At 45.1% G+C, this 138221-nt stretch overlaps 1 protein-coding gene across 3 annotated transcripts; it reads right to left on the bottom strand.

Moving 5' to 3' along the window:
- Nucleotides 1-16804: 16804 nt before the first annotated feature.
- On the bottom strand, nt 16805-93306 carry LOC122924695 (NLR family apoptosis inhibitory protein). 3 transcript variants are annotated; one of them, XM_044276039.1, is made up of 14 exons: nt 92716-93306; nt 89923-90022; nt 53006-53087; nt 50002-50053; nt 47707-47826; nt 47091-47190; nt 43749-43797; nt 40744-40783; nt 36229-38358; nt 29132-29311; nt 26811-26972; nt 19894-19980; nt 18871-19038; nt 16805-17432 (listed from the first exon to the last, which is right to left on the bottom strand). In XM_044276039.1, exons 1-14 carry the CDS (start codon nt 93200-93202, stop codon nt 17068-17070), a joined length of 4122 nt encoding a protein of 1373 aa, XP_044131974.1. In that variant the 5' UTR covers nt 93203-93306; the 3' UTR covers nt 16805-17067. The 3 variants fall into 3 exon arrangements, with proteins under 3 accessions (XP_044131974.1, XP_044131976.1, XP_044131975.1); XM_044276041.1 differs by lacking the exon at nt 36229-38358; XM_044276040.1 differs by lacking the exons at nt 50002-50053; nt 92716-93306 and having other exon boundaries at nt 89923-89945.
- Nucleotides 93307-138221: the final 44915 nt, after the last annotated feature.

The raw sequence follows: 138221 nt of genomic DNA, 5'->3' as shown, positions 1-138221 counted from the left end.
GTGTATGGAGTACGATATTTGCTTTCATATAATATGCTCATTGAGGATTTTATTTTATTTAGATTTTTTTTTTGTTTGTTTTTTGGTGCCAACAGTGTTGATTGAGCTGTACATTTATTTTTTTAAATTGAAGTCATTTTTAAATTGAAGTCAATGAAAAGTTTCTTATGGGCCCTTTGTGTGTTCATGTCTGTATTGTCAGATCTGTTTGTTTCAATGTTACGTGTTACATGTTAAGTGTTGTGCTTAACATCAGAGCTCTGTTCTTATGCATAGCTGGGACACTACTGACGGACAGAAGGAGGACCACAGCGTCCGACTGAAAGGGGTGGACTTAGATGACTCAGAGCAGAGGGAGGAGGATAGGGGTGGACGTTACAGACAACGACAGCCCTTGTGACCATCCCCTAGTTATAAGACACTCCCATGGAAGATGAGAAGTCCTGTTTTCCAGTCTATTAATTCCGCGATAGGAAAAGTGGATACTTCTGTAAGCCAAAATGCAGAGTAACATCAAGCAGCATTGGGTGGTTCAGTGGTGCCAACCATAGGTAGTGTTCCTTTGGCATTGCTTCAGCCCTGATGTCAAACGCCTCATTGAAGTGAGGGAAAAGTAAGTCTGCCACCCTATAATGGTCCTGGGAGATGGGCCTGCAGAGTCTGTGGGACCCAGATCCCAGAAGAGAGAGTGTTGTGCTGTGTGTGGTACTCCTGGTCTACACCACATGGGAGGATTGTATTCTATGTTCACCATGCCCGGATCACTGTCCGTCCCCACAGACACCCATGTTTTGTTTTTTTTGTCATAAGGAAAACACAAAGACAGGTGAGAGGGGGGGGGGGAGTTAGATCAAGATTAGGAAACAGGAAATCCAGTATCGGCTCTACTTTTAAACATTTTTAGCAGAATCAGTCTGGCCCAATGATATCCCTCATTCTGGGTGATAAAAGAAGTAGTCCCGTTTTTGATTGATACTGGAGCAGCCAAGACAGTTGTGCACAGCAAACATGTCCTCCCCTGATTTACTCTCCAAGGACACCAGTCTTTGGGTAGAAGTGGATGGGAAAGTAGTACGCTCCTTTTTTCAACAGAAACCATCCATATTAGATTTGCCCCTAATCAAGATGATACAATTCCCTGGTCCATGTTTGTATCAGTACTCCCAGAAGCTGAGAAAAGCAAACTACTCACCATTGGATGGTATATGACCTACATGCCATTAATGAAGCCACAGTTTCTAACACCCACATCGTGCCCAATACACACACACCTTGTTGGCTCAGGTTCCCATTACCCCTACTCACTCCACTGTGATTGATTTGTCCTTTAGTCCCTACCGCCTCACAGATGAGGTGGTAGATTCTTTTTATGCCTAGAACTGGCAATTTTGTGCTCCCCACACTGAGCCTATCAGATTATAACATTTAGATTGTATTGTTATGAAGTGAGTGGCCATGATTCAGCTGTCCTCGCCCAACTGCATGGCCAGCAATAACGCCCCGTAGCATATTATTCAGTCAGACTTGATCCCGTGGCCAGAGGTGCCCCTTTCTGCATCAAAACTGTAGTAGTTGTACTAGCTATGCTTAATGAAAGCTCTGAGATAGTTCTGAACCACAAAGTGATGGTGATATTACATCTATCCTCATGAACGCACAATCCAAATAATTGTTTTGTTGCCTATTATTTTAGAATGCAGTGTTCCATTTTGTTGCCTGACAATGTTGCTCTCCAAAGGTGTAATACTTTAGACCCAGCCACCCTGTTGCCTTTGGACCAAGGGGGAGGGAAGAGTTAGGGCACCGCACTTTACATTTTTCTTCCAGATTCGAAGGAAGAGGCTCCTGACTGTTTGCAGATGATGTCACAAGAGGTAGTGGGATTTGGTAAATCATCCATTAGGTAATCTAGATCATGTGCTCTTTGTGGATGGATCGAGGTATGGCCAGGATGGCAGGTACTACACAGGTTGGGCAGTGGTGATTAAACGTGAACTACCACACATATCTTCTCAAGAAGTGGAGCTAAAATACTCTGAAGATGGCTTGCAGATATGCAGATGGAAAAACAGCCAACATTTCACTGATTCCAGGTGTGCTTTTGGGATAGCCCATGACTATGGGCCCATATGTTAAGCCAGAGACTCCTTGATCGCTTCAGGTAAACCCATCGAAAATGGGGAAGCAGGGAGGTCTCTGATGGAAGCCCTCTTGTCACTAACATGAGGGGTGATGATAGCAACGAAAGGCCACTGTAAACAGATACAGAGGAGGCAAAGGGGAAATCCACGGCAGATCAGGCGGCAAAAATGGCTGCCAAATTACCTAAGCAGACCCCTGTCTTAAGTGACCACAGTTCAGGTCCCTGAAATAACTCCTCCTGTCTCCCGAAAGTTCTTAAGACCTTACAGAACCATATGGGGAAAGAGGAAAGGGACTGGTGGATGGAAAAGGGGGGACTACAAATAAGAAGGGAAACTTTTCCTTCCCAGGTCCCTCTACTCCACGATGGCACAGGCAACCCATGGAGTGATGCACCAGACAAAAACTGCTATGTGTGATTTAGTACGTAGCATATGGTACGCCCCAGGGTTCAGCATTGTAACAGTCAGACATACTCAAGGATAAATGATTTGTGCCCAGAACAACGTGGGCAAGGTGGTTAAGGTACGCAAGAAACACGTCTTGCTTTATGTATCTGTTTCAACGTTTGCAGACTACCCTCAAATACCCAAGGTGGGCATGTATGAGTATGTATTGATATGTGATGACTTGTTTTCAGGATGGCCAAAACCATACCCAAAGAAGTAAAGAAGATTATGGCCGAAGTTGTGTGCAGGTATGGGGTACCTTAGATCATTGAAAGTGACACAGGTGTTCACTTCACAGGTGAAGAGATGCAGGAGATAATGAAGGTTTTGGGTGTAGGACAGGCCTTACATGCTTCGTACCATCCACAAAGCAGCAGTAGAGTAGGAAAAAGGAACTGAACGGGACACTAAGTTAAAGATTAAAAAAGGCTTAATAGAGTGCCTGCTGGTAGCCCTCTTTTAGTAAGGTATACGCCTAACCGTGAGACAGGCCTTTGTCCCAATAAGGTCCTTTTTGGGTCAGGCCCTAGGATAGGATTTTATTTCCCACAGCAGCTCCAGATGCAACATGGTTGTCTGACAGATTATGTGATCACTTTTGTACATTTTCGAGTTTTTGCTTCACTTCTAGGTTTTGATAAAGTACCAGGAACCCACCCACTTGTGTCTGGAGATTGGGTGGTAGTAAAAGACACGTTAGAAAAGTCCCAAAACCCTGGTTTGATGGTCCATTCCGAGTGTTGCTGACCTCAAGCACAGTGAAGCTCAAAGAAAAGCATAATTGGATTGATTTCAAGGAAGTGTTGAGACTGGTTTTCCCTTGTGTGACTGTTGATCATGACTCCAAAAAATATGGAACAATTGTATGAAAACTTCGATCCAGAAAATCAGGAGCGCTGATGACCTCCAGTCCCCCCATATAATGTCAACGCCAGTTAGGGAAAGATCATCTGACTTCCCCGTGCTCAAATCCAGTGTCACGGGAGGCTGTTCGCTAGGAATGGCTTGTCGTGGAAGCTGGTGAAGAGGAGGCGGAGCATTGGGACAGATGTTTAGGTTTAGGGAGAGAATGAAATTCAAGGGGGGACTGTTAAAGATGTGTGAATTTTATTCTATATTTTTGTATCTCTAGGATTGTAATGAGTTAACTTTTTCTTGTTCAAGTGTCTCCCACCCCCCTTTTTGTTACAAGACTGGAGAAGAGAGGGATGGGGGGGGGGGGGGCAAAGGGCTGTGCTGTGAAAAGTGTCTGTTTTCTCATCTTTGTACAGGTGTCCCAAGGGAGTCATATAGACTGTGGAGGAATGCATAAGCCAATCATATGGGTTGATGATATATACCTATTATTCACTGCCTATAGAGAAGCACCTCCTTGAAGTGTCACACATGACGTATGCAGTATTCTTGTTAGGATAAACTCCATTACAAAATGGCGATGATAACCAAAATGGCGACGTTTACATTAGTTCACATTCCAAAGTAGTGCCCAGTGCGCAGAGGCCAGGGTGCTATCTCCTCTCTCTTATCTCTTCTTCCTTTTGAGCCAATGAAATAATGCCTGGGCCTCAGAAAGTACTGCCCTTTTCTGAAGATACATATACCACTTACTCTGTGTAATAAAAGTTAGAGATTGCTTTGACCAACTTCTGTGTCTAGTCTCTCAACCACGCGTGGATATTAACCCCTTGGGGGTACATTGATTTGGAGCACCAGAGTGCATCTCAAATGCTCTAATTTAGGGCTACTTTGACAAAGGCAAAAAAAAAACCTGGGGGGCGTGGCTTGCTCATGGCTGAGTAGGACGTGTGTCGCTGCAGCTCTCCCGCCACTCCGGCTTTCACAGCTATTCTCAGGCTATAAACCCTGAAATTACCCAATCAAATGGGCAGGAAATCTGCAAAGGGCAATGCGGACACCGACCAGCAAGGTGACTGAGCCGGCATTCAGAAATTCTTCGGATCCCAGCCGAACACAGCGGGACAGCAGGGAGTTCCCAAGATGGCCACCGGCACCTTCACGCCGCTTCCAGACCGCGGCTCCCGCTCGGCTCCCTCGGATACAGACTCCAGGAGTCCCTCTTCATGCACCTCCGATATTAGCTGGGACCTACAAGCTCAGTTGCGAGCGCTACCCACAATGGAGGACCTAGAGCATTTGGTCTCCCGACTCAAGCAGACCTACAAATCAGAGATGGAGGTACTAAAGGGGGAAATCATTCACTTTGGGCACCGGGTGGAGGCCTCTGAAAAAACACAGGAGGCCGTATTTGATCATCTCGCAGATCACCAGCAAGTGCTCTCTGCGCACTCCCTGCAAATCTCCCAGATATTATCTCACATTGACGACATTGATAATCGTCACCGGAGAAACAACCTCTGGATAAGGGGGCTGGCAGAAACTGTTGCGCCGTCTGACCTGGAAGCCACCGTTCAGGCGCTATTTTGCTCTCTGTTGAAAAGGTCAAATGATATCCCCATTGAGCTGGATAGAGTGCATAGGGCTTTAGGGCCTAAGTCAGCAGACCCCAACAGACCGCGGGACATTGTGTGCCGTGTGCACTTTTTCAAAATCAAGGAGGACATTATGAGGGCCGCACGGCAGTCCGAGGACTTGTCCTATTAAAGGGCTCAAATTCAGATCCTGCCAGATTTATCTAGAAGGACACTTCAACTACGCAGAGCGGTACGCCCTATTCTTACCCTACTGAAAGAAAAGGACATTATATGCCGCTGGGGCTTCCTGTTCCAATTGCATGCCAGAAAAGACGGCAAGATGGCAACGTTTCGAGACATAGAGGATCTTCCTAAATTTTTAGAGACTTTCTCACTACCCAAGGTCTCCCTACCAGAGTGGCCGGTGATGCCATCTCCAGCACAGCTGCCAGACAGAGTTCAATGGACTCAAGTATCTCCGCGGTCAATGAAGTCGAGGAAGACGCCGTGAGAACTCCTGTATATCCTACTTGTGTTGGACTCTCTTACGTCCACTTGTCAAGTGTTCATTTGTACTCACTTTGCCAACCTCAAGGTTCCCGTAGTCAGTTCCTCTTCTTAGCTTATTGCTAGTTTTCACTAGCCGTTCGCCTTAGTTATTAACATACCCCTATGGGTATTATATGCAGTTCTTGTTTACTTTGACCTTGTCCTATGCTCCCATTTATAGGACTAGGACAGGGGCATTAATGTGTATACCGAATAGCTTATTACCAGTTATGCCTTTTACGTGAGTGGTGGGGGGGGGGGGTGTTTGCTCACTCTGGGCTTCCATTGCTCCTCCCTGTTTAGTTTGTGTGGCCAAGATACTCCTGAGATGCTGAAGCCTCAGGCTGAACGCCACTGGTTACTGATTCATGTTCTTAGTGTAAGTCTTAATTGTGTCTACCTAGTCTCGTCTTGTCTTCCCCTTTGTCTCTTCCACCCCCTTTCTTTTCCTGAACAACATGTACTTGGGTTATTAACCTTTACTGTCCCAGATGGCATCTATTAGAATTAGCTCTTATAATGTGAACGGTTTCAATGAGCCTATTAAACGTAATCAAATCCTGTATAGCATGCATAAACAAAAGGTCTCGATAGCTCTTTTGCAGGAGACTTACTTTAAAACAGGACATGTGCCCTCCTGCAAAAGTAGATATTACACGACCTGGTCGCACTGAACGCACTCAGAGTCTAAATCTCGGGGTGTGTCCATTGCCGTCCACAAGTCAGTACCTTGTGAAATTATAGATACAGTATCTGATGGTTCTGGCCGCTTCCTTTTTATTTAGGTTTCTCTATCGTCTAAGCTCCTAATTATTGCCAATGTCTACTTCCCTAATACAGGGCATTCTCGTTTTGCCTCCAAGATGTTTTCCGCCCTGATCGACTTCGCTGATGGCCTGCCGATTGTCCTTGGTGGAGATATTAACTTCCCCTTGGACGTATCCTTGGATGCCTCCTCCGGTAGGTCCTCTACTTCCCCTGGGGTGGCCCGTGGCTTTAAGAGACATCTCCGATCCTTTAAATTGATAGACGTGTGGCGCATTCTATTTCCCACTACAAAAGACTACACGTTTTTCTCGGCCTCACACAACACGTATCACCGTCTGGATTACATATTCATTTCTCACTCTCTACTTGACTCCAGCCCCGCTGCGGGCATTGAACCGGCCTTATTTTTGGATCACTCTATGACGTGGGTAGCTCTAGACATTGGTGACCCCTCTAGATCATCTGGTACCTGGAAACTCAATGACAACATACTTAGGGATCCAGTATGTGCAGCTGACATTAGATCCGCCCTCTCTGACTTTGCTTTGAACCACGAATCTGACACCTCTAGCCCGACCATTCAGTGGGAAGCCTTAAAATGTGTAATTAGAGGTAGATTTATCTTACACGCTTCTAGGCTTAAGAAAATTAGAGCTGGGGAGGTTAAAGCACTACTGCTGAAATTAGCTGGCTTAGAGCAGAAGCATAAAGGGTCACTCTCCAATGAAGCTTTCCAGGAGCTTTGCGAGACTCACACAGCCCTCGGGAACATAATTGATCAAAAATACCTGGGTGCTAAGGATAGGTTGCAAAAACTCTTCTATGGTCACGGCGATAAAAGCGGTAGATTGTTAGCGAGAATGTTGCGGCCGAGATCGAACGCCTCGTATATACCTTCCCTAAACCGCAGGGCGGGAGGGCGTATACATGCGACAGGTGACATACTACAAGAATTCCGCTCCTACTATGAAGAACTGTATAACCTTAGAGGGAAATTTGCAGATTTACCCGTAGAAGCCAAAACTAAGAAGATCCGGGAGTATATGTCTGGCTTGCTAGGCCCCAAGTTATCTTCGGAGCAGAGGGAGGATCTGGAGGGAGAGATAACAGACTCGGAGGTTCATAATACAATAAAGGGGTTCACAGTTGGTAAAAGCCCGGGCCCTGACGGCTTCACGCTTCGCTTTTATAAGCACTTTCTAGGTGAGATTTCCTCCCCTTTTACTAGAATGTGTAATTCCTTGGCGGGTGGTTTGTCTTTCCATCCCCAGGCTTTGATGGCTCACATATGTGTTATTTCAAAACTGGGGAAAGACCCGTTAGCATGTGGCAATTACCGTCCGATATCTCTGATGTGAAGATCTACGCAAAAATTTTAGCAGACAGAATGAAGCCAATTATACCATCTTTGATCCATGTGGATCAAGCAGGTTTCGTCCCGGGGAGGGAAACACGTGATAATACCATTCGTTCCATGGCCATCATTAGCAGAGCTAGTAGACTGGGGTCCCCTCTGTGTCTTTTATCGATCGACGCAGAGAAAGCGTTCAATCGGGTGGACTGATCCTTCCTAAACGAGCCTTTGAAGGCGTTCGGTTTCAGCCCTGGCATGATAGATAGAATTCTAGCATTGTACCGAGACCCTAGCGCCCAGGTCCGTGTTAATGGTTCATTATCGACACTGTTCCGTATCCATAATGGCACAAGACAAGGATGTCCTCTTTCCCCTCTGTTGTACATTATGGTTATGGAATTTTTAGCCAGAGCTCTTAGGGCCAATGAATCTATCAAGGGCCTGAGAATAGGAGATCTGGAGTCGAAGATTGCCATTTATGCGGATGATCTCCTTATCTACTGCACAGACCCACTGGTAAGCTTCCCTAACATACTGACAGAATTCTTGACCTTTGGAGATCTCAGTAATTTCAAAGTTAACCTCCATAAGTTGGAGGTCCTTAATGTCACTTTACCCCAAAACTTGGTCAACACTTTGCAATCCTCTTTTCCTTTCAAGTGGACCCGCATTTACATAGCATACTTGGGTGCGGTTATTGCTTCGGATTTGACAAACCTCTTCCCTTTGAATTTTACGCCTCTTATTGAGAACATTAAGAAGGACCTGAGGGCCTGGAAAGGGTTACCACTATCTTGGTTCGGTAGGATACACACGCTTAAAATGAATATTCTTCCACGTATCTTATACCTGTTCCGCACTATCCCCATACCCCTTCCACACGCCTTCTTCAGCACTCTTAGATCTATGCTCCTTAAATTCATCTGGGCGGGCTCCTCTCCTAGGCTGGGGATGAGATTTCTGGTGCGCTATAGATCAAGAGGAGGTGCGGGGGTCCCTGACCTACCAAATTATCATAGAGCATCAATCCTCTCGTATATACTGGATTGGTTTCATAATGGACAATCTAAAAGATGGATCCATTTTGAGAAGCATGAGGTGGGGTTCCCAGCCCAAAACTTGCTCTGGATCTCAGTCTAAAATACCCTCGCGTCTCCCCCTATTGACCTCGGGCATTCTAAAAATGTGGGACAAAATTGCAATACCACTAGGTCTCACCCAATCCCCCAGCCCCCTGACCCCTCTTTTCAATAACCCTGAATTCCCTTTGGGCATGGGTCATAAATAGTTTTTGGGGCTGGACTTTGCAGATAACCCTTCTGTGTCCTCAGTTATGGAGAGGGGCTCCTTACGGCCGCTTTCCTCCTTCCCGGAGAAGTCTTCTAAAGGGGCGTGGCTTAGGTATGTCAGTCTAAAAAATTACCTGTCCTCCTTAGGCCCCAAAGATGCGCTTTATTGGGATCTCACCACCTTTGAAGCGCTGTGCACCCAAACATCCCCTCCTACACACTTAGTGTCTCTGGTTTATGGGCTACTCCATTTCCACCCTACCCTTTGTAAGTGTATGGGAAAAAGAATTGGGGAAGTCATTCCCCTCCGAGCTATGAGAGAAGGCATTCGAATTATCCCATAAGTCATCTATAAGCTGTGGTATTCAGGAAAAAAAAATTAAGATCATGTCCAGGTGGTACAGGACCCCGGTCCTGCTACATTCTTTCCTTCCCGCATGCCCCAGTTTATGCTGGAGATGTGGCCAGGAGGAGGGCAATATGTCCCACATCTGGTGGTTCTGCGGCAAAATTACGCCATTCTGGGATTCTATTAATGATTAATATGATATGGTCATTGGCAGCTCTTCCAGGTGGACACCGGAGGGTGCTTTGCTTTCTATGTTCCCTAGTTCCACCTCCACTCTGAAAAAAGGCCTTCTACGATTCTTTGTGCAGGCCGCTCGCCTGGTCATACCTAGATTTTGGAAATCCACATCCACCCCTCTTCTTAGGGACTGGCTCATCACCTTTGAGAAAATTTATAGAATGGAGGAATTCTGGGCAGAAGATACAGGCAACTCCAATAAGTTCTTAAAAATCTGGACTCCCTGGATTCTGTTTAAGGGATCTAATGATTATCTCAACTGGTTAAGTAGGGATGTCGCCAGTCCCTGGGGAGATGCATCCTCCTGACGGTATATCATTTTCTCAGACCTCTTTGATAGTTCCATTTGAGCTATAGGGTATTTTAGTGTAGGATTGGGCAATTTGGGTTTTTATTACTGTCTTGCTTAATACACCACTATTTTTCCTTGTCAGGAAATCCCCTCCCCTTCCCCTCTTTTTCTTACGTGTCTTTGTCTTGAGTCATTTGTCTTTGTGTTTTGTGGTATACGTCAGGGCCTTTGCCTCTCTTCACCTGTCATTGAGACTTTGATTTGTCAATTTAAGAGAAGATGCGACCTCCGATTATATTCCTATTTGCATATTTTTCTGCTTATGTGCTTACTATATTCATGACCATCTGATTGTATACATATACATGTACACAGCCTCAACTTGTAATTGGGCTGTTTTTGGTGTATTGTTCTTTTCTTGGCTCTTCAAATAAAAGAATTTGAACAACAACAAAAAAAAACCTGTGAGGTAGAAGCCAATGTTCCCCACTTAAGGGGAAAACAATTCCTTCCCGACTATATTCAGGCAATCAGAATAACTCCCTGGATCAACAACCCCTTTCTAGTAGCTATTGCCTGTAATATTATTACACTCCAGAAATACATCCAGGCCCAGCTTGAACTCTTCTTTTTTTTTTTTCATTTTATTGAACAGATAAAATATGCAAGGTATACAAAGTACACACAACAGTTGTACTATGTCATATCATATACGTTTTACCAAATAAACATTTTTCACAAATAATGTTTGTATTGCTTTTATCGCATTCATCACATGAACTCATAATCGCCACGACACAATAGCCAAAGAACTAGGTAGCTCCTGGTGAGAGTACATTGATTGCGGTGAGGAACACCATCTTTCCCACACCTTAGTAGATTTGGAAGCACAACCTCTATTTTTGTATACTATATTCTCATATGGTATGACAATATTTGCCAAATTCTTCCACTGATTCATTGTGGGCCAGCTTGAACTTATTTAGTGAACTCGCCATCACCACCTCCTCAGGCAGAGAGTTCCATAGTCTCACTGCTCTTACCATAAAGAATCCTCTTCTATGTTTGTGTACAAACCTTCTTTCCTCCAGACGCAGAGGATGTCCCCTCGTCACAGTCACAGTCCTGGGGATAAATAGATGATGGGATAGATCTCTGTACTGACCCCTGATATATTTATACATAGTTATTAGATCTCCCCCGTCTTTTTTCTAAAGTGAATAACCCTAATTTTGATAATCTTTCAGGGTACCGTAGTCCCCCCATTCCAGTTATTATTTTAGTAATTTTCCCTCCTCTGGACCCTCTCCAGCTCTGCTATGTGTGGTCTGACTAGTGATGTGTAAAGTGGTAGGACTATGTTCTTATCACAACATCTATGCCCCTTTTGATGCAACCCATTATCTTATTGGCTTTGGCAGCAGCTGCCTGACACTGGTTTTTACAGCTTAGTTTGCTGTTCACTAAAATTCCTAGGTCCTTTTCCATGTCAGTGTTACCCAGTGTTTTACCATTTAGTATGTACGGGTGACTTGCATTATTCTTTCCCATGTGCATAATCTTACATTTGTCAGTGTTAAACCTCAGAGGTGCAATTAAATGTTCATCCCCTTCGACTGTTTTTGCAGCAAAATGAACTACACGGTATGATACAATAATGCATTCACTAACACAGGTATATGAATGAAATTTTTTGCCGTAAGATGTCTTTGAATTACATTATATGATCCTCTACTGTGTTCACTAAAATGAGTATAAGAATACAATTTAGCAGTAAACTTTTTTGAACTACACGGTCTGTTTCAGTAATGTGATCACTAACATGGGGATAAGGACAGGGGAGCACCCAGGAATTTTGTCTAGGGGTGGTCCGAAAGGCAAAAAAATGTGGCATGTGTAGTGTGCTGTGCTAATTCAATTTTCCATAGTGCCGTTCTCCCCTTTACTGCCCCCCCCATAGTGCCGTTCTCCCCTTTACTGCCCCCCCATAGTGCCGTTCTCCCCTTTACTGCCCCCCCATAGTGCCGTTCTCCCCTTTACTGCCCCCCATTGTGCCGTTCTCCCCTTTAGTGCCCCCATAGTGCCGTTCTCCCCTTTAGTGCCCCCATAGTGCAGTTCTCCCCTTTATTGCCCCCATAGTGTAGTTCTCCCCTTTTTTTGTGCCCCCATAGTGCAGTTCTCCCCTTTTTTTGTGCCCCCATAGTGCAGTTCTCCCCTTTTTTTGTGCCCCCATAGTGCAGTTCTACCCTTTTATAGTGCCCCACATAGTGCAGTTCTACCCTTTTATAGTGCCCCACATAGTGCAGTTCTACCCTTTTTTAGTGCCCCCATAGTGCAGTTCTCCCCTTTTATAGTGCCCCCCATAGTGCAGTTCTACCCTTTTTTAGTGCCCCCATAGTGCAGTTCTCCCCTTTTATAGTGCCCCCCATAGTGCAGTTCTCCCCTTTTATAGTGCCCCCATAGTGCAGTTCTCCCCTTTTATAGTGCCCCCCATAGTGCAGTTCTCCCCTTTTATAGTGCCCCCCATAGTGCAGTTCTCCCCTTTTATAGTGCCCCCATAGTGCCAGCTCCCCCCCCCCCCCTCCCTCAAAAAAAAAAGAATACACCGATACTTACCAGCAGCGATGCGATGCAGCCTCTTCCGGCCAATGTCCCTGCTGTGTGCTGCCCGGCTCAGGCAGCGCGATGATGACGTCATCGCGCCGCCAGAGCCGGCCTCTGATAGGCTGCAGGCATTAGTGCCTGCGGCCTTTCAGAAGAACAGGGGAGGGACACACCTCCCCCTCCCCTGCCGCAGCACAGATATGGAGATGAGCGCTTCCACAATGGAAGCGCTCATCTCCTACTGCCCCCCCCCCCCGCCCCCTCGCCGCCGCCGCCGCCGCTACAATTACATCCAGGGCCACAATTACATCCAGGGCCGCGCCGCCTGTGGTGATCGGCGGTGCGGCCCTGAAGGATTAAAAAATATATATTTTGCCTGGTTGTTCTAGGGGGGGTCCAGACCCGCTGGACCCCCCCTGTAGGTGCGCCAGTGGATAAGGATGCAATTTTTGCAGAATAATGTCTTTGAATTACACTGTCTGATGCAGTTATGATATGTTAACATAGGAATAAGGGCGCATGCACACGAGCATATGTGCCCTGTGCCCATGCTGCGGACCCCAAATAGCGGTCTGCAGCACATGGGCACTGACTGAGTACACGCCGTTTGCGGATACGTTCCCATTCACTTCAATGGGTCCGCGATCTACAAGATATTTTCCGCACTGCAAAAAAATAGAACATGTTCTGGTTTTTTCACGGTGCCACGTGGTATCTTGCAGATTGCAGATCCATTTAAGTCCGTGATACGGAGTGCACACGGCCAGTGCCCGAATATTGCGAACCTTCTGTTTACGGTCCCCAATACGGGCACAGGGCACACACGTTCATGTGCATGAGCCCTAAGAATGCAATTTATGCAATAAAATTTCTTTGAACTACATGGTCTGTTGCAGTAATGCATTCACTAAGCCAAGTATAACCATGTCGTTTTTTTTGCAGTAAAATGTTTTTTTAATTACACAGTCTGTTGCAGTAAAGCATTTACTAACACAGGTATAAGAATGCAATTTTTGTAGGAAAATGTCTGAACTACATAGTCTGTTGCAGTAATGCATTTACTAACACTGGTATGATGATCTGCATTACTGCAGCAAAATGCCTTTGCTATAACTACCCTTTATCTTGCAGTAGTATATAACACATTCAGTAATGAATATAATGCACTGAAATGCAGAGTTACAAATGGTAAATTTAAACTAGTTTTTGAAAAAAAAATGTGCAATTGCTCTGCATTTTAAGGGGTGCTGTAAAAACTTTTATTAAAAAAATATTCTTTTTTTTTGAGGATTTTGTAGCACAGAACTAGTTAACAGAAAGCTGTATGAAACACACAACCTCTGACCAATTTCTCACTCCTTCACTCTATGCTTTCCCTGATGAAAAGTCCTTAACATATACCTAATTATATTTCCCTATTCTCTGCTTATAGTATTCCTATCACACCAGATTAGTGAATTCTGTCTGTAATAGCTTTTTGTCAGACACCTTCCAGGTCACAAGCTGAAAACAGAATGGCGATTCCTCTGGCTGAATACTGCCCCCTGATTGGCTGATCAGGCTGTCTTTTAGCCTCTGAGTCAATCAGGGCAAGCCCTCCCCCCACTTCCTCATAGTGTCATGTGATTCTCCATCATATTTCTCCCTCATGATTCTCACAGCCAAGAAACGCAGTAAAATGGCGCTGGGCGCTATTTTTAAGTGATTCATCTGAAATAAATCACCCAAAATTCAGATTCATTTGGCAATTTTTTTTTGTGAAATTTGTAATTAATCCCATTTGTTTAGAATTAATTTGCTCATCTATACTCAATAGAGTTTCTCTAGAAATATTATTTTCCTGCTAACATAGTTCCTTAGCTCAGTATACTCAATATAAAATTCTTACAATGAAAGTAAAATATATTTCTACACACTTGCAAGAGGATCAGTTTTGTGTGTGTGTGGCCTCTTATCCTATCATAGGACCCCATTTGAAGATGGTGCATAAAAAGGTTGACATTTGGCAGTAAATTTCTATAAAAGGGGCACAAAACGGATCTTTGCAGTTACAGAGTCTCTTAAAGGCACACAAGCTTGGTAGTTACTGTTAGCACACATTGGTCACAGTCTGGATTAGTGAGCACACAGTGTATTGGTTGCAGTATAACAGGGTCCAAGCGCAACTCACACACAGAGTGCACTTAATGGGGTTGTGTCACTTCAAGTGGCATTTATTATGTAGAGAAGGTTAATACAAGCCACTTACTAATGTATTGTTATTATCCATATTGCTTCCTTCGCTGTCTGGATTCATTTTTCCATCATATTATACACTGCTCGTTTCCATGGATATGACCACCCTGCAATCCATCAGCGGTGGTCGTGCTTGCACACTATAAGAAAAAACACTAGCCTATGTGCACTCCCATGGTCCCGGCCACCAGAAAGGCCAACACTTTTTCCTTTAGTTTTCAAGTACGGCCACGGCTGCTGGATTGCAGGGTGGTCATAACCATAGAAAGGAGAAAATGAATCCACCCAGCAAAGGAAGCAATATGGACAATCACAATACATTAGTAAGTGCCTTGTATTAAACTTCCTCTACATAATAAATGCCATTTGCTGAAGTGACACAAGCTCTTCAAGCCCTGTGGGCTGACATGCCGACAGTCTTCTCTGGTCACAACTGCAGTATTCTCCAGGGCCTAGTCAGCCAGCAGTGCAGACAGTCTCTAGGAAGAAATCCAGAACCACTTGCAATTTTTCCTGGGGGCACTTTCGGATAAATATACGTTTTTATGCTAAATTAGGACACTTACAGATTAAACTAAACCAGCTAAAATGTTTAAAGTGTTTTTCAAGAAGTTACATTAAAATCCTGGTTAGATTACTTGTTTATTGAGTTTAATAAAGTGATACACTGATATTTACTATATGTTAAAAAGGTTAAAAAAAAGCACACATCTTCATGTTCTGTTTTTTTTTTATTACAGATATACAGTGTATATACACACAGAGACATACAACCACGGGGTCGCAGGCCAGTACTGGGCCGTGGATCAATTGGTACTGGGCCGAACGGGGCGTCAGAGATCACGCCTAGCGGCCTAGTGACGACTACATTCACAACTGCCACCGCCATGACACAGGCAGCAAGGGCCGCAGCCCGGAAGGGGTGTGTATCGCAGAGAGCGGGAGGGAGTTGTTTTTTAGTTTGTAGACAATATGGGAGAAGGGCTGGGGCATTATATCTACGGGGACTTAAATGGTAATTGCTACTGAGTAGAACTGGGCCTAAATAGTTGTGTTCTGTGTGTCCAGTTATGTAGCAACAAGTTGTGGTCAGGAGACATCATCAGAGTGATTTGTGCAGAACTGAGAAAAACAGAAAGAGAATGACTCCAGTCAGAAGAGACATCACTTGTAAATCTGTGAGGGCCTAAACCGGATTATTAATGACTGGGACAAAAACCATGTAAGGTCATGGTAGAGCGGTATTATTTACCTTTTATATAGTGTTATTATTGGCACTGATTCTGTAAAGCCTCATTCACACATCCGTGTCTGTGCTCAAATCCATGAGAAGGTGGTCAGTGATGCATCTGTGAAGCTGTCCACGAAGAATCCGTGTTGGGTCCGTGTGTCCGTTTTTTTAGCTGTCCGTGTGCCATCCGTGTTTCACTGACATTGAACAGCTGAAAAATAATTTTCAAAGCATCTCTTCCTAATGATCCGTGAAACACGGATGCAACACGGATGGCATCCATGTTGCATCTGTGGTTTTCACGGACCCATAGACTATAATAGAGCATGCATCCGTGCTAAAAAACCGGACCATGGACCGTGCTAAAACACTGATGTGTGAATACACACATTAAAATAATTGGGGACGTGTGCTGTCCGTGGAGAACATGTACAGCACACGTCCGTGGAACACTGACGTGTGAATGAGGCTTAAGGGTGCATTCACACGACCGTATAAATGGATCCGCATCCGTTCCGCAATTTTGAGGAACGGGTGTGGACCTATTCATTTCAATAGGGCTGCAAAAGCTGCGCACAGCACACAGTGTTCTGTCCGCATCCGTTGTTCTGTTCCGTGGGCCTGCCAAAAATATAGAGCGGTTGCGGACAAGAATAGGCATTCTCAATATAGCGCTGGCCATGTGCGGTCCCCAAAATGCGGAACGCACACGGCCGTTATCCGTGTTTTGCGGATCCGCAATTTGCGGACCACAAAACACTTACGGTCATGTGAATGCACCCTAATATACATTTTACTATGTTATATGTGTGATTCTCCCTTCCTTTATTCTTTTCACACCCCCCCCCCCCCCCCCCCCCCCCCCCACTATCCCACACCTGGTCTGTGGGAAAATTGTCTTGCATGGAACTGGTCCGTGGTACCATAATGGTTGGGGACCACTGTAATGTTAGTATACTAAGGCTCTATTTACATGTGTTTGTTGGGTACACCTAACGTTCCCAACATATATACTGGACATGTCCATAGAATTCTATAGATTCTATAGTAGGCCAAAGAGTGGCCTTTTGGCATACGTCTGGCCAGACCTACTGTGCCTTTACCTAAATCTGCCCTTGGTTATGCAATAATGGAATTTATTTGGTGAGTACTGGGGAGAATGGCAGTGTCCATTTCCAGAATAAGGTTAACACCTTTGACTGTGGATGCTTCATTTTCATTGAATCAAACATCTCAATGTCTTTGTCATCAAGCAACCAGCCTAACATAGACAATGTCTCCAGGCTATGAAGTCGGGACACACTCTGGGTTAAAGTAATAAAGGTCACAGGATCCGTTACATACTGGTGAGAAATCGTTCTGGAAATATGAAGAACGGTTAATTTTGGCAGATTATCTAGTAGAAGGAAGAAGTCTCTCCATCCAGACTGCGTGATGTGGAGGTTATTATCGAGGTCTAATTTCTGGAGATTTCTCAAATGGCCGGCAGCTATTATTTTGGCTGGAAGAGAAATGACATGTAGTAGAGAAACATCATAGATACCAATAGCACCATCTACCATACACTGGAAGGGTGATGGCCAGTGGCGTACATAGAGAAGTAAGGGCCCCATAGCAAGGATCAAACAGTCCCCCCACACAGGACAGAAGGGTTTCTGCCTAGGGGCTCATGCACACGACAGTATTTTGGGTTCAGTATGCGGTACATATACTGAACCATTCATTTCAATGGTTCAGCAAAAAATACTAAAGTGCCTCCGTGTGCATTCTGTTTCAGTATTTCCGTACCATGAAAAGATAGAACATGTCCTATTCTTGTCCGAAAATCACGGTGCTTGGCTCTATTCAAGTCAATCGGTCCACACAAAAAACAGAACACATACAGAAATGCATCCGTATGTCTTCCGTATGCGTTCCGTTTTTGCGGAACCATCTATTGAAAATGTTATGCCCAGGCCATTTTTTTCTATGTAATTACTGTATACTGTATATGGCATACGGAAAAACGGGACGGAAAAATGGAAACACAACGGAAACAAAAACCGGAACAACAGATCTGTAAAAAACGGTTCTTAAAACACTGAAAAAGCCATACGGTCGTGTGCATGAGCCCTAAACCCTGTTCAATGACCCTTGGGCCATTTTTTCCACTTCCTTATTTACTAAAAGTTGTTCCTTTAGAGGATAGACTCCTGACCAAGTTTTCACCCCCAGTAGAAGAGGGGGTGATCCCAACTAAGAATGGGCCCCCTCTTGCCCTGGGCCCCATAGTAGTCGCATGGTCTTCCGCTATGGTAGTTACGCCCCTGGTGATGGCTATTGCTATATATCGGGAAAAAAGAGACAATGCAGCAGCACCCTGCAAATCAGATAAAGTACAATAATGCCATAGTCACAAAAATGATAGTGCTAATGCTACGCTTATTTATAAAGTGAGATACTTGGCCAATGCATTTTGTACAAAACTATCTAAGCCCGTCTGCCGTACGTCAAGGTGATCTCTGTTAGACGGGTCCTAACACTAAATACTACTTGTTATGCGCCATAATGGCCGCCATAAAATTCAGGGAGTGTTGAGTCCACATGCATGCTGGATCCACTCTGCCTTTTACCATTTTTGGTGCCATAATGGCCTCCATTACAAGGGATGCAGGTACCAACATGCATGCCGAGACCACTCTATACGTTGGTTTTGTACAAAATGCATTGGCCAAGCATCTCACTTTATAAATAAGCGTAGCATTAGCACTATCATTTTTGGCATTGTTGTACTTCATCTGATTTGCAGGGTGCTGCTGCATTCTCTCTTTTTTCCCTAGGTCTTTGCCATGGCGGCGTGCACCTGCGCACTGGGAGGTGCTGACTAACCCCCTTTTTTTGCAGTATTGCTATTTATTTTCACTACTTTTGCCTTTTGTTTAGTATCTCATTCGTCTTACCTAACTCCAGCAGGCTGCTGTCATTTAATAATCGACGCTGTATGGTGAGATTGGCGAGTTTGGGCATATGCTGGAGTGTCTGAATGAAGGACGTCATAGTTTCTCGAACACCATCTCCACCAGGAAATGTAAATTCTTCAAGGTGTTCCAGACAGGCTAAGCCTTCAACTAACGAAAAATAAAAAGTAAATCAACTTTAGAAAAGGAAAATGTAAAGTATGCTTAATACATAAAGAAATTACACCCACTTACATACACTTACTATATTAGTAATACAAATTCATGATATTATGGGGGCTGCAATGAAGTTCAACTATGGAAAACTAAATTGAAAAGGGTTTCCAGGGGGGGAAAAAAACATTGATGGCACTCCTTAGGAGATACACTATATAATCTAAGGGGATCCAACCTCAGATCCTCATTAGTCAGCAGAATAAAGGCGCCATGCCGCTCCCTGTCGCACCATGGCTCCTTCTTTCTTCATCTTGGTACAGTGTTGGGCTAAAGTTTCTTGGGCTCACCCTCTGCATATACAGGACATATGCATGTTCACTTTTAAAGGGGTTGTGTCACAAAACATATTCTAATGTAATTGCAAGTAATTAAAATTTTGTATAGCCAGTGAGCTATTCAATAAACTGTATCTGTATAGCGCCACCTGCTGTTTTTTAATATGGTCTGGTTATTGGTTTCAAGGTCACTTCCAAATGAGATTGTATTCTGCTTAGAGATCTTATTCTTATTAGACATCTATTATTGTTTCAGAGCTTGGGCCCATCAGAGGTTTCTCTGGTAATCTGGTGGGCCAGTGCACCCCTGTCCAGGTACAACAGGTTTCCTTATATGCATTTGTAAACCTCATATATTGTACTGTAAATTGTTGCAGATTTTCGGTGCAGAACCCACCATGTCTGAGGGTAGCTTTGCAGTACAGTAAAGATTAACACAAAAACGTGATCTTAAAAACATTAACATTATCTATAATGATATTGTCTGGTTTTATATGCAATTAAACCATCATACCAAATGCTATCACTGGCTCAGCCTTTGCAGAATAATCAAATTCTATTTCCAAAATCTTTAGATTTCTGAGTGAGGGTAAAGCAGAACCTTGATAAAAAGAAAAAAAAAACATTATGACATAAAATGCGTTTGGAATTGGAAGCATCACAGACATATCCGTTAGGCCTCATTTAGACAATGAATTAAAGTCTATGGGGCTATTCACATGGCTGTTTTTTTTATAGCAAAATAGAACATGTTCTTTTTTGTGTCCTTTTTCATGGCCAGATGTACCCCAATGAAATCAATGGGACCACCCGTATCCACTAAAGGGGGCAATTTATAATACTGGGTGGCTCAAAGGGGGCCATTATCTACAACTGGGGGGGGGGGGGCCACAAAGGGGGCCTTTATCTACTCTGGAGGGCAGAAAGCTCCCCCTCTGTGGAGAGGTGGGCTGGTTTCACATCCTGCAGCATGGGTGGAGAAGGAAGGGGGGAGTGTAGCCCAACCCCTGCTAGGGGTAGGGTGTGTGTGTGTGTGTGTGTAGAGTTGTTGCGATACCAAATTTTTTATTTGATTTCGATACCATATAAAAGTATTGTGATACTCCATACCATTCGGGGACTCTGTGGCCACTGCCACTAATGATTTTAATACTAGGGGGGTTGAGGGGGGAGGGGGCGCTGCGCCACTAATGATAATTAGCATTTAATACAGGAGGCGGGTACTGGCAGCAAATCAGCGGCAGTTAACCCCTCAGGTGCCGCACCTGAGAGGCAGGGTTCCGGCTATGCGATTCTGCTGCCGGCACCTGCCTCCTGTATTAAAAGTTTGTGGGTTCAGACTTAGTTTAGTTAGCAGGACATGTAGAGCGGCAACCAGGGATCTCCCTGCACCTACTATTATTCCTGGGCGCCGCCCCGTTCGCCCGCTGTGCCCCCATTACAGTCTCTTGCTCCGTATGTTAATTACTACTATCGGAGGGATGGGGAGAAGACATCAGCTGATGAGAAGCTGATGTCTCCTCCCCATCATGGCCATAAAAAACTGCTACTTTATCCATTTTAATGGCTGTTTTTTTCACTGTCATGTGAATTTGATTGTTATATATATATTATATAGCACCCTTTCTGTAAATAATACGAATATTGGATGTCACTGAGGAGTTATTCATGAAACTGACCAAGATTTTGGTGAATTTATTATCTCCTGTACGCCACAGAACTGACACAAAAAAGTTGCAAATCTTGGCGCAAGCCATACCTGCACAAACTTTTGTGAATTTTTGTGGGTTTGGAGCCTGACTTGCCACTTTTCCAAAAAATTTCCAACTGTTTGCGCGCTATCTTGTGCATCATCTCTAGAAGAGGCTTCTTCTGGGATGACATCCATGCAGACCAATTTGATGCAGTGTGCGGCATATGGTCTGAGCACTGACATGCTGACCCCCCACCCCTGTAACCTCTGCAGCAATGCTGGTCGCACTCACTATTTTGAAAAGACAACCTCTGGATATGATGCTGAGCACTTGTACTCACCTTCTTTGGTCGACCATGGCGGGGCCTGTTCTCAGTGGAACCTGTCTTGTTAGGCTACTTTCACATTAGCGTTTTTGCTGGATCCGGCAGGGCTCAGAAAAAACGCTTCCGTTACTGATAATACAACCACCTGCATCCATTACGAATGGATCCGGTTGTATTATCTTTAGCATAGCCAAGACTGATCCGTCATGGACTCCACTGAAAGTCAATGGGGGACGGATCCGCTTTCTATTGTCTCAGATAGTGTCAGAGAAAATGGATTCGTCCCCATTGATTTGCATTGTGGGTCATGACGGATCCATCTTGCTCCGCATCCCAGGACGGAAAGTAAACTGCAGCATGCTGCGGTTTGCTCTCCAGTATGAGAACGGAACGGAATGCATTTTGGAGCACTCCGTTCTGTTTATTTACGTTTTGTCCCCATTGACAATGAATGGGGACAAAACTGAAGCGTTTTTTTCCGGTATTGAGACCCTATGATGGATCTCAATACCGGAAAATATTAATGCTAGTGTGAAAGTAGCCTTGAACCTTAAACTGCTGTATGGTCTTGGCGACCGTGCGGAATCTCAGTTTCAAGGTGTTGGCAATCTTCTTATAGCCTCGGCCATCTTTATGTAGAGCAACAATTCTTTTTTTCAGATCCTTGGATGGTTCTTTGCCATGAGGAGCCATGTTGAACTTCCAGTGACCAGTATGAGAGAGTGTGAGAGCGATAACACCAAATATAACGCACCTGCTCCCTATTCACACCTGAGACCTTGTAACACTGAGTCACTTGACACTGGGGAGGGAAAATGGCTAATTTGGTCCAATTTGGCCATTTTCACTTAGGGGTGTACTCACTTTTGTTGCCAGCAGTTTAAACATTAATGGCTGTATGTTGAGTTATTTTGGGGACACACCAAATTTACACTGTATATATACACACGCTGTACACTGACTACTTTATATTGTATCAAAGTGTCAGATCTTCAATGTCCTCCCAGGAAAAGAGAGAATGAAATATTTACAAAAATGTGAGGGGGGTACTCGCTTTTGTGAGATACTGTACCTCTTAACAATTGTGGTGTATCTGATGCCAGAGAGGGACAGGTTAAGGCCTCGTTCACACTTCAGTGATTTTCATCAGTGATATTGAGCCAAAACCAGGTGCTGGTCCAGAACACAAAATAGATGTACCGTAAATCTTTCCCTTATCCCTCCTCTCTGTAGTTTCCATTTCTGGTTTTGGCACACAGTCACTGATGAAAATCACTGACAAAATCACTGAAGTGTGAACTAGGCCTAAGGCCTCATGCACACAGCCGTTGTGTATTTTGCGGTCCGCAAATCGCTGAACTGCAAAACACGGATGGAGTCCGTGTGCGTTCCCGAAATTTGCGGAACGTCACGGACAGTCATTAATATAACTGCCTATTCTTGTCCGCAAAACGGACAAGAATAGGGCAGGTTATATTTCTTTTGCTGACCACTGAATGGAGCATCTTTTGCGGCCCCATTGAAGTTAATGGGTCCGCATCCGAGCCGCAAAAACTGCAGCTCGGATGCGGACCAAAGCAATAGTCGTGTGCATGAGGCCTAAGACTTAGTAAATATCTGTGTAAATGTCCCCCTATTTATCATCGAGGCACTATGTGCACTATAGGGAAATTTAGCAGGTTGGCATTACAAAGTTGCAAAATAGGGCTTTTCCAACTTTTGGGGCTTATTTGTGCAAAAAAGCAACTTTTTAGCATTTTTACACCACAGCTTGAAAAGTGGTTTAAAAGTAAAGGTCCTATTACATGGAGTGAATATCGTACAGATTCTCGTGCATGCGAGCAGAAATGAACAAGAATCGTGTGATGAAATGAGTATGAACAATTTAAACACGAGCGACAACTCACTCGTTTGACATGCATCGTGGGCTTTCAGCATACTAAAAAGTTTGCTAGTCGTTAAAAGATCAGTTCGTAAAATATGGAGTCATATACTCGCTAACGATCTCTAACATGCTTTTTGACCTAGCATCTGTCCCCCATCTTTACATGTAATAACAAGGAATGATTTAATAACGAACAAGTAACAATCGCATGTATGAACGATTATCTATGTGTATAATAAGCAACATTTTTGTTGTTAACAAGTCGCTACAGCCTCTAGGGCCGGCGTCAGCACCCGGCATACCCGAGCAAGTGCCAGGGCCCACAGCATAGCTGCCAGAGGCCAAAAGCAATGAGCGCTTCCATCAATACAGATGGTAGCGCTCATTGCTGGGGCACAGGGTGCTGTCACTCACCGCTCAGCTCCCCGCTCTCCTCCCCTCATTCAAGACAGCCGCACTCTGAATGGTGAAGCAGGAAGACTTCTCCCTGCTCCACCATTCAGCCTGCAGGCACAGATCGCGCTGCCGGCCTGTGTGGGCGGAGCCTGCAGCCCGATGATCTGCATATGCTCCACCCACACAGTGCTGCAGAGCGATCTGTGCCTGCAGGGAAGAGAGGACAGTGAGCTTCAGGAACGGGACAAGGTGAGCAGTTACTGTGTTTTTTTGTTTTTAATACAGAGGGGTCACAGAGGACTTTATTACTATGGAGGGGGCACAGAAGTCTTTATTACTATGGAGGGGGCACAGAGGGAATTTCTACTATGGAGGGGGCACAGAGGGCATTACTACTCTGGAGGGGGCACAGAGGGCATTACTAATGTGAAGGGGGCACAATGGGCATTTCTACAATGGAGGGAGCACAGAGCCAGAGGGCATTACTACAATGAAGGGGGCACAGTGGGCATTATTACTGTGAAGGGGGCACAGTTGGCATTATTACTATGAAGGGTGCACAATGGGGATTATTACTGTGAAAGGGGCACAGAGAGAGCATAACTACTGTGAGAGGGCACAATGTGGGCATAACTAATGTGAGGGGGCCCACATCTGTACAAAACTACTGTGAAGGTTGTACAATGAGGGCAATACTACTGTGAAGGGGTACAATTTTGAAGGGGGGGGGGAGAAAGGTTCCAAATACTGTAGGCACGCCACTGAAGCAGGGAACTATTTGCTCTCTGCTCCACCATTGAGCCGCCAGCGTTCCACAGCAGCAGCACGATGTCCTCACACATGGTCCTGCTGATCTGTGTAGGAGGGGGAGCGGGGCAGGCTGGGAACAGTATCCTGCTGCTGATGATGGGGACCGCAGATCATGGGGGGAGCCAGGTGATTGAGGCTAAGAGTATTTATTGTTTGTTTTTTTCACTGCCTGTGAAGAGGCACATCTGGGCATAACCACTGTGAAGGGGACACTGGGCACATATCCATTGTAAGAGGGCACATACAGCCAGGTCCATAAATATTGGGACATCGACACAATTCTAAATTTTTTGGCTCTATACACCACCACAATGGATTTGAAATGAAATGAGCAAGATATGCTTTAACTGCAGACTGTCAGCTTTAATTTGAGGGTATTGCTTAGGATTATGAGCAGTTCCTTTCCTTCTCCATACTCTTCTCTTCCCATCTCTCTGGTACAAGTTGATCTTGGTCTCACTTGTCCATAGGATGTTGTTCCAGAACTGTGAAGGCTTATATAGATGTTGTTTGGCAAACTCTAATCTGGCCTTCCTGTTTTTGAGGCTCACCAATGGTTTACATCTTGTGGTGAACCCTCTGTATTCACTCTGGTCAAGTCTTCTCTACACCTACCTACTGGAGAGTGTTCTTGATCTGGCCAACTGTTGTGAAGGGTGTTTTCTTCGCCAGGGAAAGAATTCTTCGGTCATCCACCACAGTTGTTTTCCGTGGTCTTCCGGGTCTTTTGGTGTTGCTGAGCTCACCGATGCGTTCCTTCTTTTTAAGAATGTTCCAAACAGTAGTTTTGGCCACGCCTAATGTTTCTGCTATCTCTCTGATGGGTTTGTTTTGTTTTTTTCAGCCTAATGATGGCTTGCTTCACTGATAGTGACAGCTTTTTGGATCTCATCTTGAGAGTTGACAGCAACAGATTCCAAATGCAAATAGCACACTAGAAATGAACTCTGGACCTTTTATCTGCTCATTGTAATTGGGATAATGAGGGAATAACACACACCTGGCCATGGAACAGCTGAGAAGCCAATTGTCCCATTACTTTTGGTTCCTTAACAAGTGGGAGGCACATATGAAAACTGTTGTAATTCCTACACCGTTCACCTGATTTGGATGTAAAAACCCTCAAATTAAAGCTGACAGTCTGCAGGTAAAGCACATCTTGTTCTTTTTATTTCAAATCCATTGTGGTGGTGTATAGAGCCAAAAATGTTAGCATCGTGTCGATGTCCCAATATTTATGGACTTGACTGTATCTTGGTATATACACTGTAAAGGGGGCACACATCTTGGCATATCAACTGTGAGAGGGCACATATTTTGGGATATCTACTGTGAATGGGGCACATATTTTTGAATATCTACTGTGAAGGGGGCACATATCTTGGCATATGTACTGTGGGGGCACATATCTTGGCATATCTACTGTGAGAGGGGCACATATCTTGGCATATCTACTGTGAGAGGGGCACATATCTTGGCATATCTACTGTGAGGGGGCACATATCTTGGCATATCTACTGTGAGGGGGCACATATCTTGGCATATCTACTGTGAGGGGGCACATATCTTGGCATATCTACTGTGAGGGGACACATATCTTGGCATATCTACTGTGAGGGGGCACATATCTTGGCATATCTACTGTGAGGGGGCACATATCTGTGAGTAGATCTGAGGGACTGAAACACTGGGTAGAAAAATAAAAGTAGGCACATAAGGACTATTTCACATACAGTCAGGTCCATAAATATTGGGACATCAACACAATTCTAACATTTTTGGCTCTATACACCACCACAATGGATTTGAAATGAAGCAAACAAGATGTGCTTTATCTGCAGACTGTCAGCTTTAATTTGAGGGAATTTACATCCAAATCAGGTGAACGGTGTAGGAATTACAACAGTTTGCTTATGTGCCTCCTATGCGTTCCCATATATATTATTTTTACTATATTTAGGTATAAATTATATACAGCAAAAAATAATGTGGTACAGCATTAGCCAATAAAATCTATATGTTGTTAGTTTATTCAAAAGAGAAGACCCAATAGCTTGCCAGGTGTTTCCTAAGCAGTGGCATACTGTGATTCAGATTGGCTTGCTCCTCTGTGCCCCCTCCATAGTAATAAAACATACACCTTAAATACCTTTGAGTCAATATGAGTGATACCTCAAGTGGTTAACCAGAAAAATCATATTTGCAAGCTTTTGGAACTCCTGTTAAGGGGCCCCAGGGCCAATAAGCATGATGATAGACAGAATCATAATATGCTATGTATACTTCACAACAGTAAAAAATAAATAAAAAGAACATCCTACCCAGATGGATAATTTCCTGGTTATGAAATAAGAGTTCTGGAAACCGGAGTTCTTGCAGCTTTCCATTCCGACATAATGAATTGATAATATTCCCAATCCCAGGGCAGTATTTACATTCCATTTTAAAAGAGATCAGATTATGGAAATGCTCAATAAAACTGGCTGCAATGTAAAATGACAACAGGGATTAAAGATAGTTACATGCAAAGTAAGGAGGTACAAATTGTCTCTGATACAGGCGCTCAGCAACCCTGAGAAGGGAAGAGGTTATCTGAGTTAGGGCTCATTCACGCGACACCGGCCGTGTGAATCCCGTATTGTGGGGTGGATCCGTTGACTTGAATGGGTCAGAGATCCACAAAATATGGTAAAATATAGGACATGTCTTATCTTTCACAGTGTGGAAGCAGGGACCCAAAAGCGCTTCAGAGTGTTTTTTCTTTTTTTTTCATCGCCTTCCAAGATATATAACTTTTTTTATTTTTTCAATCAATGTAGTTATATGAGGGCTTGTTTTTTTGTGGAATAAGTTGTAGTTTTTAATGATGCCAGTTTAGGATACACATAATTTACTGATTAACTTTTATTAACTCTTTCTGGGAGAGGGATGGAAAAAAACCAGCAATACTGCCACTGAGTTTTTATATTATAGATTTTGCCCTGTTCATTTTTTCGTCATAAATAACATGATAACTTTATTCTCTGAGTGGGTCAGTATGATTACAGCGATACCAAATACATATAGTTTTTTTTTACTACTTTTGCTTAATAAACCCCTATTTTAAAAAGAAGATTTTTTTGCATCACTGCATCCCAAGACCCATGACTCCTTCTAGTTTTCATTGGTATAAACTGTTTTTATTGCAAAAAAAATGCATATGCCAAAAACGACACTGTTCTGTCTCTAAAGGGGTAATTTATCAAGCTGAAATATGGCTATATAAGGCGTATTTCGGGCGCAGATTGCGGCGCAATGGTTAGTTGCCCCGCAATCTGCGACTTCTCCCCACTCATGCCAGGTCTAAAAAAGTGGGCGTAGAAGGGGACGAGTTGGTAAGCCCATCTCATTTACTATTTTCTACTCCAGTTTAGGCCTCATGCACACGACCGTTGTTGTGTTCCGTTCCGCAAAATGGGGTTCCGTTGTTCCGTGATCCGTTTCCGTGTGTCTTCCTTTATTTTTGGAGGAACACCAGACATGAAGGAAAGTAAAAAAAAAGTCTAAGTCAAGTTTGCCATGCAAATGATAGGAAAAAAACGGACGCGGATGACAATCTTGTGTGCCTCCGCGTTTTTTCACTGACCCATTGACTTAAATGGGTCCGCGAACCGTTTTCCGTGAAAAAAATAGGACAGGTTATTTTTTTTGACGGACTGGAACCAAAGATCACGGACACGGATGACACACGGTGCATTAGACGAGTTTTCAACAGACCCATTGAAAGCCAGAGGGTCCACAGAAAATCACGAAAAACAGAACAACGGACACGTAACGAAACAACGGTCGTGTGCATGAGGCCTTAAGGCGTAGAAAAAGGTCTAAATGTAAGAGCTAGGAAGCTGTCTTACATCTAGAACTGCCGAAGAATCCGCCAAAGTTATGTAGAAGCCGGCGCCTCTTTATAACTTCTGCGTGACCACCGCCAGGTATCTAAAACACTGGTCTTTATACATTGCCTCTAAATCTCTACTCACATTATGTTTTAACCCTACATTCTGCATACATGCTTGGAAAGTTCCTGCCAAGTGATGAATGTCCTTTTTGACATCCAATGGTTTGCTAAATGTACATTTCTTCCACTGTATTAAAGGTAAGGGGATACGAGTCTGATTGCTATGGTCCCTGCTGATCACAAGGACCAGGGCTCATGCTCCCCTGTTTGAATGGAGCAGTGGTCATACATGCGTGCTGCCACTCTATGTGGCTGCTAGAAATGGCAGAGTTCTTTTATTTAGCTATCTCCAGGAGCTCCAGTGGACAGCTCCACTCAGTCCTGGAGTGCAGGCCCCTGCGGAGGTCACAGCGGTCGGGCCCCCGTCAATCAGACACAGGGCTTAGTATAAAAGACGGGCGCTTGCTATATTTGTTTAAAATGATCGGTCCTAAATATGAGTTTGAGACCTGGATTTCTGCATTTGTGACCTCCATAGTCTATGAGGTTGACCAGCACTGGTGATGAGTTAGCAGCATGTTTATACTACATGTGGTATGTCCTTTTGGGGAATCCTTTTCCGTTCATGTCACCTGTGTTCAGTATATTACACATTGATATCATCAGAGCAATAAATAAACCGTACAATAACACAATATTAGAACTTACCTAATCGGCCGGCATGTCTTTCCATGTTAATATTCTCAAAAACAATCTTTTCAATATTGTGCATGCTTTTAAATTCATCTGATAGAAGATCAATGACTTCCCATTTATTGTCATCCATGGGACAGCACACCACAAGTTCTTTCAGTGCTTTGAAAGCCTGTATATTTAACAGTACAAATTCTGGGGGAAAAAAGAGAAAAACTATCAATTCATAAGGCAACATTTCTGGAAAGAGGAAGTAATTGTTATGTCGTCCAGACTCCTCTGGAGCTGCTTATCTTGAAGGAACCAAAGAGGTGTTGAGATTCAGCCTGTCTGGTCCCGATGGCAGAGATCAGGAAGCTGTTGCCCCTCTGTGGGTTCAGAATTTACAGTATAGCGCTAGTGAATGGGGTCTTACAAAACACCATTCACATGTAGCAGGTAATTCTGCTGCAGATTTATGGACATATCTCTACAGCAGTTCTATTATGTAGTAGGTTTGACATTGCTATTCACAGGGTACTTAACCATTACAGGGCAAATCCACTGCAGAAGCCACTGCAAAATCCTTGTGTAACCAATTTGTTGTTGACTTGCTGTGAATGTGGGGAAAAATCAATGTCAAAAAAATCTTCAGTGTATGCAGGAATGCATATTGACATGGTTGTAAACTTCCATTGGCCGTGCACGTGATTGATGTCTGCCATGATGTCCCTTTTGCTGCACTGCCATCCAATATAACCGCAGGGGACACTTTAAAATTATGTATTAGGCAATATATTTCAATTTTCACTTAGGGTGAAAAATACGGGTATATTAACCAGATGCAGCTGCTCATAAGACGCACCTAGGTTTTAGAGGAGGAAAATTAGAAAAAAAAATATATTTTTCATCAGAGCTCAGTTCAGACCACCAATGTTAATAATTCCCCCAATCAGACCTCCCTGTGAATGACCCCTATTCAGATCTCAGATCAGACTGCCATATGTCCCCCAATCTGACCTCAGATCAGACCTCCAATCAGACCCCCATAAGTCCCCCAGTCAGACCTACATAAGACCTCCATGTGACGCTGCCGCTCCTCACATCCAATGCTCTTCTACTTCTCGCCATGCACTGTGCTGGGTCCTAATGCACACAGTGTGAGGTTACAGTGCGCTGACGTCCTCACGCTGTGCACAGTCACAGCACATCAAGCGGCTGAGGACCAGGAAGCGGAGTACAGAGCATGGGGAGAGCTGTATTCACCGCTTCCCAATCCTCCTCTACTAATGAGCAATTCCGTAATGGAAGCGTTCATAAGTATTCACCCATTTTCTTATAGGGTGAAAAATATGGTATATGGCGTGGTCAAATTACGTTTTTTGCAAAAAGTTTTGCTACACACACTGAATAAGTCTGTAGTACTGATATGTTAGTGTCCAGTGTACTGCATTATGTTGTTTCTGTCACGACAGAGGGTAGGGATAAGTGCAGCCCTAAACTCCAGCCCACCTCTGTCCCTGCCTACTTGCACGGCCCGTCCTAACCGACGGCGTACAACTTGGCGGCAGTCCCTCGCTTAGATACGTGCAGGGGCCTAAGAAGATAGAGAAGTACCATAACAGAGTCAGGAAAGCCAAGGTCAAAGCCAGGAGGTCACACAGGTACACAGGGAGCAATACAATAATGAGGTCAAAACACAATCCGGAGTCAGAAGCCAAGAGGTCACGTCAATTCCAGGGAGGTCTCAAGGTTTAGGTCAAAAACAGAGCACAAACACACACAGAAAGGCACAATACAAAATGTTGGTGAGGGTAGCAAGACCAATCACAGGCAACCTGTGGCCAGCAGGCTGCCTGTTTAAATAACCCCTACAGGTGAGTCACGTGATGTGGCCAGCGTCACGTGACTCTGATTGTTCATAACACAGCTGAGCTCCATTCATTAACATCGGCGCTCAGATCCCCTGCTGCTCGTTGTCTAGAGGACGGAGGACGCCGGCCATGCTGAGGAGGTGTGTGCGGCCAGGTCCTCCCGCCCCCTGGTCCCCATGGAGACGAGGAGGCCGACCGCATCCTCGCTCCGCTGTATGCGCGGGATGCTGGCGGCGCTGCAAATGAAGAGCCCCACGCCGCCGCTCAAATAGATATGAGGATCGCGTCTAACCTGTCAGTTCCGGGTTGCCCACTGATATCACCGGTATTACTTCCGAGAGTGTGGAGTAGCCGGAGCGTGTCGTGTCAACGAGACGTCGGTGTAGCGTCCGCACTGCCTAGCAACACATGACGCCTCCACCAGCGTCTCGCAATGCAGGAAGCCATATGTGCATCCTAGTCTAGTACATATATTTACACTCTGCAGGACATTTAAATCGTGGAATCCTTTGCTGGTGAGAAAAACAAAGGCTATAAGTATCACATACCCTATAGATCTGTATGGAGACAATCCTTTATCATTATGGGAGGCAAAAACAAAAGTACTGTGCCCCCTCACAGTAGTTATGCCAAATTAAGTGCCCCTCAGTATAGATGCCCACTTTTAAGCCCCCTCACTCCAGTTGTGGCCCCCCCTTTTGCCTCCAGTGTCCTCTGCCATCTGCAGCTTTATGAAAGAAAAAAACACATACTTACCTTCTTCCCTGATGACGCGCTCCCACACTCACATTGCACTGCTGCCTGCGCTGGAGGCTGATTCCCGGGTTTTCAGCGCTCCTCACACAGCCAGCAACGCGATGTGCATGGGGAGCGCCGGAGCTCAGAAGAACAGTAAAGCAGGGAGTAGAGAGGCTCCCTGCTTCACTCTGGAAACAAACAGCCTGGCAGCGACAAGAACTATGAATGCAGCGGGCACCTGCATGCAGCTCTTTCCTATTTCCTGTGATATGTCCATGGGCAGGGCAGTGATAGGGGAGTGTCTATGTAACTAGCTGGGTGGGAGGCGCTATAAACTAGCTGGGAGTTGTTAGGGGCGGTGCTGGGGCTGTGACAGAGAAAATGAGATTTTTGTATAACTTACCAGTAAAATCTCTTTCTCACTCTTCATTGGGGGACACAGGAACCGTGGGTATAGCCAGGTCCTCTAGGAGGCGTTGACACTAGCAAAAGCTGTTAGCTCCTCCCCTGGCAGCTATACCCCCTCCAGCCTGGAGAGAGAGCTTCAATTTGTGTACAAGCAGTAGGAGGAGCAAGCCAACCAAGAAAAAAACATGGAACACCAACCATGCAAAAAACCCAACAGGGTTCTAACCAGCAACTGCCACAACTGTGGTCAAATAATAATACTGGGTGGGTGCTGTGTCCCCCAATGAAGTGCGAGAAAGAGATTTTACTAGTAAGTTATACAAAAATCTCCTTTTCCCGCCCATATTCATTGGGGGACACAGGAACCGTGGGATGTTCAAAAGCAGTCCACAGGGAGGGAAAAAAACATGGAACCAGCGTCCCTGCAGTCATCTAGGAAACTGCCGCGTGCAAGACCATGTGGCCCAAGGCAGCATCCGCTGATGCATAAGTATGTACCTGGTAAAATTTAGTGAAAGTGTGTAAGGAGGATCAAGTAGCCGCCTGACACGACTGCGCAGCCGAAGCGCGATTCCTTCGAGCCCAAGATGCGCCCACCGCTCTGGTGGAGTGAGCCGTGACATCTAGAGGCGGAACTCTGTCCCGGGCGCGGTAATCCTCCACAATTGCAGCCCGAATCCAACGTGCGATTGTCAACTTAGAGGCCGCCAATCCCTTGCGAGGCCCCTCCAGAATGACAAAAAGGTAGTCCGTACGGTGGAAGGAACCGGAGGCTGCCAAATAGATCTTTAGAGCTCTGACAACGTCCAAGTGGTGCAACTCCTTTTCCTTAGGGTGTGAAGGAGATGGACACAATGAGGGAAGGACAATTTCCTGGTTGATATGGAAGTCAGAGACTACCTACGGGAGAAAGGAAGGAACGGGCCGGAGAACCGCTTTGTCCTTATGGAGAACCAGGAAGGGCTCTCTGCAAGAGAGTGCCACCAACTCGGATACCCGTTGGATGGAAGTGATGGCTACGAGGAAAACCACCTTCAAAGACAGGAGTCAGAGAGAAATTTCCCGCAATGGCTCAAAGGGAGAGGTGTCTGGAGTGCTGAGAGGACCACATTCAGATCCCAAGATGGTAAGGGAGGACGGTAGGGGGGAACCGTATGCGCCACACCCTGAAGAAAGGTCCGTACAGGCCCCAGGGGGGCCAGAGGGCGCTGGAAAAGGATAGAGAGCGCCAATACCTGACCCATCAAGGAACTAAGGGCTAGACCAAGGTTGAATCCTGATTGAAGAAAGGACAGGACCGTGGGGAGAGAAAAACAAAGTGGTGGAATACTTCTGCTTTCACAGAAACCCAGGAAGGGCCTCCAGGTCCTGTAGTAGATCCTGGATGACGTAGGCTTCCTGGCATGAATCATAGTGCAGATGACATCCGTCGAAAACCCTCTGTGCGCTAGAATGGCGGTCTCAATGGCCACGCCGTCATACCAAGAGACCTTAATCACGGGTGGAAGACGAGTCCCTGCGAAAGTAGGTTGTCTCTGAGGGGCAGTAACCAGGGGGCGTCTCCTTGAAGGAGAACGAGGTCGGCGTACCACACGCGACGGGGCCAATCTGGGGCGGCGAGAATCGTCGGAATGCCCTCCATCCTGATTTTCCGTAGAACCCTGGGCAGGAGGCGAAGGGGGAAAACACATAAAGGAGGGAGAACCCCTGCAAAGAGGAGATCAGGGCATCCACGCCGCAAGCTTCCAGATCCCTTGCGCGGGAGAGGAAGGTGGGAAGCTTCTGATTGAGCCTCGAGGCCATCAAGTCCACGTCAGGGCGACCCCAGCGGAGACAGATTGCCTAGAATACCTCTGGGTGGAGGGACCACTCGCCCGGGTCTATCGTGGTCCTGCTGAGGAAGTCCGCAGTGCAGTTCTCCACACCCGGGATGTAGATTGCTGAAATTGCCGGTACATGGGCCTCCGCCCACCGTAAGATCTCGGCAGCTTCCTGCATCACCGCAAGGCTGCATGTTCCCCCCTGGTGGTTGATACACGCCACCGCCGTGGCGTTGTCAGACTGGACTCTGTACGGGGTGACCCTTCGGGAGCTTGGACTCCGACAGAGACCATGTGCCTTGGACTGTCCTGGGGGGAAGCACCCCTCCCCAACCCAGGAGACTGGCGTCGGTGGTGACAACTGTCCAGGAGATCAGAAGGAAGGAACTTCCGAGAACTGGGACCGACAGCCACCAAGAAAGGGACGACCGCACCTGAGGAGAGAGGCGGATGTGATAGTCCAGGCTCCCGGAGGATTTGTCCGAGGAGGACAGGATTGCTTTCTGGAACGTGCGAGAGTGGAACTGGGCAAAGGGAATCGCCTCGAAACAGGCCACCATCTTCCCTAACGTCCTCATGCATAGTCGAATGGACGGAAGTCTGCAGGCTAGGAGAACTGTCACGGAACGGTGTAAGGCCAGTTGCTTGTCCGGAGGGAGGCGAATCCGTGCCGCATCCGTGTCTAGAAGCATACCTAGAAAGACCAACTGTCTGGAGGGCGTCAGAGAAGACTTCCGCAGGTTGACCAACCACCGAAGGGGGCCAGGGCTTCCAGCGTGATCTGTACGCTGTTCGATGTCTGAGCAAACGAGGGGGTCTTGATGAGGATATCATCCAGATAAGGCATGAGGAATATGCCTCTGGACTAGAGCAGGGCGAGAAGAGGGGCTAGAATCTTCGTGAAGACCCGAGGCGCAGTTGCCAACCCGAATGGGAGGACGACAAACTGGTAATGGCAGTCTGCTATCACAAACCTCAGGAAACACTGGTGACTCCGCGCGATTGGAACGTGGAGGTATGCGTTCTGGATATCTATGGCTGAAAGGAATTCCCCCTGCTCTAGAGAAGCAATTATGGATTCATCCGAAACCGCTGGAGATGGAGGAACTTGTTCAACAGTCTTAGGTCCAGGATAGGGCGCACCGAGCCCTCCTTTTTGGGAACCACGAAAAAGTTTGAATAGAACCCCTTCAACCTTTCTGCCGGGGGAACGGGAGAGATGACTCCCTGGTCCGGGAGGGACTGAATGGCTCGCTCGGGGTCCTGTGGAAGACGGTATAGAAAAAAAAACCTTGCTGTGTCCCAGAAGGGAACTGCCGAGCTCTGTACTGCGGGCAAGTGGAGAGAGGGGTGGTGGGGGGGGGTAGGACAGCCTGGAGCAGGCATCACTTATCTGTCCAGCCGTCTTCACCATTCCTCTGGTCCAGCAGGGTCACCCCTTCAGCTACTGGTGGCAGGAAGCTGGAAGAGGGACTTGGACGGGTGACCCTTCAGCTGGCGGGATGCAGGGGAGCAAGGCTGCCCTGGTCCACCTTGTCTTCTTGTGGGGGAGGAGGCAGCGTGGCAAACCAACGCTGGCGTGCTCTCCCCGGGAGAACAGGGAGTCGAGGCGTCCACTGTTTCCCACCTGTAAAAGAAGAAAGTAAAATAAGAAACTAAAATAAAAAATCTTCAGGAGCTTCCCTGCAGAGAATTGACACTAGAAAAAACTGTAGCTCTCTCTCCAGGCTGGAGGGGGTATAGCTGCCAGGGGAGGAGCTAACAGCTTTTACTAGTGTCAACACCACCTAGAGGACATAGCTATATCCACAGTTCCTGTGTCCCCCAATGAATATGGGCGAGAAAAGAGAAGTGCATCATGGGATTGGCTGGATACAGTAACAGGAAATGCTACATACAAGATGGAAACAAACCAGAGTGATTGGTTTACATGATGAAAATGGGGGCATGGGGAAAGATGTATATGATGTAAGCAAGTACATAAACATATCTGTTAAAAAACATGGTCACCCTGGAAAATCCCTTTAAGGCACTATATTCTCCCCAGGAAGCAACTTTTCTAGGGGAGAATACAGTAACTTCATAATGTAGCATGCATAGAAGCAAGATTTTTTTTTTCCACACAGATTGCATGTGCCTCTTAAAATGCATAGAATGGAGTCATAGATTTGTATGGATTTGATGTACAGTATGACACAGTGTCAGGGTCTTAAAGTAGGGGGAGAACCAGCCTGAATAACTATATAAAGTAATACATATTAAGTCATTAGGCTGTTTGGGCTGCATTACTAACCTGGTGGTGGCATTGAAATTATCTTCAGACTTTGCAATGCAGTCAGATGGGTAATCAATTCTTGGTCCTCTACGGTCAGCTTTGTAAATGTAATACTGAGACTGGCAATGGAGGTTTTGTATTCATCTATGCAGGGCCACAAATTTTCAAGAAATCCTGGGCAACTGTTTAAATCCAGATCAATTTGAGTGGAAAGACTACAGAAAAACATAATATTAACCAGGATGTTGTCGCTCTCAACGGGACAACCATGCACTTTGACAGTAAGTGACATGATCCTGTGAATGTCTGGAGTGAAGCCAAGGGTGGATAGATCATCAATGTTTACACCCATATAATCCAATTCTGGCATACGTGCCCTTTTTAGAAGATCAGATGAAAGCTCAAATGCTTTGTAATAGTCCTCATCAACCGTTGGGACAGGCCACATAGATCTAAAGCTCTCACTAGTCAAAAAATTCAGGTTTAAACCCATAGTAGCTTGAGGTACATGTATTTCCATTCTCTCCATTAACGAAAGTCCTTCTGGATATCTATGAAGAAATCCAAGCAGTCTCATATTTGGTTTTGACAAGAGCACAGATATTGTTTTTCCTTTGAGAAACATCAATAGGATGGGTACACAGTGAGGCAGGTGATTGCTCTCATTAGCTATTGCAATAGCCGCACTCAATATACCTTCAATCATATAATCATGAGAGTCCATGCCTGGAACGTTGATAAGGCTTTTAAAAATGTCCATCTCTTTAAATAAATTGTCAGATATGTCCATGACTTTTAGTTCAGGGTGTTGTTGTAGGTGAATATCCTTTTTATCTCGCTGACCATGAAATACTTCTCTACTTTCCAGTAAACTGAACATATGGGAGATGACCATTGCTGTAGTTTCAGGGGAATGCATGCATGTATACTTTAAGAAATAGAAGAAACGTCCATGGACTTTTGAGATGGTATTAATGCTTTGGAGGAACGACAAGCCTCTCTCCTTCTCTGTTGCATCTCCAGACTGCAAAAGTTCATTCATTCGTTTTCCAGCTAAAAACTCTTGAAATGAAGGGTGAAGAAATTTAAAAATGGGTCGGAGTCTCTGTGCGGTGAACATGCTCAATATTTTATATTTAACAGCATCATTGACGTTCACTGCAGATTCTCTTAGGTCCTCGTGTGTGAATTCGAAGCGTAATTTAAAGATGCTTTCAATTGCAAATTCTTCACATGAAGACACAACAGCATTTATTTTCTCTCTTTCAGTAGGATATCTCAACATGACATGCATCAGATAGGACTTCCATACCATCATGTCCCCTGATATTTTTTCAGCTGGGTCTTGTACCCATAAAACACATAAGCAGAAAGCAAAAAGAGGAGACTTTAAAACTAACCGCAATGTGTCAGTAGATATCAGCTCATTGGTAATTCTGTCCACAATTGATAAATTGTGTGAGAAAAGATTTTTTAAAAAAAAGATGGAGCTACAGGTGGGAAAGTCTTGGATGCTCAGTATAGTCCTTGCATATTGGCGAAGATTACGACCCTTATCTGGGTTCACAGTGACTGCCAGACTCACTCTATTCCAGTGGTTCATTTTTATTAGTTCCTCTATGGATTCTGGAGATGAGTCTATCATGCCGTAGTCATCCAGCAAGAACAGAACCTGGTTCTTAAACTGCTTTATCATTTCTGCTAGACTGTCTTCTGTCAGAGAAGTTGAGGATCCGATGAGTTGTTGGCAGATGATATCACTCATAGTTTGCTCTCTTCCAGTAGAAGAAAGGGAAATATAAAACACAAGACTAAACCTGCTAAGTACAGGACAGGACCCAGAGGCCCACAGAATGGCAATCTTCCTGAGAAGAGCAGATTTACCGCTGCCAGCTTCCCCTTCTATCATGGTGATGTCGTTCAGATCTGTTAGAATTTCTGGTAATGTCAGGACATTCAATGTCCTGTTTGTGACGCTCTTGAGTGCAAAGAACACATCTGCAAACAGTAAGCTCAAATCAATAGAAACATGAGAGGAGCCTGGAAATGGGAATGATTTTCTGAATGTAGGATTATTATACAATTCCATCAGAGATTTTCTTAATTCCATGACTTCCACAGGGCAGAATTTATTATAGGTGATTGAATCTGTCAATACACAATGTATAATTATTATTAACATCATAAAAATTCACATATATCACAGACTGAGTCATAGCTAAGCTTACCTTCACCAGTGGCAAAGATTCACCCAAGGCACCCCCACTGAGACCAAACACCCAGGGACACTAGGCTGCCCATACCCAATACAGCCCAGAGCAAGATCCACATGCTCACCACTAATTGCTGTGCCATGCCTGTACACGCTATTTGAAACAAATAGTATATACATGTGTGGCCTGGAAAGTACATCATCTTACATAAACAACCCAAGATAACACTACCAAAGATCAGTAGTAACCACATACAAACATATTCACGATAAGTGGTGGTTAGGATGGAGGGAGAAGAGGTCTCAAGTGTAGAAGAAAGAGCAAAAGGGAACGGATGGGGAGATATATTAGGGGTGGTTCACAGGGAAAGAAGGGGGAGATAAAGGGGAATCTGTCACCATAGAAAATTCCCCAAGATATAGTAAAGTTTACAAGTGAGGAAAAATGGGCGAAGGATATAGGATCAAACACATTAGAATGGGGGAATATATATAAAAATATAAAAAGGGCAACGATTTCCAGTAATTTTAGGATTATTTCTTTTAATATTATTCATAGAACATACTTGACCCCACTATTGCTAAGTAAGATTTATAAAGAACGAAAATCTAATTGCTGGAAATGTAAAGAAGAAGCCGCTGATTATATACATATGATATGGAGTTGTTCGGATCTGCAATTTTATTGGAAAGAGGTTCTCCGCGCTTTAAGTGTAGAGTCCTCGGTATCCCTTCCACTTGATTTGGAGGTGGCAGTGTTGGGCTGTATCCCTCCATCAGTCAGGAAAAAAAGAGTCTGGACAAGAGGTCTAATGGTGGCGAGAGTTGTCATCGCAAGAGAGTGGGGTTCTGATAGATCGCCTAATATTAGTGGAAAAACGTACTGGTAAAGATTGAGAGGTTTGAGGAATATGCAGTTGGTGACAACTAGCTGCTGCCGAACAGTGCCAGTGCGGTTGACTGGGAGGGGGCGGAGGGGTGGGGGAGGAGAGAGAGAGATGAAGATAACACATAACCCTTTGGGGGAGCATCTACGGTGCCTACCGAGATAACCATTTGGGGGGGGGGATAGGGGGTGGTGGCTTTGTTTAGGGTGGGGGGTAATCTAGTTTAGATAGACAATATGAGGCCTGAGTTAAATGTACTGTGGAGTTCGATATGTCATACAATTGTCTACCCTAAATGTCTTAGTACATTGTGACTCAGACTTTGTGTTGTTAAACCTATTTTTGATTTTGTATTATGAAAATAAAAATAAAAGTTTATATTAAAAAAAAGAAAATTCCCCAAGATCTGTAATGGCTGGACAGGTGAAAAGATGCTAATTCTGAATATGTAATTCTTATTTCAGTTCTCTGTTCCCCCACAGCCTGGGAATCATAAGGTCTGCAATATAATGGAGAGGACTCCTAAGAGCTTCAGCACATGGACCTTGTAGGCGGAGTGCAGGGTGATGCAAGTGAGTACTGAGACAAAGTTTATATATTTACAATCAGCGTCTTTTCATCTATCCAACCATTACAGAAGTTTGAGGGGGTAAAAATATCATGACAGATTCATTAAAAGAGTGAAATAACATTGCATTATAAGGGCAGAATATTGGGGCTTTCATACAAGACATTAAAGGGGTTTTCAAGTGTTTTTTCTAAGTTCCAAATATCTGTTTGAGAAGGCAGCGGTACTGGCAGTGATGCCATGGCCTTCTCCAGCTTTTCCTAGGCTGCGTGACGTAATTTTCATCAGTCACATGGCTTAGGCGCAGCTCTCCCCATTGAAGTGAATGGGGCTGCGCTGCAATACCAAACATAGCTGCTACACAATGTACGGCGCTGTGCTTGGTGAGCTGAGAGAGGGAAGCAGCACTACTGCTAGCGCCGGTGCCTTCTCAAACAGCTGATCCAAGGTGATCCAGAGGATGGTATTTTACAAAGAGTATGTCACCAGAAAAAAAACTTTAGAAAGCCTCTGTCATAATAATTAACCCTATTAAGCCAGGCATATTGCCTGGTAGGGTTGATAATGCTGAGTAAAGCGATATATATTTATTTTCTCTAAAGGCTTAATAAATGCTGAGACATATACATTTTTATTCTTATGTAAATCAGCTATTTGGAGCACCAGGGAGTTGGCCATAGCACTAGGAGCACCGCTAGCGCAGCGCCCCCATGCTCTCAATACCCTGCCCTTGATTATGCTGATAGATGGTCTTTAAATTGCTACACAAAATGTTGCTCATTGTGTCTCATGACTAAAACAATGATTAAAAGCATGTTAGATAGCATTAACAGCACATATAAATATGGGGTATATTAAATACTTACCGCTGACTTTCATGTGGACGTCCTTCTTTTCTTCATCAGGCTGCACATAAGAATTGAATGAATAATAATACAATTCCGCTGATACAATAGTCATTCATAAGGAGATGATTGACAAAAGATATATGTCCATTAGGCTACATTCACACGACCGTATGTGTTTTGCAGTCCGCAAATTGCAGATCCAAAAAAACTGATGACGTTCCATATGGCATCCATTTTTTTGCGGATCCATTATAACAATGCCTATCCTTGTCCGCAAAATGGACAAGAATAGGACATGCTCTATTTTTTTTTTGTGGGACATACAGATGCGGACAGCCCAGAACGAGCAGGAGTTTTAATAAATAAATTACAAACAGAATCTTTTCCCATGAAACCATCTGCTCAGCTCCTCCTGCTCTATAACATGCTGCTTGCAGCACAAACAACATGTTCCACGTGACAGGTTCCATTTAATGTTATGTTCTAACAAATCATTTAATCCTCTTTTAAATCCTCTGTCAGGAGCCTAAAGACAGTACAAAAGGGTGGCATTATTACCATCTAGGGCGCTATAGATAGGCAATTTGTGTAAAGGGTGGGAAATAATTGGAGATGGTGCTGAAAAAGTGAGGAACCAAAGATGTCTGGGTGTCAAATTTTGCCGAGACAGGTCATGGTCGAGAGAAGTCTTCATAGTGGTTTGAACCAAATGGAGAACAAAAGGCAAAGCGAAGACTACAGAGAAACGTCTCCTGTAATTCACAGGAGGTATCACTTTTATAGTCTGTAGAGTGCCTATACAGAACTAGTATCTACCACTATATAGTTCTGTTCTGTATAGTAGATACCAGTTCTGGAACATGCCAGGGTTCTAGAGCAGCCGATTCATGCAACTTTAGGGTCCATTCACACGTCAGCAAATGGGTCCGCATCCATTCCACAAAATTGGGAACGGGTGTGGACCCATTCATTCTATATGAGGCCGGAAGAGATGTGGAGAGCTCCGCAAAAAAATAGAACATGTCCTATTCTTGTCCGCAATTGCGGAAAAGAATAGGCAGTTCTATGGGGGGTGCCGGCCGGGTGTATTGCGGATCCGCAATACTCTACGGACGTGTGAATGGAGGGGTACATGCACACGTTCAGGATTCATGTGCGGAGAATCCGCACTGAAATCCGCAGGTGTTCGCAGGCAAATCTGTGCGGTCAATCCGCATTAATTGGTGCGGATTTGCATGCGGATTTGCGTGCGGATTCGGTGCGGATCGCACCGCAGGTCAAAATCTGCGCCGAAAAAATCTGCATCGTGTGCATTGAGAATTTAAAATTCTCATAGAATACAATGTACATGACCTACGGTGCGGATTTTCCGCACGCAAATCCGCGCGGAAAATCTGCACGCAATCCTGATCGTGTGCAGGGGGCCTTTAGGTAATTTTAGTGGAAATGTTCTTCTGCAGGCCAGTTAGGGTTAATTAAGGAGGGTAGATGAGCCTCAGAAAACCCCCTAAACTGGTACAATGTAAATATTGATAGCAGTTTAAAGGGGTTTTCTCATCTCAGACAATGGGCATATCGCTAGGATATGCCCCCATTGTCTCATAGGTGCGGGTCCCGGGACCCGCACCTATGTCGAGAACGGAGCTCCGAAAGTGAAGGAGAGCGCACTGCGCATGCGCAGCCGCCCTCCATTCATTTCTATGGGGCCGCTGAAAATAGCCGAGTGCTGGCTCGGCTATTGCCGTCTGCCCCATAGAAATGAATGGAAGCATGGGCCGCGCATGCGCGGCACACTCCCATTCACTTTTATGGGAGAGGCGGGGATTAGCTTGGTGGTGGAGGGACCCTGGGAAATCTGGGGTCCTCTAGCCACAGCGCTCCCCGCTCCGTTCTTGATATAGGTGCAGGTCCTAGCAGTGGGACCCGCACCTATCAGACAATGGGGGCATATCCTAGCGATATGCCCCCATTGTCTAAGATGGGAATACCCCTTTAACTCCTTCTGGACCCAGCCAAGGTTTGCAAATCTGACTTGAGCTACTTTATGTGGTAAATTGTGGTAAATTTAAGTTGATATGTTTTACCTTTATTTATAAAAAAAAAATCCAAAACTTGCAGAAAAATTGTAAGAATTTAATTTGAATTTTCTTGATTTTAAGTGTAACAGTGGTTGTGGTTCGCCGGTGTTCGCCTACTCATCGCCGCGGTCCCAGGCTCCATGCTCGGACGAGCACTCCCCTTCCTCGCTGCCTCTATCCTGGCCGCCTGCGTCCAGCTGCATTACAGGGAAAGTAGCAGCGGTGATCTGCTGCCGGTGTCTCTCCATGCACTGCTCCAGTCCTGGACTCTGTGCCTGCAGATGCTGTACCTTATGGAATCTGCTCCATAGTTTCCTTTCTTCCCTGAACACAGCATGCCTTCTAGCCTGTGTCCTGTAGCTCCTCGGTAAGGGCCGGCGTGCATCACTTCCTGTGATGTAAGGGTTTTGCGCGGGACCTGTGTGACTAATCCCAGCCATCCTGCACCTATTTTAGTGGTTCAGCCCCCTTCCCAGACTCCTGAGCGTCAAAGGTCCTTGTGTCCTGCAAAGGTTGCTGTTATCTCTCCTTGTGTTCCTGTATATCTGGACTCCGCTACCTGTTTGATCCCTGCCTGCTTTCCCGACTCTCCTGTTGCTGACCGGATTGCCTGACCTGTACCTGTGCCACCTGCCCTGACCCATTGCTTGTCTGACTTTGCCTCTGCCTCATCCTTTGGTCCTGAACGGTCGCTCCTGGTTACGACTCGGCCTGCTGACTACAACTGTACCTCTGGTATCTTGGACTGGTACTTCCTGGTCCACCTGGACCATCTGCTTGGTGTACCAATCCTCTTCAAGAGGTAGCGACCCGGTGTTCCCCTCAGAAGGACAACACTTTATTGAAAGGAATGAGGCTAATTGTGGACAACGGCGGTCCCATTTTAGGTAGAAAACAGCAATGCCTTTCTGATCCTGGAGAATCCCTGTTATGTCTGTTACTTACATTTTTCAGATCTTCAGGTGTTGTCTCTGTCTTTAGCAAAAATGGACAGCTGCAAAACACAGATTATAATGTTAATAGGCCCACAGAAAAGTAAATGGGCATTGGGTGCTGTGAGGAATATGGATTATCATGTACTGGCAGCCCTGATTGTCATTTGATTCACCTTTTGGCATGTACCCAGTCAGTGTACATGCAAAATATGTTCTCACCCCCCCCCCAGCCATCTGCTGTCAGCTAGCAAGGGAGGAAGCCCCAGGGGTCCAGGCTTCAAGGAGGCCCCAGGTGGATAAAGTCACACCTCAACCAGCCAGGTTGGAGGCAAGCTAATCCTGCAGGAAAACCCCCAGCAGGAGGTCTCAGCCCTTGCCTAGGATCAATGATACCTCCCAGACATGTTGGCACCTACATTTCATAAGGAATTATGAATCGTTCATCCAACCCATGCATAATTCGTTTATCTTTTTGCGATCCTGGGGCAAAGCCAAATATCCATGTGGTTCTGGCTTGATGCTAGGAGCCCGGGAGGGAAGATATACATATCTCCCCATAGAAACCAAATAACGGTACCATGCTTGGACTCTAGTTGTAGCCGGAACCCAGGCGGATCAATTGGGCCCGGAACCATTTTCCTGTGACATTCTGGTCTGGGGCTATGAGCCCTAAGGGGTTTTATGGATCATTTGCTGCCAGCACCAGAGAAGGAGGGGTGGACCCTTCCCAGAGGCGGGGAGGGGAGCGGCCGGCTATAGGTCATAAGCCCATGCAAGCCAGCGGGCGTTGTCTTTTCTGAAGGGGGTCACATCATGCCAATGTGTTTGGAGAGACCGGGAACCAGCTGATATCACTGCCCCCATGTGACTGCAGCCGAGGACTATTCCACCATCATAACCCAAAGGGACTTTCATCGACCCGGTAACTGACTTTTGCTCTGCTTAACCTTGTTGTACCTATATCACCTGTATCTGTAACCTCAGACAACTGTATATATTGTCTGTGTATACTGTGTCATCTAGTGTGCCCTTAAGGCGATTAAATATATAATTTAATCTTGTGCTATCTTGTATCTCGATCACGAATCCCCACGTCCGTGTTTCGGCCTAGTTATAAGCTACCGCGGGTTGGTTTCTCACCCTATATAATCCCGTTAGCGGACCGGGCTTTTATCAAACGAGAAGCTGGTGGAAGATACCCGGGCTAAGACAGCACTGTTTTCACTGCGGCAGTGAAAAGGCTCTCTCAGCTTGTTGCCTCTCTGTACCTGCGTGGACAAGAGGTGTCTGTGTAAACTGTACCAAGCTGACCTTACCTGCTCCTCTGGAGGGAGTAACGTCACACTTTGGTAACCCGTGACAATACCGCGTCTCGTAAGCTTGACGTAGGTTACGTCAAGCGGGCACAAGGTCTGGTATTCGTCACAGGTGCATTTCATATTTCCCATAGACCTTTAGCTAACCTTTGGAGCTCTATTTACTGCAAAAAATGCACCAAAAATGGAGGTGCAAAAAACACCACTAAAAAGCAAAAGTGCAGAAAAAGCAACCTCAAGCAGGGGCGAACTGGCCATAGACCCTACATTGAAATTTCCAGATGGGCCATTGCCCAGGGGGCTGCCTAAGCCCTCTTCATGGCCGCCAGCCAGGTACATAAAGATCTGATTCTTTCAGCACTAATTAATGTAGCAGCATCTGCGCTTATTCACCTGCCCAATGGCTGCAAGCTCCCTCCTGAATTCAACTGTATTGCCTTCCTTAGGACAATGATTCATTTTAATATTGTGGCACAGGTGGCAGTAGTTTATGCTACACTGTGGTATTTGGTTCTCCAGGGGCTGCATTTTGTTTTGCACTACAGTATTGCTGGCCCTGCCTACTTCTGTTGTCCCTGCCTACATGTATTGGCCTACAAAATGGGGCCACTTTTAGTTTTTTTACCAGGGCCACTTTAAGTTCCCAGTCTACCCCTGCCTTTGTAACATCCCAGAGTGGTGTTACCATTTCTGCACCTTGCTTCTATCTTTTATGGTCTAACCTGTATGTCACCTATATATTTATTTCAAGGTCCCCCAACACTGTGCATTTATATTAATGTTATGTAAATGTTCATGTAATGTTGCTGGTTCACCAGTAGGTGGAAGCAAACACTGCAGAGCTGTATGTAGGTAGAATGGAGCATTCCATTCCATTCTAACCCCCCTCTGTAGGGAAGTGGGCTAGCCCTATTTCCTTAAGGAAGGGTGGGGACCAGTTAGAAGTTAGTGTAGTTTACACTAAGGGGAAGGGTGTGCAGGGGGAACGTTTCTGCTGGACATGCCCATGCCAGCCAGAGCACTTTAAGCTCTGCTGGCCAGGGAGGCAGAAGCATAGAAGCCTCAGGAGCCAGGAGATTAGTTCCTCGGCTAAAGCTAAGTCTGATTAAAGAGAGAAGTGCAGCATAAAGAAGAAGCCAAGTTATCCAGTCAGTTTGTCAGTACAGCAGAGTGAGAGAAAGAAATAGAAGAGTTGAGTTTGCCTGCCAGTTTAATGCTAAAGCCTGCTGGAACCAAGACAAAGCCTGTAAGCTGTTGAATTAAACATTTATTCAAAGTAAAGCTTCTGTTAAACTTCATCTCAAGGTTTGGACTCAAGTTATTCTTTCCAATCCCTCTCAATTCTTCCCCTTTTTATTGCTTCGGAGCCAAAGTCTGGGGTCCAGCAGTATCCAGATAGGAGCACTGTGACACATAAAGAGACATTTAAGACGCACTACACCACTCAGCATTCCTACTAAACCTGGGTCGCGATAGGAGGGCCCTGGGGGGAGGCGGCCTGTTGTACCTTCAAGGTTATAGCTTAATAAAAAGTTATCATTAGATTGATGCAAATGTATCTTATGAAGTCACTTCAGAAATATATGACCACCAGCTGGTTCTCAGCCTATGGTCAGTTGACCTTAAATGCATTGTTTAAAGAAGACAACCCCTAAAATGAACATTATGGGATTCATTTATTAAGACCGACATTTTAGACACCGATCTTAATAACCCCTATATGTGGCGGTGGATCCGCTGGAGTTCTGATCACTATGTTGATGACGCACATCTGGCCTATACTATGGTATACTATGGCAAAAAATCCCCATATATACACCACACATATAATCTCAATCTATGCAACTGTATGCCCATTGACTCCCATTCTAAAAAGCCTATACTGCATAGTATAGGTATTTTTGTATTGAACTGTCGACACCCTGTTGACATACACCGGGCTCATAATAAGCGATGGATATGTGAATCATAGATGCAGATCCTACACCACAAACATAGGCCTACTTTCTACATATAAGAAAATACATGTGACTCACTCAGGGATAAACTTGGCGTGTTCTTTACAGGGTTCATCATTTTCCTCCCAGTTATATACACAGCCAGCACAAGAGATGCACAGGACAATATCTCCTCTACCTAAAGTTGAAAAATAAAAACATATTTCTTTTAGGCCTCTTTCACACGACCGTGTGTCCACCGTGGCCGTATTGCGGCCCGCATATGGCGGGTCCGCAATGCACGAGGCACTGGCCATGGGCATTTCGCTCCACGGATGCGGACCCATTCACTTGAATGGGTCCGCAAATCTGGAGAAACGGTGCGGAACGGAACCACATAACAGAAGCACTACGGAGTGCTTTCGCGGGGTTTCGGTCCGTGCTTCTGTTCCGCAAAAAGATAGAACTTGTCTGCAATCCGCATGCGGCTGGCCCATGGTCAGTGCCCGTGCATTGCATTTGTTCGTGTGCAAGAGGCCTTACTTGGAGGAAATATCAAGAAATAACATCTCCATATAAAATGGTGGGCACCAATGGGGCCCGTTGGTTTCTGTCATGTGTCCATCATTTTACTGAAACATCTTACTCATGGTTCCACCAGATTGGTAGCAATGAATCACATGAAACTTTTGATGAGTTATTTCTCAGATCTTACCTGTGTAGTAAAATCCTGCTCGGGCAATTGAAGCAGTATCTTTTTTGGCATCTGAAGGCCATTTTTTAAATGACTCCAAACGAACATTCTCATCTTGAAAGAGGCTCATTTTTGTATAACCTTGGTAAAATGTGTTGAAATTTGATCAGTGTTGAATTTTTTTAAGATGATTACTGTTGCATCTGTCACTGAACAGCTTGTTGGCCAAAAAATGTAAAAGCCCTGGCCAACTTTATGTCTCATGAAACGTCTCCTACCGTTATGTGCCTACAACTTCTGTGCAAACCTACTGTATATGTAATAACAGATAAACTCTGTGTAGTCTAATCCACCTTCTAAACTCCCTTCTATCCTCTATATAGGAAACCTACATAAAGTCCAGAGGTTAGCAGGAAGACTGAAGGATTTGACTACACAGCGTTTTCTGTTACCATAGAGACATATAGGTTTACACAGAAAGACACATAGTGGTAGAAGTGCAGCACGACTAACAATGTATATATAAACTTTATTATGGTTCCCCGGGGGGAAAATCCAATAAAATACAATGACAAACAATACAAGACGGTGGCGGAAAACATACAGGGTGGAGGGATCACAAATATACAAGGTAAGGCATAAGGAAAATATATATGTATATATCTGTAGGTTGGATCAAATCTGAATGATAAATAGATACCCTAATGGGGAGCACATATATATATATATATATATATATATATATGCCTTCTCAAACCACAAACAACATATTTAAACCAGCTTCAGTACATATCCATTAAAGTGCAGAGTGCATAACATATAATGTACATGGACAATACATAGTAATAAGTTAAATAAATAATGCCATAAATACCAAAACAATGATCCAAAAGACCCTAACGTACGTTTTGCGTAAGCTTCCTCAGGGGGGATGTGTGTTCATAGAATAGGGGATAAGTGTCTATTCTTCAGGGGTCTGACCACAAGGGACCCAACTAATCACTAAAATGAGAGCCTATTTTCCCCTGTTTGTCGGGCTCCTGTAGATAACCAAGTGCAAGCACTCAATTATCTCCAACAACCCTTTACAGTAGAATGGAGCAGCAGCAGGCACAAGTCTCCACCACTCCATTCGAACTGGGGGACATTGGCCCCCTGTTATAGTAATCGGCAGGGACCCCAATTGTTGGACCCCTTCGAATCAGACACTTATCCCCTATCCTGTCCTTTTGTAGTATAGATTACTATTGTATGATGCTATGGATATGATCTGTTTTCACGATGTAAATCAATCACTTTGCTTTGTACACAGCCTGTATGTAGCTCTTCCTGTTGCTGTTCTAACCAATCGCATGATGCACTTCTCCTTCCTCTGCCACCGCTCCAGCACCGCCCCTAACAACTCCCAGCTATTTTATAGCTCCTCCCACCCAGCTAGTTACATAGACACTCCCCTATCACTGCCCCTAACAACACCCAGCTAGTTTATAGCTCCTCCTACCAGCTAGTTACATAGACACTCCACTATCACTGCCCGTAACAACATCCAAGTAGTTTATAGCTCCTCCTACCAGCTAGTTACATAGACAGTCCTCTATCACTGCTTTACCTATGGACATTACATCACAGGAAATAAGAAAGCGCTACATTGACATGTCACACCTGACAGTCATGTGACCACATCATAGAACGGAACATAGGAACAATAAAAGGTAAAATAAATACATTACAAAATTACAGCGACCTTCATAAATGATTATTCTTTAAGGATTATATAACCTAACAGCGCTAAGCTAGTTGGTCTAATAATACTTGAAGGGGTTGTCCCATGAAAAATATTCAAAAGTTTTCAAACCATCCCCTGGATCTGAATACTTTTGTAGCTGCATGTAATTAAATATTTAGTATAGCCATTGAGCTATCTGTAAAATGCATCTGTATAGCGCCACCTGCTGTTTGTTCTTTTTGTATTTTCTCTGTCCATCTTGGTGAGGTGGACACACATGCTCAATTCCATCCTTCAACTGCCACCTGAGCTGTGCTAGGGAAAGGGCTGCAGCAGAAGGGAGACACTCCCTGAGAGAGGACACTCCTTCTGAGCTGCCAGCTTGATATGAATCTAGCAGAGCAATGAATGGGGAGATCTCTGGATCCATGTGAGGTACAGGGCTGGTTCTAGCTTTCCCCTCCTTAGGCAGGCATATAACAGATCAGATGGCCTTTGTAAGGCAAGGGCACCATCCGTAAATGTTTTAGTATTTCATCTTGTCACAATGTGCTAGGAATTCTCTGGAAAAAATAAATACAATCACTTACTTGGTTGACAGGGCTCAGTGCTGCCAATCACTCCAGTGAGGAAATGCTTTCCCTAAAATATTTGTTATAATAATTACCATACTTTTACATATTGGTTATTAAGAGCCTTTATAACAGATGCCATGACATTGTGAGTGATCCTTGTTCTGATAGATCTAAATGGACTAGGACAGACCCCATTGACAGTTGAGTGTTCAAAAAAAATAAGGAAAGCTTGACTAAACACGAATCTGAACAAAGCCTATGACACATGGTTAAAATCCTAAAATTAGACTGAGATTTAGGGGGTCATTTATTAAACTGGTGTAACGTAGAACTGGCTTAGTTGCCCATAGCAATTAATCAGATCCCACCTTTAATTATTCGCTGTTCCTTTGGTAAATGAAAGGAGGAATCTAATTGGTTGCGATAAGCAACTAAGCCAGTTCTACTTTACACCAGTTTGATAAATGACCCCCTTAGGGCACTTTCACACTAGCATTAAAGTTTTCCGGTATTGAGTTCCATCATAGGGGCTCAATACCAGAAAAAAAAAAAAAAGTTTTATCCCAATGCATTCTGAATGGAGAGCAATCTGTTTAGTATGCATCAGGATGTCTTCAGTTCTGTCCCTTTTACGGTATGCTGCGGTATTTTCTCCGGACAAAATTCCGGAACACTTGCCGGATGGCCGGATCCAGCATTAACTTTTATTGAAATGTATTAATGCCGGATCTAATACCAAGTGTTCCGAAAAAAAACGTATCTGGTTTCCCGATCTGCGCAAGCAGACCTTTAAATTTGTAAAAAAGATAAATACCGGATTCGTTTTTCCGGATGACACCGGAGAGACGGATCCATATCCGGAAACCAATGATTCCGTTTGCATACGGATTTCCGGATCCGGCAGGCAGTTTCGGCAACGGAACTGTCTGACGGATTCTTCTAACGCTAGTGTGAAAGTACCCTTAGTTTCTGCTCACACTGGCAACATGACGTGACGGATCCCTCATAATCCACTAACATTGTTAGAGTCAGTTTTTATTTGACACCCGATCCCATCCACAGACATCTGCCCAGTTTCCATAAGGAATAATTTGTTCTTTATGTGATACTATACTGGTACATCTCAATAAAATAGGATATCATTGAAAAGTTAATTTACTGTATTTCGGTAATTCAATTCAAAAAGTTAAACTCATATATTATATAGATTCATGACACACAGAGTGATCTATTTCAAGCGTTTATTTCTTTTAATGTTGAGGATTATGGCTTACAGCTAATGAAAACCCCAAAATCTGTATCTCAGAAAATTAGAATATTGTATAAGACCAATTCAAAAATGATTTTTAATACAGAAATATTGGCCTACTAAAAACTATGTATATTACATGCACTCAATACTTGGTCCGGGCTCCTTTTGTATGAATTACTGCATCAATGTGGCATGCTATGGAGGTGATCAGCCTTTGGCACTGCTGAAGTGTTATGGAAGCCCAGGTTGCTTTTGCTTTGATATCGGCCTTCATCTTGTCTGCATTGTTGGTTCTGGAGTCTCTTGTCAATACTCTATACATTCTGTATAGGGATTAGGTCAGGTGAGTTTGCTGGCCAATCAAGCACAGTGATACCTTGGTTAATAAACCAGGTATTGGTACTTTTGGCAGTGTGGGCAGGTGCCAAGTTTGCTGGAAAATGAAATCAGCATCTCCATAAAGCTTATCAGCAGAGGGAAGCATGAAGTGCTTTAAAATTTCCTGGTAGACGGCTGCGCTGACATCGGACTTGATATGACACGCTGGATTTCATCCAGACTATGGGACCTTGATTTCCAAATGAAATGCAAAATTTACTTTTATCTGAAAACAGGACTTTGGACCACTGAGCAGTAGTCTAGTCCTTTTTTTCCTTATCCCAGGTAAGATGATTCTGACGTTGTCTCTGGGTCAGAAGTGGCTTGACACAAGGAATGCGACAGTTGTAGCTCATGTCCTTTATAGGCCTGCGTGTGGTGGCTCATGAAGCACGGACTCCAGCTGCAGTCCACTCCTTGTGAATCTCTGCCAATTCTTGAAGGGCCTTTTCTTGAAAGTCCTCTCAAGGCTGTGGTTATCCCTGTTGCTTGTGCGCCTTTTTCTTCCAGACTTTTTCCTTCTACTCAACTTCCCATTAATATGCTTGGATATGGCACTCTGTGAACAGCCAGCTTCTTTAGCAATGACCTTTTGTGGCTTCCCCTCCTTGTGGAGGGTGTTAATGACTGTCTTCTGGACAACTGTGAAGTCAGCAGTGTTCCCAATGATTGTTCATCCTGAGGGACCACTTAAAGGCTTAGGAAACCTTTGCATGTATTTTGTGGTGATTAGCTGATTAGAGTGTGACATCATGAGTTTACAATATTGAACTTTTTCATAATATTCAAATTTTCTGAGATACTGACTTTTGGGTGTAAGCCATAGTCATCAACATTAAAGGAAATAAATGCCTGAAATAGATCACTGTGTGTGTATTGAAGCTGTATAATATGAGTTTCACAGTTTGAATTGAATTACTGAAATAAATTAACTTTTTGAGGATATTCTAATTTCTTGAGATGGATTAGTAGTGTAGCATTCAAATAGCTACAGCAATTTGACAGAAAAGAACTATGGGTTTTTGGTTCAGTTCACACTAGTGTTTATTCATTTCTGGCAGTTTTTAATTTTTTATGTCAGAATGTATTGCAGTAAAAAAAAGCATATCAATTGGGTACCTGTTGGATCCATTATAAGTCAATCACTAAAGATAAAGGATCATAACAGATCATTATGGATCTCACATATCTATCATGGATCCTATACAAACGGAAGCTATGACACCAGTGTGAACAACGCCACCGACATATAAAACCATGTTATACCATAAACACATTACCCCTAAATAATACAGTAGTATATTATATGATATTATGTATTGTGTTATGTCATTGACATTCTCACAGAAGTGAACTTGTAAAGCACATAACATTGTTCTAGGAACTCACCGTGAATCCAGGAAACCCATTGTATGAATTAATGAGCACTTTAATCTCATCAGGAGGTTTCTTACTAATGAGAAAATTGCACCTAATATGAAAGAATTACAAATAAAAATGTATTTTTATTTTCAAAAACTAAAAATGCTTTTCCACCATAAACAATTGTAACATAGTATAGAGCTGCCATTGCATGCACCATAATATTGGATCATGGATCCATTAGACATCTAATACCCATACACATATGATAGCTGCTGGCAAATCTTGTGTTCCTCCTACAGCTGTTTCAACTGAATCCACCATTAGTATGCCACAGTTTTTGGCCCATGCCCCACATCTGTAACATGCATTCTGTAGCTGTATGCCAGAGATCTCACATTTATTCATTTATATGTTGACAAGATGCAGAGATGGTAAATATCAGTCATTGGAGCGGTACATAAATATTCATATAGACAATAGCCCCATTTTGAATCCGGATTTCAAAGTAACCTGGTCCATTCATATCATACAGATCACCCTGATGCAGGATACTAAAGTGGGTTTGTATGGTTTTCTTTAATTACTGTATATATGTGTGTGTATACAGTATTATAGGAAGAAAGGGATGCAAATGAGCTCTTAACAAGCTCTGCCTCTAATTCCACCAGATGTAAAGGAGCTATCCTATAAGTCAATGTTCGACCCATCTGGAGGCAGAGCTTGTGAAGAGCTCATTTGCATCCCTATTTATTACAGAATTCCAGAGGAGCCTGTATGGCCTATGTCTCTTCACGCCGATCATGACACTCTCTCCCCAAGGAGAGATGGTACCCCCCCCAAATACATTATAATATATATACACATTCTGTGAGTTTGGATGATTGAACTTAAACCAATCACCATGTCCTTTATACAGTATATACAGTACAACATGATACCTTATATACCCTGTGCACATACTATTTGCAGCAAGGTTAATCCATTCAGTTTTTATTTTCTTTGTATTTTCCAAGCATGGTGCCAGATCATTGGGTTATATGCAGGACAATGCAAAGTACATGCTGCCTATGGCGCCCCACCCTGAGACTGTTTTGATGCAGTCCTTGTCTATTGTATTTATGTACTACAGGTCTGGTACCTGTTTTTTTTTTACTGCTTAAGGTTATATATTAATGCAGTGTCCTGAAACACACTGCTTAATGTTGTGATTGTGTTTCATGTAAACTGTACTTGTAAATGTGTTCTCATAAAGCTACATAGAGAGGGGAGGTTCTAACAGGCCTCCCAGGGCTGACTCCGCCCCTCCCTCAGGGGGAGGTTCTAACAGGCCTCCCAGGGCTAACTCCTCCCCTCACTCAGGGGGAGGTTCTAACAGGCCTCCCAGGGCTGACTCCGCCCCTCACTCAGTGCACAGTCCAGGAAGAAGAAGGTCAGTGGGTGATGTCTGAGGACAAGCTGAACCTCAGCAGCCATTGTGGAGAGTTATCCAAACTCCATACTTAGCTCCGTGTACCAGCCAGTAGAAGGGAAAAGATCACAGTATCTCCAGGCAGCTCAGAGAGGGGATGAGGATATTGACAAATTGGTAACTGTCATTTATCAGACTCCTTTCCATTAGGTGGAGAGATCTCAAGCTACAAGCTATCCACCATAATTAAAGACAAAAAGGCCATTTGTCAGAGTATAGTATTCCTAATGGAGGATACCAAAGTAAAGGATTATACTGGACAGCAGAGATAGTTCATCCCTCCAGCCTGGAGAAACAAGAGAGAGATAGACTGATTGTCATAGAGGACAATTCCTTATGCAACTTCTGGGAACTAATGTGAATCACTGTAAAAGCTGCTTTGATGTAAATGACTTCTGTATACATTGATAACCTGTGGATCTGCTTCAGTAAAGTACTGGGAGTTTGTGGAAAGCTCTAGTCTCCTTATTTTATATCATCATTACTACTACCACCAACATTTGCACCTAATGGTGCTGGCGTCACGAACCAGGGGCCAAGCTGCCACAAGCACCCTAAACACCACCACCATCCATGGCACCTCAACTTCCATCTGGCTGGTGTTCCCTGCAACCGAGAGTGCCCCGGAAGATTTTGTGCTGTCTTACCATCCACTGCACGCCGACCCCAAGGGACAACTTAACCGTGAGTACTACTATCCTCGGCACCTTATCACTAGCACGCTCACGCACATCACCCCTAGGGTGTCCGGTCGCCGCATTAATCATATTGCAGTACCCCAGTATGGGACCTGGGGGTGTGAATGCTTTTACTGTATATAGTTTGTATTATTGCGTATTGTATTGCATTTTATATTGTTTATGTTTGGCAATTACGTCCAACTCTGTTCCTCCCCTCTTGGTAGGAGTGGGCTGGTCTTGCTTTCTGCCAGGAGGGGGAGTTCCTGAGCAGCCTTAGGAAGAAGAGGAAGCACACTGCAGAGCCCCTGCTCCTGTTACAAAATTTGTCACAAAATTGTGCATCCTGTGAACCTGTGAGAATACAGATATACAGGAGAGTGAACAGCTACAATCAACATAACGACCCTTGCTGTGAGGTGACTGACTATGGCGAAGACACTCATCACCCAGACTACTACTAGGCCAGTACTACATTAGTTCTAAACTGCAGCCATTCAACCTGCCTCTATAATCCTTACTGGTGGCAGAGAATTGCACTTGGAAATTGCTGCTTATGAATGTTCCTGAAGTTACATTTTGCACTTAATAAAAAGACTGTTCTACATTTACATCTGGCCTCATTCTTTAAAACCACCTTTCCTTCTGGAAGGCAGTCTCTAAATGGGTCAAAGACACTTGGGGGGGACACTAGCCCACAACCTGGAAACACTACTCTTTCATATCTTTGATGAGTCCTCCAAACCAAGACTGATAATAGACGTGGTCTTACTAGTATCCCTCCGTGGTCTTCTAAACAATTGGCTAAAACCAGATATTCCCCAAGTAAGTGACCTGATTTCCCCAAATGTCTCACTTCATGTACATTGATAAATTGGACACTGAGCAGCAGAAGGAAAAAAATAACGAAAGGTTTGTTCCGTAAATGGCAAGTCTTTATTGAAAAACATCTCCCACGGAGGGATATCACCAAGTTAATGTCTGCTTTCAAATACACAGAGTGGTACTCTAAGGCGTTACTAACAGGGAAATTAGGGAAATTAGAAGTGAGAACACAGGGGCCTTGTCCAGTGGCACCGTCCTCAAGAAACTCCACACATCTGATATTGTAGTTGGGAAAGGGGGAATGGGAGCAGACATCCTTTTGGGAGGGTTAGGGAGGGTGGGGACTTTGTTCCTTTGTTCTTTTCTGAATCTGTAATGCACTAATTATGTCAAATTCACTGTACTTGATTTATGTCTTCGACATGTATCTGGAAAATTAATGCATCTTGTTTTGCTTCTTTTGTAACATACATGCGAATTGCTATGAGAGATGATGCATTATAAATAATAATATAAAATAAAAATAAAACACCTTTCCACTGCACCCATCCCCAGGGAGCAACAGCCTTAGGGAGTACACTGTGATACAGCACTTCATCATAGTCACTACCACTCCTATCCTCTGCACTGGCTCCTCAGGGCTCGCTGCAGTACTATACTCAACAACTTAGGGTATGTTCACATCATGGAATCCATGGCACAAATCTGAGGCGGACATGTCCTTTCTTGATGCAGTTTTGAAATCCACAAGGTAAAAAATCTGCACGTGTATGAATGAATTGCGGAGTGTATTCGCCTTGAGAAACAGTGGGACACATATTTGTTGAGGTTTTCCCTTGAATTTTGGAACATACAGGTGAAACTTTAAATTTGAATATCGTGCAAAATTAATTTATTTCAGTAATCCAACTTAAAAGGTGAAACTAACATATGAGATAGAGACTCATTAAATGCAAAGCGAGATATTTCAAGCCTTTATTTGTTATCATTTGGATGATTATGGATTTCAGCTTATGAAACCCCAAGTCACAATTTCGAGGTACCCTTTGCTCAGGGGGTATGGATTCATTAGCTGACTAGAGTGTGGCACCTTGAGCCTAGAATATTGAAACTTTTCACAATATTCAAATTTTAAGCTGCATTAATGCAATTCCTTTTAATTTGCATTACTGAAATAAATGGACTTTTGCACGATATTTGAGTTTTGGGTTTCACCTGTACGGTCAAACGTCACACTGAAAATGAACCATGTGATCATGGACATGAAAGTTATCAATCCATTACTTTACATTGCTGCGTATGTATTACATTAGAAACTTGTTCCCACCAGATTTTTCCCCATTTATGGTTAGGGGACCTTTCTTACAAACATAGATTGTACACAGCATACAGCCCTTTTAATGAATGACATCCAGCTCAAGAAAAAAAAATTACATTGAAGAAGTTCTCTGCGATTTTGATATTGATGACCTATCCTCAGGGTAGGTCAACAATATTAGATCAGTGAGGGTCTGACTCCTGGCACCCCCACCAATCAGCTCAGCTGTTTGAAGAGGCCACAGTGCTCTGGTGAGCACCGCAACCTCTTCCTAGGCGAGTAACCCCATGTTCATCAGTCACGTGGCCCAAGCACAGCTCAATTCCATTCAAGTGAAGGAGGCTTGAAGCCACTATCCAGTGCATGTTGCTATGCCTGGTAACTTGCAAGAAGACCGCTGCATCCTCGAGGGGAGAAAAACAGAACTGGATCGAACATCCACAATGCTATGCTTAGATCTAATTAAACTTGCTACTCAGCGCAATATTAAGTGTACAACCCCCCCCATACTGCATGCTGAGGTGTTAGTGTACATTTTGATTAAAAGGCATAAGCCCACTCACCACGTCAAGGTTGGTTGGTGGGACCCAGTGCCGTGGGGGGCCATTGTCAGTGTTGCTGTTTGACTCGTGGGTCCCGCCTACTAGTACAGTGACGTGTCCTCACCGCGCCATGCTGCGCCTAGTTCAGAGTAGGTCCCTCTCTTAGAGGTAACCTTGACGTGGTGAGTGGGCTTATGCCTTTTGATCAAAATGTACATGAATGCCTCTTTTTACAGCATGCAGTATTGGGATCTGTACACTATATATTGCGCTGAGAAGTTAGTTTTATTAGATCAAAGCATAGCATGTGGATGTGCGATCCAGCTCTGTTTCTCCCCTTGGTATATACATTTCTTACTTGTCTGATTGGATAGGCTAGCACTTCTTATGTGAACAGTGCTGGCCAATCTGAGGGCAGCAGGAAGTGTCTTGAACTACCAAACGAACAGTATGCATCAGGTAGTCTGAGAGGTAGTGCGGCCATCTTGGATGGGAGAAGAGGACCTTGGTAATGGGTGGATCTGCAGCTAAAAAGATGAAAAGGAGGTCACCAGGTAAGGCTGGGTTCACATCACGTTTTTTCCTGTCCATTTAACATATACAAAAAACATATATGTTAAACAGATGCTTCAGACTAATACCATACAGTGGCATCCATTCCAGATAGAGTTACATTGTAAAAAAAAATAAAAAGTTGACTTTTTTACCATTGTAAAAACAACTTATACATTTTTTTCTTATCGAACTCTGCAGGATACAAGAACGTATTGGACAGCATTTTTGTATCTTTTTTTTCTAACGTGTACAGTCGTGGCCAAAAGTTTTGAGAATTACATAAATATTGGACATTGGAAAAGTTGCTGCTTAAGTCGTTATAATAGCAATTTGCATATACTCCAGAATGTTATGAAGAGTGATCAGATGAATTAAATAGTCCTTCTTTGCCATAAAAATAAACTTAATCCCAAAAAACCTTTCCACTGCATTTCTTTGCTGTCATTAAAGGACCTGCTGACATCATTTCAGTAATCGTCTTGTTAACTCAGGTGAGAATGTTGATGAGCACAAGGCTGGAGATCATTATGTCAGGCTGATTGAGTTAAAATGGCAGACTTGACCTGTTAAAAGAAGGGTGATGCTTGAAATCATTGTTCTTCCATTGTTAACCATGGTGACCTGCAAAGAAACGTGTGCAGCCATCATTGCGTTGCATAAAAATGGCTTCACAGGCAAGGATATTGTGGCTACTAAGATTGCACCTCAATCAACAATTTATAGGATCATTAAGAACTTCAAGGAAAGAGGTTCAATTCTTGTTAAGAAGGCTTCAGGGCGTCCAAGAAAGTCCAGCAAGCGCCAGGATCGACTCCTAAAGAGGATTCAGCTGCGGCATCGGAGTGCCACCAGTGCAGAGCTTGCTCAGGAATGGCAGCAGGCAGGTGTGAGCGCATCTGCACGCACAGTGAGGCGAAGACTTTTGGAAGATGGCCTGATGTCAATAAGGGCAGCAAAGAAGCCACTTCTCTCCAAAAAAAACATCAGGGACAGATTGATCTTCTGCAGAAAATATGGTGAATGGACTGCTGAGGACTGGGGCAAAGTCATATTCTCTGATGAAGCCTCTTTCCGATTGTTTGGGGCATCAGGAAAAGGCTTGTCCGGAGAAGAAAAGGTGAGCGCTACCATCAGTCCTGTGTCATGCCAACAGTAAAGCATCCTGAGACCATTCATGTGTGGGGTTGCTTCTAATCCAAGGGAGTGGGCTCACTCACAATTTTGCCCCAAAACACAGCCATGAATAAAGAATGGTACCAAAACAACCTCTAACAAGAACTTCTTCCAACAATCCAACAACAGTTTGGTGAAGAACAATGCATTTTCCAGCACAATGGAGCACCGTGCCATAAGGCAAAAGTAATAACTAAGTGGCTCGGGGACCAAAACGTTTACATTTTGGGTCCATGGCCTGGAAACTCCCCAGATCTTAATCCCATTGAGAACTTGTGGTCAATCCTCAAGAGGCGGGTGGACAAACAAAAACCCACTAATTCTGACAAACTCCAAGAAGTGATTATGAAAGAATGGGTTGCTATCAGTCAGGAATTGGCCCAGAAGTTGATTGAGAGCATGCCCAGTCAAATTGCAGAGGTCCTGAAAAAGAAGGGCCAACACTGCAAATACTGACTCTTTGCATAAATGTCATGTAATTGTCGATAAAAGCCTTTGAAACGTATGAAGTGCGTGTAATTATATTTCACTACATCACAGAAACAACTGAAACAAAGATCTAAAAGCAGTTTAGCAGCAAACTTTGTGAAAACTAATATTTGTGTCATTCTCAAAACTTTTGGCCACGACTGTACGTCAAACGGAGGCATTGTCACAAGGTTGTCATGACCTATCGCTGACCCTGTTGTTCCTGGGGTCAGGAGGTCGCAGTGGGTGGCTACTAGCTCGGATTCAAGGGATCGCTCCATGACCTAGTTGTGGGAATGGATTCCTGTCCAGGTTTTCCTGCTTAGATTTGCAATCCTTTTTGTCCCATTTAGGAATCTGTAGCTTTTCCTTTCATCCTTTCAGCTGTTCTCTGTCAGCCACTACCAGCTACTTTGGAGTGTCCGTTGGATTGTCTGCCTTGAGACGTTGCCAACAGCAGAGCCCAGATTCACCAGGATGGCCTTGGTGGTGATCCTTGGATTCTTTTTCACCTCTCTAACTATCCTCCTGGCCAGCACAGGTGTCACTTTTGGCTTCCGACCACATCCTCAGAGATTTTCCACAGTGCAGAACATCTTGTATTTTTTTTATTATACTTTGCACTGTAGCCACTGGAACTTGAAAACATTTAGAAATGGCCTTGTAGCCCTTTCCTAACTTGTGAGCAGCCACAATGCGCAGCCGCAGGTCCTCAATGAGCTCCTTTGTATTAGCCATGACTGTCCACAAACCAACTGCAGAGAGCTGCTGTTTTTCCACCTGTTGAGTTGATTAAAACAGCTGCTCCCAATTAATCAGGGTAATTAGGATGCTTTAGAACAGCTTGGACTATTTGGAATGGTACAGAACTTTTGATTTTCCCACAGACTGAGACAGTTTGTGAAGGGTATGAATAATTTTGGACTGGACACTTTTTGCTCAAATGTAAATAAAAGCTGAGAAATGTTTTTTTTCCCCCCACAATAATGCCTCTCGTACATTGTCTTATTATCTTTTGGGAGACACCTATGTCATTTCCCGTCGAAAAATGACTTGCTGTTTGAATAAAAGTAACTTTAAGTAAAAATTTGCCAGGGGTATGAATAATTATGGGCAGCACTGTATATTCTCCCTTTGTACTTCCCTTGTTGCCAGATAAAGACCTTCTTCCAGATCTTCTATTCTGACCTCTGGTGGAGTTGGAGTTGCTGTGGAGCTGTTTGGGATTGTTTGTGGTGTTAGTGTTGTTTGTCCTTTCCCTGTTACCCTAGGTGTCAGTGGTGAGGACTAGTGCTCCCACCGCCCTACTCACTACCTAGGGCTTCTATCAGGGTAAGCCAGGGACGAGGCTTGTGATCGGCATATGGGTTAGCAGTCCATCTAGGGACGTCAGGGCAGCCAGGTGCCAGTGCTAGGTGAGTTAGGGATCACCACTCCTCCCTCTCCCTAGTGAAAGGTTCCCATCCTTCCCTCCTCTCTGCACCGCACGTCTGTTACCTGCCATATCAGACATGATATTATATCTGATAAAGGAGAAGTGAATGGGCACTCTTATATATGGAATCGCACAGACTCAATGTGAGATTATAAAATCAATGTAGTTTTTAATAACATCAACATGCAATATTACAGCATACTGGGTAAAGGGGTACGCTAAAATAAGAGATAAAAGATAGATAAAAATGGTCTAATATATAGTCGATATGAGAATAATCTAAAATGATGTTGTTGGTATACTTGATCAGTATGGTAGTGTTAAAATACCAGGTCGGCTAATGGATTTATGAAAACTTAAGATGAGGTTAATCCAAATATTGTATCGCGCCTGTGGTGATGTGTTGGAAGATCCGTGTGGCAGATTGTTGTAAAATTACCACCAACGAAAATGGTGGCATTAATATGTGAACCTTGTGCACTATCCAGTTCACATATTAATGCCACCATTTTAGTTGGTGGTAATTTTACAACAATCTGCCACGGGGATCTTTAGCAGGGAGATCGGTCAGAGGAGGTTTCATTTATTTCAGTAATCCAGTAACTTAAAAGGTGAAACTAATATATAAGATAGACTCATTACATGCAAAGTTAGATATTTCAAGCCTTTATTTGTTATAATTTGGATGATTATGGCTTACAGCTTATGGAACCCCAAAGTCACAATTTTGAGGTACCCTTTGCTCAGGGGGTATGGATTAATTAGCTGACTAGAGTGTGACACTTTGAGCCTAGAATATTGAACCTTTTCACAAAATTCTAATTTTAAGCTGCATTAATGCAATTCCTTTTCATTTGCATTACTGAAATAAATGGACTTTTGCACCATATTCTTTTGCACGATGTTCCAAGTTTCAAAGGTGGGTCACGGATACTAGGTGGAATGACCTGGCTCTCAAAAGCCAGTTTTGCCAGGGGTTGTCAGAAAAAGTAAAATATGCGCTTGCACTGTATGAGACTCCTATATCCCTTGAGGACACTATGTCACCATCTATAAGAATTGATAGACACCTTAGGGATAGGCTGAGGAGTTCTTGTCCTCCAGAGACCTTTCTCAGGCAGGAGTCAGTTTGTATTCGCCCCATAAGACACAGGGGCATTTCCCCCCCCCATTTTTGGATGGGAAAATGCGTCTTATGGGGCGAAAAATACGATAAGTTATATGCTAAATTGGAGAAATGTGTGTTCGCCGTACAGGAAGTACAATTCCCGGGGTATTTGCTATCAGCTTTGGGGTTCCGTATGGATCCAGAGAAGGTCTGCGCGATCCTAGAATAGGATCTTCCTGCGAACCTAAAAGCTCTGCAACGTTTTTGGGTTTTTTCCAATCTCTCTAGAAAATTCATTCAGAACTATTTAGTGATTGTCAAACCCCTTACTCACATAACTAAGAAGGGGACTGATTTTTCTAAATGGTCTGACTCTGCTAAACTGTCTTTTTCCTCTCTCAATGAGAGTTTCACCTCTGCACCCATACTGATCTGCCTGATGTTTCTCAACCTTTTATTGTGGAGGTTGATGCATCGGAGGTGGGGGTGGGGTCTGTACTGTCCCAGGGTCCGTCTCCAAGTAAATGGCATCATTGTGCTTTCTTTTCTAAGAAATTGTCGGCAGCTGAGAAAAATCCTGATATAGGCAACAGGGAACTTTTAGCTGTTAAATTAGCGTTCGAGGAATGGCGTCACTTTTTGGAGGGGGCAGCTCATCCCGTCACAGTGATTATGGATCATAAAAACCTGTTATACCTTGAGTCTGCTAAACATCTTACCCCTAGACAAGCTATGTGGTCTTTGTTTTTTTACCAGGTTTAATTTTGTTATCACCTAATGTCCGGGGGCAAAAAATACCAAAGCTGATGCGTTATCCTGAAGTTTTCCTGGAGGGGATGATGTTGACGATCCGGTGCCGATTTTACAAAAGGGGGAGTGTGGCGAAAGCCACTTCGCCACGGTTTTTTGGAGGGGGCTGTTTGCTAGCCTCCTGCCCAAGGATTATGGGCCCTCTCATCAGCCAGGCCTCCTTTGTTCACAAAGAACTTGGACTAACTTGAACCCCTGGTCTAATTCGTGCCATTTTGGGATGTTAAATGTCTATGTGTATTGAAAAGGGTGGGACATTGTATACGTTGAGTAGTGAGGTCTGTTCCATTGTCTCTCTGTGTGTATTGGCGATGTCCTTTGTCCTGAGAGTTAAATGAATTACTTCTCGGTTGTCTCCAGGACAGAGGATATTGTGTTTTCGCCTGCCTGTGATGATTACATCAACCCAGTGTGAGGTAATTGTATCGCGGGCAGAGTGGAGGATTTTGTGTGGGAGTGTCTGAGTGTATTGTACGTGGTTATTGGCTGTTTTTACAAAACCCTGTGGGTGGTAACCTTGTTGGAAGATGTGTATAAATCAATGCTGGTGTGTTCAAATAAAGAGTTCTTGTTTTTACCCTTTACCAAGTTGAGGCTGGTGTTTGGGTAACTGATCGACACTGGGGGATTGCTATACGCTGAAGATTTGCTATACTCCCCTGGCATAACTACTAGCTCTTGTAAGAGCTGTTCCTGCTCTCTGGTTTTAGGAGAGGTTCACTCACTGGAGCCTGGAGCCTTGTCGTAGGTCCAGGGTGGGTAGGAGACGGTGAGACCTCAACCAAGCTTCGGCGGTTCGTGGGGTCTGCAGTGCGTACGGTGTCAAGTGGAGTGCTTGGTGTCCTCGGAAAGCACTAGGAGCATCATTCGACGGAGGTACCCGTTCGGGGTGCCAGGAGATCCGTTACAGGGAGGTTGTCTGTGCGTTACACTCAGACCTGTAGGGGATGGTGTTGGAGGCTCAAAGGGATGCCCCGGTCTCCTGTCCCCCAGGAAAGTTGTTTGTGCCTTTTGAATTTGCGCCTTGAAATTTTAAAAGAACATCATAACTCTGCACTCGCTGGACACCCTGGTAATAGGGCAACCTCGGATCTATTGTCTCATCGTTTTTGGTGGCTGAGGTTGCACCAGGATGTAGTTGATTTTGTGGCCACCTGTACAACCTGTGCACGCGCTAAAGTTACTCATACTCGTCCGGTGGGGTCTCTGCTGCCACTGGTCATTCCCAACAGACCGTGGACACACCTGTATCTGTATATTTATTACTGACCTACCTGTATCTGCGGGTAAAACTATTATCCTGATAGTAGTAGACATGTTCAGTAAAATGGTGCATTTCATTGCCTTACCCGCGTTGCCAAATGCTAAAACCCTGGCTCAGGATTTTATCAGTGAAATTGTGAAGCTTCAAGGGGTCCCTTCCGATGTTATTTCGGATAGGGGAACCCAGTTTATTTCTAAATTCTGGAGAGCTTTTTGTTCTCGTCATGGGGTACATTTGTCCTTCTCCTCAGCCTTCCATCCGCAGTCGAATGGCCAGACCGAACGCACCAATCAACCAGTTTGCTATAAACACTCGCCGTCAAGAATCAACTGGTAAGTCACCATTTTTGGTGCATATGGTTTTCATCCTCAATTTTGCACTTTTAGTGAGGTGAAGCCTTCTGGGATCCCTGAAGAAGAACGGTTTACGTCATCACTCTTCTGTACAGCGAAAAGGTTCAAAGCAATTTGAAAAATATGGGAGGCAGATATAAACGTATGGCTGAACGTTCGCCAAGTCCGGATCTAGAGGTGAATGACTATGTGTGGTTCTCAACTAGAAATATTAAGTTAAAGGTTCTCTTTTGGAAATTGGGTCCTAGGTTTATCGGTCGTTATAAAATAGTCGCCATCATTAACCCCATGGCATTTCTCCTGGAGCTACCTCAAACATTGAAAATGTATTATGTATTTCATAAATCGTTGCTCAAAAAGTATGTTGTACCTCTGGAACTATCACCATTACCGCCCCCTTCAATTATTGTCGATGGCAATTTGGAGTTTGAGGTGGCAAGAATTGTTGATTCTCGTTCTGTCTGTCACTCCCTTCAATATCTGGTGCATTGGAGGGGTTACAGTTCGGAAGAAAGAATGTGGGTGCCAGCGTTGGAAGTAAACGCCAGTAGTTTAATTTGTTCTTTCCACATTTCTCATCCGGAAAGACCTGGTCCTGAGCATCTGGTGGCCCCTTGTAGAAAGGGGGGTACTGTCACGAGGGTGTCACGACCTATCGCTGACCCTGTTATGCCTGGGGTCAGAAGGTCGCAGCAGGTGGCTACTCGCTTGGTTTCAAGGGATCGCTCCATGACCTAGTTGTGGGAATAGATTCCACTCCAGGTTTTCCTGCTTAGGTTTGCGATCCTTTATGTCCCATTTAGGAATCTGTAGCTTTTCCTTTCAGCTGTTCTTTGTCAGCCATTCCCAGCTACTATATATTTTGCCTTTCTACTTCTGTTGTTGCCAGATATAGACCTTGCTTCCAGATTTTCTATTCTGACCTCTGGTGGAGTTCGAGTTGCTGTGGAGCTGTTGGAACAGTTGGAACTGGTGCTGTCGGATCACCGGTTCTCGCCTGTTTGTTGCCTCCTGTTTGTTGTCCCCCTTCAGGGATTGTATGTGTTGTTTGTCCTTTCCATGTTGTTACCCTAGGTGTCAGTGGTGAGGACTAGTGCTCCCACCACCCTACTCACTACCTAGGGTTTCGTTCAGGGTAAGCCAGGGATGAGGCACGTGATCAGCGTAGGGGTTAGCAGTCTGTCTAGGGACGTCAAGGCAACCAGGTGCCAGTGCTAGGTGAGTTAGGGGTTCACCACTCCTCCCTCTCCCTAGTGAAAGTGTACTCTCCTTCCCTCCTCTCTGTTGTGCCTTTTTATAGGTATATACATTGATATCCAATTATTCTAGTCAAGATGGATGTTCATTGCATTTAAGAGCCATGCTCGACTATATTTACAATTTTGTATGTCTTGAGTAGGCCAAAGTAAGGTCGCACAAAGGTTTCTGTATATAAAGGTTTCTACTCTTTAGTGTTATTCTTCTCTTGAATGTACCAGTCTAATAAGAATACTCCTTGTATTTATTAATGAAGGTAAATATATTATATGTAGGTATTAATTTAATGATACTTAGTTATTCCTTAGTGTAAGACAATCAGTAGGACATATATATATATATATATATATATATATATATATTACTTTATATTATTTTGTTGTATGTTATGAAGACAAAATGCATCCAGTATATTATATATATTTCTCGCTAGAATATTCGTCTCTAAAAGAGTGTCTGTAAAGATGTGTGTTTTGTAACAATTAATCACATCTTTGGTATGACAGAGGAGGTACTGATATCTCTGCGAGAAAACAAGGCCCATTCATATCATCATGGTACATAGATCAACAGTGTGAGAAACATTCAAAGAGACTCCTAGAGGTCTGTCTCTAATTGCTACAAGTGTCAGAATTAATCCCTATAGCTTGAATTAAAGCTTCTAAGATCAAAATGTATAGAATATGTTTTATTCAGACTTACATAAGTTAACCCTTTATACTATGATGCAAATAGCTTATACAGAAGTGCCACCTAGGTATGAGTAGGTGACATTACAACAGTAGGAAAAATGCATTCTGGGTAATGTTATGATGTCACATTTATTATCAGTGGTCACGCCCATCCGACAATGATTGGAAAGTTTCAAACTAGGATGGTGTCTCTAACTGATAAGTTTGTGATCATAAACCACATAAAGGGGAGAGGAAAGAGGAGGAGAAAAAAAGACAAGTTGAGCTCTCTAGAGGGGTCTATCAAGATGAAAGCCATGGTGAGATGCGCTATGATGGACCACCCAGCTTTCCTAGGAGCAGAAGTCAGATTTTTATAATTTGAAGAGTAAAAGTTATGTTTTAAAGGGATCAATACTGCTGGACATTATACTGTGATTTTCAGATCCTTTTCATTGATTTATATTGATTAAGCTGGACATTTATATTTAGATACATTATGGCAAATTTCTTATCTGGCACACTATTTACCGATGCTTTATTGAAAGAAGCGCAGGATATCTTTTCTGACAGAGAGATTCCGGGACTCAGTACATCAGCCTCCTGTAAACAGGTCTTTTGGGACCTTTATAACAGGTACAAAGACAACATTAAATCCTGGTGGGAGATACGCTGTTTCGAGAGTTACTTGGAACACAAGATAGTCCCGAAAGGACTTTGTCTCCAGGTTAAACCGGCAGAGCGCATCGCGTCACCATCTCTCATAACTAGGTGGGAGGAACAACTGACACTTAGCTCACTGAACCTTATGCAAATCCTCCTTGATGAGGAGAAATTGATGTTTGATAAAACATCTGCTAGCCTTCAGGAACAAATCGACATTGCCCTCACCTATAAAGACGATCCTGATTTTTCTAGGCGGGAAGCTTCTCTCCAAGTGTCCGTTGAAAGATTTCAAACTGTCATAAAAGAGAGAAAGCATAGACAGTTCCTGCGCGACCTCTCGGAATTTAGAGAGAACAGGGCCTATCAACAACAACCCACTAGCTCCGCACCTTTGGTGTCCGAGGTGTCCACATCTGAGGTGGACTCCTCCGACACTGAACTATCGGGTGGGAACTATAGGGGCAGAGGCACGACACAGACTGGGAGAAGAGGTAGACGACGATGGCAGAAGGGAGGTACGAGCGGGAGGGGCCGTCCGGGAGGGGCAAATTACTCCACTGGGCCAGCATCTTATTCCTCTGGTTCATCATCGCAAGCAGCTGTTGCCGCTTCCAACAACTTTCCGTCGTCACATTCCCCTGTACGCGCTTCGGCGTCTTTTTTAGAGAAAAGCCAGATCCCTTACAATCTGCGGGGGGGGGAACAAAACCGACAGAGCCTGAAGGGTGGGCTACAAGTCATTAATTTAACATCACGGACCCTAAGTGCACTTGAACTTGGGGTATTGAGCAAGGGTCTTTCCTTTGTTCCAACCACCAATTTCTGTCTATTCACATGGATTAAGGACCTGAGCCTTTTTGCTAGACGCCTTAAGTGGCATAAATTTTTCAGGGATAATGACAGACAAACATGTGCCAGACTTGGCTTGAGTGAATGTGATCTTACCTCGTTGCAGACTCTTTGTGAACTGGGAGAGGAAGGTAGCCGGTGCCCAGGCCAGGGACCATACACCAATCTTAAACCAACAAGTAGGAAGATGCCCCCACCCATGAAGTATGAGTGTGTGGACTTATTCATGCAAATGGTGACTGAGTGAGCTGGAGAGGTTGGAGGGAATGTCTCCCCGCCACTTCAATCTGTCTCGAATGGAGATGTCAGCCTTGACTGCCCTTGAGAAAGATAAATCTATAATCATCAAACCATCTGATAAGGGTGGCAATTTGGTCATCCTTGACCATGTAGCTTATCAGACTATGTGTCTGGACCTCCTGAAAGACAGGGAAGGTTACAGGGTGTTGGATACGAACCCCCTGACCCCTTTCTACGAGGACTTGAAGATCATCTTGACTGACGCTCTAGTAGACAGATTGATTTCGGCGGCCGAGTACGACTTTCTCCTTCCAGCTCACTCCACCATCGCTACCTTTTATGGATTACCTAAAATCCATAAGGGGGTTACACCCCTCAAGGGACGCCCCATTGTCTCCGGGGTTAACTCCCTGACCCAGAATTGTGGGATCTACGTCGATCGCGTGCTGAGGGAGTTCGTCGTGTCTTTACCCTCATATACGAGGGACACGATGGACTTCCTCAGCAAGATCGACGCGATCAATGTGGACAAGGACTGCATACTGGCGAGTATAGATGTCGAGTCCCTTTATAGCTCCATCCCACATACCAATAGGATCTTTGCTACTGAACATTACCTGAAGACTAGGGATATCCACTGCAGAGCACATAACATCTTTGTGCTCAAACTCCTGGAGTTCACTCTGACCCACAATTTTTTCCTTTACAATTCACGGTTCTACCACCAGCTCAGGGGGACGGCAATGGGGAGCCCCTGTGCCCCCACTTATGCCAACCTCTTCCTGGGCTGGTGGGAGGACACTTGCGTGTTTCCAGACGATGAGACTTGGTGGTCCGAGAAGATCACCTTCTGGACACGATATATAGACGACATTTTCGTGATTTGGAAGGGTGGGTCAGAGGAACTCCAGGAGTCCGTGGGGTCCCTTAACAACAACGATGTTGGGCTGCGATTTACCTTTGAGTTTGACCATCATTTTATCTCTTTCCTTGATGTACGGATAACCAGGGAGGGAGAAAAACTCACTGCCAACATATTCAGAAAGGAAACCGCGACCAACTCGTTGTTGCATTGGGAGAGCCATCACCCACCACCGCTTAAACGCGGTATACCAAGGGGCCAGTATCTGAGGACCCGGAGAAACTGCTCCGAGGGCAAGGCTTTTCACACTGAGGCCAAGAAGTTACAGACGAGATTCAGAGAGAGGGGATATCCCCAACGGTCCTTGGAGGGGCGTTCCGGAATGCCGCAAGCAGGGAACGCACCGAACTCCTTGTCCCAAAACCCAAGGTACAGAGCGGACAACAACCCATACGCCTGATATCTGTATTCGACTGTGCAAATGTGGAAGTAATGTCAGTCCTGAAAAGGTACTGGCCAATTCTCCACATGGACCCTGACCTGAAGGATGTGCTGACGAAGCAACCGAGCATCACCTATAGGCGGGGGAGGAGCATAAGAGATCGTCTGGTTCATAGCCATTATACTGCACCGACTGGAGCCGGCACGTGGCTGGACCGGAAACCTTGCGGGATGTTTAAATGTGGCTCCTGCAAAGCCTGTGCGTTCATCTCCACCTCTAAATCTAACATCTGTTCAGCCACCGGTCAAGCCTATGAAATCTGAGATTTCTACAACTGTAGAAGCAAGGGTGCGGTATATCTATGCCAATGCCCTTGCCCCATGGACTATATAGGCAAAACCATCCGTGAGGTCAGGCGTCTGTCATGGTCTTACCTCCTTGCTGTTCTCCTTCGTTTGACATGTGCTGGCGGCCATCTTGGTTTCTGGGTTTCTTGTAGCCTCCCACCCTGCGGCTCCTCCTTCCCACTGGGAGGAGCTGGATGCCTAGCTCATATATATAGGAGGTCTGTGGCTTCAGTTCCCTGCTTGGTCCTCCTGTGCTCACATGCTTCTAAGACTGCTGCTGCTTCTGGTTCCTGATCCTGGCTTCGTCTGACTACCCTGCTGATTCCTGATCCTGGCTTCGTCTGACTACCCTGTTGGTTCCTGATCCTGGCTTCATCTGACTACCCTTCTGGTTCCTGATCTCTGGTTTCGCAAGACCCTGCTTCGGTTTAGCCATCCGTTTGGACTTTTGCCTTACAGCTTTATTTTCAATAAAGCCTTCTTATTTCCACTCTACGGCATACATATTAGGACATCGTCAGACATCATCCACAACTCCATCCTCCGTCAGGCAAAACTCCATCAGCCCTCAGACATCAGACAAAACTCCGTCCTCCGTCAGGCAAAACTCCATCAGACATCAGACAAAACTCCGTCCTCCGTCAGACAAAACTCCATCAGACCTCAGACATCAGACAAAACTCCGTCCTCCATCAGGCAAAACTCCATCAGACCTCAGACATCAGACAAAACTCCGTCCTCCATCAGGCAAAACTCCATCAGACCTCAGACATCAGACAAAACTCCGTCCTCCGTCACCCAAAACTCCATCAGACCTCAGACATCAGACAATACTCCGTCCTCCATCAGGCAAAACTCCATCAGACCTCAGATATCAGACAAAACTCCGTCCTCCGTCACCCAAAACTCCATCAGACCTCAGACATCAGACAAAACTCCGTCCTCCGTCACCCAAAACTCCATCAGACCTCAGACATCAGACAAAACTCCGTCCTCCGTCACCCAAAACTCCATCAGACCTCAGACATCAGCTAAAACTCTGTCCTCCCTCAGACATCAGCCAAAACTCCGTCCTCCCTAACTCAAAATACGCCCTACTACACACACTCTTCACCTGACGGAGCTGCTAGCTGCTGGAGAGGCAAAGGACCTGTGATGACGTCATGACCATGTGACGAGTCACATGTGTGGGAGGGGTCAGATGTGCATAGCAGCTGGTAGAGTGTACAGAACAGTAGCCATCAAATAGAGCTCTGTACTAGAGATGTGTGTGTAACCTGCATGTAGCAGAGCTGTGTACTGTGTTACAGAGATGTATGTGTAACCTGCATGTAGCAGAGCTGTGTACTGTGTTACAGAGATGTACGTGTAACCTGCAGGTAGCAGAGCTGTGTACTGTGTAGCAGATCTGTATGTGTAACCTGCATGTAGCAGAGCTGTGTACTGTGTAGCAGAGCTGTATGTGTAACATGCATGTAGCAGAGCTGTGAACTGTGTAGCAGAGCTGTATGTGTAACCTGCATGTAGCAGAGCTGTGTACTGTGTTACAGGGATGTATGTGCAACCTGCAGGTAGCAGTGCTGTGTACTGTGTAGCAGAGAGGTGTACTGTGTTACAGAGATGTGTGTAACCTGCATGTAGCAGAGCTGTGTACTGTGTATATAGAGCAGTGTGTGTAACAGCATGTAGCAGAGCTGTGTACTGTGTTACAGAGATGTGTGTGTAACCTGCATGTAGAAGTGCTGTGTACTGTGTAGCAGAGCTGTATGTGTAACCTGCATGTAGCAGAGCTGTGTACTGTGTTACAGGGATGTATGTGCAACCTGCAGGTAGCAGAGCTGTGTACTGTGTATATAGAGCAGTTTGTCTAACCGCATGTAGCAGAGCTGTGTACTGTGTTACAGAGATGTGTGTGTAACCTGGGAACTATAAAAAAGTGTAAAAAAACCCCATAAATATTCAGATCACCCCCCTGTTCCCAAAATTAAAATAAAAGACACATCATGGGTTTCGCAATGTGTAAAAACGCCCATTGTATAAAAATATATTCCCCATACGGCAAACAGCAAAACAGAAAAAAAAAAAGAGTCCAGATGTCCGATTCGCCGTTTTTGGTCACTTCATTTGCTACAAAAATGTAAATAAAAAGTGATCAAAAAGTCTTAAACACCCCAGAATGGTATCAGTAAAAAGTTTAGATTGCCCCGCAAAAAATGAGCCCCCATCCAGCTCTGTACACATAATTACAAAAAAGTTATGGGGCTCAAAATCTGGCGACAAAAAAATATTTTTATTTTTTTATCACTATTAAAACGCAAGAAAAACTATACATATAAGGTATTGCCGGATTCGATCTGACCTGTAGAATAAAAGTAACCAGTCAGTTTTATCGCACATCGAATGTCGTAAATAAAAATCACGTAAAACTGTGGTGGAATTGCTTTTTTTTTTCAACAGGAAGAATGGGCAGTTTTACCATCTGAGAAAATAAAGAGCCTCATCCATAACTACCACAAAAGACTTCAAGCTGTCATTGATGTTAAAGGGGGCAATACATGGTATTAATAACTGGGGTGTGTAAACTTCTGATCAGGGTCATTTGGGGAGTTTGTGTTGTGATTATGATTTATAAAGAGTAAACACCGTTGTTTGACATAAATGGCTTCAGCCGACCACTAACCGTGAGCGAGAGAGAAGTGTCTGTGGTATCAATCATATTCTCTGAACAATGGTTAAAGGGGTATTCTCATCTTAATGATCACTGTTAAATCTGTTAATGATTTGACAGTGATAATTTTTCTAAATACATTTTATTACCCAATTCCCATCCTTTTTTAGAAAATAAGTCCCCTCTTACCTGATGTTGTCTTTGGTCTCCCCTGGTCACGGCCACCTCTCCTGTCGAATCCAGCCGGGCCACTCTTGCGCAGAAGACGGAAAATTCTTTCCCGGCTGGGCCGCGCAATGTCCTGAACGCGCATGCCGCCGCGCATGCGCCATGATGACTTCTTCCTGGCCAGTATAGTACAGAGCCGCGAATGCGCACGCCGACTCTGTACTATACAGGCCAGGAATAAGTCACCATGGCACATGCGCGGCGCTGTGCGCGTTCAGGACATTGCGCGGCCCGGCCGGGAGAGAATCTTCAGTCTTCTGCGCAAGCGCGGCCCGGCCAGGAGAAGAATACAGGAAGTGAACGTCACGCTCAAGGAAGGTAAGTATGAAAAAGGGAAGATGAGAATACCCCTTTAAGAAATCATAAATTCTGCAAGGGTATGTAAACTTATCAGCACAACTGTAAGTAGCTGTGTGATATAAATCTGTGGAATATGGGAAGCATAAGAGGACGTGCACCATAAATCCCATCTTTGTAAGGCCTCTTGCACATGGTCGCTGTGTGCCTGTGGTCGTATTGTGGACCACATACGGCGGTTCCGCAATACACAGGGCACCAGCCGTGTGCATCCCGCATCCGTGATGTCGACCCATTCACTTGAACGGAACAGAAACACGGATCGGATCCCCACAGAAGCACTACAGAGTGCTTCCGTGGTGTTTCTGGCCATGCCTCCGCACAGCAAAAAAGTAGAACATATTCACGGACCTATTCAAGTTGAATGGGTCTGGATCTGTCCCGGCTGCTGCACGCACGTTGCCCGTGCATTGGGGACTGCAAATTGCTGTCCCCAATGCACGGAATGGACCAACAACGTTCATGTGCAAGAGGCCTAACACTTGTGATCTGTGTGAAGCGGCATATATGCATTCATGTTGCATGTATTTATTAATTAGGGCTACCAATTCTGAGTAACTCGGAGTGACAGGAGATTTACAGAATCAGATTTTTTTTTTGTCGTCATATTTTGAGCTCTATAACTTTTTTGTAATTATGTGTACAGAGCTGGATGGGGGCTCATTTTTTGCGGGACAATCTGAACTTTTCACTGATACCATTCTGGGGTGTTTAAGACTTTTTGATCACTTTTTATTTACATTTTTGTAGCAAATGAAGCGACCAAAAACGGCGAATTGGACATATGAACTCTTTTTTTTCTTCTGTTTTGCCGTTTGCCGTATGGGGAATATATTTTTATACAATGGGTGTTTTTACACATTGCGACACCCATGATGTGTATTTTTTTAGTTCTTTTATTTTCATTTTGGGAAAAGGGGGGTGATCTGAATTTTTATGTTTTATTTTACACTTTTTTATAGTTCCCAGGTTACACACACATCTCTGTTACACAGTAAAAAGCTCTGCTACATGCGGTTACACACACATCTCTGTAACACAGTACACAGCACTGCTACATGCAGGTTGCACATACATCCCTGTAACACAGTACACAGCCTGCTACATGCAGGTTACACATACAGCTCCGCTACACAGCACACAGCTCTGATACATGCAGATTACACATACAGCTCTGCTACACAGTACACAGCTCTGCTACATTCAGGTTACAAATACAGCTCTGCTACACAGTACACAGCACTGCTACATGCAGGTTACACATACAGCTCTGCTACACAGTACACAGCTCTGCTACATGCAGGTTACACATACAGCTTTGCTACACAGTACACAGCTCTGCTACATGCAGGTTACACATACAGCACTGCTACACAGTACACAGCTCTGCTACATGCAGGTTACACATACAGCTCTGCTACACAGTACACAGCTCTGCTACCTGCAGGTTACACATACAGATCTGCTACACAGTACACAGCTCTGCTACCTGCAGGTTACACATACATCTCTGTAACACAGTACACAGCTCTGCTACATGCAGGTTACACATACAGCTCTGCTACACAGTACACAGCACTGCTACATGCAGGTTACACATACAGCTCTGCTACACAGTACACAGCACTGCTACATGCAGATTACACATTCAGCACTGCTACACAGTACACAGCTCTGCTACATGCAGGTTACACATACAGCTCTGCTACACAGTACACAGCTCTGCTACATGCAGGTTACACATACAGATCTGCTACACAGTACACAGCTCTGCTACCTGCAGGTTACACATACAGATCTGCTACCTGCAGGTTACACATACATCTCTGTAACACAGTACACAGCTCTGTTATATGCAGGTTACACATACATCTCTGTAACACAGTACACAGCTCTGCTACCTGCAGGTTACACATACAGATCTGCTACACAGTACACAGCTCTGCTACCTGCAGGTTACACATACAGATCTGCTACCTGCAGGTTACACATACATCTCTGTAACATAGTACACAGCTCTGCTACCTGCAGGTTACACATACAGATCTGCTACAGCCTACCTGCAGGTTACACATACATCTCTGTAACACAGTACACAGCTCTGCTACATGCAGGTTACACATGCATCTCTGTAACACAGTACACAGCTCTGCTACCTGCAGGTTACACATACAGATCTGCTACACAGTACACAGCTCTGCTACCTGCAGGTTACACATACAGATCTGCTGCCTGCAGGTTACACATACATCTCTGTAACACAGTACACAGCTCTGCTACATGCAGGTTACACACACATCTCTAGTACAGAGCTCTATTTGATGGCTACTGTTCTGTACACTCTACCAGCTGCTGTGCACATCTGACCCCTCCCACACATGTGACTCGTCACATGGTCATGACGTCATCACAGGTCCTTTGCCTCTCCAGCAGCTAGCAGCTCCGTCAGGTGAAGAGTGTGTGTAGTAGGGCGTATTTTGAGTTAGGGAGGACGGAGTTTTGGCTGATGTCTGAGGGAGGACAGAGTTTTAGCTGATGTCTGAGGTCTGATGGAGTTTTGCCTGATGGAGGACGGAGTTTTGTCTGATGTCTGAGGTCTGATGGAGTTTTGGGTGACGGAGGACGGAGTTTTGTCTGATGTCTGAGGTCTGATGGAGTTTTGCCTGATGGAGGACGGAGTTTTGTCTGATGTCTGAGGTCTGATGGAGTTTTGGGTGACGGAGGGCGGAGTTTTGTCTGATGTCTGAGGGCTGATGGAGTTTTGGGTGACGGAGGACGGAGTTTTGTCTGATGTCTGAGGGCTGATGGAGTTTTGCCTGATGGAGGACGGAGTTTTGTCTGATGTCTGAGGTCTGATGGAGTTTTGGGTGACGGAGGGCGGAGTTTTGTCTGATGTCTGAGGGCTGATGGAGTTTTGTCTGACGGAGGACGGAGTTTTGTCTGATGTCTGATGGAGTTTTGCCTGATGGAGGACGGAGTTTTGTCTGATGTCTGAGGGCTGATGGAGTTTTGCCTGACGGAGGATGGAGTTGTGGATGATGTCTGACGATGTCCTAATATGTATGCCGTACCACTCATCTCTTGTTGTACGTCTGGTTCATGGTTCCATGACATTAGGACCAAGCCATGAATTCTGACGGTACAGGGCCATCCTCGCTACCTACGCTGGTTGCCAGACTTGATCAGCAGGATCACCTGTTGGGTCGGTTCGCTGTGGCGTTGCAAACCCTGCTTGAACGCACGGCTCATTTAGCTTCCGTTGCCGATGGGTCGGTTGTCGCTCCTGGGCCCGCTCCTACTGCCGCTCCGGTTGTTGCGCCAGAGTCTACCCCGACACCTGTTGCTGCGCCTGCGGTGTTTCGGGGTATGACCGGTTCTGCCCCCCTTCCACAGCGCTTTGGGGGAGAGCCAACTCAGTGCCGAGGTTTCCTTAACCAGGTGGGCATTTACTTCGAGTTGCTGCCACATGCCTTTCCTACTGAGAGATCAAAGGTGGGCTTCTTGATCTCGCTGCTCTCGGACAAGGCCTTGGCCTGGGCCAGCCCTTTATGGGAGAACAACAATCCGGTGGTTGCCGAGTTTTCCGGTTTTGTTGCTTCTCTTCGGAAGGTATTCGATGTGCCGGCTCGTGCTGCCTCTGCTGCGAAGCTCCTTATGTCCATCAGACAGGGTTCACGATCCGTAGCTGAATACGCCATTGAGTTTCGTACCCTGGCAGCAGAGGTGGGCTGGAATAATGAGGCTCTGGTCGCTGCTTTCTCTCATGGTCTCTCGGATGCCTTGAAGGATGAGGTTGCAGCTAAGGACCTACCTGTGGAGCTCGAGTCTCTTATTTCTTTCCTGATTTTGATTGACACCAGACTCAGGGAGAGACCTTCCTTTCAGGAGAGCCTGCGGAGGCCTTCTAACAGATTGGCGCCTACGTTTGCTGTCCCACCCGTGCCTCCCTCTCCTCCCACGCCTCCTGGGGATGACTTGTCTGGGGGTGAACCCATGCAGCTGGGGTTTGCTCGCCTGTCCGAGGGGGAGAGGGTACTCCGGAGACGCGAGGGCCGATGCATGTACTGTGGTCTCGGTGGGCATTTTCGGTTGGCATGCCCGAACCGTCCGGGAAACGCTCGCACCTGAGATCCTGTCGGGGGCAGATCTTGGGTGGAGTCTCCTCGTCCCCGGTTTCCCGTGTTGACAAACCACTGATTACTGTTGTCCTCTCCTGGGTCGGGGGCTCGGTGACGACCCAGGCGTTGGTGGACTCTGGTGCTGGTGGTTTGTTCATTGATAGTGTGTTCGCTGCCGCCAATTCCATTCCTCTGCAGCCTCGAGGTTCCCCACTGGCTCTTGAGGCGATAGACGGCAGACCCCTTCTGCCGCCACACGTGACTCATGAGACCCTTCCAGTGGGGATGGCCATTGGTGCCGTTCACAGAGAGTCGGTCTGTCTCCAGGTTATTTCGTCTCCACACTACTCGGTGGTCTTGGGGTACCCCTGGCTCCAGAAGCATAATCCGACTTTCGATTGGAGATCGGCCGAGATCCTCTCGTGGTCACCGCAGTGTGGGGCTAGTTGCATCCATGGGCCTGTCAAGTTGCTGTGTACTTCCTCGGACTCTCTGTTGCCTCCTGAATACGAGGAGTACCGGGATGTATTCGATAAGGTGCGTGCGGTTGCCCTACCTCCGCACCGCCCATACGATTGTGCCATAGAGTTACAATCTGGTGCCGTTCCTCCTCGTGGCAAAGTCTATCCACTGTCGGTAGCGGAGAATGAGGCCATGGAGGAGTACGTGAGGGAGGCGCTTTCACGCGGACACATTCGCAAATCCTCGTCCCCGGCAGGGGCTGGATTTTCTTTGTGAAAAAGAAGGGCGGTGAGTTGAGGCCTTGCATCGATTACAGGGGTCTCAATCGCATCACGATCAAGAACGCTTACCCGATACCCTTGATTTCCGAGCTGTTCGATCGCCTCAAAGGGGCCACGGTCTTTACCAAACTCGACCTGAGGGCGGCATATAACCTGGTAAGGATCAAGGCGGGCGATGAGTGGAAGACCGCGTTTAACACCAGGACCGGTCATTATGAATCCTTGGTTATGCCCTTTGGGTTGTGCAATGCGCCCGCAGTCTTCCAGGAATTCATCAACGATGTTTTCCGTGACCTGTTGCAGCAGTGTGTGGTGGTCTATTTGGATGACATCTTGGTATATTCTGAATCCATGGAGGCCCACATTCTGGATGTCAGACGAGTGTTGCAACGGTTACGAGAGAACAAGCTGTTCGGTAAGCTTGAGAAATGCGAATTTCACCGATCCCAGGTAACCTTCTTAGGTTACATCATTTCCGCTGAGGGGTTCTCCATGGATCCTGAGAAGGTTTCGGCTGTCTTACAGTGGCCCCAGCCCAGTGGTCTTCGTGCCCTGCAGCGCTTTTTGGGCTTCGCCAATTATTATCGGAAGTTCATCAGGGACTTTTCCATGCTAGCCAAGCCTCTCACGGATCTGACCAGGAAGGGCAGTAATCCCCAGGTCTGGCCGCCCGAGGCCATCCGAGCTTTTGAGGCTCTAAAGTCCGCCTTTGTGTCGGCTCCGATTCTGTCGCATCCCAACCCTGGGTTGCCGTTTGTCCTCGAGGTGGACGCGTCTGAGACGGGAGTAGGCGCCCTCCTGTCTCAGCGTAGAACACCAGAGGGTCCTCTGCTTCCTTGTGGGTTTTACTCCCGGAAACTGTCTTCCGCGGAGTGCAACTATCAGATTGGTGACAGGGAGTTATTGGCCATCGTGCAGGCCCTTAAAGAATGGAGGCACTTGCTCGAGGGCTCGGTGGTTCCGGTTCTCATCCTGACGGACCACAAGAATCTGACCTACCTCTCTGAGGCCAAGAGATTGACACCACGTCAGGCCAGATGGGCTCTGTTCTTGTCACGTTTTAATTACGTGGTCTCCTACCTACCCGGTTCCAAGAACATCAGAGCGGATGCCTTATCACGGCAGTACTCCGAGCTGTCCGGGGAGGAGTCGATTCCGACTTCGGTCATACCTCCGAATCAGATCCTGGCCGCCATTCGCACCAGCCTGACCTCTCCCCTGGGTGAGCAGATTTTGGCGGCTCAATCTGGTGCTCCCTCTGGGAGACCCAACGGCAGGTGTTTTGTGCCTGAGGAGTTGCGCACTCGGTTGTTGCGAACCTACCATAACTCCAAGGCCGCGGGGCATCCTGGAAAGAATCAGCTGTCCTGGGCTGTTTCACGTCTGTTCTGGTGGCCTTCTCTACGTTCCGACATCGCCGCATATGTAGCGGCATGCTCCGTTTGTGCCCAGAGTAAGTCCCCTCGGCACCTTCCGTTGGGCCTTTTGCAACCCATAGCCACCGGGGAGCGTCCATGGTCACACCTGGGGATGGATTTCATTGTGGACCTCCCTGCATCCCGAGGCCATACGGTCATTCTCATGATAGTGGATCGGTTTTCCAAAATGTGCCACTGTGTACCTCTCAAGAAGTTACCCTCTGCACAAGAGTTGGCCTCGATTTTTGCCAGGGAGGTCTTCCGGTTGCACGGTTTGCCCAAGGAGATTGTGTCGGATCGGGGGAGTCAGTTTGTGTCCAGGTTCTGGCGCGCCTTTTGCTCCCAGTTGGGGATTCATCTCTCTTTCTCATCGGCCTACCACCCTCAGTCCAATGGGGCCGCAGAACGATCCAATCAGGCCTTGGAGCAATTCCTTCGTTGCTATGTCTCCGATCACCAAGACAATTGGGTTGACCTCCTGCCTTGGGCTGAGTTTGCCAGGAACACGGCGGTGAACTCTTCCTCTGGGACGTCTCCCTTCATGGCCAATTATGGGTTCCAACCTGCCGTGTTACCGGAGGTATTCTCTCCCCAGGATATTCCGGCTGTGGAGGATCACCTTTCCGTCCTACGTGCTTCTTGGGTACAGATCCAGAGGTCCCTTGAGGTCTCTGCGCAGCGCCAGAGACTCCAGGCTGATCGCAGACGAGCGCCCGCTCCTTCCTACCAGGTCGGAGACCGCGTATGGTTGTCCACCCGCAACCTCAACCTTCGAGTGCCCACTCCCAAGCTGGCGCCTCGCTTTGTTGGTCCCTTCCGAGTGCTTCGCAGGGTAAACCCGGTAGCCTATGCCCTTGCGCTTCCTCCTGGCATGCGGATCTCCAACATGTTTCATGTCTCCCTCTTGAAGCCACTGGTGTGTAATCGTTTCACTTCCTCGATTCCTCGGCCTCGTCCGGTCCAAGTGGGCAATCGTGAGGAGTATGAGGTGAGCAATATCCTGGACTCACGCCTGGTCCGCGGCCGGGTGCAGTTTTTGGTCCATTGGCGTGGTTATGGTCCAGAGGAGCGTTCCTGGGTTCCCTCCACAGATGTCCATGCTCCTGCCTTGCTCCGAGCCTTCCACGCACGCTTCCCTCAGAAACCGTTCTTTACTCCGCGGAGGAGGGGCCCTTGAGGGGGAGGTACTGTCATGGTCTTACCTCCTTGCTGTTCTCCTTCGTTTGACATGTGCTGGCGGCCATCTTGGTTTCTGGGTTTCTTGTAGCCTCCCACCCTGCGGCTCCTCCTTCCCACTGGGAGGAGCTGGATGCCTAGCTCATATATATAGGAGGTCTGTGGCTTCAGTTCCCTGCTTGGTCCTCCTGTGCTCACATGCTTCTAAGACTGCTGCTGCTTCTGGTTCCTGATCCTGGCTTCGTCTGACTACCCTGCTGATTCCTGATCCTGGCTTCGTCTGACTACCCTGTTGGTTCCTGATCCTGGCTTCATCTGACTACCCTTCTGGTTCCTGATCTCTGGTTTCGCAAGACCCTGCTTCGGTTTAGCCATCCGTTTGGACTTTTGCCTTACAGCTTTATTTTCAATAAAGCCTTCTTATTTCCACTCATCTCTTGTTGTACGTCTGGTTCATGGTTCCATGACAGCGTCGGATCTGTGAACACGTGAACGACGTGGTGAAGAAAAAGATCACACCCGTCGCGTCACATGTAATTGATATGCACGGCGGCGATCCCAAATGCTTGCGATTTTCGGTCCTGGAAACCATCCCTCTGTCACCAAGGGGTGGTGACTGGGACCGCAAAATCCTCCAAAAAGAGTGCGTATGGATTCACCGCTTTAGATCCCAGGCACCACTAGGGATTAATGAGAGACTCACGTTCTCTTGTTTCCTATGATCTACTTCCCCCCGGGGGCGTCTATCCATTTGGCTGTACGTTTCCTCTATCCCTCTGTCAAAAATAACGCCACTTCGGTAATCTTACCAATAGCCATGATAAAAGAAGTAGGATACTACTTAAAAGTATCCAGGTTGCACATTAGTTATCATATGTGCTTTGGGTGTTTTATCCATCACAGTAATACACCTTAAGTGAAAAGTACATGATTGCATCATCAACATCTCTCAGACCCCGCTCCCCTTTCCTTAACAGAACGCCAGAATAAACATTACTATGCCAGATGAAACTGGCTGGATTTATTCATGTATTGAGCGTCGCCCTGCCTTTACTGCGATGAGATCTGTATCTAATGTAAGCGATTCGCCTGATGGACCGGATGGGGAGCGATTCTGCGTTCCATAGAACAGGATATGGCTGCCCTATGCGTTCCACCTGGGTGAGGCGCCGCACGGACCGGAAGTGACGTGATTATGCGGTCCACGCAACCGGATGCTAGGTCCGAGTGCGTTCCACTTGATCCGGCCGGCTCCGAGTGTTCGGGGATGTGCCCCTAACTACAGGAGGGACGAATCGCGACCTGTACATACGGCTTTCAGGCCGGAAGTGACGCCGGCTATGATGCCTCATCCCTGGTAGTAGCCGAACACATGCTAATCAGCGCGGATTAGACACAGCTGGTAGGTGGATATTTAGGGGAATGGGAGTGAATGTGAACGAGAGGAGGAACAGGACGATACCAGGACGCAGCTTAAATGTAAGTTTGGACCATTTATTGAGAATTGACATCATTACAGCATGTAGCGTGCTTCACACTATATCTGACTCTTTGCTCACAGATTCCTGAGTGAAGTATTGGCCCGTATCATGTGGGCTCTTTTTCCTCCTGACTGCACAGGATATTAAGTAAGTGCCGACATGAAGGAGATATAGGGGATACACATGTACTGCATTGCATCTAGCATATGAACTGAGAGCATTTCTATCTCTTACAGGTGGGACATATCAAATGGGTCCCTTGGTCCTATGCTTTAACATCATCTGCGTCTCTGGTCCTGTTGCCTCAACCATATCTTAAGTATCTTTGATTTATTTTCTGTGATGGTTGTATCTCTGACCATGTATGCCCCCTGATGAACCTAGTGATAGGGGAAACGCGTAGGGGCTTTCTTGGAACCAACCTTGTTGCACCAGGGTTCGGCTCCATAGGTTTAAAGGTGATATTTATCCAATTCACCCTTCATTGTATTGGTCTTTATCCATCCCAGTGGCCCTGCAAGTATTTTATTGCCAGGGACACATGATTACACCCATCAGCGTCTTGGGGAGCATTTTTTGTTATTTTTAAGAGGAGGGTAAACGCAGGGCAGTCAGCCCAGGAACGAGGACAGGGAGTCTCCACCACAAGGGGACGTCCCTGGGCTGAGGTTATAGTTAGGGTGAGCTTAGGGAGAGTACAGGTATACCCACTGCTCCCCTCAGCTGCCCTGTGTTCACTCATCCCCCTTTAAGTGTATTGACGACTAGCTCCCAGACACATCTCTGTATCTACTATGATTGTTGTTTGTCTTTTCACTTATTCACTGGTGAACCACCACGGTGGTATTTTTTTATAATTTGAAGAGTAAAAGTTATGTTTTAAAGGGATCAATACTGCTGGACATTATACATTGATATCCAATTATTCTAGTCAAGATGGATGTTCATTGCATTTAAGAGCCATGCTCGACTATATTTACAATTTTGTATGTCTTGAGTAGGCCAAAGTAAGGTCGCACAAAGGTTTCTGTATATAAAGGTTTCTACTCTTTAGTGTTATTCTTCTCTTGAATGTACCAGTCTAATAAGAATACTCCTTGTCTTTATTAATGAAGCTAAATATATTATATGTAGGTATTAATTTAATGATACTTAGTTATTCCTTAGTGTAAGACAATCAGTAGGACATATATATATATATATATATATATATATATTACTTTATATTATTTTGTTGTATGTTATGAAGACAAAATGCATCCAGTATATTATATATATTTCTCGCTAGAATATTCGTCTCTAAAAGAGTGTCTGTAAAGATGTGTGTTTTGTAACAATTAATCACATCTTTGGTATGACAGAGGAGGTACTGATATCTCTGCGAGAAAACAAGGCCCATTCATATCATTATGGTACATAGATCAACAGTGTGAGAAACATTCAAAGAGACTCCTAGAGGTCTGTCTCTAATTGCTACAAGTGTCAGAATTAATCCCTATAGCTTGAATTAAAGCTTCTAAGATCAAAATGTATAGAATATGTTTTATTCAGACTTACATAAGTTAACCCTTTATACTATGATGCAAATAGCTTATACAGAAGTGCCACCTAGGTATGAGTAGGTGACATTACAACAGTAGGAAAAATGCATTCTGGGTAATGTTATGATGTCACATTTATTATCAGTGGTCACGCCCATCCGACAATGATTGGAAAGTTTCAAACTAGGATGGTGTCTCTAACTGATAAGTTTGTGATCATAAACCACATAAAGGGGAGAGGAAAGAGGAGGAGAAAAAAAGACAAGTTGAGCTCTCTAGAGGGGTCTATCAAGATGAAAGCCATGGTGAGATGCGCTATGATGGACCACCCAGCTTTCCTAGGAGCAGAAGTCAGATTCCTACTAGGACTTGGTAAGAGACAGAGAGAATATTTCATTTTATTAAGACTAATTTGATAGTGTGGGTGAAATTATACCATCTAGATTGGCGAATAAATAAATACAGGAATTAATTGATCATCTTCATATTAAGATGTAGTCTTAGGATATTGTGAGACTTCATTCTACCTGCAGAAGAATCAAGACTCATAATCTAACAAAGCATTAAATGATTGCATATATATATATATATATATATATATATATATACACACACACATACAGTACAGACCAAAAGTTTGGACACATCTTCTCATTCAAAGAGTTTTCTTCAGTGGCGTACACACAATCCATGGGGCCCCGGTGCGAAATTGATCCATGGGCCCCCCCCCCCCAAACCCGCCGCCGCACCTACCCCCACTACCGCCCCTCAGATGATCAGATCAGCCCAGGCCCCAATCTGGCAATCCCATCAAAGCAAGGCAGATGGCCCCTGGCAGTTGACCCTGGGGGGGGGGGGGGGTAGGGTTTACAGTCACTGGCACTCGTCTCTGGCAGGAAAAGCCCACAGCAACAGGGCACACTGAGGCCCTCAGCCCCGCAGGCATCCCCCCTGGCAGATGACCCTGGGGGGGGGGGGGGGGGTAGGGTTTACAGTCACTGGCACTCGTCTCTGGCAGGAAAAGCCCACAGCAACAGGGCACACTGAGGCCCTCAGCCCCGCAGGCATCCCCCCTGGCAGATGACTGGGGGAGGGGGGGTTTACAGACTACAGTCACTGGCACTCATTTCTGGCAGGAAAAGCCTGCAACAGGGCACACTGAGGCCCCCAGGCATCCCCCCTGGCAGATGACCGGGGGCAGGGGGAGGGTAATTACAGACTACAGTCACTGCCACTCGTCTCTGGCAGGAAAAGCCCACAACAGGGCACACTGAGGCCCCCAGCCCCCCAGGCATCCCCCCTGGCAGATGACCCGGGGAGGGTTTACAGTCAGACTCAGTGTGCCCTGTTGCGGGCTTTTCCTGCCAGAGACGAGTGCCAGTGACTGTAAACCCTCCCCCGGTCATCTGCCAGGGGGGATGCCTGGGGGGCTGGGGGCCTCAATGTGCCCTGTTGCGGGCTTTTCCTGCCAGAGACTAGTGGCAGTGACTGTAGTCTGTAATTACCCTCCCCCTGCCCCCGGTCATCTGCCAGGGGTAATGCCTGGGGGGCTGGGGGCCTCAGTGTGCGGGCTTTTCCTGCTGCCAGAGACGAGTTGTGGCCCCCCACCCCCCGGTCATCTGCCAGGGGGGCTGGGGGCCTCAGTGTGCGGGCTTTTCCTGCTGCCAGAGACGAGTTGTGGCCCCCCCCCCCCGGTCATCTGCCAGGGGGTAATGCCTGGGGGTAATGCCTGGGGGGCTGGGGGCCTCAGTGTGCCCTGTTGCGGGCTTTTCCTGCCAGAGACTAGTGGCAGTGACTGTAGTCTGTAATTACCCTCCCCCTGCCCCCGGTCATCTGCCAGGGGTAATGCCTGGGGGGCTGGGGGCCTCAGTGTGCGGGCTTTTCCTGCTGCCAGAGACGAGTTGTGGCCCCCCCCCCCGGTCATCTGCCAGGGGGTAATGCCTGGGGGTAATGCCTGGGGGGCTGGGGGCCTCAGTGTGCCCTGTTGCGGGCTTTTCCTGCCAGAGACTAGTGGCAGTGACTGTAGTCTGTAATTACCCTCCCCCTGCCCCCGGTCATCTGCCTGGGGTAATGCCTGGGGGGCTGGGGGCCTCAGTGTGCGGGCTTTTCCTGCTGCCAGAGACGAGTTGTGGCCCCCCCCCCCCGGTCATCTGCCAGGGGGTAATGCCTGGGGGTAATGCCTGGGGGGCTGGGGGCCTCAGTGTGCGGGCTTTTCCTGCTGCCAGAGATGAGTTGTGCCCCCCCCCGGTCATCTGCCAGGGGCTAATGCCTGGGGGGGCTGGGGGCCTCAGTGTGCACTGTTGCGGGCTGCCAGGGTCCGCTCCTCCTCCTCCCTCCCCCCCTCTTTTCTTACTTACCGTCTGCAGTTCTTCTCATCCTCTTTCAGTCCTTCCGGATCCCGGTCTGACTTCAGGCGCGCGCATGTTCTCGCGAGACCTGCACGGGAGTTCGCACAGGTCTCGCGGGAGTTCACGGGCCCGGCGCCGGCCGCAAGGAGGAGGGAGGGGGGCGGAGGCAACTTAACTGGTATTGGGATGGGAAGATTATCAGATGCCAGACGCAGCTGCAGCAGGGGCCAGGGGTCCGCAGGCGGCCGGGCCCCCTGAGGTGCCGGGCCCGGTCGCAACTGCGACCCCTGCGACCCCTATATGTACGCCACTGGTTTTCTTTATTTTCATGACTATGAAAATTGTAGATTCACACTGAAGGCATAAAAACTATAAATTAACACATGTGTAATTATTTACATAACAAAAAAGTGTGAAACAACTGAAAATATGTCCTATTCTAGGTTCTTCAAAGTAGCCACCTTTTGCTTTGATTACTGCTTTGCACACTCTTGGCATTCTCTTGATGAGCTTCAAGAGGTAGTCACCTGAAATGGTCTTCCAACAGTCTTGAAGGAGTTCCCAGAGATGCTTAGCACTTGTTGGCCCTTTTGCCTTTACTCTGCGGTCCAGCTCACCCCAAACCATCTCTATTGGGTTCAGGTCCGGTGACTGTGGAGGCCAGGTCATCTGGCGCAGCACCCCATCATTCTCCTTCATGGTCAAATAGCCCTTACACAGCCTGGAGGTGTGTTTGGGGTCATTGTCCTGTTGAAAAATAAATGATGGTCCAACTAAACGCAAACCGGATGGAATAGCATGCAGTTGCAAGATGCTGTGGTAGCCATGCTGGTTAAGTATGCCTTCAATTTTGAATAAATCCCCAACAGTGTCACCAGCAAAGCACCCCCACACCATCACACCTCCTCCTCCATGCTTCACGGTGGGAACCAGGCATGTAGAGTCCATCCGTTCACCTTTTCTACGTTGCACAAAGACACAGTGGTTGGAACCAAAGATCTCAAATTTGGACTCATCAGACCAAAGCACAGATTTCCACTGGTCTAATGTCCATTCCTTGTGTTCTTTAGCCCAAACAAGTCTCTTCTGCTTGTTGTCTGTCCTTAGCAGTGGTTTCCTAGCAGATATTCTACCATGAAGGCCTGATTCACACAGTCTCCTCTTAACAGTTGTTCTAGAGATGTGTCTGCTGCTAGAACTCTGTGTGGCATTGACCTGGTCTCTAATCTGAGCTGCTGTTAACCTGCGATTTCTGAGGCTGGTGACTCGGATGAACTTATCCTCCGCAGCAGAGGTGACTCTTGGTCTTCCTTTCCTGGGGCGGTCCGCATGTGAGCCAGTTTCTTTGTAGCGCTTGATGGTTTTTGTGACTGCACTTGGGGACACTTTCAAAGTTTTCCCAATTTTTCGGACTGACCTTCATTTCTTAAAGTAATGATGGCCACTTATTTTTCTTTACTTAGCTGCTTTTTTCTTGCCATAATACAAATTCTAACAGTCTATTCAGTAGGACTATAAGCTGTGTATCCACCTGACTTCTCCACAACGCAACTGATGGTCCCAACCCCATTTATAAGGCAAGAAATCCCACTTATTAAACCTGACAGGGCACACCTGTGAAGTGAAAACCATTTCAGGTGACTACCTCTTGAAGCTCATCAAGAGAATGCCAAGAGTGTGCAAAGCAGTAATCAAAGCAAAAGGTGGCTACTTTGAAGAACCTAGAATATGACATATTTTCAGTTGTTTCGCACTTTTTTGTTGTGTATATAATTCCACATGTGTTCATTCATAGTTTTGATGCCTTCAGTGTGAATCTACAATTTTCAGTCATAAAAATAAAGAAAACTCTTCGAAATGAGAAGGTGTGTCCAAACTTTTGATCTGTACTGTATATATATATATATATATATATATATATAGAGAGAGAGAGAAAGTGTGGGCAGCACCACTATCTGTAAGGTATATGCGGAGTGCCAGCGGCTGGGTAGGCGATCCACCTCCAAATGTATAAAAATAAGAAATTCCGCAGCACATCCAGGTTGTAAGAAAGTAAAAAAGACTTTATTCACCAAGCATGCGACGTTTCAATCCTCTCAATGGGATTTTCCTCAGGCAGTGACTGAGGAAAATCCCATTGAGAGGATTGAAACGTCGCATGCTTGGTGAATAAAGTCTTTTTTACTTTCTTACAACCTGGATGTGCTGCGGAATTTCTTATTTTTATATATATATATATATATATATATAACATTGTTCGCTAAGCTAAGTGATGGATTCCCATTGTTTCAAGTCCTTCCTATTCAAGATATGGTCCAGCAATGAATGATCCTAGATCCCTGTTATTTGTCTTAATAGTCTTACCAAAGTCACATATGTGAAAATAGTCCAGGATGGGGCGGACGGATACAGTTATCTCTTCTAAGTTATATCCTTGAATGGATTTGCGCATTCTGGAAGTCATGTGATGTGTAGTTGGTTAGAGGGGGCAGAATGTATTTAGCATTCCATATTGATGTCTAGGATTAGACATGCCCATCCTGATATCATGAGCTTTCCTCTGAACAGTAGTGATGTATATAACTTATTTTCCTATTTTGATATACTAACCTAATAATAGCTTTGTTATACTGTGTCAAGTTATTTCCACTCACATGTATTGTTAAGCTTGTAATGCTTTATATCAACGCTGAATATATTCATTTGCATGTATCATTGTGTTTATTTACTTATATATGTTTATAACCTTGTAACCAATAAATGTGCATATTTTTATTATACCTGTGTATTATTGTATAATGCAGAACTACATTTTTATCATTAACGTCATCTCACGTCAAAAAGAACGTATTTATCTGAGGAAATAGTCGGACTCGGATGTGAATTGTATCCATTATGTTGTCTACAATTCACCAGGTCATGATTTTAAGAATTTATGACAAATTTAATCAAAATTTTTTTTTTATGGTTAATTATTTTTTATGACCATAATTAATAATTCTTAATTGAATTATTACCGCCCGACATCTCTGCGCCGCAAGTCTGTTACCTGCCATATCAGACGTGATAGGGTGGGTTCACATCTCGTTTTATGCTAAAGTGTTCCATTCATTCACCAGTTAATGAGAACTCTTTTTGCTTGATAGATTAATCATATCAAGTTATCTTGTTTTCTGCTCCAATCATACCACGCTGGTGGTGCATATTTGGCATATAACATGGCAAAATCTTCCAACATGTGCATTAAAAATGTAACCCCGTCCTATACAAATTTATGCCCATGACTCACTGTAAAAAAAACTGTGTGGTGTAGATTTTGTTGCACGAGCTCCTACAAAAGCAAATTACACTTTTTAATTGAGAAAGAAGACATAGTGACACAGACCAACTGAATGCACTGTATGCCAAAAGGACACGCCTTTGGAGGATGTCAGGCTTATAGGTTATGGGAACGTTAGCCACAGATACTGATCCTACATCGCACCACAAACATAGGCTTATGTTCTGCTTATAAGAAGATATTTGTGACTCACTCAGGGAACCACTTGGAGTGTTCTTTCCAGGGGTCATCATTTTCCTCCCAGTGTCCTAGGCAGCCAGCACAGGAGAAGCACTGGACAATATCTCTTCTACCTGAAGGTGTAAAATAAAATCTATTTAATTTACTTGTCAGGAAAATCAAGAGGTTGTGGCTTTATTAGCTCTGCTGTGTGTTTTTGTATATGCACTATGCAACTTAAAATCAAAATGGCATAAAATATGATGACAAATCAAGTATATACTAATAGAGTAGAAGTTGGCATGATGGGATATTAGATGTATGAATATTATCCTGAGTATCCGCCCATCTCTGAACCAATGCTATTGTTATGTAGCAAATACAGTATGTATACTACAGGTGAAACTCAGAAAATTAGAATATTGTGCAAAAGTCCATTTATTTTAGTAATGAAAATTAAAAGGAATTGCATAAATGCAGCTTAAAATTTGAATTTTGTGAAAAGGTTCAATATTCTAGGCTCAAAGTATCTATAGCAGAAAGAAAAAAGGAGTGAGCACTCACACTATCTGGACCATGGGGATAGATATTATTTAATTCTTAATTAATAATAACACCACTAAAATACATTAAAATCACATAAAATAACATAAAATAGAAAATGGTACCAACGTAAAATCACACTGGTGGGTGATAATAGCGCAAGCCTTATATGATAAATTCACACTTGTCACCACCTCAGATTGAATGGTGGCAATAGAACCGCAGACCGTGAATACAAAGTCCCAATATAGATTCGTGTGGCTCCGGATTAAAGTGTCCACGTGTATAGAAATGTCTCTCAAACAAACAATCTCTCCACGGCTGGTACAGTATGTCCGCAAGGGGCTATAGGTATTAAATGCCCAAATCAAGTTCCTACCTTAGTCCAAAGTTCAAAGTTTTGCCAGCTGTTCTCCGCTGGGCTGTCCTGCCACGAGCAGCGAGTGTGCCGGCCGCTTCGGCGTCTCACGTCACAAGTCTCGTGTCGCTGACGTCACAATATCGCGGGAACACAGAGTTTGGCTGGTATGGATGGTAGGCAAATAATCAGACCTGTATTCAGCTTCTATGTTTTGGTGGAGTATTGATAGGATTCCTTATCGCATGGCCATGCAATGTATTATCTCAGAATCCAGTAGATTGGGTGGGCGCTTCTTCCAGTCACCAACTAATTATCTAAGTGTGAGCCAACCACCATTTTACTCTATTTTCAAAGTATCTATAGTCAGCTAATTAATCTATATCCCCTGAGCAAAGGGTACCAGAGATTGTGACTTTGGGGTTCTCATAAGCTGTAAGCCATAATCATCCAAATTATAACAAATAAAGGCTTGAAATATCTCGCTTTGCATGTAATGAGTCTATCTCATATGTTAGCTTCACCTTTTAAGTTGCATTACTGAAATAAATGAACTGTGCACGATATTCTAATTTTTCGAGTTTCACCTGTATGTGGTGCTAGAAAAGAAAATCCTATTATCAACTAGGCAACAGATCACACGATGGACCTTAAGGCTGTATTACAGAGCTCGATGTGGCAGACGATTGTCGGGAGGGAAGCGTTCCCTCACGGCAATCGCCTGCTGCTAGTGGTGGAGACCGCTGCTGTTACATGCAGCTATCTCCTCAACAGCATAGGGAGGAACGATCCCTATGACATCACTCGTCCCCATGCTTTATAGTGTTTTTCTGGAACAGATCGTTATTAGATACCAGGATCTGCCACCTGCAAACGATAATTTTTTAACATGTCAAAAGATTCGGGTCGCTCATTCGTCAGGTAATTGGTGTCAGTACTACACTGCCAGATGATCGCTAACAAGCTTTCAAGCGAACGCTCACTAGCGATTATCTGCCAAAACATCGGGCAGTGTAATACAGGCTTTACAGTCTGCACACATTCTGCTTTCCAAGGGCTATGTTCACATCTGCATTAGCAATTCCAATTTCCTGTTCTGTCTTAGAAAAAAGGAATTCCAGCTGTGACAGATGGGAAAATAATGCTGCATTTATTTATTTTTTGCAAATATGACAGAATCTGCTATGGAGCCGCCAATGCCAGTGGACAATAATACTCTGCAATTAGATGTTTATATGTACTGAAAGCTCAAGTAGGCATCAGAATTGGCATCAGCGTCACCCCCTTAGTTCTGCCATGGCCCGTTATTATACTCCAAGGCCCATTATTCAGCTATACTGTAGATGTGCATGCCTTTTAATTGTAAGGCAAAGAGGAATAGAACAGGGTAACAGAATACTGCTTGGAACTCGATGAACAAGTCAGTGTCCTTTTGGATTTATCTTTTTCCAAGACTAATTACAGAAGCTAGGGGTGGACTGGCCAAAGATCCTACAGGGAAATTTTACTGGTAGGCCAGTGCCGAAGGGGCACTCCTCTCTGCCGCTGGACGGGTACATAATGAGCTCTTAACGGTAATTAACTCTGTGAGAATCAGGTACTCATGTACCCGGTCAGTGCCAGTGACAACTGGAAGACGAGGACATAAAATGTCAGCTATAGATGGGCACCAAAGAGAGACATCTTTTGGGGCAATATATTGTGCTGCACTGTTGTATATGGTTCTGCTGGGACAGTTTTTTGCACTATGGTATTGCTGCCCCTGCTTACCGTCAATTTGGGCCACCTACAACATGGGGCTATTTAAAAAAATTTCAAGGGCCAATTTAAGTTCCCAGTCCACCGCTGACCGAAGCAGGTTACCAATGTTTGCATAGAATATCATTGTGCTGCATACCTATTTTTTTTGCACATTTACAAGCCTACCAGTAAAGTAAAATCCTGCGCTTGCGAGGTGAACAGGTTGAATCTTTGCATAAAACGGCCAGTTGGTATAAGAGCTTAGTCTTGCCTCCTCTGTTGAGTAAGCCTCTGCAGACTCTTGACCAGTCTCTGAAGTCTGCACTCGAACCTCATACTTAGCAATGTTTCCCACATCTTTGCCTTGAATGAAGCCACAGGAGGGGTTCAATTGTAAATGCTGTTCACGAGGAGTTAACGTCAATCTGGTACAAAAGAGAACAATTCCACAGCAGAAGCATTGCATGCTATCCTCAACACCAGTATAATACATCCCAGCACTGGCCATCTCCATTGGTGCCCAAAACGATATTCTTTTACAAGTTAAAAAAGATTTCAGTCTCTTGGCTTCCCACCTCATGTTAACATCATAAGCTGTTCCTAGACGTTCACGTATGGCAGTGTGTTGTGCACTCTGGTTGGCATAGAATTTTTCAGTATTAACATCTAACATAGGAAACTTTGAAAATTCATGCTTTAACTGCTCTAGGTCAATCTCTTTTAAATGAGTGAGATCGTTATTATTCTTCTCATCTTCATTTGGGTTTGCAGAAGCCATTGCCTGTGTTAAAAATATATTTAGAAAGTTATTCCAGCTCATCAAACTCTATTTTATAGTCATTACATTAATCAGCCAGCCATAAGGCCAGATGGAGACTGTAACTTCTATTCTCATTTCATGACCCATATATTCCAGGAGAGTATGTAGGAATCACAGGGCTTGACTCCTTCATCTCCCACCCAAAAACAGACAAAATACACAAAGTATTGTGACTGCAACAAAGTAAGTTACTCACTGTGCTGCAGTCTGAATTATCTCCAATCAGTGTTGGATTGGTCCCCCAGAGCACCAGAGAACCCTCTGGTGGGCCCAAGCTGACAATAACAGACCCCCAGTAAAACAGGACCCTTAAAGGGCTTTTAATATTGATAACCTATCCTCAGGATAGGTCATTAGTATCAGATTGGCGGGGATCTGACACCCCGCACCCACGCCAATTAGCTGTATGAAGGGAAGGCGCGCGCAGTGTGCATATGCTGTCTTCTGTTTCTCTTCCTGCTCACTGCCCCGCCAATCTGATATTGATGACCTATCCTGAGGATAGGTCATCAATATTAAAAGCCTGGAGAACCTCTTTAAAAGTCCTGTATACACAGAGGATGGGCCAGTGGTGTAGGGGTCTCAGCGGTTGCAATGGTGACCAGGCCCTTAAGCCAGAAGGCCCACAGGACCCCCCCTTACCAGTGGCACACCGCCAATTACCGTATGTTAAAGCAATTTTAATGAGTGCTTCCATTATGGAATCGCTCACTAGTCTGCAGGAGATGGGGGGAGTGAAGCGATGCGAGTGCTCTCCTCCCTGGGTCTCCAGGTCCGCACTGCACTGTTCTGATGGGTACAGCAATAGGACATAGTGTGCACACTATGCCACGACATTGTACGCAGTCAAGTGACAGTTCAGCGCGGGCCCCATGAACATCAGGGAGGGCAACTGCAGGGGAGACAACCAGTACTGGAGAGCAGCAGCGGAGCAGGTGAGGTAACATATTTATTTATTTTGGGTCTGATCTGAGGTCTGATTGGGGTTTAACATGGAGGCCTAAAGGGGTTCTGATCTGAAATAGGCGTATAACTTGGAGGTCTAAAGGGGGTCTGGTGGGTCTGCCATGGAGGTCTAAAAGGGGTTTGGGGGGTCTGACATGGAGGTCTAAAGGGGGTCTGGTCTGAGGTCTGATATGGGGGTCAAAAATGGAGGTCTAAAGGGGCTCTGATCTGAGGTCTGAAATGGGGGTTTGACATGGAGGTCTAAAGGGGGTCTGACATGGAGGTCTGATGGGGGTTTCATCTGAGGTGTGATATGGGGGGTCTGATTTGAGGTGCTATATGGGGTTCAGATCTGAAAGTTAAGGGGTTATGTAAGGGGGTATATTTAAAACTTGGGCACATTATAGGGAGGTATTTTTAGCACTGGCACATATTATAAGGGGTATTTTTTATTATTTGCTAATAAATATTGAAGGGGGCACTATCTGTGTGGTACTGGTATTTTCAGGGGGACTATTTCTGTATAGTATTGGGGAGCACAGTGGGCACAGTATTGGGGTGGCAGGATGGGGTGTTGAGAAGGTGTAGAGGATGATGGAAAAGTAGGAAACTAAGTTGTTTGTTTGTCAAATTCTGCAGAGAAAGGAGATGGCTGAAAAGAGTCATCATGGCGGTCTGGTGCGAATGGAGAAGATAAGAAAAGAGAAGAGGAGACATCACTGAATGTAAGAGGTATTTGGCACTCTATTACCCTGTATGTTTTGTAGATCTGTATGTAATTTTTTTTCATGTATTTCTTTAACAGCAAGGCTGGAGAGAAGGGGTTAGGCTGAGAATTTGACATGCAGCGGTGCCTTTTGAGGTTCTGCCTCAGGCAGCAGAAAGGCTAGGTGCCCAAAGCACTGAAGGAAAGGGGGCGTCAGGCTGAACTCTTGCACCAGGGCCAATGAGCCTTTAGCTATACCCCTGGGATGGGCCCTCCGAATCATTTCCTCTGGTGGGCCCAAGGGACTTTAGTTCGACGCTGCCTCCTGTGCTGTCATTTATTCTTCTACTGGAGATGAGTAGTGGAGGAACAGGCATCAGCAATAGCCAAAACAAAGAGGCAATAGCTTCTAGTGATTTTCAGGTTGTCTGTGATCAACAGTCTTGGCCTGAGACCCTTTGAAAATGGTTCTCTGATTCAGAGAATATTCTTAGAATCTCTTAGTGGGTCCAGGCACAAGCTGCCACATTACAATGGTTAACAGTGGAATGGGGTTGGAATCTTGTACCCCAAGCCCATTTGTCACTATTGGAAGTACACCATTGAAGTGTGTAGTTCACTATGCAGAGACAAATCTTTAGTTAGTCTTTTAAATCTATGAAATTGGGTATTTACTTGGTGGAAGCAATGCAAACTATTGGCTACTGGAGACCTCCAGCAACATTAAAGGGATTGTCTCACTTCAGCAAATGGTATTTATCTTGTAGATAAAGTTAATACAATGCACTTACTAATGTATTATTATTATTATCTATATTGCTTCTTTTGCTGGCTGGATTCATTTTTCCATGACATTATACACTGCTTGTTTCCATGGTTACGACCACCCTGCAATCCATCTGCGGTAGCTGTGCTTGCACACTATAAGGATATGGTTTGTATATTTATACTTACGTTTTATTACCCTGCTTTGCATTGACAGGACTACTGAGCGAATGCACATAGATAGTCCTCCGAATGCATAATACTGCTGGTTTAACCCCCTTCTCAACCTCCTAATGTAAACATACGTCAGTGGTCGGGTATTTAAAAATCAATGTCACAGGCAGTGTCTAGTAGTAAACACAAAAAGGCGCACCATAGGGTAATAACATACAAATAATGATGTTTTTAAAAAGCGGAGGCTCACTTCATGGGGTTGTGCAAACTTTAGGCACAACGGGGCTAGTAAGTGTTCAGCAAAGGTAATCCGGTTTCCCAGAAAGGTTGGTATGCAGCCACGGATGGAAGACGGATTTGTCAGAAAAGAACAAAGGCGCAAAGAACCAGACAAATTGATCATTGATAGAAAGGAAAGCTTCAGTATTTAATTCTTAATTTTGCAGGTAAAACAATGCGTTTCGGGGAAGTATCTCCCCTTCATCAGGTAAATAATGGCATATACACAACATACCATACAGATATATATACAGTACAGACCAAAAGTTTGGACACACCTTCTCATTCAAAGAGTTTTCTTTATTTTCATAGCTATGGAAATTGTAGATTCACACTGAAGGCATCAAAACTATGAATTAACACATGTGGAATTATATACATAACAAAAAAGTGTGAAACAACTGAAAATATGTCATATTCTAGGTTCTTCAAAGTAGCCACCTTTTGCTTTGATTACTGCTTTGCACACTCTTGGCATTCTCTTGATGAGCTTCAAGAGGTAGTCACCTGAAATGGTCTTCCAACAGTCTTGAAGGAGTTCCCAGAGATGCTTAGCACTTGTTGGCCCTTTTGCCTTCACTCTGCGGTCCAGCTCACCCCAAACCATCTCGATTGGGTTCAGGTCCGGTGACTGTGGAGGCCAGGTCATCTGGCGCAGCACCCCATCACTCTCCTTCATGGTCAAATAGCCCTTACACAGCCTGGAGGTGTGTTTGGGGTCATTGTCCTGTTGAAAAATAAATGATGGTCCAACTAAACACAAACCGGATGGAATAGCATGCCGCTGCAAGATGCTGTGGTAGCCATGCTGGTTCAGTATGCCTTCAATTTTGAATAAATCCCCAACAGTGTCACCAGCAAAGCACCCCCACACCATTGTTATGGACTATTGATACAAAATGGATACTTGCTTGTTGAGCTAAGATGGCGGCCAGGCATTCTGCCAACACCTATAAACTAGAATCTTACTTTGTGTTTTTATCATGTGTTTCTTTGTGGTTTCCGTTCAGCTCAAGCAAGCAGTTACAAAGAAAGAAAGTAGTAACGGTTTCACCCAGGAACAAGGGGGGGGAGTGAGGAGGAATTTCCTCTGGCCGTCAAGGTTACAGAAAAGTAGAGAGTTCATAGCCAATAGAAAATATATACTTTATCTTTCACCCCCCTCCCACTCCCTCCTCTCGTGAAAACTATGTATTGTCTGTTTTTTCAGAAATAAACCAGAGATACTGATTAACTCCATGTAGTGAGTTGTCTGTCTGATCTCTCCGTGCACGTATCTTAATTAATTAATTTGGAGCAGTACATCAACCGAACTGGCAGTTTGGCCAGAACCAGAACAATTTTGGCACCCAACGTGGGGCTCGAGGATTGGACCCTCTGTTCCCGTACCCCCAGAGACCAGACGAGGAGAGGCGCTCTAACGGACACCGGGATCGCAACCCGTGATATGAGGTAGGAAAATTGAGTCATCTTGCCTATAAAGTGTCCCCTGGTGTAGCCTCTTGGTGTTCGTCTGAGGGAGGGGTGCGGAAGCAGTCTGGGATGTCCTCGAGGGCATGAAAGTAAGAACCCCATATGTTTTCTTAAAGTCTTGATGTACTGTGTTGTGCCTATAAGTTGTGAAGACCCTGTTGACAAGTATCACTGACGGAGACACGGAGTTCTCCTGTGTTCCTGTATCGGAGTTCAGCCCGGTGTCTGACTCAAATCTCCATAAAGGGGACGATCACAGATGGGTGGAGAGCGGTTCGCGGTAGCCCAGAGTGTGCTGACCGGGACTCAAAGGTCTTCGCGTCCAGTGATTACTCTATACAGGAGGTCTTTAGGCGGCTTCAGTAGGTACGAGAGATAATGGGAAATGAGGAAAGTGTCCCGAAGGGTTACTGTTCACCTGAACAGTACGTGGCGGACAGGAGAGGCAAACGTTTCATAAAAGGATTAAGTAAGTTGGAGAAGAGTTAAAGGTGTCTGTAAAGGAGGCATCCTATGTAGTGCCACCTGGCAAGTGTTGTTAAACGAGAAGAGAGGTAAGTTAGAAGATGATAAATTGACAGATATGGTCCGTGTGTGGTTGGACTGTAGTAAAGAATTTGAACAGACCGGGGGGGAACTAAATTTTGATGAGAAAAGACAGAGATATTTCTGTAAGCCTGGTGTTGCATTGATACATGACTAGCCACCACCCTATAATGGCGCCGGGAAGAAAGCAGGTGGGTGGACCTGCAAAACATGTGGTCAACAGAATCCCTCCTCCCGTGATACGTGCCTTCCCTGTGGGGTTCCCCACCCACAAAACCACACCTTGGTAACTACTCCCCGGCACGTCCCATCACTTCCCGTGTTAGCTACAGCGCCATCTTGTCCCCAGGCAACGCCCATGAACGGACCTTTAATATAATTCGGTCCGGACCCCCCCGTCACTCCTATGTCACCCTTGCCCCTTCCTACTACCTTGTACCCCATGGTTAACCCGGACGGTACATTCATGCTACCCCACTCACCTGCCACCCTTACTCCTATAATGGTAGGGGGGCAACCTGATGAAGCAGAACAGGGGGATGCAGACGGTGCTGCAGAATCCACAATGGGCATACAAAATGCACCGGGTAATATGCAAACTCCTTCGCGGGGTACCCCGACAGACTACGGGGATCCGCCAACTTTATCCCTGGCACCACAGTGGACTGTACCCATGACCGTGCGCCCATCACGACGTTCACAAGATCAAATACTGCAGGGTCAGATTACAGAGTTACAAAAGAACTTACAGAAAATTGAGCAGGGAAACCTTGAGACACTGAAAGAAGCCCTAGCACTTAACCGGCCACAGGGACCACCAAAATATGTGTCTTTCACCCCACAACAGTTATTCACCATAGTGAATTTACTGCCTGACCCTGAGACCCATCCCATGCCCTTTTTCAGGAAACTGTCCCAAGTGCATCAAACCTATGGGTGCACATGGTCGGACCTGCAAAGTATAGTGGAAAACAAGACAGGTGAATACTCCACACTGATAATGGATCAAATCCACATCCCTGAACTTAAAGGTGCTAACTTTGACCCCCGGGATCATGAGTCTGGAGAATTCTTTATAGAACAACTACAGAAATGGACAAAAGCTAAATTAGCAGATCATTCCACATTGCAGGACAGCTGCGGGGGATCAGTTGACCCCCACCTTTTTTCTTTTCACAGAAATGTTAGTTTCTGCTGTGTTAGTTTAAGCTCCTCTTTCTGATAAGAAACTGTCTTGCTTCTTGGTCTTTGTGGTTTTCACTCAAATTATGTGACACCCACGGCTGCCGGATGTCTGACAATAAAATTCTGCACTGATTCATATGAGCAAGGGGATTCGCTGCAAACCATTTTGCACCTCATCCCCAATACTCTCTGGGCCAGAGGACCCCAGGATATTGGATACCTCAATGTCCCACCAGTCACTGTGACCCTGAAGGACCCCAAAGTCCTACCATACAAAGAGACTGGACCCAGTAGCCAGAGAAGCCCCTTCCTGTGTCAGAGCTATCCCTGCTGCCAGCTCTCTTCTAAACGTCACATCTGACGTTGTGCTGGGTCATCCCCTCACTATTCTGGCTCCCCATGACATTTCTGCCATCCTCCAGCAGACTTAACCTAAACACCTCACTGCACAGCGCCACCTCCGGCTTCCGTGTAGTTTGCTTCTGCCAGATAATGTCACCATTCAGAGGTGCCACATCCTCCATCCTGCTGCACTCCTTCCTCTTCCAAGGGGGGAGTATAATGGAGATTCTGAAGATTTTATTGATCTACAGGCACACTCGAGCTGACACCTCTGAGGCCAGAGGAAACACCCTAGCTGATCAAGCAGCAAAGGAAGCAGCAGTGAAAGAGGAAAGAGTCCAGTCAGACCAGATTATGATAACACAGGAAGACCTGGAACAAGAAGAAATCACATGGGACCTCCTGAAACAAATACAGAAACAGGCCACGCCACAAGAAAAATTGGATTGGCTAAAAGAGTCAGCCCGAGAAGAGAAAGAATCTGGACTGTGGACCCAAGGAAAGAGAGCATCTCTGCCCAAAGCTCTCTATCCTCTGATAGCTTCAATAGCTCATGGGCCCACCCACCAATCTAAGACCATCATGAAAGAACTAATAGACAAAATATGGGTGGCCCCAGGTATAACCCCTGTCCTGGTGAGGCATACTCAGTCTTGCCTCATCTGTGCGCAGTGCAACCCGGGAAGACCTGAGCCTACACCAACCAAATGTCTCCCCAAAGCCTAGTACCCGTTCCAACGGATTCAAATTGACCACATCCAGATGCCAATGTGCCAAGGGTTTCAATATGTGCTAGTAGTGGTAGACTTGTTCTCTGGGTGGCCAGAAGCCTACCCCGTCCGAAACCAGACAGCAACCACTACTGCAAAAAAAAACTGATGCAGGAGCTTGTCTGTAGGTTCGGAGTACCTGAGGTCATTGAGAGTGATCAGGGCCCAGCATTCACTGCTAGATTAACCCAAGAAGTCTGGAAGATGGTAGGGTCACACTTAGCCTATCACACACCCTACAGACCCCAAAGCAGCGACAAAGTCAAACGACTGAACGGGGTACTGAAGTCCAAGATGCTGAAAATGACTGGGGAGACAGGGCTCAGTTGGGTACAATGCCTGCCAATAGCACTATTTTCAGTTAGACACACCCCTAGGCCTCCACACCAAATTTTGTTTAGGACACGGCCTAGGATGGGACAGTACTTCCCACAGCAATTGCAAATGCATTATGAATCTGTTGCTAAATATGTGATTGCCCTGAGTAAACAATTGTCTAACATATGTGCACAAGTTTTCTCTTCCATTCCAGATCCTGACTCCCTAGAGGGAATACACACTCTCACACCTGGAGAGTGGGTGGTGGTCAAGAAACACGTCAGAAACACCCTCGAACCACGATACGAGGGGCCGTACCAGGTGTTGCTGACTACCCCGACCTCTGTGAAACTCGATGGAGGCTTACCTGGATCCACGCCTCACATTGTAAAAGAGTAAAGGCTGTCCCGACGACCCTGGAACCATAAGCCATGAGGATTCACATACTGATCATGACTTTGACTGTAGGCATATCAGCAGTGTTCACATCACTGGGTGATGAATGGGACAATTCACTGACACGGCACCATCAAATTCTAGTCCAGGGGTTGAGACACTCAGAGATTGTTGGATCTGTACCCACAGTCCCGTGAGTTCAACCAGTATGCCTTATTTAGCAAATACCCGTGGATCTTTCTGAACTGATTGACCTGTCTTATTCTACCATCTTTCTCACTAGCATACACCAAGTTAAATCCAGTACACACAAGGACAGGGAAGTAGCCTTACCTGTTGCAGGGTGGGCAGATGCCCCATGGCTCATGATAAACAGATCAGGACCCTCGGTAGATTATAGCTCTACTCCTTGGCAAGAGGGACACTGGGCTAATGTCACATGTTTTCCTAGCTGGACACACTGTTATTGTCTCCAAGTACAAACCAAAGGTATGACATTTAGTCCACACATACACTCAGGTTGCAATGATTCAAAAACAGACAGCCACGTGCAGTGTATTGGTGTAGATGCTGAGAACGGAAAGGATCTGCCCTGTAACAACCGTACTGTACAGGATCTCCGGACAGGTATATTAGCTAACGACACCGAAAGTCAGTCAAAAGGATATGAGTTGGTGAAAGGGACACAATTAGCCAAACTAATTACCCGATTATTCAATGGCACAGCAGTGGCAGTTCCAGACGACATATACTTAGTTTGTGGACACAAAGCGTACAAATGGTTATCTGAGAATGTCACAGGACTGTGCACCATCGCCAAGCTTACTCCTGCCACCTTTATAGTACCACACTCTGAAATTGACATAAATGCAGTACCTAAACACACCTTGTATCGTAGGGCCAAAGATAACACACCCAGACCAAATAGCAAGCCACATGTAGTAGAGATGAGCATTACCAACAAAATTGTTAGTTCCATCTTCATATATCCCATGATAGCGCAGATGTGGGATCATCTGGTAGTAGCAACAGACTACCTGGATGACCAAATATGGGAAGTGATGAGACTTATGAATACCTCAAACATTGTGCAAAACCAGTTAATCATTGTCACCAACCAACACACATTAGTTCTAGATTATGTCACAGCTAAAGATGGAGGTATGTGCCAGATTGTGGGACCCTCTTGTTGCCATTACATAGACCCGCAGGGTAATTTGCAAGTTAAGGTGGGTATAGAGGAAATGGCGGATTTAAGAGATAAATGGCTGGACGCACATAAAGCTGGTAAAGATACATGGTGGTCTGATACCTTCTCTTCCCTTAACCCCAATAACTGGTTCAAAGGTATTGGGGGTTGGCTCATGGGAATTGTCCAGGTAATATTGCAGGTAGCCCTAATAATATTGGTGATATATGTAGTGATTAAGCTGGTTCTTATTTGTGTGACCCGCTTTTCAAAAAGAATGAAGAAAACTGATGAACGACCTATTATGCTCCTCTACGATGAGGAAGGACAGAAGGAAACATCGCTCCACACAGCTCCCCCTCCTCACAATGATGCCTGGCTGAGATAGGGTGAGATGAATCCCAGGGTATTACCACAAGTCCGAGCAACCGGGAGCCTACCTATAAGGGGTAGGTTATCGCCACTGCGGGTGAAGAGGATACGAATGGTATGCCCAGGGGATTCGCTAGGCAAAGGGAAAGTCTACAATCAAGTCTCCAAGGGGGGACTGTTATGGACTATTGATACAAAATGGATACTTGCTTGTTGAGCTAAGATGGCGGCCAGGCATTCTGCCAACACCTATAAACTAGAATCTTACTTTGTGTTTTTATCATGTGTTTCTTTGTGGTTTCCGTTCAGCTCAAGCAAGCAGTTACAAAGAAAGAAAGTAGTAACGGTTTCACCCAGGAACAAGGGGGGGGAGTGAGGAGGAATTTCCTCTGGCCGTCAAGGTTACAGAAAAGTAGAGAGTTCATAGCCAATAGAAAATATATACTTTATCTTTCACCCCCCTCCCACTCCCTCCTCTCGTGAAAACTATGTATTGTCTGTTTTTTCAGAAATAAACCAGAGATACTGATTAACTCCATGTAGTGAGTTGTCTGTCTGATCTCTCCGTGCACGTATCTTAATTAATTAATTTGGAGCAGTACATCAACCGAACTGGCAGTTTGGCCAGAACCAGAACACCATCACACCTCCTCCTCCATGCTTCACGGTGGGAACCAGGCATGTAGAGTCCATCCGTTCACCTATTATGCGTCGCACAAAGACACGGTGGTTGGAACCAAAGATCTCAAATTTGGACTCATCAGACCAAAGCACAAATTTCCACTGGTCTAATGTCCATTCCTTGTGTTCTTTAGCCCAAACAAGTCTCTTCTGCTTGTTGCCTGTCCTTAGCAGTGGTTTCCTAGCAGATATTCTACCATGAAGGCCTGATTCACACAGTCTCCTCTTAACAGTTGTTCTAGAGATGTGTCTGCTGCTAGAACTCTGTGTGGCATTGACCTGGTCTCTAATCTGAGCTGCTGTTAACCTGCGATTTCTGAGGCTGATGACTCTGATCCTCTGCAGCAGAGGTGACTCTTGGTCTTCCTTTCCTGGGGCGGTCCGCATGTGAGCCAGTTTCTTTGTAGCGCTTGATGGTTTTTGTGACTGCACTTGGGGACACACTTTGGACAAAGTTTTCCCAATTTTTCGGACTAACTGACCTTCATTTCTTAAAGTAATGATGGCCACTCGTTTTTCTTTACTTAGCTGCTTTTTTATTGCCATAATACAAATTCTAACAGTCTATTCCAGGGGTGGCCAATCTGTGGCTCTTGAGCCACATGCGGCTCTTTGCTTCTTCAAGTGCGTCTCTAGCTGTGAGGCCAGGAAGCACTCTCCTCCCCATGCTCAGATCTCTTTTCCTGATAGGGCACTGTTACTACTTTGCAGTTCCAGCTTACTCTTCACTATGTCCTGATGCACACAGTGTGTGAACGTAGTATGTGGAGACACGCACTATGACCTGACATTGTGCTCATCAGGTCACAGTGGAGAGTGTGTCAGACCTGCAGAGTAGAAGGAGCCCAGTGCCTGATCAGAAGGGAAGATATATTTTTTAAATTATAGAACTGAGCATGGGGGTCTGATCTTAGCATGGGAGGTTCTGATCTCAGCATGGGGGGGTCCTGATCTGGACAATGGGGGTCTGATCGGAGCATGAGGGTTCAGATTTGAGCATGGGGGCAGATCTGATCATGGGGGTCTTGTTTGAGCATGGGTTGGTCAGGTATGATCATGGGGGGTCAGATCTGAGCATGAAGGGGGGGGATCTAAGCATTGGGGGTCAATGTTGGGGGTCTGATTTGGAGGTCTGATGAGGTTTAGGGATCTTATTGTAGGTCAGATTAGGATTGGGGATCTGATTTAGGAGTCTGATCTGAGGTCTGAAAAATGTATTTTTTGTATTTTTCTCTTCTAATGAAAAATAAAAAAATATTTTAGCAGACCTCAGATCGAATGAAAGATATTTATTTTATCTTATTTTTCTTTGTGAAAAACTAGGTGCATCTTGTAGGGCGAAAAATACGTTGACTCGTGTGTAATTGTATAGCTTGTGGCTCCTGGTAGTCATCTGTTGTTGTTTTTTGGCTCTTTGTGTATGTAAGGTTGGCCACCCCTGGTCTATTCAGTAGGACTATCAGCTGTGTATCCACCTGACTTCTCCACAACGCAACTGATGGTCCCAACCCCATTTATAAGGCAAGAAATCCCACTTATTAAACCTGACAGGGCACACCTGTGAAGTGAAAACCATTTCAGGTGACTACCTCTTGAAGCTCATCAAGAGAATGCCAAGAGTGTGCAAAGCAGTAATCAAAGCAAAAGGTGGCTACTTTGAAGAACCTAGAATATGACATATTTTCCGTTGTTTCACACTTTTTTGTTATGTATATAATTCCACATGTGTTAATTCATAGTTTTGATGCCTTCAGTGTGAATCTACAATTTTCATAGTCATGAAAACTCTTTGAATGAGCAGGTGTGTCCAAACTTTTGGTCTGTACTGTATATATATATATATATATATATATATATATACACACACACACACACACACTTAAAAAAAATGCCAAGAACAGTTAAAAGGGGGGGGGGGGGTTTCCCTAGAGTACCCGGAAAATCCCCAAATTGAATCTATTTCAAATCAATATATCAAACATCTCATCCTCATAAAATGTTTAATATCAGCTGGCTATGGCCACAAAGAATAAGAAATAAGCTAAAATGAGTCTTAAATCGGCGTCCGGCCAGTACCAGAGGGATCGCCGAGCAGGAAGTGATCACATAACCACAATCGCGGTCATGTGACCACAATTGCGATGACGTGATGCAGCGTTGCCAGGGAACAGAACACTACAAACTGTAGCTGTGTAGCAGAATGTATGGCTGAATCTGAGGTCAGGACTACAGGAAGGAAGTAATAACTAATAATTCAGCTTGTAAATCCAAAACATTTCACGCCTTCTCAATGTCTGAACAATATTGCGACAGTTTGCGTCTACTTGCTCAATTGGCGTCATTTTAAAGCCAGAAAACATGCCCTGATGGATACACTTTTATTTCTATTTTTGGATAGGCACTCTTCTTGTTACAGGGCTCTCTCTTTATTATAGGTGGATTCTATTATTCCTGGAGGGTAACCTTTTTGTATAAATCTAGTACGTATCACCTCACTTTGAGTAGTAAAGTCACTGTCCAGAGAGCAATTACGTCTCACCTTTTTAAATTGACTATAGGGGATATTAGTCTTCCATTTTTTGTAGTGAGCACTAGAAAAATCTAAATAACTATTACAGTCCACCGTCTTAAAAAAGGTGCGTGTTATTATCTTCTGATCAATGATACATCGTTCTCTAGATCACCATCAGGGCATGTTTTATGGCTTTAAAATTACGCCAATTGAGCAAGTAGACGCAAACTGTCGCAATATTGTTCAGACATTGAGAAAGCGTGAAAAGTTTTGGATTTACAAGCTGAATTGCCTCAACCAACATGGCCTCAACGAGATCATTCTTTGAATAACGTACAGCACTTTTGACATGTACTATTTTATTATTTATTATTCATCATTTATCATGTATTTATTATTATATCAATTGGAATTTTACCTTTTTTTCCTTTGACCCTCATTTTAACATCTTTAGCGTTATTTAATCATGACCTGTTATTGTACCTGTTATTGCGTTCACATTGTGCATATTGTATGTATGTGTGTCTTTCATCTTTAAGGCCTCTTTCACACGGGCGTGAGTTTTTTTGCCCGGATAAGAGCCGGGTGCGTTGCGGGAAAATGCGCGATTTTTTCTGCGCAAGTGCAAAACATTGTCATGCGTTGCACTCGCGTGGGAAAAATCGCGCATGTTTGGTACCCAAACCCGAACTTCTTCATAGAAGTTCGGGCTTGGGATTGATGTTCTGAAGATTGTATTATTTTCCCTTATAACATGGTTCTAAGGGAAAATAATAGCATTCTGAATACAGAATGCATAGTAAACCAGCGCTAGAGGGGTTAAAAAAATAAAAATAAAATTTAACTCACCTTAGTCCACTTGATCGCGAAGCCCGGCATCTCCTTGTGTCTCCGCTGCTGATGAACAGGACCTGGGGTGAGCTGCTCCATTAAATACAGGTTAAGGACCTTCGATGACGTCACTCCGGTCATCACATGGTACGTCACATGATCTTTTACCATGGTGATTCACCATGGTAAAAGATCATGTGATGACCGGAGTGACGTCATCGAAGGTCCTTAACCTGTATTTAATGGAGCAGCTCACCCCAGGTCCTGTTCATCAGCGGCGGAGACACAAGGAGATGCCAGCTTCGCGAGCAAGTGGACTAAGGTGAGTTAAAAATTTTTTTATTTTTTTTAACCCCTCTAGCGCTGGTTTACTATGCATTCTGTATTCAGAATGCTATTATTTTCCCTTATAACCATGTTATAAGGGAAAATAATAATGATCGGGTCTCCATCCCGATGGTCTCCTAGCAACCATGCGTGCAAATCGCACGGCATCCGTACTTGCTTGCGGATGCCATCCGATTTTCACACACCCCATTCACTTCTATGGGGCCTGCGTCACGTCAAAATCGGAAAATATAGAGCATGCTGCGATTTCAACTGAACGCACAAGTGATGCGTTAAAAACATCGCTCATGTGCACAGCCCCATAGAAATGAATGGGTCAGGATTTAGTGCGGGTGCCATACGTTCGCCGCACGGATCGCACCCGCACGGAAAACTCGCCCGTGTGAAAGGGGCCTAAGGACATGCATGCATACATTACAATTTCCTATCAGTTTTGGGGTTAAAGGCTATGTACACCTTTCGGAGTCAATTTTTTTTATGATTCCATTTAACTTATTTGGTCTAATTGTCCTTTTTGGTAGTCCAAAAAATAAATGTATTAGTCCAGCTCACCCAATTCTTCTGTGCACGGATAAAGCCAAGGCCGGCTCTTCATACGAGCATAACAAGAAAAAGTTCCAGCACGGGGTAGATCAATTGTTGCAGTGTCTTTATTCCAATATTCACATGATAAATAAAATGTAGTGGACTTCACCTCTCTCCACCTCCCATCAGATCGACATGTTTCGAACCACGCGTGGTCATGATTAAGAACCTGGTGGTTCGAAACATGTCGATCTGATAGGAGGTGGAGGGAGGTGAAGTCCACTACATTTTATTTATCATGTGAATATTGGAAAAAGGAGGCTGCAATGTTTGATCTACCCCGTGCTGGAACTCTTTCTTGTTAGGCCCCTTGCAGACGAGCGTTCCTCCCGCAGTGAGTCCGCATCGCAGCACCCGGCCTGACCTCCCATCGCTGCCGGGGGTCACACAGCATTATATTGATTTATTATGCTATGTAACCCTGACAGTTCTGGAATGTATTGGATAACACTGGCAACGGAACGGATGGCTCTTTAAAGAAATGTCTATTCTTGTCCGCAAAACGGACAAAAATAGGACATGACTGATAATTTTTCCGGGGCCACGGAACGGAGCAGCGGATGCAGACAGCACATGGAGTGATGTCCACATCTTCTGTGGTCCCATAGAAGTGAATGGTCAGCACCCGAGCCGCAAAACATGCGGCTCTGATGCAGAACCAAACCACGGTCGTGTAAATGAGCCCTAAGCCCTACATTCTGTAGTCCTGACCTCAGATTAAGCCATACATTCTGCTACACAGCTACAGCTTGTAGTGTTCTGTTTCCTGGCAATGCTGCATCACGTGATCGCAATTGCGGCCACATCACCGCGATTGTGGTCATGTGACCACTCCCTGCTCGGTGATCCCTCTGGCACTGGCTGGACTTCTCCGAAAAACGTTGTTTTACCTGCAAAATTAAAAATTAAATACTGAAGCTTTCTGTCATAATGTCCAATGCACTGTTTTTTGGTCGCTTCACCTCCCCCAAAAAATTAATAAAAAGTAGGATCAATGAAAAGCAAAGATTGCCCTGCAAAAAATGAGCCCTCACACAGCAATGTACACATAACTACAAAAAAATTATAGGGGCCAGAAGGTGGTGAAAAGAAAAAAAGAATTCCACTTTTTTTTATTTTTTTTTGTCCAAAATAAAAACAATAGGAAAACTATACAAATGTATGGTATTGCCGTAATCACACTGACCCAGAGAATGAAAGTAACAGGTCACTTTTACAGCATAGGTAATGCCATAAAAACTAAACCTATAAAACTGTGGCGAATTTGCATTTTTTTCCAATTCCACGCCATTCAGAATTTTTTTAGACCTCCCACTACATCATATGCAATATTAAATGGTGCCATTGGAAAGTACAACTTGTCCAGCTAAAAACAAGCACCCACACGACTATGTGAACAGAAAAATTAAAAAGTTATTGGTCTTGGAACAAAAAATAAATAAAAAATGGCCCGGTCCTGAAGGGGTTAAGGAAGCACAGCGGGGTGAGTATAGATATACAAACTACATCATGAGAAATCATTACACTATGCAATGCTTATTGTCATTCGGTGGCTATTTAGGAAATTACGAAATTCCCTTTAATAGCAATCTATCATCTTAAACCAAATTTTCTATTTACAAAGTGCACAAAATTAAATGATCTTTTGACCTATTTCTTATAAATATTTATATATTTTGTTTTTTATTTTGAATTTAGGGAAAATTTGCTAGGATTGGTAATATGAAGCTATTGCAGCCGTTGTTTTTAAAAAAAAACATTTTTTTAAATAACTTAATGCATTGTATTCAGAGCAACTATGTAATATACTGTAAACGTACAGCTAATAGAGCATTTGTTACAGTTCTGATTTGGTACTGGATATGATCACACTCTTTTACTAATTCATTTATAGATTAAAGTGCATCTACATCGTGTCATCCTATATGACACACAGACAAAAAAGCATATAATGGAAGACATACCTCTTACTGCTGGACTTCTCTATATGTGACAACCAGGAAGTAGTTAAAAGAACTTAAGTGATCAGGTCCTCCCACATCATTCGTCACAGACACGAAAATTCCAGGCATTGATGCCCCAGTCACGTTACACTAACTGCTTCCTTAACCCCTTCAGGACCGGGCCATTTTAAGTTTTTTTTGTGTACATACAGTCAGGTCCATAAATATTGGGACATGGACACAATTCTAACATTTTTGACTCTATACACCACCACAATGGATTGGAAATGAAACAAACAAGATGTGCTTTACCTGCAGACTGTCAGCTTAATTTTGAGGATATTTACATCCAAATCAGGTGAACAGTGTAGGAATTGCAACAGTTTGCATATGTGCCTCCCACTTGTTAAGGGACCAAAAGTAATGGGACAATTGGCTTCTCAGCTGTTCCATGGCCAGGTGTGTGTTATTCCCTCGTTATCCCAATTACAATAAGCAGATAAAAGGTCCAGAGTTCATTTCAAGTGTGCTATTTGTGCGTGGGGGTCATCCCAATCCTGCCTAGCGTCCCTCTCGTAGAAAATGTTCTGAAGTCTGGACTGTGCAGGGCTCCCGAAGTCAGGCTCTGCAAAGGACTCCCATAGCAAGCCAGGACCATCAAACTCCTCTCCCTCTGGCTTGTCATGCTCAGCTGTCCAGGGTATATACTGTGCCATATACCACCAGAGCGCCTGGTAGGCCTCCTCCAAACATAGCTCCTGCCATTCCCGGTGCTCTAGTTCCTTCACCCATTCCTCCAGGGCCTGCTCTCCCAGGAAGGGCATCTGCAGGGCCACTTGCTTCTGCAATCGCTGCTCTCCACTGGGGAGACTCTCACCTCGCTGGTATTGTACATTACCCAGGGCCTGGTACCAGATGCCTTTTCCTTAACCTCTTAAGGACACATGACGTACCGGTACGTCATGTATGGTTCTGATCACCGCCGCGCGGCTGGCGGTGATCGGAACCCGGTGCCTGCTCAAATCATTGAGCAGGCACCTAGGCTAAATGCGCCGGGGAGTCCTGAGACCCCCCCCATGTCGGTTTTCTGCGGTTTTCTGCGTTTCCGGGTTATTCGGGTCTCTATAGACCCGATAACCCGGAACAGGATGGTGATGGTGGTGTGATTTCACCCCACCAATCACCATCCAGCGATCCTGAGTGGTGATGGTGACATCACCACTCAGGATCGCTTCTGATTGGTCTGTGGGCGGTCCTGGCGGCAGATTCAAAAGAGGCAGGCGCTCCTCTCCTCCTCCTTTTGTGTTCCGGAGCCGAGGAGAGAGGAGCTGCCTGCACATGTGTCCGCCATCACTGCCAGCACCCCGATCTGTGCCCCCAGGACCCGATCTGTGCCCCTAGCACCCCATCAGGTACATAGGGACAGCATAGGGAAAGTTTGGGTTAGGCAGGGAAAAAAAAGGGAAAGTTAGTTTGTGAACTTTTCATTGCATCACCCTAAGTTAGGGTGTCTGGGGTCCACAGCACAGCTGTGTGACCCTAGACCCCCCAGGGGTGCTGCCGCTTGACCCCCCCTGCCCCCCCTCCCACACACATTTTTGGGGTGCAGGATTTATTTTTTTTGTGTACGCTGATTGTGGCCGGCCCTCTTAGCGTCCGGCCACTGTTAGCGCATCGCACACCCCACCGCTGATCAACTTCGGACGGTTGATCAGCGGTTTTGTTTTGTTTTTTTCACATTTTTTGGCTTTTTTTAAAGTTTTTTTTCTGTTAGTTTTAGGGTTAAGTCCGCGAACACCCATGCCCCCACACACACGCACACAAAAAAAAGATTTCCACACACGCACATACACACGCAGACACACACTCCCCTATGGCCCGCCGGACGTTCTCGGTCGAGGAGGCATACGCCCAGCTTGCCTCCGACTCCGAGAGTCCCAGTGAGTACGAGGATGACCCCACATTCCTGTTATCATCTGCATCCTCTTCATCATCTAGCGATAATGATGAGGCCCCAAGGCGGCGGAGACGCCGCCAGGCGGAGCAAGGGGACCGCCATGTTAGGGACCCTGTGGCCCAGCCTAGTACGAGCAGCTCTGGGGCTCGTACTGGTTTCCCGGCCCACCAGTTAAATCCACTGGAGCACCCTGCCGGTGAACTTGTCTGGTGTAGCCCAGAGCGATACGAGCCTGTGATTCCTGATTTTGTAGGCCAATCAGGAATCCAGATTTCCACAGTAGGCTACACTGAATATGACTTTTTTTTGTCATTTTTTCAGTGACCCACTGGCAAATCTGATGGTGGAGCATCAGTTCGTCGCTCAACACCCGGGCTCCTTTTTGGCCAGGCCCGGTGGCTGGACACCGGTCAGTGCAGCCAAAATGAGGACATTTTGGGGCCTCGTGCTGCATATGGGCCTGGTCAAGAAACCCAGTGTCAGGCTGTACTGGAGTGGGGACGTCCTATACCAGACCCCACTTTACAGTACGGCCATGACACGGTCCCGGTTTGAGGCCATCCGGAAATGTCTGCATTATTCCGATAATGCAGCATGTCCCCACCGAGGTGATCCTGCCCATGACCGTCTGTATAAGATACGGCCGGTCATCGATTACTTTGGGGCCAAATTCATGGAGGCCTATGTACCTGGAAGGGAGGTCGCGGTTGATGAGTCTCTCATTGCGTTCAAGGGGAGACTAATTTTCCAAGCAGGCGAGGTATGGCGTGAAGCTATACAAAATTTGTGAGAGTACCTCAGGGTACACTTACAAATTTTGCATATATACGAGGGGCGAGATTCCCGGATTCAACCCCCAGAATGTCCCCCCACTCTGGGTGTTACCGGGAAACTTGTGTGGGACCTTATGTACCCACTGCTGGATAAGGGTTACCACCTGTACGTGGATAACTTTTATACCAGTATCCCCTTGTTCCAGTCCCTTGCCGCCAGATCCACGTTCGCTTGTGGGACCGTGCGGAAAAATCAGCGCGGCCTCCCTGCCCTCCCCCTCCAGGTAGCTATCCCCAGGGGTGAGACCCGTGCCCTTACCACTGGAAACCTGTTGCTGGTCAGGTATAAGGACAAGAGGGATGTCCTTATGCTGTCCACAATTCATGGTAACGGCATCACCCCGTCCCTGTGCGAGGTACCGCGGCAACGGTCCTCAAGCCCGATTGTATCATTGACTACAATCGGTATATGGGAGGAGTTGATCTCTCTGATCAAGTCCTCAAGTCATATAACGCCATGCGCAAAACCCGGGCATGGTACAAAAAAGTTGCAGTCTACTTGGTACAGGTTGCCATGTACAACTCTTTTGTACTATCCCGAAGCGCTGGCAGCACAGGGACATTCCTCCAGTTCTATGAGGCAGTCCTCAAGGCCCTGATCTTTTCGGACCGGGAAAGAGCAGGCCGGAGTACCTCGGGAACTGAAGGCACCCAGATCGTCCCTGGTCAACACTTTCCAGGTGTGGTCCCCCATACTGGAAAGAAGGGACGAACACAAAAAAGGTGCAGAATGTGTCACAGGAGGGGGATACGGAACGACACCACTACTCAATGTGACACGTGCCCCGATCATCCGGGGCTCTGCATTATTGGTTGCTTCAGGGAGTATCACACTTCCATGGAGTACTAAATGTATATCCCAATTTAGCACTGACATCGGATAAAAAAACTGGATCTCAGACTTGAGACAAAATTAATTTATTAAATGTAGACATATTAGGTATTGCCGCGTCGGTAATAATCTCCTCTATAAAAATACCCCATGACCTAACCCCCCAGATTAACACGGTCAAGGAAAAAAAAAAAAAAGAAAGGTGCAAAAAAAGATTTTTTTTGTCACCTTACATAACAAAAAATTTTGCAAGCGATCAAAAAGTCATATAGCCCCCAAATTAGTGCCAATAAAACCATCCGCTCGTCCCGCAAAAAATGAGCCCCCACATAAGATAATCGGAATTAAAATTAATTTTTGTATCAAAAAGGATAATATAGTCAAAAACCTAAATAATTGACTTATTAGGTATCGCCGCGTCCGTCAGAATCTCCTCTATAAAAATATCCCATGAGCTAACCCCCCAGATTTAAAAAAAAACGGTGCCAAAAACGCAACTTTTGGCACTTTTCCATTTCAATTAGTTTTTTCCGGTAACAAAACAAGGGTTAACAACCAAACAAAAGTTAATATTTATTACCCTGATACTGCAGTTTACAGAAATGCCACATTTGTGGTCGTAAACTGCTGTATCAGTAAAAGGGAGGCCGCAAAAGGAAAAGGACTGACATGTTTTCTGGAAGGCCGATTTTGATGGCCTTTTTTATTGACACCATGTCCCTTTTGAAGCCTCAAAAAAATGTAATATAGAGCAACCAAAAATCATATGTACCCTAAAAATAGGCCCCCAAAAAATGCCACCTTATCCCGTAGTTTCCAAAATGGGGTCACTTTTAGGGAGTTTCTACTCCAGGGGTGCATCAGGGAGGTTGAAACAGGACACAGTGTAAATAAACCGGTCCATAAAAATCAGCCCTCCAAAAACCAAATGGCGCACCTTTCACTCTACGCCCCACTGTGTGGCCGTACAGTAGTTTACGGCCACATATTGGGTGTTTCTGTAAACGGCAGAGTCAGGGCAATAAAGATACAGTCTTGTTTGGCTGTTAACCCTTGCTTTGTTAGTGGAAAAAATTGGTTAAAATGGAAAATAAGGCAAAACAATTAAATTTTCAAATTTCATCCCCATTTGCCAATAACTCTTGTGCAACACCTAAAGCGTTAAGGGCGTATGTAAAATCAGTTCTGAATACCTTGAGGGGTGTACTTTCTTAGATGGGGTCACTTTTAGGGAGTTTCTACTCCAGGGGTGCATCAGGGGGGTTGAAACAGGACGCGGTGTAAATAAACCGGTCCATAAAAATCAGCCCTCCAAAAACCAAACGGCGCACCTTTCACTCTATGCCCCGCTGTGTGGCCGTACAGTAGTTTACGGCCACATATTGGGTGTTTTTGTAAACAGCAGAGTCAGGGCAATAAAGATACAGTCTTGTTTGGCTGTTAACCCTTGCTTTGTTAGTGGGAAAAAATGGGTTAAAATGGAAAATAAAGCAAAAAAATGAAATTTTCTAATTTCATCCCCATTTGCCAATAACTCTTGTGCAACACCTAAAGGGTTAACGATGTATGTAAAATCAGTTTTGAATACCTTGAGGGGTGTACTTTGTTAGATGGGGTCACTTTTAGGGAGTTTCTGCTCTAGGGGTGCATCAGGGGGCTTCAAATGGGATATGGTGTAAATAAACCAGTCCATAAAAATCAGCCTTCTAAAAACCAAACGGCGCACCTTTCATTCTACGCCCCGTTGTGTGGCCGTACAGTAGTTTACGGCCACATATTGGGTGTTTCTGTAAACGGCAGAGTCAGGGCAATAAAGATACAGTCTTGTTTGGCTGTTAACCCTTGCTTTATTAGTGGAAAAAATGGGTTAAAATGGAAAATTAGACAAAAAAATGAAATTCTCAAATTTCATCCCCATTTGCCAATAACTCTTGTGCAACACCTAAAGGGTTAACAACGTATGTACAATCAGTTTTGAATACCTTGAGGGGTGTAGTTTCTTAGATGGGGTCATTTTTGGGTGGTTTCTATTATGTAAGCCTCACAAAGTGACTTCAGACCTGAACTGGTCCCTAAAAATTGGGTTTTTGTAAATTTCTGAAAAATGTCAAGATTTGCTTCTAAACTTCTAAGCCTTGTAACATCCCCAAAAAATAAAATATCATTCCCAAAATAATTCAAACATGAAGTAGACATATGGGGAATGTAAAGTCATCACAAATTTTGGGGGTATTACTATGTATTACAGAAGTAGAGAAACTGCAACTTTGAAATTTGCAAATTTTCCATTTATTTTTGTAAATTAGGTATTATTTTGTGCAAAAAAACAAAAAAAAATTGACTTCATTTTTTCTGTGTCATGAAGTACAATATGTGACGAAAAAACAATCTCAGAACGGCCTGGATAAGTCAAAGCGTTTTAAAGTTATCAGCACTTAAAGTGACAGTGGTCAGATTTGCAAAAAATGGCCTGGTCCTTAAGGTGAAATAAGGCTGTGTCCCTATGGGGTTAATGCATCCCGGCCATCCAGGTCTTCCTCATCGTATGCCACTGCTGGTTCCATCCTGCTGCTGTAGCCAGGGGCGCTGTATGGATACTAGCGTTGCCCTCAATTTTGTCAATCCACGAACGGTGTCTCTGAGCTGCTTCTCCTTTCACTAGGACGCCATCCCACTGCTTGCCACCAAAGCGATGCAGACCCCACGAATCGCCGAAGCTTGGTTGAGGTCTCACCGTCTCCTACCCACTCTGGATCTACGACAAGGCTCCAGTGGGTGAACCTCTCCTAAATCCAGAGAGCAGGAACAGCTCTTAAAAGAGCTAATAGTATAGCCCGGGGAGTATAGCAAATCTTCAGCGTATAGCAATCCCCAGTGTCGATTAGTTACCCAAACACCAGCATCAACATGATGATAGGTAAAACAGGAACTCTTTATTGAACACACAAGCATTGACTTATACACATTTTCCAACAAGGTTACCACCCACAGGGTTTTGTAAAAACAACCAATAACACGTACAATACACTCAGACACTCCCACACAAAATCCTCCCCTCTGCCTGTGATACAATTACCCCACACAATGGGTTGATGGGATTGTATCACAGGCAGGAGAATACACAGTGTCTTCTGTCCTGGAGACAACCGAGGGTACTTCAATTATCTCTCAGGACAATTGAAAATCGCCAATACACACGTGGGGACAATAGGACAGACATCACCACTCAAATATACAATGTCCCACCCTTTACAGTACACATAGACATTTAACATATCCCAAAATGGCACAAATTAGACCGGGGGTTCAAACGTTAGTAAAAGTCCTTTGTGAACAAAGGAAGCATGGCTGTTGGGAGGGTCCATAATCCTGGGGCAAGAGGCTGGCAACCAGGCCTCTCCACGACCCAGTGGCGAGGTTGGTTTAGTCACAGGCCAGATTAGAGTTTGCCAAGTGACATTTAAAAAAGCCTTCACAGTTCTGGAACAACATCCTATGGACAGATGAGATCAAGATCAACTTGTACCAGAGTGATGGGAAGAGAAGAGTATGGAGAAGGAAAGGAACTACTCATGATCCTAAGCATACCACCTCATCAGTGAAGCATGGTGATGGTAGTGTCATGGCGTGGGCATGTATGGCTGCTAATGGAACTGGTTCTTTTGTATTTATTGATGATGTGACTGCTGACAAAAGCAGCAGGAAGAATTCTGAAGTGTTTCGGGCAATATTATCTGCTCATATTCAGCCAAATGCTTCAGAACTCATTGGACGGCGCTTTACAGTGCAGATGGACAATGACCCAAAGCATACTGCAAAAGCAACCAAAGAGTTTTTTAAGGGAAAGAAGTGGAATATTATGCAATGGCCAAGTCAATCACCTGACCTGAATCCGATTGAGCATGCATTTCACTTGCTGAAGACAAAACTGAAGGGAAAATGCCCCAAGAACAAGCAGGAACTGAAGACAGTTGCAGTAGAGGCCTGGCAGAGCATCACCAGGGATGAAACCCAGCATCTAGTGATGTCTATGCATTCCAGACTTCAGGCTGTAATTGACTGCAAAAGATTTGCAACTAAGTATTAAAAAGTGAAAGTTTGATTTATGATTATTATTTTGTCCCATTACTTTTGGTTCCTTAACAAGTGGGAGGCACATATGCAAACTGTTGTAATTCCTGCACCGTTCACCTGATTTGTATGTAAATGCCCTCAAACTAAAGCTGACAGTCTGCAGGTAAAGCACATCTTGTTTGTTTCATTTCAAATCCATTGTGGTGGTGTATAGAGCCAAAAATGTTAGAATTGTGTTGATGTCCCAATATTTATGGACCTGACTGTATATGCTTATCAAATACAGGGGGTTAGGGAGGGTTAGGCTCCATTGAGCAGATGGAAAAGAAGGAAGGGTACAAACATTTGAGAACACAGTGTGCTGGGACAAGTGTTTTCAGACTTAATACTGTAAGCTACCCATGAATACTATGGTTTTACTTCCTAAACTACTCCGAATCACACGCAACCCTTACTGACAGTATTCAGTATAGCAGTGTGCTTAATCCCAACCTAATAGTCGAAAACACAAGGCTTCACACATTGCAATTGGAATGCACATGGATGTCATCCGTATTTTTTGCGGATCTGTTTTTTGCGGACTGCAAAATACATACGGTGGTGTGCATGAGCCCTAAGGTTCAATTCACATCCGCCATCCATGTTGCATTGTTTAGTTTTTTTCTTTTCTTTGCAGAACCATTGTAACAATGCAAGAATAAGAACATCTTCTATCTTTTTGTTTGCAACGCTGCAGAACGGACCTATGAATGCGGACGACACACGGTATGCTGTCTGCATTTTTTGTGGCCCCATTAAAATGAATGGGTCCACATCTGATCTGCAAAAAATGCAGATCGGATGTGGACCAAATTAGGTTTGTGTGAATGTTATAAGTGAGTTACACAGATCATTTTGTAGTTTTGGCACCAATTGTGATGTCACCACCCACCATGCGCCCCCACCCCCATCACATCAGCAACCATTTTGTGGAAATGATATTGATAGTGTCCATTTATGATGCTTTCACTCTGTGCTTTATATGGCCCCCACCATTCATCAGTGGTGACGTCACCTTAAAGGGGTTCTGTGCCTTTTGATGACTAATGATCTATCCTCTGGATAGATCTTTAGCATCTGATCAGCAGAGGTCTAACACTAATCAGCTGTTTGAGAAGGAAGCGGTGCTTGCAGTAGTGCCGCGGTCTTCTTGCTGTTTTCCGCAGGCCAGTGACGTCACGACTATTATTACTGGCCCGGGACCTCCGCTGATCAGAAGGTAATGAACCCCTGTAACATCATGGACATGGTGTAATCAATTGCTGTAAAAGTTAAAAGGGTTTTTGTCACCAGAATAACCCTATTAAACTGGCTGACATTAGCGATGTGCTAATGTCAGCAGACCCTAACTGTACTATTTTTATGCTTACGGATGCCCCGGTTACTGCACAATTTTAACTCTGAGGATATGCAAATTAGCCTTTAGGAACAGGGGGGGCATTGCTCCTGCTCCTAGAGGCTCCGTTCTCCCACCTCAAGTTACGCCCTGCCGTCCTTAAAAAAAAAAAAAAGGGATGACATCCATGTGCATTCCGTATTTTGCGGAACAGAACAGCTGACCCCTAATAGAACAGTCCTATCCTTGTCAGTAAGACAATAATAGGACATGTTCTATTTATTTGTGGAATGGAAATACGGACATACGGAAATGGAATGCATGAATGTACCTTCTGTTTTTTTGGGGGGACCCATTGAAATGAATGGTTCCGCATACGGTCCGCAAAAAAAACTGAAAGGACAAGGAAAGAAAATACGTTTGTGTACATGAGGCCTAACAGAATGCTCAAAACCCCATATGCTGTTGCGCATTTCTAACCAGGGGAGCAAATCCTGCACATGTGATCCGTTGCTAACGGCAATCCCCAGTAAAAATGCATACAATGGAGGATGCCCGCAGCGGACCACATGTACCACAAAAACATGCTACACAGGATAGCCAAATGTGCGGATGTGATTGGCCATATCAAACAGAGATTTACAATTGTATGCATTTTTGCTGGGGATTGCTGTTAGCAACAGACCACATGTGCAGGATTTGCTCCTCCAGTTAGAAATGCACAACAGGATATGGGGCTTTGAGCATTTTCTGCCTTTTAACCCTTTCAGCCCCAGAATTTTTTTTTTTTTGTGTTTTCGTTTTGCGCTCCCTGCCATAACTTTTTTATTTTACTGTCCACATAGCCATATGAGGGCTTAATTTATGCAGGACAAGTTGTACTTTCCAACGCCACAATTTAATGTTGTATATGATGTAGTGGGAAGCGTAATAAAAATTCCAAATGGGGTGAAATTCCACCACAGTTTTTTACTTTTTTTTTTATTTACGACGTTCGCTGTACGATAAAACTGACTGGTTAATTTTATTCTACAGGTCAGTACGAAGCCGGCGATACCTTATATGTATAGTTTTTATTGCGTTTTGATAGTGCTAAAAAAAAAAAAAAATGTTTGCCATATTTTGACCCCTATAACTTTTTTGTAATTCTGTGTATGGAGCTGTATGGGGGCTAATTTTTTGCGGGGCGATCTGAACCATTGATACCGTTCTGGGGTGTGTATGACTTTTTGATCACTTTTTATAAAAATAAAATTGTAGAAAATGAAGCGACCAAAAATGTCAAATCAGCCATTTTGTACGCTTTTTACCCGTTTTGCTGTTTGCCGTATGGGGAATATATTTTTATATTTTTATACTATGGGCATTTTCACACATCGCAACACCCAGTATTTTTTTTATTTTTTTTAGTTCTTTTATTTTTATTTTCGGAAAAGTGGGGCGATTAGATTTTTTAAAATGTTTTTTTTTTATAAAAAAATAAATAAAAAATTTTAACTTTTTTTATTATAGTTCCCATAGGGAACTGTAACATGCAATCATTAGATTGCTATTATAATAGACTCCAATGCACTTGCATTGGAATCTATGATGATTTTACTACTTTCCTATGGAGCCCTATTACAGGCAAGGCCTTCATAGGAAATACTATGCAGCAGCCTCTTGTCATTCATAAAGACAGGGGCTGCTGCACACATGCTCCGGCTTCTCTGATCGCCGCACTGGGTAGCCGGAACATAACTGGAAGCGCGTGCTTTCGGTTTTCAGCACGCTCAGATGCCCTGGTCAAGATTGACCACGGCATCTGAGGGGTTAATTGTCCGCTATCAGCATTACTGCCGGTTGCGGACATTAGCCGCGGGTGTTTGCTATAAGAAGCAGGGGGACACCCGCGGCTATGGCGCCTGCAGCACTCAGGAGCGGGCGCCATCTTTAAAGACCTGGCCAGCGCCATACATGTATGGCGCTGGTCGTTAAGGGGTTAAGACCACTTTATTCTGTTATTCTGTTTGTACATGCACGCCTAGAGGTGTGGCAACTCCAGGTTTGAATGTGCCTTAATTTCGATCTATGGGTAACATTCAGGTGCACCTGTGCGGCCTGCGTCACATGAGTCAGTGGTAGGTGGGACTCACAGCCTCCTCCCTCCTCATATTGTATGTGTGATTTCACACTGGAGGTAACTGGGAGCTGCTGGCTGTGTGTAGGACTTTATGCAACTGTAATTGCCCATACAGCCCAGGTAGGTTAGCGTTAGGTCCTGTGTCACTTTGAGATACCTTGACGGGGTGCGCGGGCTCCGGTATGTTCTTGATATAAGAATATATTGGCAAAAGTCTCCTTAAAATATCAGTGTGAGGGTTTAGCCATATATTCTGAGTAACCCCAACAAATCCAGGTATAGCTGTAGGTTTCCAATTAGACTTAACATATTACAGCAAATTTTTCACTCTTCCAAATTAATTAGCAACACCAAATCAGCAGTTTCTATATATTTCGTAGCACTGGACAATGTCATGTATTGTTTTCTTGTAAAGTTGATGAAACTTTACCATATGCTACCACTGAATTGAGAGGGATGGGTCATGTCACAACTGTTTGGAATGAAGAAGTGAATCTTGAAATCAATTGGTTTTGTCACAGGCAGTGGCGTACCACCAATATAGGCAGGGTACGACACGGCTATGGGGGCCGCGGCACTGGGGGGCCCGGAGCGCATGGAAGGCCCCGTCCCCTACGTCTACTCTGCACAACTATTCCTACTATGAATGAATGGGCCGGCATTGAGGTGGCCCGGGCTCCCCACCCCCTTGTTTATTTACTTCTGTCAAGACTCAGAGTGCAGGCTGAGGACCGCAGGGCAGCAGCATTACACGTCAGCAGGCACGTTGAGCCAATGAGGAGTGGGGTCTACACACATGTCTGCTGACGCTGATTGATGCTGCCAGGTCCGCGCTCAGAAGGAAGTATGCAAAGCAGAGGTCAGGAAGAAAAAACCTCTCTGCATGCTATCAGCGGTGCTCCTCCTCCTCCTCCGTGCCTCCTGACTGCTCCTCTCCGGCAGCCTCCAAGTAGAAAGGTAAGTGACCAATCTGTGTTTGTTATGTGGGTGTAAATATATATATCTATGTATATATTGTGGGGATTTGCTCTGGTAGACAGGCTTGCGGACGCAGTACAGAGGCAATGACAACGTCTTTAACTTAACTTAAGTAGTGCAGTGTTTTATTCACACATATGTAAAGTGACAAAAAAACTGTTTCAAGGAAAAACAGTCACCTTGAGTCTGGTGTTTGTTCACACCAGGCTGCAGCACCTAAGTCCTTGGATGAAGCAGTAGTCCACGTGCTTTGTCCCCAAACAATATAGCAGGCCTAGTCCCGGCCCAAACGCTCAGGCTCCAACACAGAGACTGACAGAGCTCCACTAACAGATGGAAGATAATCCACCCAGCTGAGACTGCTGGCTGGGTTTTTATCCCAAACCAAAACCCGGCCTCGTACCGTGGGGAACAGCCACCCACCCCGCTCTTTGGCTGCTCCCAATAAGAACCGGCCCGGATCGGCTTTACAGCCATACTAACAGCTGAAGTGTCAGCCTGCAACTGCAAAACTGACACTTCAGGGAAAAATCTGGTTCTTACCTCACCGAGGCCAGGAACCTCTGTGACACGTATCTTCCGTCAATGACGGCTCCTTGTTCCTTCTTACAATATGTCTATATATATCTGTAGGTATGCATGTGTATATGTGTCCATATTCATCTATGCATGCATGTGTTCATATTTGCTATATACACTCACCTAAAGAATTATTAGGAACATCATACTAATACGGTGTTGGACCCCCTTTTGCCTTCAGAACTGCCTTAATTCTACGTGGCATTGATTCAACAAGGTGCTGATAGCATTCTTTAGAAATGTTGGCCCATATTGATAGGATAGCATCTTGCAGTTGATGGAGATTTGAGCGGTGCACATCCAGGGCACAAAGCTCCCGTTCCACCACATCCCAAAGATGCTCTATTGGGTTGAGATCTGGTGACTGTGGGGACCATTTTAGTACAGTGAACTCATTGTCATGTTCAAGAAACCAATTTGAAATGATTTGAGCTTTGTGACATGGTGCATTATCCTGCTAGAAGTAGCCATCAGAGGATGGGTACATGGTGGTCATGAAGGGATGGACATGGTCAGAAACAATGCTCAGGTAGCCCCATTTAAACGATGGCCAATTGGGACTAAGGGGCCTAAAGTGTGCCCAGAAAACATCCCCCACACCATTACACAAGCACCACCAGCCTGCACAGTGGTAACAAGACATGACATGATGGATACATGTTCTCATTCTGTTTACGCCAAAATCGGACTCTACCATTTGAATGTCTCAACAGAAATCAAGACTCATCAGACCAGGCAACATTTTTCCAGTCTTCAACTATCCAATTTTGGTGAGCTCGTGCAAATTGTAGCCTCTTTTTCCTATTTGTAGTGGAGATGAGTGGTACCCGGTGGGGTCTTCTGCTGTTGTAGCCCACCTTTCTTTCCCATTCTGACATTCAGTTTGGAGTTCAGTCTTGACTAGGACCACAACCCTACATGCATTGAAGCAACTGCCATGTGATTGGTTGACTAGATAATCGCATTAATGAGAAATAGAACAGGTGTTTCTAATAATTCTTTAGGTGAGAGTGTATAATTATATATATATATATATATATACACACACACACACACACACATAGTGGATATAAAAAGTCTACACACCCCTGTTAAAATGTCAGGTTTCTGTGCTGTAAAAAAATGAGACAAAGATACATCATTTCAGAACTTTTTCCACATTTAATGTGACCTATAAACTGTACCACTCAATTGAAAAACAAACTGAAATAGCATTGCATAAGTGTGCATACCCTCTTATAACTGGGGATGTAGCTGTGTTCAGAATTAAGCAATCACATTTAAAATCATGTTAAATAGGAGTCAGCATGCACCTGCCATCATTTTAAGTGCCTCTGATTAACCCCAAATAAATTTCAGATGCTCTAGTTGGTCTTTCCTGAACTTTTCTTAGTCGCATCCCAGGGATCTCATTGTTAAAAGGTATCAGTCTGGAGAAGGGTACAAAAGAATTTCCAAGGCATTAGATATACCATAGAACACAGTGAAGACAGTCATCATCAAGTGGAGAAAATATGGCACAACAGTGACATTACCAAGAACTGGACGTCCCTCCAAAATTGATGAAAAGACGAGAAGAAAACTGGTCTGGAAGGCTACCAAGAGGCCTACAGCAACATTAAAGGAGCTGCAGGAATATCTGGCAAGTATTGGCTGTGTGGTACATGTGACAACAATCTCCCGTATTCTTCATATGTCTGGGCTATGGGGTAGAGTGGCAAGACGAAAGCCTTTTCTTACAAAGAAAAACATCCAAGCCAGGCTAGATTTTGCAAAAATACATCTGAAGTCTCCCAAAAGCACGTGGGAAAAGGTGTTATGGTCTGATGAAACCAAGGTTGAACTTTTTGGCCATAATTCCAAAAGATATCACCAAAAGAACGCCATACCCACAGTGAAGCATGGTGGTGGCAGCATCATGCCAAGGGGCTGTTTTTCTTCAGCTGGAACTGGGGCCTTAGTTAACCCCTTAAGGACACAGGGCGTACAGGTACGCCCTTGTGCCCTGGTACTTAAGGACACAGGGCGTACATGTACGCCCTGTGCATTTTCAATCACCGCCGCGCGGCCGGCGGCGATCGGAACCCCGTGCCTGCTCAAATCATTGAGCAGGCACTTGGGGCAAATGCGTCGGGGGGTCCGGTGACCCCCCCATGTATGCGATCGCAAAAAACCGCAGGTCAATTCAGACCTGCGGTTTTCTGCGTTTCCGGGTTATTCGGGTCTCTGAAGACCCGATAACCCGGAACAGGATGGTGATGGTGGTGTGATTTCACTCCACCAATCACCATCCAGCGATCCTGAGTGGTGATGGTGACATCACCACTCAGGATCGCTTTCTGATTGGTCAGGGGGCGGTGCGGCGGCAGATTCAAAAGAGGCAGGCGCCCCTCTCCTCCTCCTTTTGTGTTCCAGCGCCGGAGGAGAGAGGAGCTGCCTGCTTGTGTCCACCATCGCTGCCAGCACCCCTTATCTGTGCCCCCAGGACCCGATCTGTGCCCCAGCACCCCATCAGGTACATAGGGACAGCTAGGGAAAGTTTGGGATAGGCAGGGAAAAAAAAGGGAAAGTTAGTTTTTTTTTACTTTTTATTGCATCACCCTAGTTAGGGTGTCTGGGGTCCACAGCACAGCTGTGTGACCCTAGACCCCCCAGGGGTGCTGCCACTTGCCCCCCTCCCCCTGCCACTTGCCCCCCCCCCCCCCACCTTTTTTGGGGTGCTTTTTTTTTTTTTTTTTTTTTTTTGAGTTCGCTGACTGTGACCGGCACTTAGCGTCCGGCCACTGTAAGCGCATCGCACACCCCACCGCTGATCAACTTCGGACGGTTGATCAGCAGTTTTGAATTTTTTTTCCTCACTTTTTTGCCCTTTTTTTAGTTAGTTTTATTTATTTTTTTCTGTTAGTTTTAGGGTGAGTTCGTGAACACCCGTGCCCCCTCACACACGCACACCAAATAAAGAGTTACACACACGCACATATACACGCAGACACACACTCCCCTATGGCCCGCCGGACGTTCTCGGCCGAGGAGGCATACGCCCAGCTTGCCTCCGAGTCCGAGAGTCCCAGTGAGGATGAGGATGACCCCACATTCCTGTTGTCATCCGCATCCTCCTCATCATCTAGCGATGATGATGAGCCCCCAAGGCGGCGGAGACGCCGCCAGGCGGAGCAAGGGGACCGCCATGTTAGGGACCCTGTGGCCCACACTAGTACGAGCAGCTCTGGGGCTCGTACTGGTTTCCCGGCCCACCAGTTAAATCCACCGGAGCACCCTGCCGGTGAACTTGTCTGGTGTAGCCCAGAGCGATACGAGCCCGTGATTCCTGATTTTGTAGGCCAATCAGGAATCCAGATTTCCACAGTGGGCTACACTGAATATGACTTTTTTTGTCATTTTTTCAGTGACTCACTGGTAAATCTGATGGTGGAGCAGACGAATCTGTACGCCCAACAGTTCGTCGCTCAACACCCGGGCTCCTTTTTGGCCAGGCCCGGTGGCTGGACGCCGGTCAGTGCAGCCGAAATGAGGACATTTTGGGGCCTCGTGCTGCATATGGGCCTGGTCAAGAAACCCAGTGCCAGGCTGTACTGGAGTGGGGACGTCCTATATCAGACCCCACTTTACAGTACGGTTATGACACGCTCCCGGTTTGAGGCCATCAGGAAATGTCTGCATTATTCCGATAATGCAGCATGTCCACCCCGAGGTGATCCTGCCCATGACCGTCTGTACAAGATACGGCCGGTCATCGATCACTTTGGGGCCAAATTCATGGAGGCCTATGTACCTGGAAGGGAGGTCGTGGTTGATGAGTCTCTCATTGCGTTCAAGGGCAGACTCATTTTCCGCCAGTATGTGCCTTCCAAGCGGGCGAGGTATGGCGTGAAGCTATACAAAATTTGTGAGAGTACCTCAGGGTACACTTACAAATTTCGTGTGTACGAGGGGCGAGATTCCCGGATTCAACCACCAGAATGTCCCCCCACTCTGGGTGTTACCGGGAAACTCGTGTGGGACCTTATGTACCCACTGCTGGATAAGGGTTACCACTTGTACGTGGATAACTTTTATACCAGTATCCCCTTGTTCCAGTCCCTTGCCGCCAGATCCACGTCCGCTTGTGGGACCGTGCGGAAAAATCAACGCGGCCTCCCTGCCCACCCCCTCCAGGTACCCATCCCCAGGGGTGAGACCCGTGCCCTTACCACTGGAAACCTGTTGCTGGTCAGGTATAAGGACAAGAGGGATGTCCTTATGCTGTCCACAATTCATGGTAACGGCATCACCCCTGTCCCTGTGCGAGGTACCGCGGCAACGGTCCTCAAGCCCGATTGTATCGTCGCCTACAATCGGTATATGGGAGGAGTTGATCTCTCGGATCAAGTCCTCAAGCCATATAACGCCATGCGCAAAACCCGGGCATGGTACAAAAAAGTTGCGGTCTACTTGGTGCAGGTTGCCATGTTCAACTCTTTTGTACTATCCCGAAGCGCTGGCAGCACAGGGACATTCCTCCAGTTCTATGAGGCAGTCCTCAAGGCCCTGATCTTTTCGGACCGGGAAAGAGCAGGCCGGAGTACCTCGGGAACTGTAGGCGCCCGGATCGTCCCTGGCCAACACTTTCCAGGTGTGGTCCCCCATACTGGAAAGAAGGGACGAACCCAAAAAAAGTGCAGAGTGTGTCGCAGGAGGGGGATACGGAAGGACACGACTACTCAGTGCGACACATGCCCCGATCATCCGGGCCTCTGCATTGACGGTTGCTTCAGGGAGTATCACACTTCCATGGAGTACTAAATTTATATCCCAATTTAGGACTGACATGGGATAAAAAAAAAAATGGTTCTCAGACTTGAGACACCCAAAAAAACTAAAATAATTTATTAAAAGTAGACATAGGTATTGCCGCGTCTGTAATAATCTCCTCTATAAAAATGCCCCATGACCTAACCCCCCAGATTAACACGGTCCAGAAAAAAAAAAAAGGTGCAAAAAAAGTTTTTTTTTGTCACCTTACATAATAAAAAGTTTAATAGCAAGCGATCAAAAAGTCATATAGCCCCCAAATTAGTGCCAATACAACCGTCATCTCATCCCGCAAAAAATGAGCCCCCACATAAGATAATCAGATAAAAAAAAAAATTGAAAATGACCCTTAGACTTTAGAGATACAAATTGTTTTTTAGGGTATCAAAAAGGATAATATAGTCTAAAACCTAAATTATTGTAAAAAAAAAGTTGACTTATTAGGTATCGCCACGTCCGTAAGAATCTCCTCTATAAAAATACCCCATGACCCAACCCCCCAGATTAACACAGTAAAAAAAAAAAAAAAAAAAATAGGTGCAAAAATTTTTTTTTTGTCACCTTACATAACAAAAAGTTTCATAGCAAGCGATCAAAAAGTCATATAGCCCCCAAAATAGTGCCAATAAAACCGTCCGCTCATCCCGCAAAAAATGAGCCCCCACATAAGATAATTGGCTAAAAGAAAATTAAAAAAATTACACTTAGACTTTAGAGATACCCAAAAAAAAAAGTTGTATCAAAAAAGATAATATAGTCAAAAACCTAAATAATTGTAAAAAAAAGTAGACTTATTAGATATTGCCGCGTCCGTAAGAATCTCCTCTATAACAATATCCCATGACCTAACTACCCAGATTAACACGGTTAAAAAAAAAACAAAAAAACGGTGCCAAAACCGCTATTTTTGGCACTTTTCCATTTCAGTCCGTTTTTTCCGGTAAGAAAACAAGGGTTAACAACCAAACAAAAGTTAAAATTTATTACCCTGATACTGCAGTTTACAGAAACGCCACATTTGTGGTCGTAAACTGCTGTATCCGTAAAAGGGAGGCTGCAAAAGGAAAGGAGCGACATGGTTTCTGGAAGGCCGATTTTGATGGCCTTTTTTATTGACACCATATCCCTTTTGAAGCCCCCCTGATGCCCCCCTAGAGTAAAAACTCCCTAAAATTGACCCCATCTAAGAAACTACACCCCTCAAGGTATTCAAAAATGATTATACAAACTTTATTAACCCTTTAGGTGTTCCTCAACAGTTAATGGCAAATGGAGATGAAATATCAGAATTTCAATTTTTGGTAACCTTACCTCACAAAAATGTAATATAGAGCAACCAAAAATTATATTTACCCTAAAAATACTCCCCCAAAAAATGCCACCTTATCCCGTAGTTTCCAAAATGGGGTCACTTTTAGGGAGTTTCGACTCCAGGGGTGCATCAGGGGGGTTGAAACAGGACACGGTGTAAATAAACCGGTCCATAAAAATCAGCCCTCCAAAAACCAAACGGCGCACCTTTCACTCTACGCCCCGCTGTGTGGCCGTACAGTAGTGTACGGCCACATATTGGGTATTTCTGTAAACGGCAGAGTCAGGGTAATAAAGATACAGTCTTGTTTGGCTGTTAACCCTTGCTTTGTTAGTAGAAAACATGGGTTAAAATGGAAAATAAGGCAAAAAAATGAAATTTTCCAATTTCATCCCCATTTGCCAATAACTCTTGCGCAACACCTAAAGGGTTAACGACGAATGTAAAATCAGTTTTGAATACCTTGAGGGGTGTAGTTTCTTAGATGGGGTCACTTTTAGGGAGTTTCTACTCTAGGGGTGCATCAGGGGTCTTCAAATGGGACATGGTGTAAATAAACCAGTCCATAAAAATCAGCCCTCCAAAAACCAAACGGCGCACCTTTCACTCTATGCCCCGCTGTGTGGCCGTACAGTAGTTTACGGCCACATATTGGGTGTTTCTGTAAACGGCAGAGTCAGGGTAATAAAGATACAGTCTTGTTTGGCTGTTAACCCTTGATTTGTTAGTGGAAAAAATGGGTTAAAATGGAAAATTAGACAAAAAAATGAAATTTTCAAATTTCATCCCCATTTGCCAATAACTCTTGCGCAACACCTAAAGGGTTAACGACGAATGTAAAATCAGTTTTGAATACCTTGAGGGGTGTAGTTTCTTAGATGGGGTCACTTTTAGGGAGTTTCTACTCTAGGGGTGCATCAGGGGTCTTCAAATGGGACATGGTGTAAATAAACCAGTCCATAAAAATCAGCCCTCCAAAAACCAAACGGCGCACCTTTCACTCTATGCCCCGCTGTGTGGCCGTACAGTAGTTTACGGCCACATATTGGGTGTTTCTGTAAACGGCAGAGTCAGGGTAATAAAGATACAGTCTTGTTTGGCTGTTAACCCTTGCTTTGTTAGTGGAAAAAATGGGTTAAAATAAAAAATTTGACAAAAAAAAGAAATTCTCAAATTTCATCCCCATTTGCCAATAACTCTTGTGCAACACCTAAAGGGTTAACAACGTATGTAAAATCAGTTTTGAATACCTTGAGGGGTGTAGTTTCTTAGATGGGGTCATTTTTGGGTGGTTTCTATTATGTAAGCCTCGCAAAGTGACTTCAGACCTGAACTGGTCCCTAAAAATGTCGTTTTTGTAAATTGCTGAAAAATTTCAAGATTTGCTTCTAAACTTCTAAGCCTTATAACATCCCCAAAAAATAAAATATCATTCCCAAAACAATTCAAACATAAAGTAGACATATGGGGAATGTAAAGTCATCACAATTTTTGGGGGTATTACTATGTATTACAGAAGTAGAGAAACTGAAACTTTGAAATTTGCAAATTTTTCCAAAAATTTGTTAAATTAGGTATTTTTTGGTGCAAAAAAAAATATTTTTTTGACTTCATTTCACCAGTGTCATGAAGTACAATATGTGACGAAAAAACAATCTCAGAACGGCCTGGATAAGTCAAAGCGTTTTAAAGTTATGAGCACTTAAAGTGACACTGGTCAGATTTGCAAAAAATGGCCTGGTCCTAAGGTGTAAAAAGGCTGTGTCCCTAAGGGGTTAAACTAGAGGGAATTATGAACAGTTCCAAATACCAGTCAATATTGGCACAAAACCTTCAGGCTTTTGCTAGAAAGTTGAACATGAAGAGGAACTGTATCTTTCAGCATGACAACAACCTAAAGCATACATCCAAATCAACAAAGGAATGGCTTCACCAGAAGAAGATTAAAGTTTTGGAATAGCCAGCCAGAGCCCAGACCTGAATCAGATTAAAAATCTGTGGGGTGATCTTAAGAGGGCTGTGCACAGGAGATGCCCAGATTTGGTGTTTTTGCAAAGAAGAGTGGGCAAATCTTGCCTAGTCAAAATGTGCCATGCTGATAGACTCATACCCAAAAAGACGTGCTGTAATAAAATCAAAAGGTGCTTCAACAAAGTATTAGTTTAAGGGTGTGCACACTTATGCAACCATATTATTTTATTTGTATATTTTTTCTTCCCTCTACCTAAAAGATTTCAGTTTGTTTTTCAATTGAGTTGGACAGTTTATAGGTCACATTAAAGATGGAAAAATTTCTGAAATGATTTAACTTTGTCTCCTTTTTATTTTGTTTTTTACCTCACAGAAACCTGACATTTTAACAGGGGTGTGTATACTTTTTATATCCACTGTATATATGTGTGTGTGTGTGTATAAATGTCTATATCTATCTGTTCATGCATGTGTGTGTGTGTATATATATATATATATACACATATATATATATATATATATATATATATATACACATACACACACAGTACAGACCAAAATTTTGGACACACCTTCTCATTCAGAGTTTTCTTTATTTTCATGACTATGAAAATTGTAGATTCACACTTAAGGCATCAAAACTATGAATTAACACATGTGGAATTATATACGTAACAAAAAAGTGTGAAACAATTGAAAATATGTCATATTCTAGGTTCTTCAAATTAGCCACCTTTTGCTTTGATTATTGCTGTGCACACTCTTGGCATTCTCTTGATGAGCTTCAAGAGGTAGTCACCTGAAATGGTTTTCACTTCACAGGTGTGCCCTGTCAGGTTTAATAAGTGGGATTTCTTGCCTTATAAATGGGGTTGGGACCATCAGTTGCGTTGTGGAGAAGTCAGGTGGATACACAGCTGATAGTCCTACTGAATAGACTGTTAGAATTTGTATTATGGCAAGAAAAAAGCAGCTAAGTAAAGAGTGGCCATCATTACTTTAAGAACTGAAGGTCAGTCAGTCCGAAAAATTGGGATAACTTTGAAAGTGTCCCCAAGTAGTCACAAAAACCATCAAGCGCTACAAAGAAACTGGCTCACATGCGGACCGCCCCAGGAAAGGAAGACCAAGAGTCACCTCTGCTGCGGAGGATAAGTTCATCCGAGTCACCAGCTTAAGAAATCGCAGGTTAACAGAAGCTCAGATTAGAGACCAGGTCAATGCCACACAGAGTTCTAGCAGCAGACACATCTCTAGAACAACTGTTAAGAGGAGACTGTGTGAATCAGGCCTTCATGGTAGAATATCTGCTAGGAAACCACTGCTAAGGCAACAAACAGAAGAGACTTGTTTGGGCTAAAGAACACAAGGAATGGACATTAGACCAGTGAAAATCTGTGCTTTGGTCTGATGAGTCCAAATTTGAGATCTTTGGTTCCAACCACCGTGTCTTTGCGAGATGCAGAAAAGGTGAACGGATGGACTCTACATGCCTGGTTCCCACCGTGAAGCATGAAGGAGGAGGAGGTGTGATGGTGTGGGGGTGCTTTGCTGGTGACACTGTTGGGGATTTATTCAAAATTGAAGGCATACTGAACCAGCATGGCTACCACAGCATCTTGCAGCGGCATGCTTTTCTATCCGGTTTGCGTTTAGTTGGACCATCATTTATTTTTCAACAGGACAATGACCCCAAACACACCTCCAGGCTGTGTAAGGGCTATTTGACCATGGAGGAGAGTGATGGGGTGCTGCGCCAGATGACCCGGCCTCCACAGTCACCAGACCTGAACCCAATCGAGATGGTTTGGGGTGAGCTGGACCGCAGAGTGAAGGCAAAAGGGCCAACAAGTGCTAAGCATCTCTGGGAACTCCTTCAAGACTGTTGGAAGACCATTTCAGGTGCCTACCTCTTGAAGTTCATCAAGAGAATGCCAAGAGTGTGTAAAGCAGTAATCAAAGCAAAAGGTGGCTACTTTGAAGAACCTAGAATATGACATATTTTCAGTTGTTTCACACTTTTTTGTTTTGTATATAATTCCACATGTGTTAATTCATAGTTTTGATGCCTTCAGTGTGAATCTACAATTTTCATAGTCATGAAAATAAAGAAAACTCTTTGAATAAGAAGGTGTGTCCAAACTTTTGGTCTGTAACAAAAAGGCGGCTCTCCACTGGTTTTCTGGAAATAGGTGCCCTTGCCCAATATGACTCACCCTTGTCAATTGCGTATGGTTTCAAAAATAAAAGCAGGCAGGCACTCCAATTATGGGTTCATGAGAAAGTGGGATTATTTTATTCAATCTAAAATACAATTTAAAAATACATAACATTCATAAAAATAACAGTAGAATAAATAGCAATATTGTAGCAGCAGTTAATGACACTAAGATAGAATAGATAGCAATAATAGCAGTTGATGGCCATTCATATATATGTATATATAAATAGCAGCAAAAACTTCTTATTAGTTTAGAGATAGTTCCTCCTCAAAGAACAAATGTCAATGTCTCAATATTCCACAGCAGAAAAAAGTGCAATGTGTCAATAACAATGTTTCAGCATATAGTGGCAACAGCGTTGTTGATGGAAAAAGCTGTTGAGAATAACTGTGTAATGATGGCCTAATATTTCCTTTATGCTGTGCAGATAATCACACCTTTGAATACAGTCACGCTTTTTAGTGTAAGCGATTCCTCCGTTTACATGCAGTGAATAACTTTACTCACGGTTTAGCTGTCTCCTGGTGCGGCGTTCCGCACTGGTTCTGAGAACAGACTGACCTTTATCCTGTTTCTTTAGGAATCTCCGATCGCAGCTGTGTTTCAGATTTGGCGTCCCTCGTGTTATGGCGGCGTCTCTGTATATTTCAGGTACGTCCCTCAAATATTCGGTTCGCCTTCTTAATCAGCTGCCGGTGTTCCATTCATATAGGGATGTAGGAATGGGTCAGTTTACCATGAGTCCTTATTTCTTTTGGCGCGCCCCAGCACTGTAGTCCTGTAGTCTTCTCTGATTATATGCTTGTATACCCAAACATGTTTCGGAGCTTAAGCTCGCTCTTTCCTCACTGAGTGGACTTTGAGGCTGAGCATTCAGCCGGGTGTGAAGTGACACCCAGGATACCAGGTGAACGTTATTTAGTTTCGTGTGTGAACAAGCACCAAGCCTGAAAAGGGACTGTTGTGTTATGTTATGAGTGTGAATAAACACTGAAGATTGATTTAAAACTTGGTCCGTTGCCTCTATACTACGTCTGCTAACCTGCCTACCAGAGCGAATCCCCACATTTGGTGGCTTGGAGCGGGCATACGCAGTGAGGCTGGCCTAGAGACCAAAAAGTTTTAGTTTTTCCCGGGCAGGGGTGTATGTCCTATATCAAGCTGGCAAGGTTACGACCCGTGTCCCCTGACAAAATGGAGGCGGTCGTGAAAGCCCTCATGGAGGCTAACTTGCTGCAGCGGGAGGCTAACCAGCAGCAGCAGGAAACTGACCAGCTGCTATTACAGCATGTGATGGAGTTACAAGCGGCAGGAGCATCCCAGAATGTCCACGAGCTGTCCGTGCGGCGATCCATAAGATGACCCCCTCGGACGACGTCGAGACCTATCTGGCGGTATTCGAAAAAGGTGGCCATGAGGGAGAAGTTACCCTGAGACCAATGGGCTGAGGTCGTTGCTCCGTTCCTGGTGTCTGGACCCCAGCAGGTGTTTTTCGACCTACCAGATGATCAAGTGGACGACTAACCGACCATAAAGGGTGAGATTCTGGCAAGACTGTGGGTGAATGTAATGGTCCGGGCCCAGCGGGTGCATCAGTGGGAATTTAACCCGGCTGAACCCGCCAGACCGCAGTATTATGATCTGCTACACCGGTTGCAAAAATGGCTGCAGCCTGATGTACTGAGTCCTATTGCTATGCTTAACCGTCTTTTGGCTGATGTGTCCTGGAGGGCTTTGCCGTACCCTCTCCAGCACTGAATCAGCCAGGTGTCGCCTGGCAATACCCTAGAGATGGTCGACCTGGTAGAGCGCTATGAGGCCACCAGAAATCTACAGGAGGGTTATTTTGGGAGGGGGCCAGTTAAACCCCTCAACCAGGTGGCCAGTGCCAGCAAAACCCGCTTGGGATATACCCCCTACAGACCCAACCCTGATGGTGTCAAGAGCCTGGTCACATAACGGCCGACTGTCCTTATTGGGGGGGAACACATGGACAGTAACTATGGCTACCGCCCCTCAATGTATGCCAGGAGGCTGTGTGCAACCGGTACCCCCAAGACAATAGTCACCTGTGCCAGGTGCAAATGGGAGATACCCTGGAGGTGGCGCTGCTGGACTCAGGAAGCCTGGTGTCCCTGGTAAGAGCTGCCCTGGTGCGGCCAGCTGAGTATACTGGCCAAAAAGTCGGCGTTGTGTGCATCCATGGAGACTTAAAGGACTATCCTACTGCCCTGGTGTTTCTATCCACTGTGGCCGGCAGGTGGACTCATGAGGTGGCCGTCGCCACAAAGTTACATTATGAACTAATAATTGGACTTCCCCGGTTTCCCGTCGCTGTGGCCTGAGGCAAGAGTCACTGATACCCATGGGGCAGGAGTAGCCCCAATAGAATGGCCTTGCTCAGGGGGAAAACCAGAACCCTGGGAACCTGAGGCCGAAGGGCCAGCAGTAGGGGTGGCTGCCACTGCGGTGGAAGAGGGGGTGCCAACCCCACTGAATGTAATGGTGGGAGACGTGGAGGATTTGCCCCCGGGTCCGGAGTTGAAGACCTCAACATCTCTGGAGACAATTTTGGTACAGCACAGCACAGCACCAGGATCTTTGGGAAAAGCCTGGGAAAATGTGGTAGTAGTTGAGGGTGAGCCGCAACAACCGGAGGCCAAGTCTATGTTCCCCCGTTTTGTGGTTCAACAGGAGATGCTGTATCAGGTAAATCAACTACGGGGTGATCATATTGAACAGTTGGTGGTGCCAAAGGCGTATCGCAAGCTCATGTTGGAGTTTGTCCACCAACATGTTCTTATGGGACACCTGGGCCAGCAGAAAATGCAGGACCAGATTCTACAACAGTTTTACTGGCCCAGTGTGTTCAGAGAGGTGGAAGAGTATTGCAAGTCTTGCCCAACCTGCCAGATAACCAGCCCCCAGCCACATTTCCATAGTCCCCTGGTCCCTCTCCCGATTATTGAGGTTGCATTCGAGCGGATCGCTATGGATCTCATAGGCCCAGTACCGAAGTCCGCTAGAGGGCACCAATACATCTTGGTAGTCCTGGACTATGCCACTCCGTACCCAGTGCCGCTGCGACATACCTCCGCCAAACTCATAGCCAAAGAATTTAATGGAGCCGTTTTCCCGAATGGGCCTACCTAAAGAGATTCTGACCGACCAGGGGACCCCTTTTATGTCAAAAGTCATGAGGGAACTCAGTAAACTACTACAGATCAAACAGTTGTGGACGTCCATCTATCACCCGCAAATGGATGGTCTGGTAGAGAGGTTTAATCAAAACTTGAAAAACATGTTAAAGTGGGTGGTGTCTAAAGATGAGAGGGATTGGGATAGTCTACTGTCCATGTTTGCAGTGCGAGAGGTGCCCCAGGCCTCTACTGGGTTCTCGCCCTTCGAACTGCTGTTTGGCCGACATCCGAATGGTCTGTTGGACATAGCCAAAGAGGCGTGGGAACAACAACCCACACCGCATAAAAGTGTGATTGAGTATGTCACTCAGATGCAAGAGCTGCTGGTTAGGGAACATATGAAGGCAGCTCAGCGAGCGCAGGGTAGGGTTCGGAATTTTAACCCTGGAGATCGGGTTTTGGTTCTGGTGCCGACGGTGGGCAGTAAGTTCCTGACTAGGTGGCAGGGTCCCTACGAACTGCTTGAAAAAGTTGGGGAGGTAACCTACAGGGTACACCAGCCAGGGTGGAGAAAGTCGGAGCAGGTGTACTGTGTAAACTTACTGAAACCGTGGAAAGATAGAGAGACCAGTACGGAGAACAGCCGCCGGATGGGTTTTCTGGGGGTAGAGTTTCCAGTCCCACGGTCTGATACGAGGGAAGCAGTTGCCACAGTAAAGATTGCTGACAACCTTTCCTCTAAACAGACTCAGGAGGCCAGGGAGTTCGTCAGCAAGAACACAGATGTGTTTTCGGACCTCCCTGGACGCACTTCTATCATCCGATATGACATTGTCACTGAGCCTCAGGCCAGAATGCAGTTGAAACCATACCGGGTACCTGATTTGCAACGACAAGCCATCTCGGAAGAAGTGCAGCTGATGTTACAGCTAGGTGTCATCGAGGAGTCAAAAAGTGAATGGGCCAGTCCAATAGTCTTAATACCCAAGCCGGATGGGATGTTACGATTCTGTAACAACTTCCGCAAACTTAATGAGATTTCCAAGTTTGACGCATATCCCATGCCCCGAGTGGATGAGCTTATTGAGAAGTTAGGCCAAGCCCGGTATTTCTCTATTTTGGACCCCACCAAAGGGTACTGGCAGGTACCCTTGACGGAGGCTGCCAAGAAGGAAACGGATTTCATCACACCAGAGAGGCTGTATCAGTACAAGGTATTACCATTTGGTCTACATGGCGCTCCCGCCACGTTTCAAAGGCTAATGGATATTGTACTCCGTCCACATCGTCGATACGCTTCGGCGTACCTGGACAATATCATTGGCCCTGTGTGGGTCCCCAGGTTTGGTGACGCCCGACGAGAGAGAGGAGGGGAGAGAGGAGGAATAGAGAGGAGGAAGAGAGAGGAGGAAGGGAGAGGAGGAAGGGAGAGGAGGAAGGGAAAGAGAGGGAAAGAGAAAGAGAAAGAGAGAGACCCCTCAGGGTTGAACAAAGGGGGGAGATATGTAGTAAGGAACAAGGGGCCACCATCGATGGTCGGTACGTGTCACCGAGGTTCCTGGCCTCGGTGAGGTAAGAGCCTTTTTTTTCCTGAAGTTTTCAGTATTGCAAATTGCAGTCTGCCACTTCAGCTGCTTAGTATGGCTGTGTTGTCAACCAATATTAACCGGACAGAATGATATTAAAAAAACAACCCCCAAGGAGTCATAATAATCACCAAAAAATGAAGCTGACTTTCGTGTATATGAAAATCCAAAAGCTTTATTGTAAATATAAATGAACAGTACATACATGTATTATAAAACAGGCAGCACAAGGCGGGACATACAAATGAGGAGCAGGACCCAAGGAGAGGCCGGGAGATCAGTGCACGAAAATACAGGGAAAAAGAATACTGAGCATACCTCAGAGCCTCATGGCAGCAACGCCCCAAACACAATGCAAAAGAGGCAATTGTAGAGACTGAGGTTAAGATGGAAGGAACACAAAAGAACACAATTAAACATACCCTGAATGGTGCAAAGATCTCTCGTCCAACTCCTGACCCAATGCTGTTTCGCCAGTAAATCTGGCTTCTTCCGGGGATCCCAGCTCTGCTATGTCTATCTTGTTCACAGGAGCCCATAACTGTACACAGTACTCCATGTGTGGTCTGACTAGTGATGTGTAAAGTGACAGGACTATGTTCTCATCATGGGCATCTATGCCCCTTTTGATGCAACCCATTATCTTATTGGCTTTGGCAGCAGCTGCCTGACACTGGTTTATACAGCTTAGTTTGCTGTCCACTAAAATTCCTAAGTCC

This window comes from Bufo gargarizans, chromosome 1, assembly GCF_014858855.1.
Source record: "Bufo gargarizans isolate SCDJY-AF-19 chromosome 1, ASM1485885v1, whole genome shotgun sequence".
Classification (NCBI taxonomy): Eukaryota; Metazoa; Chordata; class Amphibia; order Anura; family Bufonidae; genus Bufo; species Bufo gargarizans.
This window is presented reverse-complemented; position numbering and strand designations above follow the sequence as displayed.

Coding starts and splice junctions, on each gene's coding strand:
- LOC122924695 (XM_044276039.1), bottom strand. CDS start 93,202: ATGTTAGATGTTAATACTGAAAAATTCTATGCCAACCAGAGTGCACAA. Junction 29,312..36,228: donor AATTTCAATGCCACCACCAG/GTTAGTAATGCA, acceptor TTTTTCCCCCAG/AATTTGTACTGTTAAATATA. Junction 19,981..26,810: donor CCAGGAAATTATCCATCTGG/GTAGGATGTTCT, acceptor CTTTTTATCAAG/GTTCTGCTTTACCCTCACTC.